This window comes from Leucopleurus acutus, assembly GCF_964270905.1.
Source record: "Leucopleurus acutus genome assembly, chromosome: 2".
NCBI lineage: Eukaryota > Metazoa > Chordata > Mammalia > Artiodactyla > Delphinidae > Leucopleurus > Leucopleurus acutus.
Window position 1 is genome coordinate 137,550,310 of NC_139143.1, and position 100,983 is coordinate 137,651,292.

General features: G+C 43.5%; 2 protein-coding genes and 2 pseudogenes across 4 annotated transcripts; 2 read left to right on the plus strand and 2 right to left on the minus strand.

The window, feature by feature from the left end:
• Positions 1–3,713: 3,713 nt before the first annotated feature.
• AK4 (adenylate kinase 4) lies at positions 3,714–76,260 on the minus strand. Its single transcript, XM_082833878.1, has 6 exons — positions 76,169–76,260; positions 75,430–75,701; positions 40,820–40,939; positions 11,228–11,400; positions 7,077–7,195; positions 3,714–4,231 (listed from the first exon to the last, which is right to left on the minus strand). Exons 2-6 carry the CDS (start codon positions 75,572–75,574, stop codon positions 4,117–4,119), a joined length of 672 nt encoding a protein of 223 aa, XP_082690004.1. The 5' UTR covers positions 75,575–75,701; positions 76,169–76,260; the 3' UTR covers positions 3,714–4,116.
• On the plus strand, positions 5,283–5,715 carry LOC309979133 (nuclear nucleic acid-binding protein C1D-like; annotated as a pseudogene). Its single transcript has one exon. The product of its transcript is annotated as a nuclear nucleic acid-binding protein C1D-like (transcript).
• LOC309957404 (outer kinetochore KNL1 complex subunit ZWINT-like) lies at positions 7,991–8,869 on the plus strand (the record flags this gene model as incomplete). Its single annotated transcript, XM_082832612.1, is given in 2 exon segments — positions 7,991–8,179; positions 8,183–8,869. Coding segments are annotated over 2 exon segments (876 nt in total).
• Positions 76,261–87,965: 11,705 nt separating the features above from the next.
• On the minus strand, positions 87,966–88,697 carry LOC309974558 (CDP-diacylglycerol--inositol 3-phosphatidyltransferase-like; annotated as a pseudogene). The gene has a single exon. The product of its transcript is annotated as a CDP-diacylglycerol--inositol 3-phosphatidyltransferase-like (transcript).
• Positions 88,698–100,983: the final 12,286 nt, after the last annotated feature.

The following is a 100,983-nucleotide window of genomic DNA, read 5'->3' on the forward strand; positions in this document are numbered from 1 at the left end:
AGATAATACTATCTATTACATAGGGTCATTGTGGAGGATTTAATTACACAATGGCTGCAGTACACTTAGCACCGAGGACCAATAAACAGTAACTACCAAGAATATGCTGATACCTTCATATATTTGGAAATCTGCTGACTTTATGATTTGGGCAAAGACACTCCCCACCCCCAGCAGATGGTAAGACCTCTTTAAACAAAGAGCCAAAGTCAGATATTGAACTCAGGTCCCAGTGAACTAAATTTTACAAAAACCCTATTTATGGGTTTATATAGGCATCTTTCTATCTAAATTTATCCTGTCAACAACCTAGTAATGGCAGAAAAGGCCACACCATCACCTCTCTCCCAAGAATCCTCTGTCACCGATGCCTATTCTTACCTTTTCCCCTTCCCTACCGAAGAGAGGGGCACAGCCTGGGTGAAGCTGGGCTGCTGGAGGATGCCAGAAGTGACCCTGTGGGAGGAAGGGGAGACAGGAAGCCAATAGCCCATTTCTGCCAGAACCGTGCATGATAAGCACTGCCACCACATCAGAGGGTGGACAAAGGTGTGGATGTGGCATTCAGGATCATGTTCATGTGTAATGTCATACAGGGAAGATAGTATGAAAGTCAAGGATGACCCTATATTAGGGGCTCAGTCACCATCTGTTCATCTGCTAGCCCTTTAGGGAAGATCAGTTACTACCAGGGCCTTGTCTCGGGGTGGGAGTGAGGGAGGGATTTGTTCTGATGTCAGGGAAGCAAAGGGAGTAGTGTCTGGTGAATTCGCAGGAGTCCAGGCCTGTGTGTGAGCACCACGGCTGGGGTGGCTCAGGCATAAAGGTCCCTTCAGGGGCACAATGCCATGGACACTGAAAGGGTAGGTGAAGACCTTGAGCTTGCCTCTGCCACAGATTAGCCTGGACCCAGGTCTACTTTGACAGCCTTTCACTTTATTTACAAATGAGTAGTTACGGAGGATCAAGGGCTCAGACTCTCCTCTAGCAGCTTCCTTTGCTTAAGCAAAAGTCAAAAAACAAACAACAAAAAAAGGGAACAGTCCCATACAGAGCTGAATGTCACCATAGTGAACTCTGCTATTTTTGACATGAGGCCACTTGGAAATATAAGCAAAACCAAGCAGCTCAGTGCCCTGCCTTGCTTGGGACAGGACGCAGGTAGTTAACATCCAGGAGCAGAGTCAGGAAAACCTGGCTTTGAGTCCTGACTACACTGTGCGCTGGCAGCAGGAGCCAGGGCAAGATGCTTTACTTTTCTGACCCTCGCCTTCTTTGTTTATAAACATGGAATCGTGCCTATCTCAAAGGATGCCGGAAAGAGTAAATGAGATGTTTGTAAAGGTCCTAAAACTGTACATAGCACTCAGTAGGCCTTCGATAAATGGTACCTATTATATGCTTGCTTTAGTGTTAGAGTGTATTAAACACGGCAATATTTTCAAGTTCCAAGTAAGCGGGAAGCCGGTCAGGATAGTGGAAAGCAAACTGAACGCAGAGCTGGCTAGAGTCACAGAAGGTGGGGCCACGTAGGAATCTTAGAAACCAGCCAAACTACTCTTTTTGCCTAACTGTAATGGAACCTCATGTGTGGCAGTAGAAGGAAAACTAAAGAAAGATATCCCTTTAATTTGACCTTTGTCAAAATATTTTCAAGAAAATTTTATTTTTTTACAAAATCACTGAAGGAAAAACTAGACTTTGTTGAAGAAAACCAGAAACAGATTTTTTAGGCCACTGAACATGAAACAAGTATCATCTTTCAAAGCCCACAGAAACAGTGTTTGGCTTTCATTGGTCTCACCTAGCAAAGGTGATTGCCCTCAACTGCAGGGCAACCTCAGAAACAGCACAGCGTTGAGACACACTGAGTGGTTCTGACACTGGCACTAAGCATCTATTTTGCTGGAAGGGAGAAGGGAGGGAAGGATGGAGGAGCAGAGTATATGGAATCAGGGGTCACCTAGGCCGTTTCCCATGCCTCTTTGAAAAACTCCAGTGCCAGTGGTTACACTGGAACATCTGCTAAACATTGGAAGAAGTGAAGAAAGAGGTCTGAAGATTTTTCTGCTTCCAAAAAAGCACACACTTTCCTCTTCTGAATGATCCATATAATAACCTTAACTTTCTACTTTTCCCACTTTGTGGAAATTGTCTCTATGGCAGAAGCAATTTTCCTCATAGCAGACTTGTTTTTCTTTGCCCGATTCCCCAGGAAACCTGAGCGGTATCTGCATGTCTGATTTTCACCCTGTCCCTATCAACTGACATTCAAACACAAGTCTTCTAAAAAGTCACTGTCATGCACTGATGTTTCAAATACCTGAACTGGGCATTTTAAATGCATAAACCTAAAAAGTAAATAATCTTCTTTCACGTTGATTCAGAGGATAAGGAGGAAACTGGTCTGTGTTTCCACTAAGGTAGCCAAAGAACATTCACATGAAGGGACAAAGGGAGAGAGATCGGCAAGAGTGGGGGGCAGTATTTGTAAGGAAGATGTACGGCTACCATACAGAATCCACTGGTCAGTGAATTGACTGTGGATTCACTGCGACATCTTCGGAAGATAAATAATGTGTTTCAACACCACCTATGCTGAAATAGGCTTCTTTTGTTTTCTCACCAGTATGAAGAGTTAGACAAAAGTCACTCCCAGGAATAGTAAAGGACCCTCCCTGGGGACAGTCACGATGCATGAAGAGGAATATCTATTTTTAAGGCAACAGGAATAAATTTCATTGTCCTTCCCAGAGGATAGCAAGAATTATAAAAGATGGCCACCAAGTCTGGAAACCAGGCAAATCCTTAAATAAATGGTTTACTGATACTACATCTCAGTGAATGACAAAATGGTATGATCTATATTTCTAGACCTAATGGCCACCCTATAGAAAGCATCTTTGGAATAGAATAAAAAATGACGATTTTTGTCAAATCCCATAATCGTAAACCTGTCATCATCAGTCTAGGCATGGCTAGTGCAACGTTTTCCTCAACACCACAGGCTCCATTCCCTTCACCAACTATTTATAATATGCTTGGGTCACTCACAGGAGAAAAACACTGTCAGCATCAATATTTAGCAGCATTTTCAAAATACATTTTTTTTGTCTTGACTAAAAAGCTAAACTATTCATTTAGTCCAGTAATTCCATATGGTCTTATTTACTTCCTTACATAAGATATGATATGATCTTTTAACATTTATGGAGGTGAATATTTGCCAGTTTTTCAGGGTTCCCTAAAGACTCTGAGGGTTTTATTTTGCCACAATAAAAGAAAGGAGCAGTGTCAACCCATGAGAGTCAGACCAGCAGTTTAAATAGACCCTCCACATAGCTCAGTTCCTAGTGCATAAAGAGATTCAACACAGTCCCCTAGCTCTCAGCTCTTAGAAAGGAATTTGAGAGGGATAAAAGCAGTAACAATCTGTATTACTTAATAGTCTAGGAAGGGAGAAAACAGATGTCTAATAAAAGTAGTAAAAGCCAAATCCTTTCATTCCAGGATGACTGGAAAGGAGAGATTCTATGGAGTACGGATGCAGAGAGAAGGCGTCATTCCTAAGAGAAAAAATGAATTGTGGAGAGTGACTCAAGGCCAGAGAAGCAACCACTGAGAGCTTTGCTTCCATCCCACTGTCACCAGGAGGACACATACCAGAGAACCTGGGACAAAGGCAGCTACAGCCCTTGGCATTCTCAGGCCTCCTGGTGCTATGGTTCAACAGCCTTTGGGGGCTGGGGAGAACCAGGGACCACCACCATCACGTGTGAAAAGGCCACTGTGGCAACAACATGGCTGTCGAAAATCAGCTAGAGCTTGGGTTATACACCACTGGAAATCCAGCCTGTACTTGCTTTCTTTCTTGTGAAGGACTTGAGACATGTGCAGGGACATCTTAAACATGTGCAGGTAGCCCCTCTTTTAGAAAGGCAGAGAAGAGCCTCTTCATTAACTCTTTCTATTCATTAGTTTTCATAGCAGTTCACCATTTAAACTAGAAAAGATGCTGCAAGCTATCTCAGCTAGCTGCTAATTGGGACATGGCACCAACACTACACATACAATTGAATGGATGACCATATCTTCCTGGTTCTTCCACTGGAGGGCTCAGTAGGCTTCTTTGGACTGAATAGGTGTGATCTTGTTCGAGAAAAGTGTGTAAACATAGGGCCAGATTTTGTTAGTCTCCGTTCCAGAAAATTGGTGGAGTACTCCTCGGCTCCTGAAAAACAAAGTCCAACATACAAAGCATTTTAGGTTTCCTTTTGACGTGATATTAGAGCAGAAGAAGATCCTGGGCATAATGTAAGTACAAGCTCATTGTCTATATCACACATCACTGAGCGCCAAAACAGCCCCTACAAATGTATCAACACCCCTAGTAATTCCGGCAAGCTTGCCATCGTGCCACCTTTTCTTCTCCCCTTTAAAAACATATTAAAGGGGGGCTTCCCTGGTGGCGCAGTGGTTGAGAGTCTGCCTGCTGATGCAGGGGACAGGGGTTCGTGCCCCGGTCCGGGAAGATCCCACATGCTGCGGAGTGGCTGGGCCCGTGAGCCATGGCCGCTGAGCCTGTGCGTCCGGAGCCTGTGCTCTGCAACGGGAGAGGCCACAACAGTGAGAGGCCCGTGTACCAAAAAAAAAAAAAAAAAAAACCATATTAAAGGGGACTTCCCTGGTGGTCCAGTGGTTAAGATTTCGCCTTCCAATGCAGGGGGGTGCGGGTTTGATCCCTGGTCTGAGAGCTAAGATCCCACATGCTTCGGGGCACAAAAACCAAAACGTAAAACAGAAGCAATACTGCAACAAAGTCAATAAAGACTTTAAAAATGGTCCACATCAAAAAACAAAAAAAACCTTAAAAAAATAAATAAAAACATATCCAAGAATAACATTATAGGGACAACCCCAAATCTGCCTCAATATATACATTAAAAAGCAAATCACTGACAATCCTTGCTACTCTAAAACCTTTATTACTTACAACAATAGATCATGAAATACAAGAGGTGTCCTAATAATATGATCAGCAACGTCATATCTACAGGGTTGCTAACTTATTCGGGGGGTACCAGGTCAGAAACTGATTATAGCAGAGGCTGTACACTGCTGTCCCGAATGCAGTCCCCATATAGGGTTTGTTTGGCTTCCATGCGGTTAAAATTTTTTTAACTTGTTGCCAATATAAAAACTGGGGAGAGCCAGTGCACCACTGATGTCACCGCCGCTGACTGCTTTCAGGTAGGCAGGAGTGGAAGGCCCGCGAGTTGGTCATAATGGCAGGCGAAGAAATTAATGAAGACTATCCTGTAGAAAGTCATGGTATTTATCAACGTTTGAGAATTCCACTGGTGCTGTGGATGAGACGCTGAAGACCGTGACGTCTGTGTCTAGAAATGAGTTGCGTTGTTGCAGAAGTTGGACCCATTTGAACGAGCGAAAAGTGGATTTAGTTTCTACTTACACATTACATTCAGTGTTTTGGGTTAATTTGGCAACTCAGGGAATCAATCCTAAGGAACATCCAGTAAAGCAAGAATTAGAAAGAATCGGAGTATACATGAACAGAGTCAAGGACGTAACAGACGAGAAAGAGGCTGGCAAGCTGGACGGGGGGTGGCTTCAAGATTTGTAAAAAACGCGCTCTGGGAACCAAAACCTAAAAAATGCATCAAAGTTGCCAATAAAGGAAAAAGTAAAAATTAACCTTTTGGTTTTGATGTACACATGTTCATAAAGTACGTAATTTTTATTGTTTTCCACAAAATAGATGATGATTATGTGGCAATGTAGGGTTTAAATGTATTCCTTATTGAATTCATATATAAAATTTGCATTTTAAATCTGTAATGCTAAATACTTTTTTACCCCGAAAGATTAAGTTATCTTTAGAGATTTTCCTATAGAACACTATGAGGTTTTTAACGTTGTGGTGTATTTTATATTTATAGTTTACCATCTCTTGACAAGACTCATTTCTTTATACAGGTCAATCTTTCAAGTGCCTTTTTATAAGCAACTATGAAATTTAAGTTAAATGTTCTTTGTAAATATTTGTCTGTTTCTGATGAATAATGAGTTTATGAAGTATGCTGAAGTTATAAATATGTCCGTTTTCACTATATAAAATTAGGAAAGCATGAAATGAGTTAAATGTCCTTTTTCTCTGTGTAGTTATTTCATTATGCTTTCATGGTTTGGGGAATCACTGCTTTTTGTGATATTTGAAGTAAGAAATTAGGACTTTAAAGTTAGTCTTTAATTCTTGGCACTTTGCCAGTACACCCCATTTAAAGTAAAATATATTCGCATTTATTTTAGATGGGAAATGAGGTTGTATAATGATGGCTGAATTTTGCATAATGGTTATACCCTATCAATAAAGCTGTAAATGTTGTGTAAAAAATTAAAAAAATAAAATAAAATAATAAAAATTGGGATTTTCTTCCACAGAGAGAGCCTGATTTCTGCTTCTCTTGAAAAACAGGGATCACTGGTCACACTGAGCCTGAGTGTCCCTGGGGTGATAACTGGCTGGAGAAACAGAGGAAGCTGTCCAGTTCAACTGTCACTCAACAGCCCAGCTTGACAAGGCCCCCACCAGGTTTGACACTCATTTCCAGTAACTGCCTGGCCTCTGGGGCCATGTGAATTTGCAATCTGTAGTTCTAGCTCTTCTTAGTTTAAACACCCTCCAGACATGTGGGGGCCAAAAGTCTCTTCTAATCTTCTGTCCAAGTCAGATATTTACATATGGGAGTATCAAAATGTAAGTCATTATTTCAGTCCCTTAAGAGAAAAATGAAAAGTCTAGATGCAGTTTTACAGTCAAGCAGACAGAGATGATCAGGTTTTGGTCCTTATAAGAGTCTCAGCATGAAAGTACCAGGCATTCTCTCCCACGTACAATGCCAGCATTTCATCTGACTTTCATCTGACAGGTACTGGGCCTTTTGGGTTTATCAAGCTTAAAGAAACACTACCCCACTGCAGCCCAATGTCCTTCCCATGAGGAGCCACACCTTGCTGGCTGGCCACCTGCCATGGAAACACTGAAGCACACTCACTTGTATAATTCAATGACTGGTTTTGCCACATCCTTGTACTGTCTTAGTCTGGCAGCAACTGCTTCAGGTTTGTCATCCTCCTGCTGTACCAACGGTTCACCAGTGATGTCATCGATCCCCTACAAATACCAGAGAAACCAGTTAGTATGGCCAACGGTTGGGCTATTCCACAGGTGAAATAGAACTTTCCTGGGCAAAACCATATATTCACCTTTGATTCCTACCCCGTGATGATTTAGGCCTGGGGTACAATAGTAATGGTGAAGGTAGTTAAAAAAGAAATAGCGTTCACAACAATATGTTAAGCTGTTTTCATAAGAGCTGACGTTAAATCTTTATTAACTTCTCAGGTCTTTCCAAACATGTTCCAGTGGTTCTGATAAATGATACCTTCAACTCACAGTTCAAAATTCCATGCTGTCTCCCCCAACACCAAACAGCCATTGGACAATGTCAGTCTAGCCCTCTAAATATTCCTAAAACTAGCTGCCTTTCCAAAGCTTGAGTTCATAATACGGAAAATAAATATCTCAAAGAACCAAACAGTTTACTTAGGGAAAACACTTCATTGACGAGGAGGTATTTCAGTCCTGTCTCTGCTAGCTTTCAAATTCTGTCACGTAGCTCTTCTGAGATTAAACTTACTCAGGTTATTTTACTAAATTAAATAATGGCATCTGAACGGAGAATAGGCATGAGTCATTATACCCAGGAAAATCAGGAACAAACATTCTGAGAACTGAAAAACTGCAATTTTAGAAAATTTGATTTTCAATATATTTTAACTTCAGGAGTCATACCACCTACTTACAAATAGCAAAATGGACACATGAGAATTGCCTACCAGGAGAGAGAGTAACAAGAAATAAATCTGTCAAAAGGTAGGCTAGAGCTGAAGCGTGGCCCGGGGAAGGATGGAGGCGGCAGAGACTAAGGCGGAGGCTGCTGCCCGAGAGGCCCTGGCCAAGGTGGCAGACATCCTGGAGCCTATAGGTCTTCAGGAGGAGGCAGAACTGCCCGTGCAGATCCTGGCTGAGTTTGTGACGGACTCCTGGAAGAAAGACAAGCTCCTCTGCAGCCAGCTTCAAGTAGTAGACTTCCCGTAGAATTTCTTGGTTCAGGAAGGCACTGCCCAGGACCTGAACCCCTTGGCTTCTGAAGACACAAGCCGGCAGAAGGCAACTGAAGTCAAAGAGCAATGGAAAGAGCTGAAGGCCACCTACCAAGAGCACGTGGAGGCCATCACAAGTTCCCTGACCCAGGCACTGCCCAAGGTGGAGGAGGCCCAAAGGAAGCAGGCCAAGCTCCGGGAGGCCCTTGAACAACTCCAGGCCAAGAAGCAAATGGCCATGGAAAAACTCAGAAGAGTCCAGAAGCAGTGGCAGCTACAACAGGAGAAGCGTCTGCAGCATCTGGCAGTGGTGTCTTCAGAGGTGAGGGAGCGTCAGACAGGAACTCAGCAGGAGCTTGAACAGCTATATCAGGAACTTGGAACCCTGAAGCAGCAGGCAGGGCAGGAGCAGTACAAGCTGCAGAGGCACCAGACCTTCCTCCACCTGCTACACACCCTTCAGGGTAAGCTGCTATTCCATGAGGCTGAGGCAGAGATGCCACAAGAGTTGGATCTTCCTACGGATAAGCCCCAGCAGCTGACCCAGCCCCAGGAGCAGAACATTTGGGACACCATGGGGAGAGATGAATGTGTGTCCTCCAAGGCCAACAACCCACAGCCTGCTGGAGAGACAGGCTTACCATGGCTTCCTGGGAGACAGCAACATGGGGAAGGATCCTAGAGCAGGAGAAAAACTAAAACTGGGATTTCATGTGCCTGAAGGAGTCATTTATTTTAATCATGAAGACACCCGGAAACTACAGGAAACTCATCTCCTTTTGTTGTAATACTGATTGCTATCAACAGTAGTCTATTTTTCACCTGAGTATCCTGTTTATCTGTAAAGAAGCTAAATGACAGCCTGGTTCATTGTTAAATTTTGTATTAGGAGCAGAGTTTTCACTTAGGACTGTCTTAGAATTCAAAAGATACTTGCTTCCTGGATGTTTGTCTTAGTTTGACAATATTAAAGTTTTGTGATGAACAGCAAAAAAAAAGGTAGGCTAAAGCAGAATCAAAAGGCTCAGGCAACTCAACGGGATAGTCTGAAACCGGCTGTAAGTTTGAAATGCACTAAAATTTTATTATAGCTCAGGGCCTTAGGTACATAACTTACACTTAGGATTTACTGGTGAGCCACAATTATCACATGGGTATTCCAGGGCTGTTTCCCTAACAAAACATGAGACGTGGGCATGGGAGAAAGCTGTACGTCACCTATAGTTCCCTCTCTTTTATTTTACTTACTGCTGCAAAGTTCAGAAGCCATTTCTAGGGCTTCAGAGTATCAGGAGATAACAACAACTGCTTCCAGAAAGAGCAGAATAGGACATCAGCATCTCTCCTGGGGCAGCTTGGCCACAACAGCTGGTTGACTTAGGCCAGAGCAGCACTTTTACTGCTATCTTTGGAAATAGCACTGTAATTGCAGGTGTTCTCTTAGGGATACCCAGTCTTTGGAAAGCAACTCAGTGTTCAAGCTTCTCAAATTTTGGGAGAGTCTGCATCAGCAGGTCTAGGCAGAGCCAAAATATGAAGCTTTTGTGTTAGACTCCAATGCATGTTCAGAACCCTATTTTCCTCCCTATACATTTTTTTCCCCATACTAGCTTTGGGGGATGGAATGGAGGAAGGGTTCTAATAAAGGACTTCCAGAACTACTTACATTTTAAAAAGAAAACTTGAAAAGGAGACCAGTGCTTAGCCCAAATGAAAAAGACTCATCAGGACTTAATGAAGACTTACAGAGCTAGGAAGGCGTCCTTAACCCCTTGAAGTAGTTTTCTATAGTTATTACTGACTCTATCTATATTCAAGTCTAGCCTATTCCATAAACATGAACCCAATAAGACACAATAGCCACCCCTTCCACATTTGGATAAGAACAAGTAATAGTATCTACCACCAAATAACTGAAGAATTATCAGATTGAACTAATTCATGTCTTTAACAGAAAGAACAGTTACTCTTTAAATGAATTTGTCAAAAGTTTCTTTAAACATATACCTTTACATGTATTTAATCTTATGCAGATGCAGAGATGTTATATTTTGAACTTCTTCTTAAGGGCAATCTTTCATGCCTTTAGTCCTGCCTAGTCCCTCCTCCGCACTCCCACCACTCACATGACCCCACTCACTCTAACCCTGTTCCTTATTCTGTCCCAGCCTCAACTATTGGCCAGCCTAGGATAGTTCCTTTATATCTTTATCACTACTCCTATGAAGCTAGAGAGCGCTTACAGACACGTAAACAGATATACATAAAGAACGGTGGTCATAGGGAATTCCCTGGCAGTCCAGTGGTTAGGACTCTGTGCTTTCACTGCTGAGGGGTGGATTCAATCTCTGTTTGGGGAACTAAGATCCCACAAGCCGTGCAGCGCAAGCCAAAAAAAAAAAAAAAGAAGAAGAAGAAGAAGAAGAAGGGAGGTCACGGTTTTAGAAAAATGTAATCATTCTGCTATTTGCTTTTCTCATTCAACAATACCCAGGAGAAATATTTCTCCGGGCCAAAGAATGTACTACTATGTCTCTTTTTTTTTTAACCTTATACATGATTTTCCAAAATGTGGATATTCTCAAATTTATTTAATCATCCACATAGATGAATATTTGTTCTGTTTTCAAGTTTTGTTTTATTTTTCCCACTACAAACAACATGGAAATAAGCCTCATCCTGTACATGACCTGACCTGAAAGTGCTTACATTTCCATAGACTGTACTCCCAGAAGTGGGTTGAGTGAAATATGTATTTAGAAGTTTTCATGTAGGTTGCTCAGTTGCTCTTCTAAAAGACTGTTAATATTTCATATACCTAATACAGGTAAGAGTATCATTTTCCCAGATCCCAACCAGCAATAAATGTTGTAAACGTTAATTTACATCCCTTCACTACTAGTTAATGAGAATTTTAAAATATTTGCTGGCTATATATATTGCTCTTTTTGGAACAGCCTATTCATATCGTTCCCCTGCTTTTCAACTGAAATGTTTTACCTTTCTTGTCAATATGCGAAAGTATTTTGTATATTCTTACATGTACATGAGGCGGGTTGAAGTCCAGGTTATATACCCTCCCACTAGGAGGGTGAATCCAGCGTCGGCTGAGACGATCTTTGAGCGTCTCAAATGGAATGTTCAAAGTGATCACTAGGTCCAGGTCACATATTTTGTCCAAGGCTTCGGCCTGAACTAACGTTCTAGGAAAACCTAAATGCCAAAACAAAACATCAAATGTGAGACACTTCCCAATTCAGTTAGTTGTTGAAATATTTTCAGAGACAGAATAATCAAATCTGCACATACACTACCCAGAAAGGAGATTTAATCAGGAATTTATATCTACTTCTATAAATTTAATACTAGAAGAAAATACGCTACTTTACAACCTAGTTTTAGCATTTGGAATATGAAAGGCTAAGGAGTCACATGATAAAAGCAGTAAGTGCTAAACATCACTAGGCTAGTCCCAGCTCTAGTCTCAGCTCTGCTCTTAACTACCTGTGTGACCTTGGGCAAGTTATAACACCTCCATTTCTTCTTCTGTTAAAGAATCAAAGGGGCAAATTTTATTTGTGTCCTTTTAGTTCTAACAGCTTATGAGCATATTCTTCTTAGGATACCTCTATATATACACACAAATATTTTTTAAGTCTAAATCAATTAAAGTAGGATCCTTCACTCAGACCTTCATTTGAGCCTGCACCTTAGTAACAAGGTGGGCAAAATTCCAATCTCAAAAAGAACTGGTGCTTTTGAAACTATCTGGACACTGCAAAACTTATAAATTCACCCTACTTTGCTAAATGTCAGAAAATAAACTGCAATTGAAATTTGAACTCATGGGCATCACTTCCTTTTTTGCAGTTAGTTGACCCCAAATTTTATATATATATATATATTCCCCCCCCCCACCAGGGATTGACCTGGTTTAAATGTAACCCCAGGTTTGGCTGGGATGGTACACAGTAGTATCTTGTTCCTAAATAGTTTGCCAAGTTGGTCTGTTTTGTTAAAAACCTTACTGTATCCAATTATCACTTTTTAAAAAAATGTCCTTTAAATCTTAGATAAAAGAGCTGGGTGGATGAAGAGCAGGAAAGAAAGTATAATAAGAGGTGCAATCTTCAGAAGACAAACTTAAATCACTTAACAATCAAAGAACTCCTTTTCCTATTACAGGAAGTCAGTTATTCAAACATGAATGTGCTGCACTCTGTTAAAATCTCCAAGTCGTTTGAATGCCAAGGTGATTTCAGAGTGTTTGTTGCATTCAATGTGACAAAACCCACCCAACACTGTCTCTACACCCCCGCTCCAGGTACCAACCTCTGCTCCCTTCAATGCCTTCCTTATTGCCTGTGAGGCCAAGCCCTTTTCCCCAAAGCCCATTCCTCCCAGGGTCCTCATCCATCATCTTCTGCACACAGAAATAGGCCCCTCTTCCCCCCCTCCATACACCAGGACACTGGATGATATTTCTGATTTTCCTTGGTCTTGCATGTTCCCCAGCTGCAACCCAACTCACCTGTTCCCACAACTTCACCTTTGGGCTACCCATGACACCACTTTCCTTATCTACACTTCCATAATTTATTCTTCTTTTGTTCAGTATCACATGACATGATGCCCAAGGTTGACTTTGGCCACATCGACTTACTTTCAATACTGCTCTCTTCACTAGCTCCTTTCTATCTTTGTAGTGTCAGATACCTCTGCCTCAGGGCCTTTGCATTTGCTGTCCTCTGCCTAAAATGTTCTTCCTGCAGGTCTCCGAATATGACTCCTTATCATTTCAGATATATGCATAAATGTAACTTCCTCAGGGAGACTTCTTACACTAGTATACTTAAAATAGTCCCATTCCCCTTCCACTATCTATCTCATTATTGTTTATTTTCTATTATTTATTACTATGAATAATTTCCAAGTATTTATGCTTATTTTCTATCCCTATCTCACTCTGAGAAAAGGGACTTTTTCTGTCTTGATCATTGCTATACCCTTCAGCTTCTAAAAAATTAACACAGATGAGCAACTTAGTATAGGGCCTTGTAGCTATTTCCAAAGTTTATGCCCTGATGAACTTGCTTACAGTACTTTGTATCTAAGTGTCTTTGCAAGTCCCATCTGAAATTATTCATTCCCTATATCTTACTAAACTCAACATCTGGTCTGCAGTCCAATGTAAGCCCTGGTCACAGTAAGTACAGAAATGAGAAAAAACATTTAGGAATTTTATAGCAATTCCACAGAGTAATTTTAACTCTGTTGAATCTAAAATTTGGGCTTGAATTTATTGGGTTTTTTTCTTTTAATTTTTCCAGTAATTTGTATTTGGCAAAAGAGATTGCTCTGCAGTGGATTGGGGAAACAAATAAAACTGGATTTTTGCTACAGATAATTTGTTCTAGGCTTCCCCTGGAGCTTCTTTTCTAATTTCTCCAGTAAGGGAAATTATCCAATGGCCCAAGTTTCTAAATTTTTTTTTTTTAAACTGGGCCAACCTTTATTATTTTTTTTAAACCCCACATTTGTTTATTTATTTATTTTTGGCTGTGTTGGGTCTTCGGTTCTGTGCGAGGGCTTTCTCTAGTTGTGGCAAGCGGGGGCCACTCTTCATCGCGGTGTGCGGGCCTCTCACTGTCGCGGCTTCTCTTGTTGCAGAGCATAGGCTCCAGACGCGCAGGCTCAGTAGTTGTGGCTCACGGGCCTAGTTGCTCCACGGCATGTGGGATCTTCCCAGACCAGGGCTTGAACCCGTGTCCCCTGCATTAGCAGGCAAATTCTCAACCACTGCGCCACCAGGGAAGCCCCCAAGTTTCTAAATTTTGATGTTGTTTATTGCAGAATCTCTTAAGAGATTAAGTGGTATCTCTTTGCAAAGGGATACAAGAACAGAGAGACCCAAACCCAGGGCACATTTCAACTCTATTCTTATGACAAGGAAAGACAGAGTAAGTTCAAACAGAGGTGAGGAGAGGCTTATCTTGCAGAGCACATCTAAGTTCATCGGCTGTCATGTGCCCAACCTAAGCTAAACACATGCTTCCACCAGGCAACACCAGAGCTGTTCCAACATTACAGCTAACATCAGAAGAAACTGCTTTCACATCCTCATTTGCTGTCCTCTTGTGATCTCTCTTGCATTCAGGCTGGCTTCATCAGAGAAATAGGTATTTCTAATCTTACAGCCTAGGCTCTTGTGCCAATAGTCACTCAGCTGTATTCCCTCCTTCCTCCCACACTGGCTAAGCATCCGCTTCACATAAAGACACCCGCATGTTGGGAGATTATGCCTGGAAGTATGTTCAGGGTGCTTCTGCAATGGGAACTGAGATACAGTATCTTCAAAATAGAAAACAATATTGCCTTTAAATAAACTAACTAGATTTTTTTCAAATCTCAACATAATTTCTGTCAGATCAGATTATGACTGCTTGGTATCTGGGGAAGTAAAAGGTCAAATCATACCTGCCTAAGATTAAGTACAATGTAGACACCTTGGCCTTAGCTCTGGAAGGCAGCAACGCCTGGTACACAGTGGGCAAACACTAGGGTAGTTGTCTTCTACTGTTCTTATTTATTTATTTATTTACTTATTTTACTTATTTGGCTGTGTCAGGTCTTAGCTGCGGCACACGGGATCTTCGCTGCAGCGCGCAGCCTTCTCTCTAGTGGCACGCGGGGTCTAGAGTGCACGGGCTCAGTAGTTGCGGCGTGCGGGCTTAGTTGCACTGTGGCACGTGGGATCTTAGTTCCCCGACCAGGGATTGAACCCGCGTCCCCTGCATTAGAAGGTGGATTTTTAACCACTGGACCACCAGGGGAGTCCCCTTCTAGTTTTCTATTAAGTGAATATACTTCTTTGATTAGTCTGCCTTATTTGTAAATAATTCCATCAAATTATATGACTCTTGAGCTCTGTAAAGTCTATATGTAACCCTCTATCATGGAATGGCTTGATTACTTTAAAATTGATTCATGAAGCAACTTCTCTTTTGATTATTATGAAGTTCAAAAGCAGACTGACTTTTAGAATTGGGGTTTCATAGCATTTGAGTGTACTCTGGAGCCCCATATATGTGACAGTTACCAGGTAAATAATAATGTAATGCTATCTGGGTCACCAAGGAACAAGATTTGGACCCATGTGGGTGCTCATGGCTCAATTCTATCTACAGCTGCACAGACTGGGGGACAGGGAAGGGGTCTTAGGAGAGTCCAGATAAAACCACACCAAATTCTTTCCCACCAAATTCCCTTTTGAATACTACACACACCCTCAGCCAGGTGCTTTCTTCTGTCTCCCTCCTCCCAACAGCTCACTGCAGGTCAGGCTGGGGATGCTAGAGTGAGCACTTTTGGCAGCAGGCCCAGGCACTATGCCAAGTCTTAGTCCACTTCAGCCTACACCACGCTCCAGAGTCTGCCCTAGAAGATGAGCTTCCTGAGGTGGGGACTTAAGACGTGTCTCACTCCCCTTGTTATCTCCTGTTACTGTGCCCGGTACAATCTACATTGAAACACCAATAAAGTGAGGGCAGTAAGCCTTCCACATAAAGGCACTCTCCCACTGATGGCCAGGTCCTGCCTTTCCCTGTATAACCTACACCTCATTGAAGCTTCAAGATGACAACTGGAATTAGAAAGCTGCCTGCAGCCAAAACAATCCCCAATCAATCTTTGCTCTTTCCTCAAATCCAATTTCAAGGAAAAGCCATCTTCTGAAGCAGCAGCTTCCAAAGAGACCCTCCTCAGAGTACAGAAAGAAAGAAACAGAACCTCTATTGTTTTTTTTCCTCATTCTTTTTAATCTTCTGTTTGGGAGGGCCCATTTTACCAGTTATATATTAATAAAATTGTATGTATTTATATATTTATACATAAATATCCATATACTGAAGATGTAGACAACATTTTTATTGATGAGTATGCACAAAGAATTTTAGCAATCACTCAGCCACAGTCCCTGGGGCCTTCTGTTCCAGCATCACTAGTCACTACCCTGACAAGAAAACATTGTTCTTTATCCTTTGGGTAGAGGTTAAGAGCTGAAAAAAGCCGTAGGAAAGAAGAGGCAGCTCTAAAACAGAATATAACAATTCCTTCAACAAATAAAAACTCAAATATTATTGGTTAAAGTTTCCTTGTCAAATGAGGTTCAGAAGCCCATCTGCTCAGCTCCCCTAGAAATGCTTCTGAACTTTGGGGGCCTCTGGAAGAATGGGTGGGAAATGCAACTGTGTACAAAATAAGCTGAATTCACAAGGAACAGATTTCAAAAATATGCTGGGCAGTGCCAACCTACTGGGCTCTCACATTCAGACCCATATTTAATTCCTTTTCTGAGAGTTTCTAAGAGTTTGGGGGGTCACTGGTGCTCTTTGCTCTCCCACAATTACAGTTCAGCACACAGACTCCGCATTCTGGTCCCACCCAGTCACCAGGGAACTCAACCCAAGCATAGCTTAGAGCTCGGGCACAGCATAGCCATGACAGTAATAACCTTCCCACTCTAGTTATCTGTTTGCCCCTTTCATCACCTCATTTTTAGATAATAAAGCTCTTTAAATTTACTTTCCTGATCCAGTTCAATACCTTATCATGGGGCTTCCCTGGTGGCGCAGTGGTTGAGAGTCCACCTGCCGATGCAGGGGACACGGGTTCATGCCCCGGTCCGGGAAGATCCCACATGCCGCGGAGCGGCTGGGCCCGTGAGCCGTGGCCGCTGGGCCTGCGCGTCCAGAGCCTGTGCTCCGCAACGGGAGAGGCCACAACAGTGAGAGGCCCGCGTACCGCAAAAAAAAAAAAAAAAAAAAAAAAAAACACAAAAAAACCTTATCATGATGAGCCTTAATTTAGGTTAAAATTCAGAAGACTGGTAGATTCAGCACAAAGATTCAGCCTCAAGCTGCTGGTAGTACAGGTGTGCCTTGTGGCGGCAATGGGACACAACTTGCAAGGAGCTAATCTACACGCAGGCTGCACTAACTGTAACAGAACCCAAACCGAGAAAGGTATGGCTCTGCAGTCCTTTCCACCAGTGTGCACCCCATTTCTAGAAACATTCACACAGACAAGGAAACTCTAGAAGCTGGACTAGATGGTTTCCAGGTTCCAATAATAATTCAGCAAACACAGCCTTTATGCTTCACGCGTATTTTTAGTCTACAGTTTACAAAGTACTTATATAAGTTTACTTATTTCATTCTTCACGTCAACCCTAGGAGGTCGGCAGAGCAGGAATTATCACCCTCTGTTGGATAGATGAGTATGTTTGCCTTCAGTGAGGGTCAACAGAGGAACTTGGATTTAACATCGGGCCTCTGGTCTTTCAAGAGCTCTTTCTATTCTACTATGCTGTTGTTCTAGGGGTCTAAAGGGGGGGGGGGTACTTAAAAGAATCCTAAATGTCACCCCATCTATCTTTCTTCAACCAAAAGAGCAGAGCATCACGGTAACATCCTCATCATCATGGTTACTATTTGTCGAGCATCCTCAATGTGCCAGATATATTACATGCAACAGAAAAACCAAAACTTTGCAGTAGCCGGCAAAGGCTTGCTGTTGTTCCTGATTCTTCTCTCTCCTCCTCTCTCCTCATCTCCCTGCACATCACTGACATCCTTGCTGTTCTCAAGCAGGAAGGCTCACTCCCGCCTAAGACATTTATAGTTCACGTCCCCTCTGCTTAGAAGGCTCTCACTCCAGATGTCCAGGTATGCCCTCAGCTTCACAAGCCTTGGCTCGAAGCAGGTCTGTTAGTGAGGGCTTCTCTAACCAGCCCACCACTGGCGCCCCATTCACCCTTCATTCTTTTTCTTTTTTTCTCTGCATCACTTTTTGTCTATGACTTATTTTCCGAGTGCTTTTATTCCCACCAGAATGTAAGCGAAATGAGGGCAGAACTTTCAAAGTTATTTGCTGCCATATCCTTAGTGCCTAAAACAGTGCCTGGCATGTATAGTAGATGCTGAACAAATATTTGTTGAATGAATTAATAAATATCTCAAAAGTCACAATTCTGCCAGGTGAGCATCATCCGCATTTTAAAGTTATAAAAGCTGAGGCTCAGAAAAATTAAGTGACTTGCCCAAGACCACATATTTAATAACCGAGGAACCTAGAACCAAGGAACCAAGTGCTATCTGACTTCAGAATCACACACCATGTACCACACCTGGCTGTCTTCCTTCTGAAACAGAAAACTGCATATACTATGAGAAGCAATAGGCAACCAGAGAGGTCAGCTTACAAAATGACTTGAGAAACCCAAATCCTGGTGGCTTCAGGGGTTCTGCCTGGTCTAGTGCTGCAGGCACAGACGCACCAGATTCTGTTCCCACATATGCATAATAAATCTGCATCTTTCTTTTTTCTGTTAATGTATCTTGAATATTTTTTATACATAGTACACATTGCTCCCTCACTCTCTTTAATACCTGCAGAGTACTCCCTAGTTTGGATGTGTCATAATTTAACCAATCCCCCTACTGCTAGACATCTAAACGGTTTCCAGTATACTCCAATAAATATCATTGCACACACCATTAAACACATGACTAGGGAAAAACAGCATGGCAAGTATAGACTCTGAGAATGAATATAGACTCTGGAGACAAACTTCCTCGGTTGGCGGTTCACCTATGGTTTTCTCACTTTGCGACGTTGGTTACCTAACCTTTCTGTACCTTTGAGAATGATGATATCTAATTCAAAAAATTACTATATGTAAATCCCAGCATGGTGGCTGGTCCAGGGCAAAGTGCTGGAGAAGGAGTGGAAAATGGGGGAAAATGAAAACCACGTGGAGCTGGAAGTCGAAAGACAAGTAGCAAGTTTGACAGTAAGAAGGACGTGAAGGATGAAGACAAGCTTGGGCTTTTATAAAAGTATGAAAGAGGTGGTAGGGAGACAGAATACCATCACCACCACAGTCACCCAACAGGATGCTTTCACGTGGGAGAAATGAGTCGCCTCAAAAACAGAAGAGGTGGGCTTCCCTGGTGGCGCAGTGGTTGAGAGTCCACCTGCCGATGCAGGGGACACGGGTTCATGCCCCGGTCTGGGAAGATCACACATGCCGCAGAGCGGCTGGGCCCGTGAGCCATGGCCGCTGAGCCTGTGTGTCCGGAGCCTGTGCTCCACAATGGGAGAGGCCACAACAGTGAGAGGCCCACATACCGCAAAAAAAAAAAAAAGAATTGAAGAAGGTTTCCCTGGTGGCGCAGTGGTTGAGAGTCCGCCTGCTGATGCAGGGGACACGGGTTCGTGCCCTGGTCCAGGAAGATCCCACATGCCGCGGAGCGGCGAGGCCCGTGAGCCATGGCCGCTGAGCCTGCGCATCCGGAGCCTGTGCTCCGCAGCGGGAGAGGCCACAACAGTGAGAGGCCCGCGTACCGCAAAAAAAAAAAAAAAAAAAAAAACCGGAAGAAACAAGGAAAAAAGTAACATCGTAAGGGGAGACCCAGGTTTTCCTTAAGACAGAAGGTAGACAGAGCATTCTACAAAGAGAGGGCATGTGGAAGGTGGAGAAAATTGATAAGGAAAGAGGATTCCAGAGTACGGTGGAAGAATCAAGAATTAGGGGCAGGAGGAGGGGAATCAGTAACAAAGAGAAGAGAATTTTTAAAAGGTCATGTAAGAGGGATGTAATGTAAGAGGGATGACTTACATTTCCATTAATAATCAAGCATAACGGTTGGAAGTAACCAGTCTCAAATAGTATAATTTTCAGGGCAGCTGTGGTGTCCTAATCTCTGAAGTGGTCACCAAGGCCCTGGGGATGGGCCGGGGATCCCACTGAAGTTTGGGGTACAATGTCACAGGCCTGAAGGGGTACAGGTCCTGTCTGTCACTCTAGTTAGGCGTAAGGACAAAGGCTCCATGGAGTGAGGAGCAGTGTTTATCTGCTTATAAGATAATTAAGAAATGAATATCCTTCAGCCTACAGATCCTAATTTTAAGACTTCAGGGCAGACAACAGGAAATGGTACTCAAAAACGCAGCATGGGATCTTCCCTGGAGGCACAGTGGTTAAGAATCCACCTGCCAATGCAGGGGACACAGGTTCGATCCCCGGCCTGGGAAGATCTCACATGCTGTGGTACAACTAAGCTCATTCACCACAACTACTGAGCCTGCGCTCTAGAGCCCGAGAGCCACAACTACTAAGCCCGAAAGCCACAACTACTGAAGTCCGCATGCCTAGAGCCTGTGATCTGCAACAAGAGAAGCCACGACAATGAGAAGCCCGCGCACTGCAACAAAGAGTAGCCCCTGCTTGCTGCAACTAGAGAAAATGCACGCACAGCAACGAAGACCCAACACAGCCAAAAATTAAAAAATTAAAAAATAAAAAAAATAAATGGTAGCTCCAGAACTCCTTGAATTTATTTACACCAGTGTCTCAAGTTGGGCTGAGTAAATCCTCAAAGTAATTCATTTGTTTTTTTCTTTGTTTGTTTTTATAAATGTCTGTTGTTTATTTTATTTATTTATTTATTTTTGGCTGCGTTGGGTCTTCGTGGCTGTGCGGGCTTTCTCTAGTTTTGGCGAGCGGGGGCTACTCTTCATTGTGGTCTGCAGTCTTCTCATTGCGATGGCTTCCTTTGTTGTGAAGCACAGGCTCTAGGTGCGTGGGCTTCAGTAGATGTGGTGCACAGGCTCAGTAGTTGTGGCTCACGGGCCCTTGAGCTCAGGCTCAGTAGTTGTGGCACATGGGCTTAGTTGCTGCCCCGCACGTGGGATCTTCCCAGATGAGTGAATGTCAGAGGGGCAGAGTATGAAGACTACTTGAAACCTGTCAAGCAAGATGCCCCTGTATCAGGACATGAGATGTTCATATTGACTTGGGGGGTGGGGCAACTGTGGGCATTTTGCTCTAGAATACATTTAGCTACCATTTGATATCCACTGATCCAAGTTCTCTGCTAGAGGTCTACTCTTGGTATGAGATTCAACTCGTTGGTATTTTGAATTGTTAGGCTACTGGGATTTGGAAGGAAACAAATAATTAGCTAATGTATGGAATGTTAAACCATGATCCCATGGAAGTCTTGTAAGAGAAAATCTGTATCTAAATAGGAAGAGCCATTCTGAACATGAAAGTGTTTCAGTGCATATGCAAAGTATTTAAATACATTCTAACCAAGAGATTATCGTCTCTTAATTAAGTGATTTAGACGAGGCAGGCTATGATTACACTGGCAGGCCCAAGGAAAACTTGCCACTCTAGCTGTGGCTATTCCTTCTTCTTTAAATATGCTTCCTCATGGAGCCTATTAAAATTACAAGATCCCTGAGGGCTGGGGCTGTGTTTAATCCTGAAATGCCCAGGATAGTGTCAGATCTCACATGGATATGGTATTCCTGGCGGGCAGGGATTACTAACCAAGTGGGCTGATGCATACTCAAATTCTGTCAACAGGTGGCAGCATTAATAATTTTTCCACTTAAAGAACTGCAACAATTGTGGTATGCTTTTGTTTTTACTAAAACTAATCCTGAAAGACATGCTTTTAAATGACTAGCAGTATTCCAGCCTCCTTAGACAGCCTATTCCCAGTGAATACATTCCATTGTTGAGGAAACCAGAAAGCCCAACAGGTAAAGTAAAATAAAGATCATATTTAAGCATGGAAAGCTTGCTTTCCTCCCTTTAACTACACATATGACACTGTTCCACTGCATGGTTTCTGATCAGGAGTATGGAAAACCTACCTCACGGTATCCCTATCTCATCTCATAACCTGGCCTGGAAAAGCTGCTCTGTCCTGTTCAAACAGCCAATCCACCTTGAAAGCTGAAATTTTATACAGTCTCCCAGAAGCTATCATGGTGCATCACTACTTACGGTGCCTTACAGGTTGTTTTTAAAAACTCCCCAAAAGATTTACCAGGTGCAGGGAGATGTCACTAAAGTCTTGACTGGTATTATGTTCCCAGCAGTGCTGGCCACTGGGCCTTGGCACCGACTCCTGTCAGCCATGCCAAGAGCCTGAGGGAGGGTAGCTGAAGCAGGAGGTGCCGCAACAACAAGCTCAGGCAGTGGAGGGCAAGAGGGAACTAGGATGTTTGTTTTTCTAATTTGGAGTGCATTCACTCCAGAGGAAGGGCACAGAGCCAGAGTCCACCACCACATTCCCAGGCAGAAAAGCAAGCCCTCTGCTTGATGGAAATAAAAGGGCAGCTCTGAAGGGCAACTTCCAACATCCGCCTGGGATGGGCAGCTTGTGAAAAGGCCAAGCAACATCAGGCCCCCTTCCTACCGCCATTAAGATCTGGGGCCAACGTGGTGGCTTCTGACCACCCATCTCTTCCCAGTTGTTAGAAAAACAAGAACCAGGTTACAGATTGTTCATCACAATTAATCACGGAAGGATTAAAGTTGAAAGCAGTCAGTTATTCTTCCATGGTCTTCCCTAACCCAGTGGGGCATTCAGACCATTCATACCACCCACCAGAAGCCTTAGTTATAACTTAAAATTAATCACCATCAAAATCTGTTTTGTGAAGGCCTTTTCTCTCTTATATCTTATCTGTTTATTCAATATTTATTTCTATGTGTATCTGAGACCTCCATATTCCTTTTCAGCCAGTTTTTATTAACAGATGGTGAAAAGATTAAGAAGCAGCTGTGCTCCAGATGTTGGCAAATGGAGCTTATGCTACCTCCTATCACTTTGTGAGCTCCACGTTTCCCACTATGCCAAGAGAGCTCGAGGGACTAATTCCTGCTCACTGAAACCTTCCAGGGACACTTGGAAATCCTGTTATACATCCTCGAGTTTAAGAGATTTGTAATAAATGGGTACTGCTCTCAAAGAGCTTATATAGGTTAGTAGTAAATGATTTAAAAACCGAGATATGCTATAAACACTACTTAGTGATCCACTGACAAATACAAGATACAGAACATTTGGCTTTAAACCACAAGTTTGGATCTTCAAAATGGCTTATTGAAATTAAAGAATTTCTATTAGGTAGGCATTCTTGGGGAGATTCCCAAATGGCGTGGACATCCTCTGGCATTAGCTTAAGGATTTTTCCTGTTTAAGGGCATAGAGGACAACTACTAACTTAAAACCTTTGTTCTTAAACAGGTTATTCTAACAGCACGGAGCCCTTTTCCCAGTAAGGGAAAATGGGTATTGCACTGAGGAAGTAGCCATCATCTGCAAATCCTTCGCTTAAAGGCTCTTCTGTTTAAGAATTCTGCTTGGTCATTCTTTGAACATAAGTCTCTAGAAACAAATTAGGGGAAAATTGGCCCCACTGTATCTCAATTGAGACAAAAGGGATTTGGATTTGTAAATGATTTCACCAGGGTCCACATTTTTGCCCCAAGTATCCCGTACGTAGGCTTAGCTACAGGCTGTGGGCCAGACCTCTCTATAATCAGACATATACTTATAAGCCTTTTCTTCGCAGCAAACACAGTGGTAGGCAATACAACCATGAACAGCACAGATATAATCTCTGCTTTCTGAAGACTTCATTGGGGGTGGGAGCATGAGGAAGGTACACAACACCAAATTTGCAGATAAATATCTAATGTCATGTGATTATAAGGTAAGAAGAAAGAGTGACATGGGTAGATAGGATGGTACACGAAGGATTCACTGAGGAGGGGATACCTGAGTAGAGATGTGAATGCAGCAATCCACATGGATCTCAGGAGCCAGGGCATCGCAGGCAGAGGGCATAGTAAGTGCAAAGGCCCTACAGCATAGCATGCATGGCAACAAAAGGTAAAGAAATTATAAAGTAGTTATGGAATATAAATAAAGTTTTGCTCTCCTCTGCCCTGAACATGTTTGAAGGCAAAAGGAAACACAGCTGTAAGAAAAATTTAAACAAAATATGATAATGACAAAGAATATTCAACAAAGCATCCAATATAACTGGCATTCTTGAAATAGAAAAACTGAACAGATGGACCAAAAAAACGACATAATACAGGAGAACTTCCCTGAAAGGAAAGAAGTGAATTGGAGATTAAAAGGACATACTATATATAAGAGGAAAAACAAAACCAATAGAGAGGTTCTACTTACTTAAAGTATGAAGAAACAATTCGTCAGGAAGTCAATACAGGACAAAATAATTATATTCGCAAAAGGGAAAAGAGTCAGACTGGCCTTAGGTTTCTACAGAGCAATAATCCAGGCCAGAAGATGATGAAGCATGGCTGCAAAGGACACAAGGACCACTCAAGAATATCACAGTCAGCTCAACTGTTGAACAATAAGGAGATATTTTCAAACTCAAAAACTCATGGAATATAGCACCTCATGAGCTGTTCTGCAAGGAGGGTGGGAGAGGAGAGGAGAGAGGGATTCAACAAAATCCAGTCAACCAGGTGATGAATGGCAAAGTTGTGTTAAAAAGTAGTACAAATGAAGTTATTTACAAAACAGAAATAGAGTCACAGATGTAGAAAACAAACTTATGGTTACCAGGGGGGATAAGGGGTGGGGGGAATAAATTGGGAGATTGGGATTGACACATACACACCACTATATATAAAACAGATAACTAATAAGGACCTACTGTATAGCACAGGGAACTCTTCTCAATACTCCGTAATGACCTATATGGAGAAAGAATTTTTAAAGGAGTGCATATACGTATATGTATAGCTGATTCACTCTGCTATACAGCAGAAACTAACACAACATTTTAAATCAACTATACTCCAACGAAAAAATTTTAAAAGAGAATGTGGGCGACCCTGCCTGCCAGTTGCTGGGGAGCGGCTGCCGAAGCCCGCGGGGCTGGGGAGCGGGCGGCGCCCTGAGGGACTTGCCGCGGACTCTTGACCATCAGGGCTCCCCGCCATGCAGCAGCTGGCTGTATTCCAGCTGGACCACCCCAGCCCGAGGGGGAGCTGCTGCCCTTTCTCTCCTCCGCGCCTTGCCCAGCGACGGCTGACCACACATCCCTGACACTGCACGTCGCCAGCAGCCCCAGGAGGAGCCATCTCCCGGCTCGGCCAGTCTGCCCCCGGGTGTGAGGGCTGGCGCCTGGACTCTGCCATCCAAGTTGGCGAGCCTGGAGCACTCGGAGGCCGCCCAGCGGCATCTGCAGCCTGAAGGCAGGATGCTCAAGGGGCAGCTTCCAAACACTGATGAAGACCTCGCCGCCCGCCCGGGGTCCCCAGCCACTGACCACCGTTGCGGACCCGAGAAGAGCCCAGTGCTCCCTCTGGACACCCCAGCGCAAGTCAGCAACGAGGACCCACAGGCCAGCGGGAGACCCTTCAGTCTCAAGCTGCCGCCGCTGCCGCCGCCGCCGCCGCCGCCGCCGAGGCCCAGGCTGGAGTGAGCACTGTCCCTGGATGAGAAAGGCTGGAGGAAGAGGCGGTTTCAAACCAGCCGTGAGGATCTGGCCGCGAGGAATGGGGCCAGCCCCTCCGGGGGCACCCCGCAGGACGAGGCCCCCGGGACCCTGGCCCGCAGTGGCTCCCCGCCCTGCCTGAGCACCTCCCTGCAGGAGATCCCCACAACCCGCAGGGCCCCGGGCAGCGGAGGCCCCTGCTCGCGGGGTAACTGTCTTTCCGGAATGATCAGCACTTCCCTGGACCTCTGCACCGGGATGGGGCCTCGACCGGGAGCATCCACCAGCTGGCCAGCCTGCTTCCCCGGCGCCCACTGCCCGCTATGGACGGCAACGCCGCCTCCGACGCCCTGCGGACAGCAAACAAGGTGGACTGGGCTCACGCGGACTGCAAGGTGCAGCTACAGGCCAGACTGTTCCGGGCCCACAGCAGCCTGGACCCCGGCCGGCCCCCGAGCCCCCCGGCCCGTGACGTCCCTTCACTGGGCCAGGTCCACCTTCAGCCTCCTGGTGCCCATCCGCACCAAGGATGTCCGCAGCAGGTAGGGCCTCGGGGGCGGGCAGCATCATGGCCTGCGTCTGTGGCCTTCGTTGGCCTTCAGAAGCCCCGTGAGAACCACAGGAAGCTTCCCCTGGAAGCGTGTGATGTGCTGCAGCGGGTCTCCCTCCACTGACCCCCATCTCCCAGGCCCTCCCCAGCTTTTCCTTTGCGTCTCAGCCCCACAGGCACCTATGAAGCAGATAGTGGGGTACACAGGTCCCTCTGCGCACTGGGCGGCCCTGTTTTCTTTCCCGTTTCTTGCTCCGTCGGGGGCAGCTTTCATCCATGTGTGCAGGTCGGCCCAGGACTCCGGGGTGGGTCGTGGAACCCGTGTCCCCGTAGCCGCTTTGATCAGGACCAGGGTTTAGCCAGCTGTGCCCTGTGCACCCGCCGGCACTTTTCCAGGACCGAGAGCTGGACAGGGGTAGGGGCCCCAGTGACAGCGGCTGGGCTGCCCCGAGGGGAGGGTCCCCGGGGCCCACCTCTGGCAGGGAGGGGCGCAGGCAGAGCCCGACTTGTGCACTTTGCTCTCAGGAGCGCCCCGGAATTTCTCAGTGCTTGGGGCTCGGTCTGCCGAGGGCTGCCCAGCAATCGCCCCACCCCCCGACCCCGCGGGCAAGGAGAGGGGTCTCGCATCTCATAGGACGCCGGGCTTCCGGGCCCCTCAGGGGACTTGAAGAATTAGTCTGTCTTGACTTCTTTATAGTTTAAAGGGGAGGCGGGCGCCGCCCTCCTGCTTAGGTCCCATCTCGCACCTCTGCCCACCTCTCCCGAGCCAGAGCCATGAGGGTTCACAAGGACCCGGGTCCCAGGAGCTTCTGAGCCCAACCCATCCACGCCCACCAGCTCTCTCCTGACCCGTCGTCTCCGGGAGCCTGGTGTCGGGCCACACTGCGGTGCCCACGCTGTGACTCGGAAGGCCGCCCTGTCCGTGCTGGGCCTGGCCACTGACCGCGGGCTCTCAGGGCTCCTGCCTCGTCGGCTGGGGCTGGGCAGGTTGTTTGAAGCGCACATCGGGCCACGGTCTTGACTTGGGGGCCCCACGCCATCCACTCCCTGCCGGGACGCCCTAGGCCCCGGGGGACGCGGGGAGCTCTGTCACCACCGCCCCCCGCCGCACCCTCCCATCCAGACCAGGCCTACGCCAACCCTTCCGGACGTGGACCGGGGGAGGGGAAGAGTGAGGCGATCCCTGTTCTGGTGTCCTGGGGCGGCTGCAACAAAGCACCACAGACTGAGAGCCTTAAAACAGGAGTTACTCCGTCCCAGTTCTGAGTCCAGAATTCAGAAATCCAGGTGCGGCAGGACCGCGCTCCCTCCTGAGCCTCCAGCAAGGGTCCTTCCTGCCTCTTCCACCTGCTGGGGGCCCAGGCGTCCCTGGCTTGTGGCTCCATCTTCACGTGGCTTCTCCTCTGTGTCTGTCTCTCCTCTTCCGTAAGGACAGCGGTCATTGGACTTAGGGTCACCCTCATCCAGGAGGACCTCATCTCAAGATCCTGAACTAATTACATCTGTCTGCAAAGATCCTTTTCTAAATAAGGTCACATTCGCAGATTCTGGGGGTCAGGGGGCAGATGGAAGGTAATCCTTACCCACCCCCACCCTTGGTGAGCCCAGCAGTGAAAGCCAGGCAGGTGGTTCCTCGGGCCCCCAGGCTCCCTCCTGCACCCTCCATCAGCACCGGGCGTTCTTTTAGGACAAAACAGGTTCCTTTGTTAAAGTAATTCAGCACGTTTCTCATAAAGCGCGAGATGTCTTAGTGCATTTAAAGTATGATTTCACAGGGAATTCCCGTGTTGTCCAGTGGTTAGGACTTGGTGCTCTCACTGCCGTGGCCCTAAGAACTAAGATCCTGCAGGCCGAGTGGCCAAACAATATATCACTGTTTAAAGTTCATGCAATTTATGTAGACTCGCCTGTTATATAAAAATGAGAAGCACGTCTCAAAATCAGATCCCCAGCTTTGCTCTCACACAAGCAGCCGACAATGGGTTGATGGGCTCCCCACCTCCAGACTCCCCGTGTGTGTCCTAGGACACAGGTCGGAGGACTGGATAGTGACCGTTTCAATTTTGTGAGCCGTGTGGTCTCTGTGGCAGTGCTCACCTCTGCCGTGGGGGTGAAAAAGCAGCCCCAGGCCTCGCACCAACAGCGTGGCTGTGTGGCAGGAACGCTTTGTTCAGGGAGGCCGAAGTGTGAATTTCAGGGCATTTTCCCATGTCACGAAATACTATTTTTTCCCAACCATTTAAAAGCACGGGGACTTCCCTGGTGGTCCAGTGGGTGAGACTCCATGCTCCCAATGCAGGGGGCCCGGGTTTGATCCCTGGTCGGGGAACTATGTCCCACATGCCGCAACTAAGAAGTCCGAATGCCACAACTAAAAGATCCCGCGTGCCGCAACTAAGACCCAGTGCAGCCAAAATTAATAAACATTTAAAAATTAAAACAATAAAATAAGAGAATGTGTATGCATGTATGTGTATATATATATATATGTATGTATAACTGAATCACTTTGCTGTACAGCAGAAATTAACACATTGTAAATCAACTATACTTCAATACAATAAATTTTTTTAAAAAGTAGGGCAGCCTTACTCATGTATAAATCATATACCATACAAGCCACTCATTTAAAGTGTACTATTCAATGGTTTCTGGTATATTCAGGGACATAACTAAGATTAATTAAAATAAAATTAAGAGAAGTGGTAGTGGGAAAAAAAAACGAGTGCACAGAATTCATTAAAATTTCTTAACTGTAAGACCAAAAAAATGGGAAACTAAAGTTACAGAGAAATTTATAATAAATTTTAACAATAAAAGCTAAAAAAATTGGAAGGGGAGAGGAGATGGGAGGAAGTATATTCTCTAAATTTGAAATGTGAGACTAAAAAAAAAACAAATTTGTCATCTCCTAATGTCTTTCACATTTTTTAAAATAAATTTATTTTAGGCTTCGTTGGGTCTTTGTTGCTGCACGTGGGCGGTGAGCGGGGGCTACTCTTTGCTGCGGGTGCACGGACTTCCCATTGCAGTGGCTTCTTCTGTTGCAGAGCACGGGCTCTAGGCACGCGGGCTTTAGTAGTTGTGGCTTGCAGGCTCAGTAGTTGTGGCTTGTGTGCTCTAGAGCGTAGACTCAGTAGTTGTGGCGCATGGGCTTAGTTGCTCCGCGGCATGTGGGATCTTCCCAGACCAGGGCTCGAACCCGTGTCCCCTGCATTGGTAGGCGGATTCTTAACCACTGTGCCACCAGGTAAGTCCCATCTTTCATCTTCTTAAGGGGCTCCCATAGGAATTAATATCCCTGGTGATGAAGAAAGTTTTATCTGAAACTCAGTGATAATTCCTTAGGGTTCACTTTAGCTTTTGCTATATTAAATTTGAGTAAAATTAATTGCCTTTTTTAAAGAATGTAAAGGATGATATCATTCTTACAGATTTTTATCTGCATATGTGCACGGAGAGGTATCTACAATGATTGTTTGCAATTGTTAACCCTGGTTATTTCTGGCTAGTAGGATTTTAGGCAATTTGCTGCCTTTCTTTGCATTTTTCCATATGGCCTGAGTGTTTTATAGTGATCATGTATAATTTCTATAAAAACAGTATAAAAAAGGTGAAGTTAAATCGTCTGTGGGAATTCCCTGGCAGTCCAGTGGTTAGGACTTGGCACTTTCACTGCCGAGGGCCTGGGTTCAATCCCTGGTTGGGGAACTAAGATCCTGCAAGTCGCACAGTGCAGACCAAAAATAAAATAAATTGTCTGCATTTTTCCACATCACCTTCTACTTTTAACCCTAATCAACTTGTTCTTCTTTCCAAAATCAGAGTTTTCGTATTAGTAATAGGAAAATCAAGAGAGTTTTATCCTGTTTTGTTTTATATTTACTAGGTAAGGTTTAATGGAAGATGACTGATTTTATTTACTTAGGCTTTACGTAAGCCAAGTGTACTTAGTGAGGGGTAAAAATGATCCTTATTTGTTAGAATGACAATATTTTTGTTAAGTTTCTCAACAGTTTATTATTGAAATGTTAAGTTCTAACATCTATATCAGTGTCTATGTACATATTTACATTAATAATAATTATCAATTAAATTTTCTTTACACTGAAAATAAGAACACACATCTAACACCTGACCACCTACTGTGTTCCAGAACTCCACTACAAGTTTTACATTTGTTAGCCAATCCTTGCAAACCTATGACATACATACTCCTATTTTACAGATGAGAAAAAAAGAAACCAGGAAAGGTAAATTTGCTTGCTCAAGACTACAAGCTAATAAGGCCTGACTCCTAAGTCCATGCTTTTTCCACCACATAACTGTTTTCTTAGTATAGAACTTTGTGCATAGTAAGTGTACAATAATTGTTTTATTATTAAACCAGCAAAGTATACCTCATAAGCTTTGGATGTAGTTTTGCAATGAATTGTCTTAGTTCATCCAATTGCCAAGATACCTCCTTCCTAAATTAGGGAAGCAGCCTCTCCTAACATCTAAAATTAGTTTCATCCTGTGCCTTACTTTACAGACTTCTAAGTAAGCAGCATTAGCAAATGAGCTAAGTGCATCTGAAAGTGTACGACACGACAGGCCCAACTACAGGGAAACCATGCTTTAATACCTAAAGTATGTCTGAATTTAAAATTTTTTTTAAATTTAGTTAACTTTTAAATGTTAGTTGAAAGGAAAGTTAAAATATAAATTATTCACTCTTTCAAACTCAGTTTTAAATTTTATTTTTAACTTCCTTCCACCTCATTTATAATATTAACTTTGACACTTAACTCCCTGTTTTTGAATTTCAAGAAGTGTTTAACTTTTGGCCCCATCCACTTTTCCAGCCTCATCTGCTCATACTTTCAGCTCTAGGATTATCCAATTACTTGTGGTTTCCAGAACACACCTTGTTGTTTCATGCCTCTATACCTTTGTTTTTAAAATTAATTTTTATTGGAGTATAGTTGATTTACAATATGTTAGTTTCTGCTGTACAGCAAAGTGAATCAGTTATACATAGACATATATCCACTCTTTTTTAGATTCTTTTCTCATGCCTCTGTACCTTTTGTACATGATGTTCCCTCCATCTAGAATGTGCTTTATTCCCCCTTCCCAAATTTTGCTCTTGGTGTCACCTTCTCCCAGGAACCTTCCTAATAGCTGCCTCCCTCACCCCCAAGGGAGGGCCAGTCACTTTCTCCTCTGTGCTACCTCTCCCCTCTCACCCCCTTCACTGGTGCTCCCAAGATCCTACACTATGATTGTTTAATGCAGCGTTTGCTCCTCCTGGGCTATGAGGTCGGGAAGTGTGCTACTCCCTCTTCCGATGGATCGATGGGATACACAAATCATGTATACTCAATTTGTTTTTTGAGCTCTGAACCAAGTTTTTCTAGGATGTGCTCAAATACCTGTATACATATGGTTCCCATATGGCCGTTAGTGCTCGCATGTTAAAATCTAGTCATTCCCTGAAAACACAAACTGAATTAAACAAAGTCAGGATTGTCTACTATATTAAGATTGTTCCTGATCCTGGGGTAGCAGTCAGATCAATCAGAAGAAACCCACCAGAAATGGACACAGGGACGGGGTCTCAGGAGAGAATCCAACAAAATTAAGAAGAAGAGATCCAGAGTTTTACCATGTTTTTCAGTCACATACTCTGAGCTCATTCAGATACCAAGGACACTGAACAAAGGAAGAGTCATGGAATAAAAACCAAGTTCTCTGAACTTATGGTTACTGGGGGGAAGGGTTCTGGAGACGGGGGTATTTAGGGAGTTTGGGATTGACATGCACACACTGCTATATTTTATTTTATTTTATTTTTTACATCTTTATTGGAATATAATTGCTTTACAATGGTGTGTTAGTTTCTCCTTTTAACAAAGTGAATCAGTTATACATATACATATGTTCCCATACCTCTTTCCTCTTGCGTCTCCCTCCCATCCTCCCTATCCCACCCCTCTAGGTGGTCACAAATCACCGAGCTGATCTCCCTGTGCTATGTGGCTGCTTCCCACTAGCTATCTACCTTACGTTTGGTAGTGTATGTATGTCCATGCCTCTTTCTCGCTTTGTCACAGCTTACCCTTCCCCCTCCCCATATCCTCAAGTCCATTCTCTAGTAGGTCTGTGTCTTTATTCCTGTCTTACCCCTAGGTTCTTCGTGACATTTTTTTTCTTAAATTCCATATATATGTGTTAGCATACGGTATTTGTCTTTCTCCTTCTGACTTACTTCACTCTGTATGACAGACTCTAGGTCTATCCACCTCATTACAAATAGCTCAATTTCGTTTCTTTCTATGGCTGAGTAATATTCCATTGTATATATGTGCCATATCTTCTTTATCCATTCATCTGATGATGGACACTTAGGTTGTTTCCATCTCCGGGCTATTGTAAATAGAGCTGCAATGAACATTTTGGTACATGGCTCTTTCTGAATTATGCTTTTCTCAGGGTATATGCCCAGTAGTGGGATTGCTGGGTCATATGGTAGTTCTATTTGTAGTTTTTTAAGGAACCTCCATACTGTTCTCCATAGTGGCTGTACCAATTCACATTCCCACCAGCAGTGCAAGAGTGTTCCCTTTTCTCCACACCCTCTCCAGCATTTATTGTTTCTAGATTTTTTGATGATGGCCATTCTGACTGGTATGAGATGATATCTCATTGTAGTTTTGATTTGCATTTCCCTAATGATTAGTGATGTTGAGCATTCTTTCATGTGTTTGTTGGCAGTCTGTATATCTTCTTTGGAGAAATGTCTATTTAGGTCTTCTGCCCATTTTTGGATTGGGTTGTTTGTTTTTTTGTTATTGAACTGCATGAGCTGCTTATAAATTTTGGAGATTAATCCTTTGTCAGTTGCTTCATTTGCAAATATTTTCTCCCATTCTGAGGGTTGTCTTTTCGTCTTGTTTATGGTTTCCTTTGCTGTGCGAAAGCTTTGAAGTTTCATTAGGTCCCATTTGTGTATTTTTGTTTTTATTTCTATTTCTCTAGGAGGTGGGTCAAAAAAGATCTTGCTGTGATTTATGTCATAGAGTGTTCTGCCTATGTTTTCCTCTAAGAGTTTGATAGTTTCTGGCCTTATATTTAGGTCTTTAATCCATTTTGAGCTTATTTTTGTGTATGGTGTTAGGGAGTGTTCTAATCTCATACCTTTATATGTACCTGTCCAATTTTCCCAGCACCATTTATTGAAGAGGCAGTCCTTTCTCCACTGTACATTCCTGCCTCCTTTATCAAAGATAAGGTGACCATATGTCCGTGGGTTTATCTCTGGGCTTTCTATCCTGTTCCATTGATCTATCTTTCTGTTTTTGTGCCAGTACCATAATGGCTTGATTACTGTAGCTTTGTAGTATAGTCTGAAGTCAGGGAGCCTGATTCCTCCAGCTCCGTTTTTCGTTCTCAAGATTGCTTTGGCTATTCGGGGTCTTTTGTGTTTCCATACAAATTGTGAAATTTTTTGTTCTAGTTCTGTGAAAAATGCCAGTGGTAGTTTGATAGGGATTGCATTGAATCTATAGATTGCTTTGGGTAGTAGAGTCATTTTCACAATGTTGATTCTTCCAATCCAAGAACATGGTATAACTCTCCATCTATTTGTATCATCTTTAATTTCTTTCATCAGTTCTCATAACTTTCTGCATACAGGTCTTTCGTCTCCTTAGGTAGGCTTATTCCTAGATATTTTATTCTTTTTGTTGCAGTGGTAAATGGGAGTGTTTTCTTGATTTCACTTTCAGATTTTTCATCATTAGTGTATAGGAATGCCAGAGATTTCTGTGCATTAATTTTGTATCCTGCCACTTTACCAAATTCATTGATTAGCTCTAGTAGTTTTCTGGTAGCATCTTTAGGATTCTCTATGTATAGTATCATGTCATCTGCAAACAGTGACAGCTTTACTTCTTCTTTTCCGATATGGATTCCTTTTATTTCCTTTTCTTCTCTGATTGCTGTGGCTACACACTGCTATATTTTAAATGGATAACCAACAAGAACCTACTGTACAGCACAAGGAACTCTGCTCAATATCATGTAATAACCTAAATGGGAAAAGAATTTGAAAAAGAATAGATACATCCATATGTATAACTGAATCACTTTGCTGTACACCTGAAACTAACATATTGTTAATCAACTATACTCCAATATACAATAAAAAGTCTAAAAAAAAAAGTTCTTATACTGTGATTTAAACCAAAGATGACCCTCACAAAGACTTAACATTCTGTTAAATTTTGTTAAATTTCTCAGCAGTTTATTATTGAAATGCTAAGTTCTAATATCTGTATTGGTGTCTGTACATATACATATCTTTTTCATTTTCATATTCATTCCTATACATATGAGCGCATCAAGAAGGATGAGCCTGGTGAGGCACCAAAGATTACAATTGTTCAGTCCATGCTTAGCAGGCATGAACACTGCCACTGTACCCAATAAAGTTCCATCAAGTCTATGACTCTCCATTCTTTAGCAGTCACTCCAATTGCTTCAAACCTTCTGTCCAAGGTATGACAGTATACATATTGCCTTAACAGTGATCGAAGATACAAATGTTATACAAATGTTATACAAATGTTATCTGACAATATTTTTCAGGACTAAACATCTGAAGGTACTCTTACTGTATAACAGAGAACTAAATTAAATACCCTGTGATAAACCATAATGGAAAAGACTATAAAAAAAAGAATGTCTACATGTGTATAACTGAGTCACGTTACTGTACAGCTGAGATTGTAAATCAACTATACTTCAATAAAAAAAGACACATCTGAAGGTAAATGAGTAAAATAACCTATCACCCTCTTAAATGCACACACGCACGCGCACGCACACACACACACACACACACACACATGAGAAGAAAGCCTGATTCTTTTTTTCCAAAGAGAATATCTTCAGTGACCTTCCAAACAAACCTATTATACATTTTATTTTTGAAACATACCCTACATTCACAAGGGCAACAGAAAAAAATTGCCCTTGGCATTTCTTAAAAGATGTGACTCAGAAGACACGGGATTGTCAGCTTTTTTTTCTGTAGGCATATGTTGCCCAGTGGGATGTAAAACCATTCAGAGGTCTGATTCAGAAAGAAAAATATGAAGGGGATAAGGTCAGAGCAGTTATGTACAGTCCAGTATGGTAAAACACATTTGCAAAATCAGGACAAGATACTGTAGCTCCACCATCTGTAGTCTGGTTTCCCAGCATCCACCTTTCACTTGGATACCAAGGGCTCTGAATGAGCATGTATCCTGGAATATCTTAGGTCTGAGATCATTCACCTCTCAGGGAAAACAAACACATACAAACACGGCACACCCTGAAGTGGCTCTGACTTGTGCTAAAAATAAATAAATAAATCCCAGAATTACCCACAGAAGGCACCAGCTAGTGCTCAGAATGAATCAAATGGAATATACAACCATGGACTGAATGATGACTCTCCTTGTAAAGTTATCTTTATCTCCAATGAAAAGGCTTAAATTATATTCCACTTATAATTCCAAAATTTAAGATTGCTTTCTGTCAAACCGAACTTTGACAACAAATTTAAATATTTAGATGACACCTAAAGTCACCTGGCAGACAATTCTGTTACATCTTGAGATAAATTGGGACTGAGCCTGAGAACTTGCAGGTTACTGTTTAAATGCACACGTTTTGGCAACCAAGTTTAGAAACAAACAAAAAAATCTACTACCTAACACACCTCCCTACGGGCCCCATCTCACTGCCAGCTGCTTTTTAAAAAGTGAAGAATTTGTATTTGAGCTGGTTATTTATAAGAGCTGGTTATTGTTCCCTAGTTACTTCACCTTAAGATCACCTAGTAAGCAGTAAACACCCTCTTTAAAAAACAAAAAAAAACCCAAAACCATCATAGCAAAATTAGAAGGCTTGTGCATGACATTACTCTGGTTGAATATTTGTCTTAAAAATTAAAATTATTTTCAGAAAACCACTCTCACACATTAAACATCTAAAGAAATTAAAGAAAGAAAAAAAGAGGGGAAAAACCACACTTATATACACATATTAACACATAAAAGAGTGTTTCTTATCCAACTAAAAAGCACACTGTGAAGGCAAGGCGGTGCTGAACTGTTTTTAGCAAGGACATAGCTGACCAAACCACAGAGCACTCACCAAGCCCATCCACTGCCACCCCTGGCGTCCCCTTGGTTTGCATCCATGCTACGTGTTTCCACCCACCATTTGCAGGATGCCTGTTTACAGCCATATGGACCAAGACGATGAATCATCTATCATCCAGAATTCTTTTCTTGACCTTTCCACATGCAATCACCTTTAGCACGCTCCATAGGCACGTCCTCTGCAGAACACGTGCCCTGGAACATAAGGAGTTTCAAACTGAACACAGAACTTAGCATTCTTGATGGTCCTCACTTTGCCAAATGGATTTATTCCAGAGCTTTAAAGAAAAATCACAACCGAAACCATGACCAGATGTGTTTAGAAAGATACAAACTAAATCAGTTAGGAGACTGACGTCCTTTACTAAAAACAGGCCTATGAGGTAAAAGAACTTCAGTTACTCACCGAGAGGAAGTCATAGCAAAACAAAGCAGTGAAAAGATACATAAAACATTTCACAACTGAAGCTGACTTTTCCAACTTCACGTGGCTGAATACTTTTTAAACTATTTTTGAACTTAACACTTCATGTCGTAACCTAAAAACAAAAATTCATGACCTGGACCTTATGCACAACAAATCACAAAATCTCATATAGCACTTACTATATGGCAAATATAAGCACTTTCCGGACATTCACTTACTTCATCCTTTTTGTAATCTCTGTTTTCCATGAGGAAAACAACGCAGAGACCTACGGGTAACTTGCCCAAGGGCACTGACAATGGCAGAGCTGGGATTCAAAGGGGGTAGTCTGGTTCTAACTGGGATCAGTGGTTATTATACTAACCACCTTCCCAAAGGAGTTTAACATAGATGATCCTTTTTTAAAACAGTTAAGTTTACTTAAAACTACACAAGTTTATTTTATAAGGTGAGAAGCCTTACAATTAAAGAATTTAAACTAGAGAAATTACTGTTAGGTGGCGGCAGAGCTAAAGTTTATCAGTCCCGGCAAACACCCACATAAGAAGAAGTAGTGGGAGACTAACTTTTTTGAGTTAAATATTCAGAGTCTGGAGAAATTAACATAGCTGGAGAAGTGTAGGGAAGGTGATGACAGCCAAGAAACTCCAAAAGCTGGGAAGGCGATCAAAGAAAACCCCAGGGCTACAGTGCCTAACATCAGTCACACTCCTGTCAATTCTTCCTCCTCAATGCAGTCTTTCAGGAATGGTGCCTCCTCGCCATCTCACTGCTGGTGCTTAAATTCAGGCCTTCAGCATCTCTTGGCCCAATTGTGCCAACAATCTCTTACTCAGCTTCTAGTCACCACCTCCTCCCCTACCCCAGCATCTAGTAGCTCTGCTGCTAACAGAATAGTCTTTCTGAAACACAAATACATCCGATTATGTTATTCCCCTTTTTAACTCTTCGGTGGTCCCTATAGCCAAAAATTTCCAGTTCCACCATCTCTGCATAGAATCAAAGTCCATCACCCCAGGATTTCCCCTGTCTCTCTGTTTGCAGGCCCAGGAAAACACTAGGCTAAGTCATTCCTCTCTTACCCAGTTCACATTGCGCCTCTGCTGAAAAAATCCTTCTTCCCAACCCCCATTAGTCAACCTGCAGGACATCTCTCTATTCATCTCTTTTTCCATAAAGTTGTTCCACTCCTGCCTCCCACCAATAGAACCGACAACTTTCTCCTTTGTGTCTTCAGTGTACCACATGTATATGATTTTATTATACTGTCAATTTTTTACACACCTGACTCCCCTACTGTAATATAAGTCCCGTAAGAATACAGAAAGTGTCTTGTCATTTTATCAACAGCACCTGATAGTGCCTGACACACAGTAGGAGCTTTATTCATTACTGCCTGATAAACACATGCCTTCCACGGGCCATTATAGCCTTTCTCTTGACAAAAGTTTTCAGTTCAGTCTCTTGGTTCCCTCCAGCCCCATGAGAACATAGGTCCTGATTTTTTTAAATGGAAGGCATTCTAGAAAGATATGATCTACTCTACAGTCAACTTTTCAGAACACCTCCAAAGTGAAGAATAAACGTTGAATAGTATAGTTCACAAAGAATGGACCATAGAACAAATCCCAGAGGTTACAGGTAGGGTAGGAGATTCTATGGTCATATACATTCAGAACGCCTCGTGACATTTCCTTCTATGAACAGTTAAATCACATTTATCATATTAAAGGTTCATTAAAGTCCTAAGAAATTGGTTAACTTTGGATAGGCAAGTGAACCTTCCTTTGCTTCTGTTTTCTCATCAATAAATGGAAATAACAGTCTGTACCTTGATATGGTTATTGTAGGAATTGAATGAGATAATAAATATCAAATGTTCAGAACAATACTTGGCATACAGTAAGTGCTCAGTAAATTCAAGCAACATTTAACATTTAAATTGACATTTTCTTTTTCCTTTCTTTCTTTTTTTTTTTTTTTTTTTTGGCGGTACGCGGGCCTCTCAGTCTTGTGGCCTCTCCCGTTGCAGAGCACAGGCTCCGGACGCGCAGGCTCAGCGGCCATGGCTCACAGGCCCAGCCGCCCCGCGGCATGTGGGATCTTCCCGGCAGGGCACGAACCCGTGTCCCCTGCATCGGCAGGCAGACTCTCAACCACTGCGCCACCAGGGAAGCCCTAAATTGACATTTTCTAAACACATTTAACTACAAAGTCTGTTTTTTTTGTCTAGCCATTACTAACACTGCACACTATACACTTTGAGAAACACCCATATAGAATAAATACTCTACCACAAGTTGGTCATTATGGAGATTTACGGCTCCAGACTTTAGGAGAAATATAGGCAATGTGATAGTTAAAATGTAGGACAATTCACTCTGGCTTCTCTGTGGCTGGCAAACATCAAAGTTTCAGCTGTCGCAACTTGCTGAGATAGGAAAAAGTGCATTGTGTGAACTGAAGGAAAACTACTGTGCAATGGAAAGAAGTTTCTTATATATAAATCTCACTACCCTTTCTGTACCTAGAAAGCAGTATATTCATCAAGTTCTTATTTTCATTGCCAAGGAATCCTGCTATTAAAGAGTAAGACAAATCATCCATCCAGTCCATTTTTTCCCTTTAATAAATGAAAAGATTTATACTGGTAACACTTAAAAGTAGATGATTCTTAATTCCAGCTTCCTCGAGTACAAAACTGTGAGGTATTGTGTGTGTGAGCATCTGTATGCATCTTCCTGGGTTAAGTACCATAGGAGTGACTGAGTTTTTTTTAATCATTTTTATAAAATTGAAGTATAGTTAATTTACAATGTTGTGTTAGTTTCAAGTATACAGCAAAGTGATTCAGTTATATGTATAATTGAATATATATACTTTTTCATATTCTTTTCCATTATAGGTTAATACAAGATATTGAATATAGTTCTCTGTGCTATAGAGTAGGTCCACGTTGTTTACGTATTTTACATATAGTAGTGTGTATATGTTAATCCCAAACTCCTAATTTATCTCCTCCCCACTGCTATCCCCTTTGGTAACCATAAGTTTGTTTTCTATGTCTGTGGGTCTATTTCTGTTTTGTAAGTAAGTTGATTTTGGATCATTTTTTTAGTCCTACATATAAGTGGTATCACATGATATTTGTCTGAGTTTTTTTTTAAAAATCAGGCCTATGTATCATTTAAATATTAAAAATCAAACAATAGGAATGGGTATATACAGTGAAAGGTAAATCTCTCTCCCAACCCTAATCTTTACCCAGAGCCAACCACTAGTATCAGTTTTTTATAACCTTCCAAAGACAGCTTATGTATGTGTTTGTAAGTATACATAGTAATATTATACTGTCACTCCATTTCTATGGAGATAATAGTATATGATATTAACTATACTGCAACTAGCTTTTTTCACTCAGCAGTTTACCTTAGAGCTCTATCCATATCAACACAGAGGTACAGATTATTTGGTTAATGGACATACCAAAATTTAAGGCAACCCTATGATAGATAGATAGGTTGTTACCAGTGTCTTGCTATTTACAAATAACACTGAAAACAAACATCCTTTAACATACATCTTTAGGCAAGAAATCAAGCAGGGAATTGCTGAATCAAAAAATATAAAGACTGCTAAACTGCCCTCCAAAGGTTGCCCATTTTATCCTCTCAAGAATACTTACTTCCTATATTCTTATGGTTTTCAGATTTTCTATCTTTTTTAATCTGACAGGTAAAAAATGATAACTAATGTTTTTAATTTATGTGGCCTATTTTGAATGAAAGAACCTCTGATTTAAGATGAGTCATACTTATGACAACTTAGTCATGGAAACAAAGGCACGATCAAAACTGGAACAATAACAGGAATTCAGTGAAGGTTTGCTTCAAGCTGACGGCTCTAGGGATGGTGGTCTGCAGACAGAGGAATTAAAAGGTTTCACCACGTGAGGTTTCTATCACGTTGCCAAACTGGAATATGTCTAAATAGATGACTGAACGTTTAGGGGAAAAGGGCATTTTGCAACCTGTAAGAAATACGGGAGTGTGCAAGGAGACAATGACCCACTATTGGCAGAGGTCCAGCGGACCCACACGTTCAACTCACCATCCAGTAGCCAGTGCTGGCCGCGCCTGTTCTCCAGCTCTGACAGCATGAGGCGTGTGATCACGTGATCTGGAACCAAAAGACTTTTCTCTATGTACTGCTTTGCCATATCACCAACTTCTATTAAAGACAGGAAAAAGACACTCTCAAAAAAGAAGCTTCAAAAAAAAAAACTTACAAACTCTTTTCTGACAGTTTTGCCTTCTTTCTCATTCCTCCCTGATGGCACGGGGAAGCTGAGAGGCACAACCACTCCTTAGAGACCAAAGGAAAAATTTTCCACTGCTCTTCTAGAAAGAATGCTGGATGACACAAACATCAACCGGTTTATTTCTTTTCATGAGCCTCAGGATAAGCAGATGGCACCTTGCTGACGCAGTTGTAGAAGCAACGCAGTGTTATTAGTGGAATGCCAAGTTCATAAAAAGATGTGAATTTTAAAATTTTTTTCAAAGAAAAAAATGCTCATATCATAATTTAAAATAACAATTTCTTATATGTGGAAATTGTAAGTTGGGTTCAGGAGAACAAATTAGCAGTTTAAATCTGCTAAATTTCTAGGAACTGAATTTCTTTTTTTAACCAAGATGAAGTCCTCTGCTCTCCAGGGATCTGATAATGAACCATTAAGAAACACATTCTTGACAGGCCAATTAAGTTCTTATAAAAACATATAGCAGAATTATATTACTAGGTAAAAAAGCTCAAGAATCATTTAGCCTCCACCTTCACCTAGAATTTAAGGCAGAGCCCTTCCTTCCCCAGACTGAGCCTATACTCCCAACTCTGACTTCAACACTGAAACGTGGGCGGTGAAGAGTTCCCATCACTGGACAAGGATCTCAAAATTAGGCCCAATGATGTGGATTCGGTAACGTGCAAGAAACAGAACATATATGTGGCTAAACATGAATGTGAACAAAACACATTCATTCAACAAGGATTTGATGACTGCATACGATTTAACAGGTAATATTCGACAAATGTAACAGTGACTAAAAGTTGCAGTTACTGATCTCTAAGCAGTATTACTTTACTTAAGCGCAACAATAACAATCTTAACTGAGAGTACATATTATCCCAGGCACTTATACATGTTATTTCATTGATTCCTAAGATCCTCAACTTTAGACAGGAGGTAATACCCATATTTTTTAATGACAGCTTTACTGAGATATAATTCACACACCACAACATTCATCATCTTAAAGTGTACAATTCAGTGGTTTTTTTAATTCTTCCTCAGTGTTGTGTAACCATCACCACTACCTAATTTCAGAACATTTATAAGACCCCAGAAAGAAACCTTGTACCTATTAGCAGTCATTCCCCGTTTCCTCCTCCCTCTAGGCCCTGGCTTCTACTAATCCACTTTGTGTCTATAGATTTGCCTACTCTGCACATTTCACATAAATGGAAGCACACTATGTGGTTTTTTGTGTCTGGTTCCTTTACTTAGCATAATGTTTTCAAGATGCATCCATGTTGTACCACCTACAGTACTTCATTCATTTTCATGGCTTAATATTATGATTCTATTGTATGGACATATCATATTTCTTTTCACTCTTTGGATATTCTGAATAATGCTGCAGTGTACAAGTTTTTGTGTGAATGCATGCTTTCAGTTCTCTTCAGTAATACCTGTAAGGTATATATGTTTTATATCTGAAAAATCACCGTCAGACAGAATGCTCAGAGTAACTGACAAGCTTGGTGTTTGCTCTGCAATGGTCAGGCCAGCCCCAGATCCCTGTTTTTAGTCTCATCCACCAAACTTTAAGGTACATATAAAGAACAAATACACATCTTCCAAGGTGAGAGACCAAGACGTGAACTGCCTCCAAATATCCCATGAGGAAACAGTAATGAGTAGGAATTGTCTTGTTTGGAAAAGAGAAGAGCCAGAGAAGGTCATGACAATTTACCCATAACCTGATACTTGGCACATGGAAAAGGCATTAATTTATTTAATCCTCAGGGCTTAGAATTAGGACTAGTAGTAGGAATTATAAATGGACAGGAAAAGTTGCCTAAGGAAATGTTTGAATGGAGACTGCCCAGGAAGGGATATTATAGAGAGATTTTGAAAACTGGATTGGGGATTGGGCTTAATTCATGTTTTAGGTCCCTTCAGATGGAGGATTTATGGTATTAGGATATATCTGAATTCAGTAATTTAATGGAGAACAGTATCAAAAATGATACGTCTAAGGCCTCTGATTATCTCCTGACTCTCCTAAATGGCTTCCACTGACACCTCTGACACGTATCCGGTCCAAACTCAACATTCCCCTCCCACTCTGCTCTTAACCTAATGTTTCCTGCCTCCTCAGTAATGGAGTCCCCCATTATCCGCAGTTTTCTTGGATTCACTTACCCAAGGTCAACCACGGTCTGAAAATATTAAATGGAAAATTCCAGAAATAAGCAACTCGTAAGTTTTAAATCGGGTGCTGTTCTGAGCAGCATGATGAAATCTCTTGCCGTCCTACTCCATCCAGCCTGGGATGTGAATCATCCCTTGGTCCAGAGTATCCCACCTGTTAGTCACTTAGTAGCCATCTTGGTTATCAGATCAACTGTCTCAGTACCTTCAAGTGACCATATTTTACATAATAATGACACAAAGTGCAAGAGTAGTGATGTTGGCCATTTGGGTGTGCTAAAGAGAAGCTGTAAAGTGCTTCTTTTAAGTGAAAAGGTAAAAGTTCGACTTAAGGAGGAACGAAAAACATTGTATGCTGAGGCTGCTAAGGTATATGGTAAGAACAAATCTATCCGTGAAATTGCGAAGAAGGAAAAAGAAATTCATGCCAGTTTTGCTGCTGAACCTCAAACTGCAAAAGTTATGAACACAGTGCATGATAAGGGCTTAGTTAAGATGAAAAATGCATTAAATTTGTACAATAAGATACTCTGAGACCACATTCACGTAACTTTTAGTACAGTACATTGTTATAATTGTTCTATTTTATTTTTTATTTATTTATTTTTTTAACATCTTTATTGGGGTATAATTGCTTTACAATGGTGGGTTAGCTTCTGCTTTATAACAAAGTGAATCAGTTATACATATACATATGTTCCCATATCTTTTCCCTCTTGCGTCTCCCTCCCTCCCACTCTCCCTATCCCACCCCCCCAGGTGGTCACAAAGCACCGAGCTGATCTCCCTGTGCTATGCGGCTGCTTCCCACTAGCTATCTACCTTACGTTTGGTAGTGTATATATGTCCATGCCTCTCTCTCGCTTTGTCACAGCTCACCCTTCCCCCTCCCCATATCCTCAAGTCCGTTCTCTAGTAGGTCTGTGTCTTTATTCCTGTCTTACCCCTAGGTTCTTCGTGACATTTTTTTTTCTTAAGTTCCATATATATGTCTTAGCATACGGTATTTGTCTTTCTCTTTCTGACTTACTTCACTCTGTATGACAGACTCTAGGTCTATCCACCTCATTACAAATAGCTCAATTTCATTTCTTTTTATGGCTGAGTAATATTTCATTGTATATATGTGCCACATCTTCTTTATCCATTCATCCGATGATGGGCACTTAGGTTGTTTCCATCTCTGGGCTATTGTAAATAGAGCTGCAATGAACATTCTGGTAATTTGTTCTATTTTATTAATTATTGTTGTTAATCTCTTACTTTACCTAATTTATAAATTACTTTACCATAAAATCACTTTATCAAAATTACTTTATCCTAGGTATGTATGTATAGAGAAAAAGCATACTATATATATATGTATATATATAGGGTTCAGTACTCTCTGTAGTTTCAGGCATCAACTGGGGGCCTTGGAACCTATTCCCCATGAATAAGGGGATGTCACCTAAGGTTAAGCACAGTTGTCTTGATTTTCCCCATTCTTTTACATCTAACTGAACATGAAGATTTTGAAATTCTACTTCCACAGTGTCTCTCATATCCAAGACAACTGATCAAAACATAATAGTGCAACAGTAACAATTGGTCAACACATTTGAGCAAGCTGTGGGGATGCTGCAGAACAGGCTATGTCGTTGTGAGGAGAGAGAAGGGCAGCGATGGCCCTGGACCACCCTGGCAGTTAACAGGAGCGCACGGCTTCTCAGAAAGCTGAGCAAAGGAAGGCAGCAGCTAGATACACTCCAAAACCTAATTTAGAAATCTTTATATAGTGAAGAGGAGACAATTGGTCAGAGAACCAACAGACTGATAAACGATCTCATAGCTAAGATCAAAGTGGGTCCTTTACCCATACCAATCATTGACCATCTACAAAATCAAAAGATTGCTTCTGGGGTCTTCCACATATCAGCCAACCAAAAGAATAAATAATTAGACTACCTAAACAGCCAATTCTCAATTCTTAGCTTACCTGGCTTGTCAGTAGCATGCGAGATGGCTCCTTTGCAATAAGTACAGCAGCTAGAGTGATCCTTTTAAAATGCAAGCCCATCATAACCCTCCAATGACTTCCCATCTCATTGAAAGTATAAGCCAAGTCCTCACCTTGGTCTCCAAGGCCCTGTGTGATTAGGCCCTAGTTCTCTGACCCCATCTCCTACTTCTCTCCTCATTGCCCATCCTATTCCAGACACAACAGCCTCCTTGCACTTTCCTGAAGATCATAAGCACATGCCCTCGCCAGGTCCTTTGCATTTGTTCTTTCCTCTGCGGGGAACACTCTGTCCTCCAGAATTTCACATGGGTCAAGCCCTCATTGCATCCAGATCTCTGATTAAGTATCACCTCAAAATGGGCTTCTCGGGGCTTCCCTGGTGGCACAGTGGTTAAGAGTCTGCCTGCTGATGCAGGGGACACAGGTTCGTGCCCCGTTCCGGGAGGATCTCACATGCCGCGGAGCGGCTGGGCCCGTGAGCCATGGCCGCTGAGCCTGCACGTCCGGAGCCTGTGCTCTGCAACGGGAGAGGCCACAACAGTGAGAGGCCCGCGTACAGCGAAAAAAAAAAAAAAAAAAGGGCTTCCCACCCTATCTCAGCAGCACAAGCACAAACACACACCCCTATCACCCTCTACTCTCTTATCCTACTGTGCATTATTTTCTAGAACTACAGACTTTACATATTGTATATTGATGTATTTGTGAATTCACTTTCTGTCCTCCCCCACCAGAATATTGCTATTAGTTCATTGAAAAAATAATACTACTTTTCTCACTGCCATATCCTCAGTGCTTAGAATATAATCTGGCATGTATAGATAACTCCATAAAATTTTGTTGCATGAATGAATGAATACACTGAAGATTACAGAGAATTCTTTTCCCCTGGCAAAAATCAATGTGATCTTCCTATACAGTTATTACAGAACCATTTCCCCAAGATCATAGATAGCTCAACTTTGCCAGGTATCAACCTTTTCAAGGGAAATATAGATGAAATGTGATCAGTACTAACTAGGTGAGACAGCCATGTAGGGTTTCATAGCTCAGTCTTACTTCCTCAGCCTTTCAAACTATGAATAGCAATGAATGAGGTCGGGGAGGGAAAACTGGGGAGAAGGAAACACCAGCACCCAACGTTGCAGAGGCATGGGGCTGCTTGGCATACTTGGAGGAACTTCAGTTAGTGACATCTGACAAAACCACACCATGAGAGAGAGCTAGACAGGTAGGTTAAGGAGTCTGGGCTTCGAGGGACTAAAGGAAAAATGGGTAGTTCCAGAAATGCCATTCCCACAGCTAAAGCCAACTATTTAATTTGCAGGGCCCAGCGCAAAATGAAAATATGGAGCCTCCTTGTTCAAAAACTAAAAATTTCTAGATGGCAACAGCAGAGCATTACACTAAGCGCAGGGCCTTGTGTGACTACACAAACCAATGCCCACGGCGATGTGAAATTTGGACAGGGTTGGCATGGTGAAAGCCAAGGAGTCTGTGACAATAATCCAAGCACAAACAGGCCTGGTCCAAAGCAGAGGCAACATCAGAAGACCTTCTGGCCCTTGAGAGTACCTTGAGCTAACCCAACGGAGACTGTGCAACTCCAAGTTCAAAATAACCCTGTGGAAGACTTCCAGAACCATCTTAATCCAATTTACTAGTGAAGAGAAAGACCTAAGCAGCATCCTTTCCCATTTTTGGCAGCCTGGGCTCTTCTCTGGAGCAGGACAGACAGCATGCCCTCTAATCTGATACAAAATCAAACTTGTTCCATGTCTCTCTCTCCACACCCCACACCCCCTAAAAACCAGGAAAAGCCAACAGCTGCCAGAGCAAAGTGGCCTTAACATATCTACACCTGAATGAAGACTTCCCTACAGCAGCAATCTGAAATAAAACACTAGTTAGAAGACAAGCCCATTCCAGGAGACAGGACCTTCATCTGCCCTTGTCAGTTTGCTTGGAGGAGAAAGCAGTATCATTAAACGCTAATGCCAGCATGTTTGGATAAAACACTTACCTGCTCCAATTCCTCAAGCAGTATTCCAAAGAAAGGCTGTACCTACACATACGTTGTCTTACACTACTTTTGCATCCTTAGTGTGTACACGTATGTGCACGCACACACACACTCACTAAAATAATAAACCATAAACCACCAGGAAGCTTTCAAAAATAAACTTAATAAATTAAGAGTAACTCAAATAAAGGCCAACAGCTTTGCATATCTTAAGTGTCACAACAACTAAAAAATAAAAAAACTAATCATGTGTTTATGAGATTGACCAGAACACCAGAGATTAAGGCCACATTTGGAAAAACTTTCTTCAGAAATGGAAAGTGTCAGATGACAAAATGGTGTGTATTATAAAATTATGTATGTATATGTATAGATATATATTACCATTGTTAATGTTAAATGTATTAGAAGAAAATACACCTCTTTTACAATATAAATTTTGTAGCAATGCATCTTAAAAACCTATTCCATTTACTTACTACTAAATATAAATTAAAATAGACATGACCTTGGTTACCTTGAGAAATATATATTTTCAATTTCTAGCCAGATCAGACAACATATAAGTTTTCAGAATTTAACACTACCTATTAAGTTGTATATTTAAAATAACACCAAATAGAAAAATTTAAGACAACACAGAACTTAAGTACCTATTAAATAGGTCATTTCTCCAAAACTCAGGCTTCCAGGCTATGGAAGATATTTTTATTGACCTCAGTTCTTTCACATTAAAGTTGTCCATATTTGCCTTAACAGACTGACATAGATCATTGTATTCTGGGCAGCAAATATGGCAAAACACTGTCCACTGCTAAAAGGGGAAGATTTTGGGCACACGATTTGAATTATCTTGATTAAAAAGAAAACACCGGGACTTCCCTGGTGGTGCAATGGTTAAGAATCCACCTGCCAATGCAGGGGACACGGGTTCGATCCCCGGCCCGGGAAGATCCCACATGCCACAGAGCAACTAAGCCCATGCACCACAACTACTGAGCCTGTGCTCTAGAGCACACAAGCCACAACTACTGAGCCCGCGTGCCACAACTACTGAGCCCACGTGCCACAACTACTGAAGCCCACGTGCCTAGAGCCCGTGCTCCGCAACAAGAGAGGCCACCACAGTGAGAAGCCCATAACGAAGAGTAGCCCCCGCTTGCCGCAACTAGAGAAAGCCTGCACGCAGCAACAAAGACCCAAATATAAGATAAATTTATAAAAAAGAAAGAAAAGAAAAAAAAATACCTTTGTCTAAATAACTAGGAGAGCCACTAAGCAAATAACATTTCTTTAGAAAAACCATGAGAAAACACTCGCAGATAAGTAGGTGGCACAAAATCCATTCTATAGCCGCCCTAAATATTCACAACTGCCAGCTCAAACATTCCAGAGACTGAATGACTTCCAAAAAGAAATAAATGCATAAAGGTCCAATATGTGAAAGGCAGATTACTGAAATGGGGCGGTGGGGGGAGATGGTAAACACTTCACTCAGGGGAAACTGGAGAATATGGGATGTGGTTGGTTTTATGGTTTAAATACTCTCTGAATCCACTTAATACTCACTCAGTTGATATTTATTCAGCATCTACCATGGGCCAGGCCCTGTGCCAACCTCAGAGGAGGCCTGTCCCAGAGCTCAGAACCTAAACACGGGGATCAGGTGCCAGCCACAGAAAGCTTTCAATAGCAAAATTTTATGGAATTTTACTCTGTCAGGTAAAAAAATTAAATAGTCGGTAATTATCACATTAAGTTATACAAGCTCTTACGTTGTCAATAAAATTCCGTATAAATATATTTTGAAACAGAAAGAGGCTACTGGTCACAAACTAAATGAGGGTATTTGGTCCAATATTCAACCTGCCAGCTAATTCACCTTTGACTACTGAAGAGTTATCCCTAAAATCCTAGTCCAGAGTTAACAGAAAGTCAACCAGGATCCCTTAATCTCTTGACACTGGAGACAAAAAGATTTGTTTTAACAAAGGTGGAGATTAAGAAAGATAATCAACTTTAGTCAGGTAAAATCCACTACTGGAATGGAAGTCTCTTGAAACCAGACCTCAACTACTATTAATACTTTAAGCAAAGGCAAGTGAGGTCTTTTTATTTGATTTGAATATAGCTGTCTTTTGTCTTTCTTTGTCAAATACTTTTTTCAGTAACTAGCCCAGAAAGTGCCAGCGTAAGGACAACAATGACAAGGGTGTTTTGTGGCATGGGCCTCCAACCAGCTGTGCAATGACTCTGCCAGCACCCTACCAGAGACCTCCCACTTTATCCCTAGTGTATGCGAGTCACTCCAATTACTCAGAGCCACAGGTGAAAACTCTCTTCCCCAGGAACATGCCACTTATCTAACCAAAATTTTCTATGCATCTACTACACGCAAGGCACAAGAGATACAAATATAAGAACACCTCCAAGAATGAGGAGTGGGGACAGACTCATGAACATAATTATTAAAAAGTGTATGCTCGGGCTTCCCTGGTGGCACAGTGGTTGAGAGTCCACCTGCCGATGCAGGGGACACGGATTCGTGCCCCGGTCCGGGAGGCTCCCACATGCCGCGGAGCGGCTGGGCCCGTGAGCCATGGCCGCTAAGCCTGCGCGTCCGGAGCCTGTGCTCCACAACGGGAGAGTCCACAACAGTGAGAGGACCGCGTACCGCGCAAAAAAAAAAAAAAAAAAGTGTATGCTCTGGGACTTCCCTGGTGGTCCAGTGGTAAAGAATCTGCCTTCCAATGCAGGGGATGCAGGTTCGATCCCTGGTCGGGGAACTAAGATCCCACATGACACGGGGCAACTAAGCCCACGCACCACAACTACTGAGCTCGCACGCCTCAACAAGCGAGCCCGCGTGCCACAAACTACAGAGCCCACGTGCCGCAACTAGAGAGAGAACACCCGCATGCCGCAGCTAAAGAGAAGCCCCTGAGCCGCAACGAAGACCCAAAGCAGCCAAAAAAAACTATAATAATAATAAAATAAATAAAATTTAAAAAGAAGGTACCTGAGATAAATTTATAACTTATTTATTGTAAAATAATGCAAAACCTTGAAACTATAAAGACTAATCCTATTTGTTCTTTGTTCCTTTGGACATCATCAGACTAAGATGCCCAACAGGTTCAGGTCACTGACCACATACCTCTCCTGATTTCACATGAACTACACCTGTCTTCAAAACCTTTCCTCTGCCATTCAGTCTCAGGGTAAAAAATTTAGCTCATCATAGGGTCAATTATTATTTGTGTTTTAACCAAAGGAAATTGCAGCAAAAAATTATTTAAATCCGTGATCTATATAATCAATTACTCCCTACCATCAAAAGGATGTTAACAGTAAAAAAATTTCTTTTTCTTTTTAGATTTGAACCCAAATTTATGTAAAGTACAAATGTTTATCTCTTTACCACTAATTCTGAGATTAAAATGAAAGAATTTGTAATGTGATTTCTTTTTTTCTATCGAGATATGACTCACATATAACATTACATTGGTTTCAGGCCTACAACATAATGATTTGATGTTCGCATATATTTTGAAATGATCACCACCATCAGTCTAGTTAACATCTGTCATCATACATAGTTACAAACTTCTTTTTTTCTTTTTTTTCTTTCGGCTGCACCACACAGCATGTGGGATTTTAGTTCCCTGACGAATGGATCGAACCCACACCCCCTGCAGTGGAAGCACGGAGTCTTAACCACTGGATGGCCAGGGAAGTCCCTAAACGTTTTTTCTTATGATGAGAACTTTTAAGATATATTCTCTTAGCAACATTCAAATACGTAATACAGTATTATTAATTATAGCCGCCATGTTACACATGACATCCCAGGACTCTTATAACTGAAGTTTGTACCTTTTGATCCCCCAAAGCCCCCGCCTCTGGCGACCACCAATCTGTTGACCACCAATCTGTTCTCCATATCTATGAGCTCAAGGTTTTTTTGTTTTGTTTTGTGTGTTTTTTAGATTCCACATAAGTGAGATCATACAGTTTATTTACTCGTGATATCTGCATTTTTATCAAGGGACAATACCCTTTCAAAACTACTGTTAACGGCTTCATAATGAGGCAAAGAGCCAATACGCTACAATGAATTACCACCAGGCTGGGAATTTGGAGTCTTGATCTGAAGTTTGCCTCCAAGTCTCTGCCCACAGGACTGAACACATCAATGTCCTTCACTTATCGCGGCCTCAAGTTTCCTCATCTGCGCGAGGGAGGTGGACTCTTCCTCTGCCATCTCAGAGGTGGAATTTCAATTTCCCGTACCCGGCTTTTGGCTTAGAGGGCTGGCTCCTAAGTACGCCTGAAACCACAGCAGGATCCTTTCCACCACCAAGACTCTACCTCTGAGGTAAGGACAGGGACCCCAGAGACTGAGAGTCTCCCTGCCTTCATGGGCAGCTAAGGCGCTGATCATTACGCCCATTCTAGATGTGAGGAGCAGCGTCCGGACCAGAACTCGGGTGTGACAGTCTGCCTGGGAATAAGGGCCAATGCTCTGTTTGGCCTCTTTGCTTTTTTTCCTCTCTAGTCAGACTGGATATTTGCATTCACTTAGTCTAATTTTGTACCCTAGGTCCAGAAATATGTTGGCCGTGGGTGTGTTTCTGTAATAGCCAAGATAAAAATATGCATGGACAGAAACCATGACTCTGGATAGGGTAGGGGCTAGCATTACTGAGAAAGAAGGTGATCCAATATCTAAGCACAAGGAATACCCTTAAGCCTTCTCATCCCACTAGCAGGTCAAATATGTGACCGCCCCCCCCCACACCCACAGATTCAAAGAATCAAATTGTACAGTAACTTCATTTTAAGACTTTAAATAAATCGTGAAAAGAAAAAGATACTGGAATTTCATTAAGCCAAAAAAAATCTGGATGTCCTACGTCGGGAATATTTTCTTGGCCTAGAATAGGAACACATGCATTTATAGACACACGATGAACATCTGGAGAAGGACCACATGCTGCCTTATGTAAGCAGCAAAGGAGAAAAAGAAGTTTGGGGTGAAGGCAACAGAATCTGGGCAAGGGAACAAATGGGGAAAGGCAAGTAATAGTAATCCACAAGGTTTACCAAAATCAAAGATGAGTTTTAGACCCGGAGCATTTAACCGTCTCCTCAATCTCGAGTTCTGCAAGTCTGCCTTGGCATCCACCATACCAGGCACTTTCAGCTCCAAGGAGTGGGATCATACTTCAAATCTTACAAGCTCTCTAGATTTTCTCAACTCCCCTGTGACCTTATCACAACCCAACTACTAGCCCCATTCAGAGGACAGGGAGGAATTGCACTTTTAAAGCAACATAAAAGGAACTCCTTCCCATTGCAGAAGATCCCGGGTGTGGAATCTGGCTGTACCAGGCGTCTTGTCGGCTGCCTCTCTGGGCAGGATCTTGGCTGCAGATCTGTACAAGGGAAGCTGCTGTTTCCTCCAGTGCCATCTGCTCACACAGAATGGATTGCTACTGCTGCCCATGGGGGACTTTTTTTCTCTCTCTCTCTGCCTCCCTCCCTCTTCCCTCCCTTTGTCATAGCTTTCCGGCAATATTCTGGTCAAGCACGACTCCAAGAACACCGAAGAGGTACACGTTCCCCAGCCTCCCGTGGATGGTAGGAGAGAGTCCTGCGAACAAAGGGAAAGAGAAGGAGGGAAACAGCTGCCGCTACCACTCTTTTTGCTGGGGCTCCCAGTGGGGTCACGTGGTCCACTGAGAAGGCCGACATGCAATCATCCTTTAACACCAGCAAGGACAACAACAACAACAACAATAATACCAGAGGGCAGTCATATGAAAAACAGTACGGACGTTCTGCAAACAATCAAAAATAGAACTACCATATGATCCAGCAATTCCACCCTGGGTATTTATCCAAAGAAAATGAAAACACCAACTTGAAGAGACTTATGTAGCCCCATGTTCACTACAGTTCAATAGCCAAGATATGGAAACAACCTAAAGGTCCATAAGTAGATGAATGGATAAAGGAAAGGTGAGAGAGAAATACATACTTACATACATACATACACACACACTCATATACACACAGACACAGACACACAGTGGAATATTACTCAGCCATAACAAAGAAGGAAATCTTGCCATTTGCCACATGGATAGACCTTCCGGGCATCATGCTAAGTGAAATAAGTCAGACAGGGACTTCCCTGGTGGTCCAGTGGTTAAGAATCCATCTTCCAATAAAGGGGATGCAGGTTCGATCCCTGTTCCAGGAACTAAGATCCCACATGCCACGGGGCAACTAAGCCTGTGCGCGCAACTGCTGAATGCCAGAGCCACAACTACAGAGCCCGTGCACCGCAACTACTGAGCCCATGTGCCACAACGGGAGAAGCCCGTGCTTTGCAACGAAGATCCCACATGCTGTAACTAAGACCCAACACAGCCAAAAATTAAATAAATAAATAAAAGTAGAGAAGGAAGTCAGAGAAAGACAAATACCATATGCTCTCTCTTATATGTGGAACCTAAAAAAAACAACAACAAAGAAAACCAACCAAGCTCATGGACACAGAGAACAGACTGGTGGTTGCCAGAGGAAGGGGGTGAGGGATGTGTAAAATGGGTAACGGGGCTCAAAAGGTATAAACTTTCAGTTGTAAAATAAGTCAGTCATGGGGAATGTAATGTACTGCATGGCAGCCACAGTTGATAATACTGTACTGCATATTGAGAAGCTGCTAAGAGAGTAGATTTTAAAAGTTCTCATCACGAGAGAGATGAGAATTAACAAAATTAATTCTGTTAACTATGTGACAGATGTTAATGAGACTTACTGTGATCTTTTCGTAAGATATACAAATATCATTATGTTGTACACCTGAAACTAATATAATGTTGTATGCCAACTATACCTCCATAAAAATAAATGAATAAAATAAAATCAGGTCAATTTAAAATAGATAGATAAGACAGACAGATAGACAGAGAGATAGACAGACAGACAGATAGATAGGGTGTAATGGGGGAAAATACCAGAGGCAACAGTCATTAAACACTTAAGTGCTGGACCAGTGGTTGTCAAACTGCTGTCAGTATCACAATTCTGGTTTTGAAATTAAAAAGTGTTTTGTACACAAAAAGGGAGAGTATTACAAATTTTTTAAACGTATGTCATTTTATGTATTTGTATGTATATAGTTAATTGCAAGGTTCTACTAATTCCTACTGTTCAAAAAATGATTAAAGATGACAATTTAGGTGATACAGACAAACTTTAAACACTTCATAAAGGACACAGTCCCCTTTCAGAGAACTGCAAAATGGGGCAGAAGGCAGGAAGCCCTTTATAGGATAAAGAATAAAGAACAAGGAAGAGACAAGAAAAAGATATCTGATTGGCTGGGGCCACATCGTCGGTCGATCTGGTTTAGGGTGAGAAGACCTAGAGCTGGCTTGGCATTTGGGGACTGGCTGACTGGATGTACCACGTTTACGGTCAAGCAGAACACTGACATGGACACGAAACTTATCTGAGTTTCGGTTTGCTGGTGTGGCACACCAAGCAGAAGCAGTTCCATCTTGGGCCTAGAAATTTATTTCAACCTTATTATGGGTCACATTAAACAAATTAAACACTGGGCCAAGCCCTACTCAAGCCACTTATATGCATTATCTCATTTGATTTTTACAACAAGGCTAACACATAGTACCATTTTTTTTTTGGGGGGGGGCCACGCCACACAGCATGTGGGATCTTAGTTCCCTCACCAGGGACCGAACCCGTGCCCGCTGCAGTGGAAGAGCAGAGTGCTAACCACTGGACCTCCAGGGAAGTCCCAGAGGTAGTACCATTATTATCCTTGGTTTATAGTTGAAGAAATGGAGATACGAAGTGCTTTAGCTTCCCAGGCGATGCATTCCCAGAGCCTGTATCTTACATGCCCGAAAGTGCTGGATTCCCTGGCCCTGCCTCCAAGCCTTTCTCCACTTCCTCAAGCAACTAGTCTCTTCCTCCCAATTCCTCCCACAGTGCCATCCTTTGTTCAGCCATCTGCCCCCTCCCCTTCTGAACTGAGAACATCTCAACTGCAGGTCTGGTCTAGATGAGTGACTTAAACTAAGCCTCAGGGAGCAAAGGATGCCTTCAAGAGGTTTTCAAAGTTGAATAAGTAAACAAATAAAAATAGAATTTTTTAAAAAGGAAGGAAAGCAAAATGTAGCAAGAAAAATAAATAAATAAACCCTGACACTTGAGGGTCTGTCCTAGGCAAAGGGAAACTAAGTCTCTTTTTTTAATAAATTTATTTTTTTTTGGCTGTGTTGGGTCTTTGTTGCTGCGCAGGGGCTTTCTCTAGTTGTGGTGAGCGGGGGCTACTCTTCGTTGCAGTGCGCGGGCTTCTCATTGCGGTGGCTTCTCTTGTTGTGGAGCACGGGCTCTAGGTACACGGGCTTCAGTAGTTGTGGCACACGAGCTCAGTAGTTGCGGCGCACAGGCTTAGTTGCTCCGTGGCAATGTGGGATCTTACCTGGACCAGGGCTTGAACTCGTGTCCCCTGCATTGGCAGGCGGATTCTTAACCACTGCGCCACCAGGGAAGTCTTGGGAAACTGACTCTTAATAATACTCTTCTCTTTCTTAGAAGTACTTGAGGGGACATAAGAAACTTTTATCTAAAATTTAATAAGATTTATAAAACACACTAAAGTTTTAAAGCATATGTCTACACTTCATTCAGGGAAAGCAATTTAATGAGGTTTTGGCTCAGCAAAGGTAGGGCTAGGATTTATCTGTGGGGTAGACGCTGAAAAGGTAAACTGCTCTGGATAAGAAAGTAACAACAGGTTTTGGATGATTGAAAGCTGGTAGATAGAAAAAGAGCAAAATTTCCAGAAGGGAGAAGAACAGGAAGGTAAACTGAACTCAAAGGTAGGAGAGGGGCAGGCAGGGCTAAAGGGGTGTGTAGGGAATGGCAGACAGGTTTTCAGACAGTGGTGTCTAATATGCCATGTCAGGACTTCCCTGGCGGTCCAGGGGTTAAGACTCCATGCTTCCACTGCAGGGGGGTCCGGGTTCGATCTCTGGTCGACTGGGGAACTAAAATCCCACAAGCTGCATGGTGTGGCCAAAAATAATAATAATATGCCATGTCAAGATGTTGCTTATGCCAGCCTCTAACCTTCATCACCCCCAAACCTTTAATACAACCACCTTAGATTAGGAGTCCTCTGGAAGAAGAAGATTAATGTCCAACAAGGAGTGAGGAATGCAGAAGATGGCAGCCCTTATGAGACTGAAAAGCAGAAGTGAAGAATTCCAGGGAAGCATGAAATCTGAAAAAGGAGTGATTAGAGAGTGGCCAGTATCGTAGATGGTGGAGTGAAATGCTGTGTACTGACCAAGCAGGTGATGGGAACCTGAGTCTTCCTAACTCAACAGATAATGCTGGAGGACCAGCCAAGTGCCACAGACCGTTCCCCAGGGTCGCCCATCACCCACACCACGACAGCACGTCTATGCCTGAGCACAGTCACTACCAGGCCACACGTCGTAATGACTCAACACTAACGACCAAGATGTGTGGTTTGCAAATCTCTTTAAAACTCAGTCCAAGCTGGCCCAGAAGCAGAAGTAATGAGGAGGAAGAGAAGAAAGCACTGGATTTCACTCTCTGACTCTGGAAGTCTTACCTCACTAACTAATCTGAAGATGAGCTGGTAAATTACCCAACAGGAAACATAAACCTCCGCCCTCCGCCCATTAAACCAAAGGATTGCTTTCAGGCTAGGACAATGTATGCCCAGTTAGTTGCCTCTATTCCAAAAGGAGTTCCTCAATAACTGAGGATGTTTCCCTTGTAAATGAAAGGGCCACTGGTTTGCTGGCCCCTCGATGAAGCTGAATTCTACACTACACTTGAGTGTGGAATATGCACTCAGGTCTCTACATCTTCTGCTAGATATGCACATACATGCAACTGAATGCTCCACCAGATATACAATTTTAGACTCAACTTAAAACTTTCACACTTTCTCCACCCACCGAATGAAAGAAGGAAAACAAAGCAGACACATATAGCTCAGCGACTGCCACAGCTGTTCTCTAAAAATTGGTTCAAAGAAGGTGACATACACTCTTTTGAGACAAGAATTTCTCATCCCTTTTTTTTTTTTAAATGCTAAGCCAGAAGATACCTGGAGTCTCTAAAAGTGATCAAATTCATGCAATAGAGCCACCTCGACACAGCAAAGCAGCACTGTCTGGCAGCAGCCAACAAAATGAAGTTATGTTTTAACTCATTCCATTTCTCAAGTATATAACTGGATTCCACTCTTTGGAACATAAAAACAAAATGAGAAAACCTGCAGGTAAATTTAAACCTAATCAAAGCCAACGAAAACTGCTATGGTGATTATTAGTTTATTTAGTTTTACATATTTTATGCAAAGCATCAACAACACCCAGTTCACGTGACCTTTTAAGAACAACCATTTCTCTTACTTTGTGCGAAAAGCAACATTGGATAAATCTGTATAAGGAAAGAAGGAAAGACTACTGCAATAGGGTGGTGCCCAGCAGATAGCTTGCCTTGCCTATGTAACATCTGGACTGTCAAGAACAATCGTTTAAAACATTCTGCAGCTTTTTTTGGCCCTTCACTGGTCACCAACTATGAAAAAGATTTGCAGGACATGTTTATAATCAGGCCTGGGGCTTCCCTTGTGGCGCAGTGGTTAAGAATCCGCCTGCCAGTGCAGGGGACAAGGGTTCCAGCCCTGGTCCAGGAAGATCCCACACACCGCAGAGCAACTAAGCCCATGTGCCACAACTACTGAGCCTGCATTCTAGAGCCCACGAGCCACAACTACTGAGCCCGTGTGCCACAACTACTGAAGCCCACGCGCCTAGAGCCTGTGCTCCACAACAAGAGAAGCCACTGCAATGAGAAGCTTGCACACCGCGACAGCTCGCCGCAACTAGAGAAAGCCCCTGCGCAGCGACCAAGACCCAATACAGCCAAGAATAAATTAATTTTTTAAAAAAAAAGCATCAGGCCTGTATAACTAAAGGCAAACTGGAGCAGAACCAGAATTACAGAAAGACTCTATCACCATGATTCAACTTCTAGAAACACCACTTCCCAACCCCCAGTGGGGTCCTGCCTTCTGTCACTTAGAACATCTCCTGCCGACTAACAGTAGTTCCAGCTCCGGCTCAGCCACCATCTGTGTTTGTCTTTCACAATCCCCACCATTGAGGAGAATCAATGTTGCAGTGCTGTTTGGTTTGGCTGGATTCCCCTAGACATAAGCTCAGTGCATGCATTTTTTATTCTCTGGGGTGTGAACTTCAGCAGTGTTTGAAGCATGACATTTGGAAACCTAAAACTGACCTTGATTACGAGATTTGGACTGGCACTCTGAGATAACGTCACAGAAATATCTATGCTGGGGAAAGTAATCCTTCCACAAGGCTCTTAGAATGCATTTCCTCCACAAAACTAACATCCCTGCAATAACTACAAACAGACATCAACACACGACACATTTGCCTGCAACCAGGGCACTCACCTTGGGCAAAAAATTGGAGAGGGTACAAGAGAAAACAAGCTCTAGTAACCAAGATAGATATTTTAATCCAGTGTTTTCAAATATCAAATTCAGGAAAAAGTCCATGATGAAAAACTATGAAAATTTTGAAGAGGATCCAACCCTGCACACAACTCATTCTCACTCACCTCACCCTAATCTCAGTCCTGTCGGATCTGGTCTTTATTTAAAATGTTGGCATTTGTTCATTTTACTGCATTACACTACTACTTACCTTGTTTATTGACTTTTTGGCACCCCTTTAAATCTTTTACTCAAGGAAAATGCCTTGCTCATCTCATCCTAGCCTCAGCCCTGCCAACTCATATTAATTCAATGCGCACAAGGAAACCCTGTGAGGTAGCTCTACCATTACACAAGAAGTTTAGGGTTAGGTTAGCGACTTTACCCAAGTTCATACAGGTAGGGTGGCCAAGTCAGATTCCAAACCCAGCTATGTGGGTCAGAGCCCAAACTCTTAAAGACTACATCTCAGAGCTTTGCATCGCTAAAATATTTAGCATAAGTGAAACTGAGCAGGACCCTGTGGGGAGCTCCTGGGCACAAAAGCCTTTCCAGGTCCCCATTTCTTATTTGCAGGATAAAGGCTTCAGCCTCCTAAACCTTCCCTGAGTTCCAAAGGGCAGGTTCAAACAGCTACTAATCAGAGAAATAGGGAATGAAGAAACAAAGGAGGCACAATCAAGAAACCACAGTGCAGGGATTAAAGCAGGATCCGGGTTCCCCCTCAAGGGATATACATAACAATATCTCTGAGTTCTTCTGCAGGAACTAAGGCCCCACACAGGTGGAAGGTGGAGGAACGTAACTTCAGGCTGAGCTCAAGATTCTTGGAGCACCGCCCTGTTACCTCACCACCAGCCAATCAGAAGGAAGTCACACACCCTGCAGCCCTCACCCCGAATTTTGCCTATAAAAACCTTTCCCCAGGGCTTCCCTGGTGGCGCAGTGGTTGAGAGTCCGCCTGCCGATGCAGGGGGCATGGGTTCGTGCCCTGGTCCGGGAGGATCCCACGTGCAGCGGGGTGGCTGGGCCCGTGAGCCATGGCCGCTGAGCCTGCGCGTCCGGAGCCTGTGCTCCGCAACGGGAGAGGCCACAACAGTGAGAGGCCCGCGTACCACAAAAAAAAAAAAAAAAACCTTTCCCCAAAAACCATCAGGAAGTTCAGGGGTTTTTGGGCACAAGCCACCCGTTCTCCATGCTTGACCCTGCAATAAAACGTTGCCTGCTCCAAACTCCGACTTCTCCGTTCATTTGGCCTCACCGTGCATCAGGCACTCCAACTCTCATTCAGTAACCTAAGTCTCTACAGTCCTGGGTTTCATAAAATAATATGTGGAAAACAATCCAAAGAAACTATAATTAATGACAATCTGGGTAAATTTAGTCATGAGTTGTTCATCGCTGATCCGTGTCCTGCAATCTTTAGACTAAGTGATTAATTCCATCTGGAATTCGTCCTGGAATCTTTCTAATTTGTCCCTAATTTTTTAGCTATTCTAACCTTCAGAAGGAGCCAAGGAAGAGAGAGGATCTCTGGACCCTCACTCAAGGACAGGACTATAGAGTTGAGTAGTCTGGAGTAGCTGGTGTCTGTACTTAGGTCTGAGATGACCCTAGTACATACTGTCAAATACTGTCAGCTTTACAAGGCTACTTGAACTACACTGTGCACTGCAGGACAATGTTCAGAAACACTCCCAAATGACATGTTCATTTAGAGTAGGATACAGAAGTAAATCTATTATAACTGTAAGCAGATAGGTTAGAAGGTCCCGGAGAAAAAGAACTAGGAATGGCTTTCTTGACATGAGAGAACCCATTTTGGCCTAAGCCATTTTGTGATCTAAGCCTTGGCCACAGTGCTTGCCCTTGAACAGGTCTCAGTAATCAATGATCTTAAGGGAACAAAGGAATGTAGGAACAGAGAAAAGGCAGTCAAACAATAGTCCAGTGATAAAGCAGAGTCCTATTTCCTCCTTAAGGGATACACAGCACGATATACATATTTGAGTTCTGCAGCAACTAAAGCCCCCATCCAGGTGGAGGACAGGGTGATGATGTTGACCCACTAGGCTTCAATCAACCAAGACTTAGACCTTTGCCCCAATTCTAAGCTGAATTCTCCTCTGCTCAAGCCCCTTCATGAATATGCATGTCCCCTTAGCTTAAAACTAAGCTAAGTTTTAATATGCTTGTCCCCTAGGCTTAAAACTTCCCCAGTTTTGCTGTTTGGGGATGCTGCTTTCAGAAAGATCCCAAATTACTTGCTGTAAAGTAATAAGAAGTCCTTCCATCTCCCATTCTTCAGCTTGGTTGGGTGTTTTGGCTTGACACCCACCAAGACGTGAACCTGGCTTTCCGGTAACATAGCTACAATGATCCTGCCACATTTAGCCAGTTGTTCGGAAGGGTGGCCATTGCAGATTAAAAGGGTCATAGTGAAATCAGGCTGCAAAAGAATCTAGAAATGGTATCATGGGAAGAATGGCTGGGGGAACTAGGGCTGTTTCTCTTGGGGGAAAAAAAAGGCAACTTAAGTCAGGGAAGCGGTGCCTAGCAACTATTTTCAATTATCTGAAGAGCTAGTGGGTTTAATTTATGTGACACCAAAAGACTGAAGCTGGATAAGTGGATGACAGTTTCAAGGAGTTGGCTTTCATATCAGTATAAGGAAAAAAAATCTTCCAACAATTAGACCTGTCCAGCAATGAAAGAGCCTGCAAGTTGGCTGTCAGCTTCTATAGAGGGGATCTAGCGCAGAATGGCCACTTGGACAGAAGGACTTAAAATCCCTTCCAATTCTAAGATGTTAAGAAATGGAACAAATAATTAAACTAATAGTCATTGTTATGCATAGTGTTTAGTTCCTAAGAACCCCAGAAAACTGAAACAAAACTATGAGCTCAATGAAAAGGTTTTGCACTTTCATCTCAATCCAAGCTGTACCCCTGATTTTTAAAAAAAAAAAACTAAGCCCACTGAAGTAATGCAAGTTGAAAATCAGTCTCCCTCTTGGAAAAACTAAATTATGTCCTGGGTTGGTATTTATAGTCACCATTTAAGAAAACTGGGAAACTATACTCATACATGCAATCAATATTTTATAGCTCTCCTGCAAACCACATGGGTTATTTTTACCAAGATCTACAGGGGTCATGTAGGAGAAAAACTACAGAAGCAGTTGTGTTAGAATTTAGGAAAACCAAGTAAAGCAAAAGTTGAATCAGATATGTCAGCTACCCTGTATATTAAAAGACCTTGAGAAAAATCTATCCAATCAGACCAATAGGTAAAGTTAGAAAACTGTCCTTTTTAATGATGACACAACTTTTAAAAAGCTATTTTACGTTAAGGGAGTCTTCCAAAAGAGGCACACACCTAACTTTAATGTAAGTATTTTTGTTTGGACAAGAATGGAAACAAGACAAGTTCAAAGGAAAACAGAAGGACAGCACAATTACTAGAGGTCGAGCCCGAGGTATGCATGACTCCAAAGCCCAACTATATTTCCTCTATGCCATGGAGCCAACCTCCGTGCCAACTACTTGCTATGCCAAACCTACATGGGTACTTCCAAATGAACTTCCCTGAGAAACATCCCATCTAACAGGATGCTATTAGAATACCTTGATTAAACAAATACTTACTGAAGTTTAAAGTCTACCTATTTGTCTGTGGATACTGTAACAACCTCTTACCTGTCTTTGGAAGTTTCACTCTAGAACCATCCAGTCCAGTTTCCAAACAGCCTGAGTGATCTATTAAAAAATGTGAATCATGTAAAGCAACTATACTCCAATAAAAACTAATTTAAAAAAAATGTGAACCAGATTGTCAATTCCATATTTAAAAACAGTGGCTTCACCTTAGATGAGGCAATGGTATCTTAGCCACAACACCAAAATCACAAGAGCAAAAGAAGAAAAGAACACAGGTAAACTGGACTTCATCAAAATTCAAAACTTTTATGCTTCCAAGGACACCATTAACAAAGTAGGACTTCCCTGGTGGCACAGTGGTTAAGAATCGCCTGCCAATGCAGGGGACACAGGTTCGAGCCCTAGTCCCGGAAGATCCCACATGCCACAAAGCTACTAAGCCCATGCACCACAACTACTGAAGCCCACGTGCCTAGAGCCCATGCTCCGCAACAAGGGAAGCCACCACAATGAGAAGCCCGCATACCGCTATGAAGAGTAGCCCCTGCTCGCCGCAACTAAGAAAGCCTGCACACAGCAACGAAGACCCAATGCAGCCAAAAAATAAATATATAAATAAATAAATTTATTTTTTAAAAAAAGAAAGTCAAAAGACAATTCACAGGGAATTCCCTGGCGGTCCGGTGATTAAGACCCGGTGCTTTCACTGACGAGGGCCCAGGTTTGATCCTTGGTCGGGGAACTAAGATCCCACAAGCCACATGGTGCGGCCCAATAAAAAACAAAAACACAAACAAAAAGATAAAGACAATTCACAGAATGGGAGACGATATATGCAAATCATGTATCTAATAAGGGACTTATAATCAAAATATATAAAGAACTCAGCAATACAGGACAAATAAGCCAATCGTAAAAACTGGTAAAGGATTTAAATAGACATTTCTCCAACGAAGACAAGACATACAAATGGTCAGAAGCACAAGAAAAGATGTTCAACGTCGTTAGTCCTTAAGGAAATGCAAATCAAAACCACAATGAGACACCACTTCACACCCACGAGGGAGGCTAAAAGAAAAAGACAATCACAAGCACTGATGAGGATGTGAAAACATTGGAAAACTCAATTCATAGGTGGTGGGACTATGAAATGATGCAGCTGCTTTAGAAAATAATTTGGCAGTTGCTCTAAATGTTAAACATAGTGTTACCACATGACTTAGCAATTCCACTGCTAGGTATACACCCAAGGGAGATGAAAACATATGTCCACACAAAAACGTGTATACTAAGGTTCACAGCAGGAAACCCAAGTGTCCCATCAGCAAATGAGAGAATAAACAAAATGTGGTACAGCCATCCAATAGAGTATTATCATGCAATAAAAAGGAATGAAGTACTGATACATATCATATTACCACATAGTTGAATCGTGAAAACATGCAAAGTTAAAGAAGCCAGCTCCAAAAAAATCACATATTGTATGAGTCCATTTATACGAAACATCAAAAAAGGCAAATGCACACAAACAGAAAGTAGATTAGTGATTATCAGGGCCTGGAGGGAGGGGGGAATGGGGAATGACTGCTAATGGGTACAGGGTTTCTTTCCGGGGTAATGAAAATGTTCTGAAATTAGATAGTGGTGATGGTTGCACAGCTCTATAAAATGTACTAAAAGGCACTGCTTTGTGAACTCTAAAAGGAGAAACTTTACTATAAGCAAGTTATATCTCAGTAAAGCTGTTATATATAAAAAGTGAACAAAAGTAACAAAAAACAACAACAAACCCCATCACTTCTCATCCAGTTATAATGAAGCCCAAACTCCTGGCCAGCCTGCAAGGCCCTAGGCCTACCTTTCCAGCCTCCTTTTCTGCCATCTCCTCCACACTCAACGGTGCTCCTGAGACACCTGCCTCCTCTCCTCTCCACTCATGGAAAGCTCACTCCTATATTACAGTCTTGTCACATGATCTTCCCTTTGCCCAAGTCTACATATACCTGGCTTCCACACGTATGTTCAGAGCTCAGCTTATACATCATCTCCTCAGAGAGCCCTCCTCCAACTTTACACTCCCAAGTGGTCTTCCCAGTCACTGTCACTGTACTATTACATTTTCTTCATGGTACTTATAAGGCATAAGGTGTACAATTTATCTTGATTATTTTTCCTTTGTTTGTCCCTCCTGCCCTAATAGGCTATCAAAACATCTGTTGAGGGGCTTCCCTGGTGGCGCAGTGGTTGAGAGTCCGCCTGCCGATGCAGAGAACGCGGTTTCTTGCCCCGATCCGGGAAGATCCCACATGCCGCGGAGAGATTGGGCCCGTGAACCATGGCCGCTGAGCCTGCGCGTCCAGAGCCTGTTCTCCGCAACGGGAGAGGCCACAACAGTGAGAGGCTCGCGTACCGCAAAAACAAACAAAACAAACAAAAAAAAAACATCTGTTGAGCTGAACTGACGCTAATGAACTTACTATTCAGATGGTGAAAGATTGTAACTGAAGTTATGAAATAGATCATCTTACAGGGAGGTATTAATAAATGCCATGTTAGAGGTACAGATGGGTATGAGAGAAATTCCAGATTAGAAAATGACATATAGCTGCAACAGCTGTGGAAAAGCTTCATGGAAGTGATGGGACTGAAAACAGACTGAGAAATTAATGGAAGTGTGAAAGGCATTATGGGAGAAAGGTACCTCTGCATAACACCCTCCCCGACCGTGTCCGTGACCAACACTTCACCCACATACACCCCACCGTGACTCATAGGACTATAACGTGGAACCGAGAACTTGAATCTTAAACCATAAATGCTTCAAGGGCACTTGTGCATGCCTCCCCCCACCTAACACAGGCATAGAAACATTTGTCAAACGACTAATAAAAAAACAAGTGCAGGTGCTATGCCAGACATCTTACCATTTTGATGAGAAGCAATTTCTGCCTCCTCACAATTACACATGGTTTCTATTTCAGACCTTTTCTGGCCCTTTATTTAGGAGAAAGGAGGAAGTGGGTCCTTTTTTAGTTTTTTTTTTTTAATGTTTTAAGGACAGAATGATAACAACAAACCACATATCTCTAGGTCACCCTTAAAGCCGAATCTCAGTGGACTTGTGGAGAACTAAGCTGCAAAGGTTCCCTGCCATTCCTGTCCCAGTGTGGCATTTCTAAGACATGAAGTGGATTTTCAGTAGTTACTGGAGTACCTGCATAGCAGCACGACATAATGGGAAGTTTAATCCCAGCCATGTGGTCCCAAGTTTGAATGCTAGCTTCTCTATTTAACTAACTGTTTAACCTAAGGTAAGTAACTCAACCTCTCTGAGGTCATTTCTTTATTTGTAAAATGATGTATTCCAACTGCCCTGTAGATGTGTGTGTAAACTAGAGAATGTGCATACGTTAGCCCCTGCAGGGCCTAGCACATGCTTGACCCACTGCAAACGTTTGTTACAGCGATCAAGTCACAAGAGTTACAGTCACAAGAATTACAAAGTGCCAGGGTCACAGGTTGCTGTGATAAAAAAAAGTGCTTTAGTACAGAAAATAGTTGATTTCTAGCTTCTTGGGAATTTGATGAGCAGGACTGACTTTGCATTATTTCAATACCATCAGTCTTTCTGGCTAAGGAAGGGATGCTTGCTGCTGGACCTGTCGTTTAACCAGTACAAGAACTCTTGGAACTTGGAGTGAGACTGTTAAAATATAACATCAGCCATCTAACTGGACTGCAGGAAGCTCTACAAATGAGACCTTTTGTACTGTGTCTTAAAGGCCAACCTGAACTAAATATCAAGTGGTGGAGGGAAAAAGGCAGAGTAATCCAAAGCCTCTACTACCTGCTTTAAAAATATATGAATAAAAATGTGTATCTATCTAGTTTGATAAAAGACAATATGTAGTTGATATTATCTGATCCACTGTGAAAGCATACTGTCTAAAACTTTACAAGAAAAACAATTTCTGAGTCTTAAATCTTCTCACAACATGGACCACACAGAGTGCTACTGAGCAGACTAGCATAATACCATGTAACAATTTACTTGGCAATTTACTTGTTACATACCATTCAACAATTTAAGAGGCAACTCTATATGCCCTTCCCAATGGGTGGATTTATAGCTAATAGTCTAGTACCCAGTTTACTAGTTTCATGATCAGTTGCCATCACGTGAGTTCCAGGAAGCCTGAGGCAGAAGACTAAAGGTTTTCTGGTACCATATGTGTATGTATCTTTTTTTTTTTTTTTTTTTTTTTTTTGCGGTACGCAGGCCTCTCACCGTTGTGGCCTCTCCCATTGCGGAGCACAGGCTCCGGACGCGCAGGCTCAGCGGCCATGGGCTCAGGAGCCCAGCCGCTCCGCGGCATGTGGGATCTTCCCGGACCGGGGCACGAACCCGCGTCCCCTGCATCGGCAGGCGGACTCTCAACCACTGCGCCACCAGGGAAGCTCTGTGTATGTATCTTAAAGGTAAGCACAAGTAATGGAAACTGGAAAAGGTGATCTGGAGCAGGTATAATAATAACCCTTTCCTTTGATGGTACGTACAGCTAAGAGATGAATTAGGTCTGAAACGATATTATACAAGGTGTGATCAAGCCACAAAAGCACACAAAAGATCCCTGTGAACCACAAACAAGCTCTAGAGGGGGAGTTCCGATTCTGTGTGGCAACAACCACCTTTCCTCACCTTGCAGATGGGCTCATTTGTCAAAACTCAGCTCAGGAGTCTCCTCCAGCTCTAAAAAGCCTTCCCAAACCCTACCCCCTCCTAAATGCCAGGTAGGCTGCCTCTTCCCTATGTCCCCAGGACCTACAAACGCTCATCTTGCTCCCTTTCACGACTTCATACTTGTTTGCCTGACTGCCTCTCCCAATAAACTTAGCAGCTCCTTCAGGGAATAGACCTTGTCTCCCCTCTTTCTGTCCCATAAGCCAACACTGCTTGGCACTCAAACATTTGTTGGAAGACATATTTACAGGACATTCAGCCCAGCCTGCTTTGTATACTGAAAGACTATAAATAACCTACCCTCCCATCAACAGGGGACTGGTTAAACCAGCCATTCTCAAAGTATGGTCCAAGGATCCCTGAGGGTCCATGAGACCCTTCCAGGAGTCTGTGAGTTCCCCCTTTAACGACATATCTGGGTGAAGACACATATTCTTCCAATACTTTAACCAAAACAAAATAGCACACCGCCTGAGTGAAGAACCAGATGTGAGAATCCAGCATTCTTCTATTAAGCCAAACTTAAGAGATTTGCAAACACTCATAACAAAACTACTCTTTCTCATTGCGTATGTTCTGGAAAATAGTTATGTTTTTATAGACATATGTTAACATGTAATGGGTTTATTATTGTTAGCTTTAATGAATTAGTAAATATTTTTAAATTTTCTCAGTTTTAATTTCTAATACAGTTAGTATCTACGGGGAGAACCTGTATAAAAAAAGGCTCTTTAGGGACTTCCCTGGTGGTCCAGTGGTTGAGAATCTGCCTGCCAATGCAGGGGACACGGGTTCGAGCCCTGGTCTGGGAGGATCCCACACGCCGCGGAGCAACTAGGCCCGTGAGCCACAACTACTGAGCCTGCGCGTCTGGAGCCTGTGCTCCACAACAAGAGAGGCCACGACAGTGAGAGGCCCGCACACCGTGATAAAGAGTGGCCCCCGCTTGCCACAACTGGAGAAAGCCCTCGGACAGAAACGAAGACCCAACACAGCAAAAATAAATAAATTAATAAACTCCTACCCCCAACAACAACAAAAAAAGGCTCTTTGGGGTTCTCAGTGATTTTTATATGTTAAAAGGTCCGGAGACCAAAACACCTGAGAATGGTTGGCTAAAGAAACAATGGTACAGTTGTACAATAAGAGTATGCATCCAGCCTTTTTTTTTAAAGAATGTGGTAGGTTGATAAGTGCTAGTAGAAACCAACGTCGAAGCTATACTTCAGTTTTAAAAAAAAGAAGGCAAAACAAAGTATACATGTGTACATTTTTTTTAAAAGAGGCACCACTATACATACATGAGATATATGTATACACAAATTCTTTGGATGAACATCCAAGAAAAGTAAAAATGTAGGTATCCCTGAGGACAGTAACTGGGGAACCAGAGGGCAGGATGGGAGAGAGATCTTCCACTCCACTCCTAGTGTATTTGAAAATTTTACCATCTGCATGTATTACCTTTTCAAAAAATCAAGAGTGGAATAAAAATTATATTGAAATAGTACAAAGCATTAAACTCACATTAAAGAACAGACTTCAATGACACTGTAAAATATTAAATGATACATTGTGAAATAAAACAAGCAATTTTTAAAATAGTAATACCTAATATATTCTTGAAAAACAGTCTGGAAGATATACTGCATATAAAAAGTATTAACAGTATTTTTTCCTCCCAGTTAGTGTGATTACAAGTTTATTGCTTCCTGATCTTTCTTGGATTTCTAAACCTTTGATAACTTAATACAAACTATTTCTATAATCAGAAAAACAAGGAAAGAGTTTAAATACATAGGTACAGAGAATTCCCCGGTGGTACGGTGGTTAGGGCTCCACGCTTTCACTGCTGAGAGCCCGGGGTTCAATCCCTGGTTGGGGAACTAAGATGCCACAAGCCATGCGGCATGGCTGGAAAAAAAAAAAAAACCATAGGTACAAATGTATGTGTATCTATGTCTGTACTTAAATAAAATATTTAGTAAGCCAAAAATTACATGAATATAGTAGTAGCACCTATTACATACCTTTACACCAAAACCTTGTCTGGATGTTTGTAAGCTAAGTTTAAAACTCTTGTGGGACTTCCCTGGCAGTCCAGTGGTTAAGATTTCACCTTCCAATGCAGGGGGTGCAGGTTTGATCCCTGGTCAGGGAGCTAAGTTCCCACATGCCTGGGGCCAAAAAACCAAAACATAAAACAGAAGCAGTATTGTACCCAACCTCTCATTACCCTATGGTTTAAAAACTATTCTGGGGACTTCCCTGGTGGCACAGTGGTTAAGACTCTGCACTCCCAATGCAGGAGCCTGGGTTCGATACCTGGTCAGGGAACTAGATCCCACATGCATGCCACAACTAAAAATTTGCATGCCACAACTAAGGGGCTGGCGAGCTACAACGAAGGGGCTGGTGAGCTGCAACTAAGGAGCCTGCGAGCCGCAATTGCCACACCTAGGACCCAGTGAAACTAAACAAATAAAATATATTTTTTAAAAAACTATTCTGATCCAGTCATTTTATTCCCAGTAACCTATCCCAAGGAGAGGATATCTGCTCAATGGTTTACATACAATGATGTTCATAAGAGCATTACTAAACAGCAAATAACCCAAGTGTTCCATACCACACTGGTTAGGCAGACTCTAGTTCAACCCTAAGGTACATCTGACACAGAGGCTCAGGCCAAAATCCTAGGACTCACTGTGCACTGTTTTGCCTCCATCACCCCTCGGAGCCAACTCATGCCTTCCAGTCAGCCCTGCCTTCATACACACCCTAAATCCCTTCATTTCTCACCGCCACCGCCCAGTCCAAGCCACGGTCCACTCTCTTCATCCACCTGGTACCACTCTTGCCACCTCACACAGAACCCCAAGTCAACTTTTAGAAGGTCAGTCCACTCGTGCTGCTGTCCTATAAAACCCTTCAATAGCTTTCCAGTGCCTTTAAAGTCCAATCTTTCCCAGGACCCTCAAGGCTCCACATGACTTCCTTCCACACCCCCCTTGCTCACCAGGCACCAATCATATTCACTGTCTCTCTGTTCCTCAAACAAGCTGTGCTAGTCTCACCTTAGGGCCTTCAAACTTGCTGTCCCTTCTCCCTGGAACACTCCACTCCTGGATCATTGTATGCTCATCCCTGCGGTTACTCACCTCCCAGAGAGGCACTCCCTAATCACACAACTTAGGGTAATCACCTTAGCCTCATCACTAACTCATCACCCTTTCATTTCCTTCATAACAGGCACCTCTATCAAATACTATGCTGCTTATTCCATATGTGCTATCTCCTGTCTCCTCAATTTCTGCATCCCCTCACCTTGCTGTGGACTCTCACCTCTAAGAACAAAGGGAGGGACTTCCCTGGTGGCGCAGGGGTTAAGAATACATCTGCCGATGCAGGGGACACAGGTTTGAGCCCTGGTCTGGGAAGATCCCACATGTCACAGAGCAACTAAGCCCGTGAGCCACAACTTCTGAGCCTGTGCTCTAGAGCCCATGAGCCACAACTTCTGAGCCTACGAGCCACAACTACTGAAGCCCGCATGCCTAGAGCCCGTGATCTGCAATAAGAGAAGCCACGACAATGAGAAGCCCGCACACTGCAATGAAGAGTAGCCCCTGCTCGCTGCAACTAGAAGAAAGCCTGCATGCAGCAACGAAGACCCAACACTGACAAAAAAAGAAGAAAAAAAAGAACAAAGGGATATCTGAGTACTCAAAAGATACTCAAAAAAATATCTGCTGAACAGACTATAATACAGAAATTTTAAATGTTTTTGAAGAAGAGTTAAGAACACAGGAAAATGCTTACAATACATATCTAAGTGGGAGGGGGAACGGTTACCAACTAATAGGACACCAAGTTTGTTGGGGGTAGTGGGGCAAATACACAGAAAAGAAAAAAAGTAAAATAACTTCTGTTGGAATTTCCAAGTGTTGGGGTGGAATTGTGGGTAATTTTCACTTGCCTTTTCAGTTTCTTCCACAGCTTCACATTTTCCAAATTTTCTACAAGGCGTGACTTTGATCAGAAAAAGCTACTTTAAAAAATGACCACACCGGAAGGATGCTCAGATTCAGCTGTGAATGTGACAAAGTCAGTCTTACTGTCATGGGCCACCTTATTCAAGTCAAATAGTTCTCCCGAAGTACACGTGAAAACCCTCAGACAAAGAAACCAGAAAAAGTAGGGGGATGTGGAAGTGGACCTGTAGACTGGACAGAGGCCTCCAAGCTGGTCAGACCCTTGACCTGGGCTACATTCCGAGTCTCACCAAGCTAGGGGAGAAAAAAAAAGGAATATACCATACTCCAGATATTGCAGAATAAGCCAAGACTTTGTATGATCTACAAAAAGATGAACTATTTAAAGTTGTTTTAGATACATTGTTGAACATCAGTCTCTTTAATACTTCTCCAATTCTCAGAAGTTTTCATTCTTACATAAGAAAAGACACACATTTATACTTAATGAGTATAAAAAAACAAAAAACCCCTAAGCCCTCTGAACTAGGTCATCTTTTCAGAGGAGAGGCTCAGCCCATTGACTAATTTGAAATGCCAGTCCCATCTGCAAACCTCAGCAAGAGCTGCAGTTAATATTAAGAGCAGAAACAGGTTTGTTCTTGAACATCTTTTCTCAAGTCCAGGATGCTTCCAAATGGAAACTTTCCAATTTTCCTGCACTTGAGATAGTAGATCCAGTATAATCCTTAAAACAGGATTCTCACACCCTTCAGAAGGAAGTTTCAGTCACCCATCACTCAACAAAAGAAGGTACCACTAAATATAAATTTTAATGGAACTCACTACTGAGTGCCAGCTCTGTGTGTTCCTGTGTGTGCGCATGCACTCGCACGCACACACAGGCTCATGCATATGTCTGCAAACAACACACGCACGCACACATAGAGAAAAGCTAATATTCTTTTTTTTTAATAAATGTATTTATTTTTGGCTGCTTTGGGTCTTCGTTGCTGTGCGGGCTTTCTCTAGTTGCACTGAGCAGGGGCTACTCTTCGTTGCGGTGCGCGGGCTTCTCACTGCAGTGGCTTCTCTTGTTGAGGAGCACCAGCTCTAGGCACACGGGCTTCAGTAGCTGTGGCAGGCACGCTCAGTAGCTGTGGTGCACGGGTTTAGCTGCTCCGCGGCATGAGGGATCTTCCTAGACCAGGGCTCAAACCCATGTCCCCTGCATTGGCAGGCGGATTCTTAACCACTGCGCCACCAGGGAAGCCCCAAGGAAAGCTAATATTCTTTATGACAGACTGTAGGACCCTGCTTCTAGCAGCCTAAGAGAACTCTCCCATCTATTTACTCACTCACTTGCTAAAGAAAATGTAAGCCAAAAACTTGGGGGTGGGTCTTCAAATAAGGTATTTGATGTCTCAGCCTGCACTACTCCAGGCAGACTAGGCAAAGCCAACGGGTGACATCTATCATGAGGCTAATCTCAGATCCACAGTAAATACAAACTTTTACCATAAATCATAGAGCTAATTAAGCAAAATGGACTTGATCACTAGAGGCTGTTTGATCCTTTCTGGGAAAAAATGTAGATAGAATCCGTGACCCATGCCTTCATCAGACTTGTTGAACTCCTTTTATGCATTAGGCAATTTGTCAGATCCCTGTCCTTTAAGACTCTCAGTGGAAACTGGAACATGGTAAAGGTAGAAAAAATATCACTCTAGTCCCCAGCCCCTAGAACACTGATATATATAGCAGGTACTCAGTAAGTCTCTACTGGATAAATCAGAAGGCATTTGCTGCACTGCATCATAACTGTGTGTGACTGCAGCAACAGAATCCACAGGCTATGTGCAGAGGAAAGAGACGAATTCTGCCAGGGCAGGTGAGGGAAGACTGCCCAAAAGCAATGAGTAGCCAGCCCTTCCCTGGAGAAGCCACCAGGGAGTGGCTGCAGGAAAACCTCGTGGACAGGAGTATGCCCCAATCCAGGCTGCAGCAGATGGCCTGAGCTACTTTCCAACTTAAATTCCTACTAAGGTTTTATTTCCTGGGGTTTTGCTGTGCTTCATCATCTCCTTCAAACCTTCAGCTATAAAGGGGTACCTACAGAGGGATCCTTGTGCTTCTCTACCAGGAAATTAGGGAAAAGCAAACAGCAGCTAACAGAAAAAATAAATGCTGTGGAATGTTTTCTTATTTACCAGGCAATGAGCCGGTAAGACTCTTAGACCTTCTGAGAGAGAAAAAATAATCTGAGAACACCCTCCAAGTCCACTAGAAACAGGCCACTTTCAAAACGAATCACTGTCCTTTATTCCTCCTCTTCTTCTTCTTTCCCTGATAAAGCTTTTTAATTGTTCATGCATAAACTACGTGATTCCCAACAGAAAAAGATAATTTAAACATTGCAGAGTCACTTCTTACTCCAGGGAGAAACACTGGGAGGGAAGTGAAAGCATTTGAAAGAGAATGGAAACTAAAATTCAGAACAAAGGAAAGTTAAAATGAACAAAATAAAGGAAAACAGCAAGTGGAAAGTTTTCAAAACCCCTAAAAAAGTGCAGAAATCAACTACTTCCCATCATATTCTCTTTAAAAATGGAAAGAGCCACTAATCCAGAACCAGGATGGATGGTGTGAAGCCCTTCATGCCAGAAGAAACAAGTTACCAAGTCAGTTGCTATAGAGAATGCAGAAAAATGGGCTCCCACCCAGCAGTTTCCTCCCCTCATTATGCCTACCACGAGAAGCCCCACCTGACCACAAAACCCTTGGGTAGAGAGCCAGCCTTCCCTCTCACAGAGTTCTCACCCCTGCCCAAACTGCATTCCAAACACGGAAGGAATAAAATGCATTTGAATGTGGTATTAAAATTAAAATAGACCCAATCGTGGTAACAATACCCACAAGAGAAAATTCCAGGTGCAATCTGGTACACAGAACTCGGACTTGTGTATGTTGAGGGTGGGTGACAGGATTCTTGAAGATCAAAATAAAAGCTTGCTTTTTTACAACCTGCTTAAGAGATAATGAATAAAACTCCGCCTTTGAGATACATCTTAATTCCCCGCTTTCAGGCTTTCTGTTTTCCAGCACCGTCTTCCACCTACCTCACCAAACTAATCTGTGCTTCTGTAATGAAGATCCCTGGATAATTAGCCCATAATAGGCTATAACCACCTAGGACACTGATGAGAACAGAAGCCACAGTGAAGCACCCCGTCTGCAATAACAAGTTTTCATAAAGGAGTTGCTAATCGTGAGCATCTGCATCCCAGAAGGGCCATGTATATATACCTCGCAGGAGCACCACAGCTCCCTCTCGCCTTTGAACGCCAATTCATTATGAACTGGTGTGAACGTGGGGTGGGAGGAGAGGGGAGAAGGGCCGTACTGAAAGGCTAAGCGAGCAGGAGATCTATAGCCCCCAATTCACCACGCAAGCCAAAGGAGGCATTCTCAAGAAGCCATTTCCAGGGAAGCTGGATTCAAAATGTCATTTATCAGAACGAGTCTCCTTGTCTCCTAACGGCCAGGCCCCGGCTTGGAGAGGAGGGGGGAGTGAGTGGTGAGAGTTTACCTTAGAAGGCGGCAGGGAACAGACAGGCCTTTCAAAGCCACCCAGGGCTCTGCCCAGAGGTCCCAGGCGGAGCGGAGGGTCTGGAGCAGCGCGCGGCTGCGAGCCCCGCGGCGCCACAGGTTCCCCAGCGCGCGGCCCCGCCCGACTCCCACAGGTGGGCGGCGCTCGGCCCGGGGGGCTCGGGCGAGAGGAGGGAACGCTTCGGGTCACCAGGGACGCGGTAGACGGGGTAGGAGGCGGCCGAGGGACGGGGATGGCTTGGCCTTAAGGAAGCTGGGCGAGAGGGAAGCTCGGGGCTTTCAGATGCCTGGATCTCGCTCCTCAGCTGGGTGGTAACCGGCTTCTCGCCACGGCAAAAGCAGCCCGCGCGGAGAGAGGGGCCGCGTGCACCTCCCACCCTCCTCCCAACTAGCCTCGGCCTCCTCCCTGGCGCGGTTAAGCCGCACGGCAGCGGGCCACCGGCTGCATGCGCCCCGGCACGTAGGAGCCTGCACTACCACACGCGGGCGGGGGAAGGGCGCCCGGGGACCAAAGAGACCCGGCCTCTCGCCGGCCCTTTGCCTTTGCCTCCCAGCCTCACCCGATCCCGCGTCGGCTCACCCCGCCCCTCGCCTCCGCACGTCCTCACCCGTGTTGGCCTTGATGTTCTCCCGCAAGAAGTGGCCGCTGGAGAGATGCTGGAGGCCAAAGTTCTCGGCGATCCTCTGACACACGGTGCCCTTGCCCGAGCCGGGCGGCCCAAGGATGACTGCGCGCAGGAGTTTGGAAGCCATTGCCTTGGCGAGGAGGGGGAAGCCGAACTGGCAACCCGGACAGCGGCCTCGAAGAAGCCCTGGGAACTTTGCTTCTTCTGCCTCAGTCTCTGACACCCTGAGCTCGCGCGGGGACTTGCCGCCGCCCCTGCAGGGGAAAGAGAGACTTTTGAGACAACCCCTCGCCTCCGCCCCGCGCCGGGGCGGCTAGAAGGCGGAGTAAGCGCCACGCTACACCTCCCCGCCCTCCTCGCCCCACGCTGCGATTTTAGCGAACGCCCGAGCGCCCGCCCCTGGCGGGGGCAGCCGTCGGGGGCTCGGGGGTCCACCCGGCCCGCCCCACCTCGATCCCTTCCTAAACCTCGCGCCCCACGCCCCGTCCGAGGAGGGAGTAGGGCATCCCCACGCCAGCCTCCCCCGAGTGGGGGGGCCGGGCTAGGCGGTGACTCCAGGCGCGCCTCCAGTCGCCCACGCCCCGGGAGAACTGGAGGCTGAGCCCCAACCCGGGTCCCCGCACGTGGGCACCGTTTGGTCCGCGCCTCGGCCCCTCCCGGCGGCTGTCACCTCCCGGGGAGTCGCAGCGGCTGCCGCCCGCGCGGACGGCCCAGCGCCCACCTCCGCCGAGGGCTGACGGATGCGCTCTCCGCTGTAAGGAGCCGGAGTTCGGCGCCTCTCCACCCGGAGCAGTCAAATAAACACACACCTCCGCCGGGACGCGGCGCTCCGCAAGGCTTCCAGCCCTGATCCCGCTGGGCGGTGCCGCCTCCGCCCGCCCCCATTCGGAGCCCCGGCCGGCCGCGCGGGACTCGCGCCTTACGTAAGCGGGGAGAACGGCTCCGCGCTAGCCGCCTATCAGTCCGCCCGCGCCTCTCCCCGCCTCGTAGCTCCGCTCCCACCCGCCTCCCCGGCCCACTTGCTCCCCAAGACCCCGTGGGGCCCGCGGGAGGTGGAAGAGGCAAGGAACAAAAACCCCCTTTTGCGGTCGCCTGGGGACCCGGTCTCCTGTGGAGAGGAAGGAAAAACACAACATGTTGAGCGCCTACTGTGCGTCAAGTTCGAGGCTAGTTGATTTCCTTCAGCAACAACCGTTCCAAGTAGGGTATGCGCAAGGGAGGAGAGTAGGCTTGGAGTATGGCTATTCATTCATTGATTCATTCATTCAGCAAATGTTTTTTGAGCCCCTACTATGTGCCAGGCACTGTTTTAGTCCCTCAGCATATAGCTGCGAACCAGAGAGAGAATCCTCCCCCGGTGGAAGTTACATTCCAGCGGGATTTTTTTTTTTTTTTTTTTTTTTGCGGTACGCGGGCCTCTCACTGTTACGGCCTCTCCCGTTGCGGAGCACAGGCTCCGGACGCGCAGGCTCAGCGGACCTGGCTCACGGGCCTAGACGCTCCGCGGCATGTGGGATCCTCCCGGACCAGGGCACGAACCCGTGTCCCCTGCATCGGCAGGCGAACTCTCAACCACTGCGCCACCAGGGAAGCCCCAGCGGGAATTTTGAACTCTCATCTGCCGGACTCCAAAGCCCAGGTTCCTTGGGTTAGGAGGAAAAGGTGGGGCGGGAACGGGGGAGATCATCCAGCCCTCAGGATCTTGCAGCCGACTGGTTCCAGGACTTCAGCAGCCAGGACTTTGGCACTACGTTTACAACTCACTAAGTCCCGGTGGGTGCTATCTCCTCCCTCGCCTCCCAGGCATAACCAAATATCCCAATCCATATTCTCTGAAATCTGTTCCCACACCACACACAGCTTTCATTTCCCACTCAGAGTTAGCGTGATAACCGCCTGCCCACAAGTCTCCGGCTTCCGCCAATCCATGCGTAATGCAGCTGCCAGAGATACTGCTAAAGTGCAAATCAATTTCCATTATTTCCCCACCTCAGATATTATCGTCCCTTCAACATAAAGCAAAAAATCGACAGCAGGGGCACACAGGTGCCTTCCATACACCTTTGCATCCCACCGGCTCTGGTCCTCTGCCCTCCTTCCGCAGGCCTCCAGCCTCCCGCCTTTGGGAAATCCACTGCAGGGTTCTGAGTGTGCCCAACTCGTGGCTCACAGACTCGGAGGGACAGTGTGGAGAAGTGCCTTCTCTAGACTCCTGGCTGCTCTGTCTGTGTTGGACTGGGGGTGGGGAAGCCTGATGGTATCCCAGGTCCCAGCCCTTCTCCTCCACACACTGATGGCCAGACAGCACCTGTCTCTGGCTACCTGGGAGCACACCCAGGCTGCCAACCCCAGGCCAGTGTTTGTTCCATACGTTCATCCCCCTGTCTGAAATATCTCAGTGTTCTGTGGATCTCGGGGGGTTGTTACACTGAGCCCCTTCAGTCCTCCTGGGAACAAAGAGGGAGAAGAATTTCTGGGGGTTTGGACGTGATGACAAATCTCCACTGTTCTTCCTGCCATGTGATGTATAGTATATAGCAGATACTTTACAGTCATTCTCAAACCTGAGCATGCATCAGAATGACTCGGAAGACTTGTTAAAACAGAGTGCTGAGCTCCACCTCCACCGTCTCTGACTCTGTGGTTCTGAGGTGGGCATTTCTAACAAGTTCCCAGGTAGTGCTAGGGCTGCTGATCTGGAAAGCACACTGAAAACCACTGCTCTTGGGAAATGAGCATTGAGACAGGGGAGCTGTGCGGTCTCATTCCTCTGCCTGCTGTGGGACCTTTGGCCGTTAACTTCTCTTTCTAAATTGAGGAGATTGGATTTAGCACAAGGTCCCCTTGCATTTACCAAGAATTGATTCTGTAAGTTCCCACAGGAAAGAGAGCTTCTAGCCCCTGCAAACTAGATGTAGATAGCCTACCTTGCCCTCTCACCCAGTTCTGCCTGGTTTTGAAATATCTTCACCAATATCACCTTATGGTGTCATGCAGCCATATTAGCCGCTCACATGGTCCTAGGACTTGGTCCTTTAAGAGTTTAGGAACATATATTATGAAACAAAAGAGGAGTTGCGACATAGTAAACTTAGAGAAGCCCAGCTGAGATTAGAACCTAACATTTCAAGAGCCCTGAATGGACCTTCCTTGTGCACAGCCGTCCTCAGTCCCACAACTCAGCTACTGATTGGAAGCCGTAGAATTGGAAGAAATGGGTTTTGCAATCAAAGGACACCCCAGGATTAAACTGCAATGGCACCATTCACTAACTGCAAGCCTCTTGATCTCTGTGAGTCTTAGTTTGCTTATCTGTAAAAGGGAGATAGGACTTATCTCACAGGCTTATGATAAGGCTTAAATGAAGTAATGTATAAGAGAATTTAGCACAGGACTGGGCATATAATAAATATTTATTCATGAACATCACCATGATTAACCATGGAACAATTATTTAGCCTCTCTGATCTCAGTTCCTGAGTTATGAGCTAGTATGACAAAGTACCTAACAGACTCCCTAGCCCTTGGAAGGGCCATAATGGTAGCTATTCTTATCACAAACGCTCATGTAATCAGCTTCTTCCTATTTCCTTTGCCTAGGGTTTTAAACCCATTTATAATATGTATCACAGTCTACAGAATAATACACATCTATGTGTTAGTCCATAGACAAACAGTAAACTCTGAGGGCTAAGGCCAAATTGAATTCATTTTTCTACTTTCGAAAATCTACAGCATTTTGCCCATAGTAAGTACTCTGTAAATGTTGGCAAATCTCCCTCCCCATCCTGACACACTCACCATCAAGCCATGTTGCCTCTCTGCCGCTTCACATAATATAAAGTCAACATTTGTTCACACTTTACACCTTCCTTCATCAGATTCTCACAAGCTTGCAAAGAAGTTCATGTAGAGATTCTTCTTCCTATTTTACAGATGAGAATACTAAGGTTCTGAGAGATTAGGTGAACTTCCCAAGGTCACAGAGCTAGTTGGTGGTATTGCAGGGACTCAAACCCAGATTTTCTCATTCCAGGCGTAGTGCTCTTATTTACTAAACTTCCGTCACTTCCATACTACTTTCACAATTTTGCCATAACCTTGTGCCACCTTGGTTCTAATCTGCTTATCATGTTTCTTTATATCGACTCAATTTGTTTAAATAATTTATTTGGAAAAGAAACTGTATATAACTCACTAACCATAAATAAAAGGATACACTAAAATAAATGCAAGAAAAATAAAGTTACCAAATTCCAGATGAAATCTACCTCTTGAGTTTCTGAGCTTAACCTTTGTTTAAAAAAAAAAAGTAAGTGTGTTGTTTACCAAGTGTTAGCTAAAACAAAAAACAAAAATAAAGACGTGCAGCATGTAAATGAGACTTTCTGTTTGTCTCTAAACATAGAGCTCAAAATAGAAAGGGGGACTTCCCTGGTGGTCCAGTGGCTAAGTCTCCACGCTCCCAATGCAGGGGGCCCAGGTTCGATCCCTGGTCAGGGAACTAGATCCCACGTGCTGCAATATCCCACATGCCACAACTGAAGATCCCGCACGTGGCAATGAAGATGCCACGTGCTGCAACTAAGACCCGGCACAGACAAATAAATATATAAATATTTTAAAATATATTTTAAAAATAGGATTAGAAAGGAAATACTTTCTTAACATTTAGTTTATTATTATCTAAAGCCAGATCCATGTACCACCTAGAATCAGCTCTAGCTCCACATCAAATTATCTCTTGCTTCATCAGGGATGCTTTCACATACTTCAAAGTGTACCCTTGAAATGTAATTTAATATAACCTCACCAGGATTTTTTCAAATGATGTGACCACTTCAACCATAGTTTACAGATATTATGCTGCTCTCACTTCAAACATTAACCCCCATGCCCCCACCCCATCCCCATTCTTCACACTATCATTCTCCATCACTGTCTTTCTATCATCATTTCAGGCATACTTCTGCTGTATTTAATATAGACCATAGGCACAGGGATATCAGCTCAGTGCTTTGTGACCGCCTGGAGGGGTGGGATAGGGAGGGTGGGAGGGAGGGAGATGCAAGAGGGAAGAGATATGGGAACATATGTATATGTATAACTGATTCACTTTGTTATAGAGCAGAAACTAACACACCATTGTAAAGCAATTATACTCCAATAAAGATGTTAAATAAATAAATAAATAAATATAGACCGTAGGTTCCTTGAACATAGTTGTTACGCGAAAACTGGGTTTGCCTCTTGGTGGGTGTCGAGTCAACAGACACAACCAAGCCAAAGATTGGGAGAAGGAAGGATTTATTATTACTTACAGCAAGTTAGAAGAACACCAGAGATCTTTCCCAGAGCAGTGTCTCCCCAAACAGCCAAACTGGGAAAGTTTTAAGCTAAGGGTACATGCATATTCAAGAAGGGTCTTGAGTAAAGTAGAATTCAGCATAAAATTGGGGCAAATGTCCAGAGAGTCCAAGTCTTAGTTGACTGAAGTAAGAAGAGTCAACATCAACATCATCATCCTGTCCTACACCTGGGTGGGGGTCTTAATTCCTGCAGAAGTCAAAGATATATTATTATGTATATCCCTTAAGGAGGAACTGGAACTCTGCTTTGTCACTGCACTATCCTTTGACTGCCTCTTCTCTGTTCCTGCATTCCTTTGTTCCCTTAAGATCATTAATTACCAACACCTGTTCAAGGGTGAGCATCGTAAACTCATTTTGGCTAGGCTTCGGCCAAAATGAGTTCACTTGTGTCAAGAAAGCCATTCCTGGTTCTCTTTCTCCAGGGACCCTCCCCCCCAATCTATCTGCTTACAAGGTGGCTTCATCTTGTATATCGTGGCCTCCACAGAGTTAGGTATCGATTCCAGACATAGTAAATATCACTGAATGACTGACTCACAGCTGAACGAAGAGTGGATAAAGTCTCTGGACAGACAGAAGAAAGGCTAGTGACTTGGAAATGGCAAGGTTCGGAAAAGAAAGATGTAAAATAATGGAAGAAGGGACAAGATATCAGCCCCAGAGTGCCTGACTCCTTTCTCCCTGTAGGCACTTACGAAATATTTAAGACACCAAAAGATTGTGTAAAAGGGAAGAACAAAATCTGACTCTATGTTGGATCTGTTTCTTTTACTTTAACTTTTGCTCTCCGTTGCTTTTTGTTTCTATAATCGCTAAAAGGATGCTGCCTATAGTTTTTTTTTTAACATCTTTATTGGAGTATAATTGCTTTACAATGGTGTGTTAGTTTCTGCTTTATAACAAAGTGAATCAGTTATACATACACATATGTTCCCATATCTCTTCCCTCTTGCATCTCCCTCCCTCCCACCCTCCCTATCCCACCCCTCTAGGTTGTCACAAAACACCGAGCTGATCTCCCTGTGCTATGTGGCTGCTTCCCACTAGCTATCTACTTTACGTTTGGTAGTGTATATATGTCCATGCCACTCTCTCACTTTGTCACAGCTTACCCTGCCCCCTCCCCACATCCTCAAGTCCATTCTCTAGTAGGTCTGTGTCTTTATTCCCATCTTGCCCCTAGGTTCTTCATGACCCTTTTTTTTTTCCTTAGATTCCATATATATGTGATGGACCTAGAGTCTGTCATACAGAGTGAAGTAAATCAGAAAGAGAAAAACAAATACCGTATGCTAACACATATATGTGGAATCTGTCTATAGCTTTAAGCATACAAAATGGCCTGCTTTGGGGAACCTGCCCCTCTGCCTGAATGTTAAACTAAAGTGCCTTTGTTCAGCTCTCAGGGAAACATTCTGACCCTGTCCACCTGTGAATGGCTGTAAGAAAGAAGAAATTAACACATCCCCTCCCTGAGACTGACCAAACCAGGAGATATTTTGCAAGACTTCTGGCCTTTTTACTTTTACTTTACCTCCTCACCTCCTCCCCCTCTCTGTTCTATAAAAGAAACTATCATCCAGACCCTGATAAGATGGTACTCTAGGACGCTAGTCTGCCATCTTCTCAGATGCCCGGCTTTCTGAATAAAGTCACTACTCCTTGCCTCAACACCTCGTCTCCCGATTTATTGGCCTGTCATGTGGCGAGTAGAGTGAGCTTGTACTCAGTAACAACTGTATTGAGAGAAGAATAAATGGTGAGGACTAACATGGCATTATGTGTGACAGTAGCACATTCTTACAAGTGAAAGAATCATCTTATCTCCAAATTTTACTAGTTAACATGGTTATTAACCTATAACATCTTAACAGTTATTGAAAAGAGGCAGCAGCATTTTTTTTACAAGCTTGCTCTCAGATGAAAAAAAAAAAAAAGTTCCCAAGAAGTTAAGAAAAAGAACTGGGAGGAAAGAAATCAACATTCTTCATGTTTACCTGGCGTGACCCATTATTCTCCATGAGCAAAAGACTACTTACAAATTGCTCCTGGAATAACAGTCTATGATAGAGGTGCTTCCTCGGGAGATGAAGGTATTGAACTCCCACCCTAGGTTTTTTCACTGTGAAACACTAAAAAGCAAGGTAACAATCTGTTAAGCTCTACCCTCCAAATGTAGTGATATAATGATGATATCTTGCTCAGAACTTTTCTCTGATTTGCACATCTGGTAGTGGGGATGAACAAACTGTGTCATTCTCACTCTTCACGCCACCTTCCTAACCACAATCACTCCTTCTTAGAGTTGCCTTGGAATTAGTAGGCAAGTCTCTACTTTGGATGCCTTTGACTGTGTCTTTCCTCTGTTTCAATTTGACTGCCAGGGCGAGTGCAACTTTCTTCCTTCTCCAACTGGATGAAGGGACTGGAACTGAACACTGAGTTTATTCCACCCAAGTATTGCTCATCAGGTTCGATGGGTAAAGGGGATCCTGCTTGTGGGAGCCTTCTGAGTTTGGTCTTCTGATATGGGCAGTATAGACTATAATTAACATTTATTGAGTATTTGCTATGTGCCAGTGTTTTTCTCTCTCTCTCTCTCTCTCTCTCTGTGTGTGTGTGTGTGTGTGTGTGTGTGTGTGTGTGTGTGTGTGTGTGTGTATATAAAATTATATTATATTATTATGTTATATATAATATTAATTCTTGTCACAGCCCTATGTCATAAGTGCCTATTATTTTGTGTCCATTTTATAGACCTTAAACCTGGAGCAAGACATCTGGTAACTTGCCTGAGGTCCCACAGACATAAGTGGAAGGTTAAGGACATAAATCAAGCATTCTGACTCCACAGACAGTGCTCTTTAATCACTATGCTATGCTGATTCGGAAGTAACACTGTTATCTTTTTATTTTATAGATGAAGAAACTAAGACACTAAGAGGTTAGGTAATTTATCCCCCAGTGTCACTGAGCCAGAGCTGGGATTTGAACCCAGGCATCAGAGTCAAGGAACATAACCACTACCCAGTCTCCCCAGTACTTGAGTGAAGAAGGTCCTAAGACTATCAGGAGGGCCTTGCACCAGACTGCTGCTCTGTAGAGAAATACTAACAGCAAGGAGAAAGTCACTTATGTTCAACCTGGCTTTACTTGCTAAACAGCTAGGTGAGGCCAGCAGGGTCCTATGAAAGGTTCTTCCCACTAGGCCCTCCGTCTCAAGAATCTCTGCAGGTTTTAACTTACATCCTTCCTGAACCTGCCAGTTCATCTGTCAGCCTCCCGCTGCCAGCCTGTTGCCAAATCATTGCTGTGCCCCAGATCTTGCTGCCAGACCCCTTTGACTGGAGCTTGGCTCACTGTGGATCTGGCTCTCAAATGGCATTCTCACTTTGTTCTCCACCCCATAACCACAGGCCAGCCTACCAACTCCAGAGTCAAGTTCTAGCTGCCCTCCTCTGCCACCACTGCCACCTCTATACCACACCAATTCAAACTTGGCTCCCAGCTCTCCAGCCTCCGTCATAGACCCCCCCAACTGTGTGAGATGTCACTACAGACCACTCATTCTGAGTGACAAACCAAATGGGTAGAAATTGAGTATAATTGAAAAGGTGTGGTAAAGAAAATATTTGCAAACAATGGGACTGACAAGGGGCTCATTTCCAAAATATACAAACAGCTCATACAACTCAATATCAAAACAGCAAACAACCCAATCAAAAAATGGGCCGAACACCTAAATAGACATTTCTCCACAGAAGACCCACAGATGGCCACCAGGTGCATGTAAAGATGCTCAATATCGCTAATTATTAGAGAAATGCAAATCAAAAGTACAGTGAGGTATCACCTCACACCGTTCAGAGTGGCCATCGTCAAAAGGTCTACACGGGACTTCCCTGGTGGCGCAGCGGTTAAGAATCCACCTGCCAATGCAGCGGACACGGGTTCCAGCCCTGGTCCAGGAAGATCCCACATGCTATAGATCAACTAAGCCCATGCGCCACAACTACTGAGCCCACGCGCCACAACTACTGAAGCCCACACGCCTAGAGCCCATGCTCCCAACAAGAGAAGCCACTGCAATGAGAAGCCCGCGCGCCGCAACGAAGAGTAGCCCCCGCTCACAGCAACTAGAGAAAGCCCGCGTGGAAACAAAGACCCAATGCAGCCCAAAATAAATAAATAAATAAAAATTTTAAAAGGTCTACAAACAGTAAATGCTGGAGAGGGTGTGGAGAAAAGGGAACACTCTTGCACTGTTGGTGGGAATGTAAATTAGTGCAGCCACCATGGAGAACAGTGTGGAGGTTCCTTAAAAAACTAAAAATAGGCAATTCCCTGGCGGTCCAGTGATTAGAACTCCGTGCTCTCATGGCTGAGGGCCCATGTTCAATCCCTGGTCAGGGAACTAAGATCTCACAAGCTGTGGGGCACGGCCAAAAAACAAAAGAACACTAAAAATAGAGCTACCCTATGATCCAGCGATCCCACTCCTGGGCAAACACCTGAAAAAGATGAAAAAATCTAATTTGAAAAGATACATGCACCCCAATGTTCATAGTGGAATTATTTACAGTAGCCAAGACATGCAAGCAACTTAAGTGCCCATTAACAGATGAATGGATAAAGAAGATGTGGTATATATATACAATGGAATATTACTCAACCATAAAAGAATGAAATCTTGCCATTTGCAGCAACATGGATGGACCTAGAGAATATCATATTAACTGAAGTAAGTCAGACAGAGAAAGACAAATATTATATAACATCACTGGAATCTAAAAAATAATACAAATGAATTTATTTACAAAACAGAAACAGTCCCACAGACATAGAAAACAAACTTATGGTTACCAAAGAGGAAATGGGGGTGGATAAATTAAGAGTATGGTGTTAACAAATACACACTACTATACATAAAATAGATTAACAAAAAGGATCTACTGTATAGTGCAGGGAACTATATTCAGTATCTTGTAATAACCTGTAATGGAAAAGAATCTGAAAAAATATATATATATATAAAACTGAATCACTTTGCTGTACACCTGAAACACAATACTGTATATCAACTGTACTTCAACTTTTTTTAAAGTGTCTTGTTGTAGAGTTGCACAGAAGACCCAGAGGCGAAACAAAGATCAGAAATTTGATGACCAGTTATAAGACTGATTAAATAAGGCTTTCCAAGTGAATTCCAACTATACAAAGGCAATATAGCACAAGAGTTAAGAGGATGGACCCTAGAGACAGACTGGCAAGTTCAATCATTGGCTCTACCACTTATAGATGTGTGACTTTAGCAGTTCCTTAATCTGTACTTCATTTTTTCCACCTGAAAAATGGGAAAATAATAGTTCCTATCTCATAGGATTGTTTTGAGCTTAAATTAGTACATGTAAAGACTTTGAACAATGCCTGGCATATACTAAGGACTATATAAGTGTAAGTTTCATTATTATTTGTTCTTCAACCACCACAAAGCTCATTGTGCTTCATGACACTATAGGCAGGTTCTTGGAAGAATTAAGCCTGCCAGACAAATTTATTCCACTACCAGAGCTGTCTCCCGAGGACCTGCACGTTGCTCGTGGAATTTGTTTTCACATAAAGACTTTCATATATTTGAAGACAGCCATACTGTCCCACCTGTGGCTTCTCTTCCTCGAGCTGAATATTCTGAATTACTCAACCATTCCTTATGTAATACGGTATCTTGCTGGAGACTAGCACACCAGTGTGTCTTTTGCTGTTCAAGCAAGAAATACCAGAGAAATAGACTCACAGACATAGAAAACAAATTTATAGTTACCAAAGGGGTTAGCAGAGGTAAGGGGGGGAGAGATAAATGGGCAGTTTGGGATTAACCTATACACACTACTATATATAAAATGGATAAGCAATGACCTACTGTATAGCACAGAGAACTATACTTAATGTCCTGTAACAACCTATAATGGGAAAGAATCTGAAAAATAATATATATACATAAATAACTGAATCACTTTGTTGTGCACTTGAAAGTAACACAACATTGTAAATTAACTATACTTCAATTAAAAAAAAAACAGAAATTTCTCCAGTTCATCCTCAAAAGATTTATATGTAGGTAACATATAGAATGTTCCCTTCTTAATGAAATATTAATAATAATAACAATGACAGCTAATATATATTAAATATTACTATGCCTTGTATGAGACCTCATTTTGAACCATGTAAATCCCTGGGGGTTCTTAGATGATCCACAGAGGACCCCCAAAGAAGATGATACAGGACTTCCTACACGGTAGATTATATAACTGTCCATGAAGTATTCTGATTTCCCATCATGAAATAGCCCTCCTCATTTTGCCATCTCAGGCCATGTGATTTACTTTAGCAAATATTTGCAATTGCTTTAAGAGTCAGGGTTCCCCTTGTCCATCTCCTCTTGGCCAAAATGGTCAGCAAATGGTGTGTGTTCCAGAGTAAAGCTGACTCCATCTCCCTAGAAAAGAATGAAATGTGATTGGCATGTAACAGGAGCAAGAAATAAATTTTTAATTTTGTAAGTCACCAAGATTTTTTAGGGTTTTTTTGTTTGTTTGTTACTTTGTTTTCCAGTGACACTCCCACCCTCATTATCAAGGTTTTCAGAGCCAGGACAGAGGAGATTGCAATGGGATATCGACAGCCCCTTCTCTCCTGACCATTAGACCCACAGGATTACTCTAGCCAGGGGCAGAGGTCTGAATCCCTGCCTTTTGGGAAACCTGGCCCCTACCCCACCTCCCTCACTCAAGTGTCCCTAAGGCCTCAGGCCAAGCCAGATCCCAGGGCTGAGCCAGCGGGTGTGACAATACCCAGTCCTCAGACAGCTCTCTTGGGGCCCCAGGAGCACTGCCCGTGTGGATGGGCCCTCCTGAGCATCCTTCCTGATTTGAAGTATAGGTCCCTGGAGACCACAGGGGTGGGACTGGTCCCCAAGATTATGGAGAACATGACATCACCAAAGAGGCTGGCCCCCCTTCCCAGCAGGTTGGATGACACATTGGGAAGATATGAGCCTGGGATCTCCTAGGAGCGACAGGGGAGCCACGTGGCACAGTGAGACTCCCAGGGTCGGTGGGCAGCCAGGGACTGGGGGTTCCAGGGTCACGTCTTCTTGGCACGATCTGCTGCGTCCAAGGCAGCCATGTTGCAGGCGGCTGTGATCAGGTGGTGATCCAGAGGCACATTCGGAAAAGACCCACAAAGCCAGCTAAAGGTCCCTGAGAGATCACAGGGGTGGGACTGGTCCCCAGGATTACAGAGAACATGACGGAGGAGAAGGCAGTAGAAGGGCTCATTTCCAGCACCCAGGATAAATAGAGAAGGTCTGGAGGTATAGTAGATGCAAAGCACTGGATTTCCAGACAGGTTAATCATCTTGTGACTTTCACTGCCTCGGACCACAGAACTGTGGAGGTGCAGCCAGTGGCTGGCCACATCCAAGCTCACGTTGAGCTGGAAGAGAAGGGTGGCGTGAGGGTACAGTAGGGCCAGGTTGACCAGCAGACACATTGTGGAGCAGCAGTCTGCCCGCATGTCCAGCATGGCCCCAAACCCGGTCCCTTGATTAAGGACTCGAGCAGCGTGTCCATCAAAAGCGTCCAGAAATCCACTGAGCAGGTAGAAGGAGGAGGCCGTGAGGGGGCAGCAGAGCATGAAGTAGAAAGAAATGGTGGTGAAGACAATCTGTGCATAACCGATGAGGTTAGGCGCAGACAGGAAGATATTTTCGCCTGGCACCGGAGGTCCCCTGGCCGCCCTGGGCCTTATCTGGAGGTGTCGGCTGTGTCCCACCCCGGGCACAAGGCTCACCCTCCAGCCCGGCGCATTGGCCATGCCCACTGCACGCAGGTCCCCGCTGCCCCAGTCGGGTCCCAGATGTTAAAGCTCGCTGCCAGCCAGAGCATGGGCCAACCCAGCTGTGCGTGGAGCAGAGGTCATTTACTATCACAGCATAAAGTAGCCTATCTTGACTGTTACATCCTCAGCCTTGGATGCCGAATGTTGTATAGAAGTCTTATTGATTAGATACTTATATAATGTGATTCAGAATCCCTTTACCTCCCTGGATCTTTGTGGATAAATACATTCTTTCTAAGAGGAGACACACAGCAACGTACAAGACATTCCCTGTGTAGTCTGATGAATGCTCCCTTGTTCTGGACACTATATCTCTTCTATAGCAGGATAACATCTTCCCCTATATCACCCCATGATCCTTCTCCCTTTTCATGCAACAGCTGAGGAATGTTATGCCCATCATCTTAAGAGAGGTAATGCAGCAGAAAGAGAGAAGCCAAGAGTCTTTTCTTGGCTTGAGTTTGGGGCTAGGGCCCCAGAAGAAGTGGAAAAAAATGCTTGTGCTTAGTAAATACAATTGATTTGGAAGTCTGCAAATGGTAGAAAGCTTTCTGCTTCCCATATCCTGAAATTGGAAAAATCCCCTGGGTTAGGAAGATGAGAGAGTCAGAGGAGAATTTAAGTGAAAATGATTTCCTGGAAAGAAGGGGTTACCTGACTACCTGTTTACTTCTCAGGACTGAGCCCAGCAGGATGAAAGAGACAACAGAGACTGGGACGATCCAAAGGCAGGGAAGATGTGTATCCACTTCCCCAGGTAGGACCTAGAGAAATGGCAAAACCCCAGAGTGAAGTGCATCACAGAATGAATCTTGCCCACAAGCAGGTCTTGTTCGGCAAGCACAGGGTTTTTAAACAATGTGATTTTGAATGACTTTGAGTGGAGCATGCCCTTCCTAGGTTCACCAGTCCTCACTCCCTATTATCTTGTTCCTGGTCTACTATACTGACTTTCCCCTATAGGCACTGAGTTTATTTATGTATTTTTTTTAATTTTTAAAATTTATTTACTTATTTATTTATTTTTTGGCTGAGTTGGGTCTTCGTTGCTGTGCGTGGGCTTTCTCTAGTTGCAGTGAGCGGGGGCTACTCTTTGTTGCGGTGCACGGGCTTCTCATTGCGGTGGCTTCTCTTATGTTGCAGAGCACAGGCTCTAGGCACGTGGGCTGCAGTAGTTGTGGCTCACGGGCTCTAGAGTGCAGGCTCATGTGGCACACGAGCTTAGTTGCTCCGCGGCATGCGGGATCTTCCCGGACCAGGGCTCGAACCCCTGTCCTCTGCATTGGCGGGCGGATTCTTGACCACTGCGCCACCAGGGAAGTCCCCAGGCATTGGGTTTAAAATCCCTGACTAGGGGCTTCCCTGGTGGCGCAGTGGTTGAGAGTCCGCCTGCCGATGCAGGGGACGCGGGTTCGTGCCCCGGTCCGGGAAGATCCCACATGCCGCGAAGCGGCTGGGCCCGTGAGCCATGGCCGCTGAGCCTGTGCGTCCGGAGCCTGTGCTCCGCAATGGGAGAGGCCACAACAGTGAGAGGCCCGTGTACCGCAAAAAAAATAATAATAATAAATAAAAATATAAAATCCCTGACTAGACAGACAGACGTGAAAATACTCCACACAGTTCCCAACATGCCTCAGCAGAGTATTTCTGTTTACTCAAAAGAGAGTGGTGCGAGAGGAAGAGAAAGAGGACGGGTCAGCTGTGGTTGAAAACCAGATGTAAACACGAGAATTCCCAGGCAGTCCAGTGGTTAGGACACTGCACTCTCAGTGCTGAGGGCCCAGGGGTTCAATCCCTGGTCTGAGAACTAAGATCCCACCAAAAAAAAAAAAAAAAAAAAAAAAACAAGAATAGGGGTGGATGGGTGACAACTAGACCAGGATGCTTCCTCGAAGTTATGGCGCTTCCAAAGTCCCACTCTCCACCAAAACTGCGGCAAAGCATAGCAACACTGAATTGACTGAGATGAAGCTTTTACAACCTAGGTATAAGCTAGGGTTGGGTTAGACATTGTGTTTGACTCCCTAGTAGCTATTCCCTCTCTCTCTAATTGAGGACCAGCAATGAAACTTGAGAAACTGATCCTGACTCAAGTGATATACCTGATTGGTACAAGGGCATTTCAGTTGCCCCCTGCCATTAATTAATTCAAGAATGATAAGTGACCCAATTCTGAGCAATTATGAGTTAAAGCAATTTATGGAAGTTTCTGGGAAAGTTTAGAGTCAGCAATGGGAGCCAATCTATCTTTCTTTGAAACAAGACATCTTTGTAGCCCAACTGCTGTTGAGAGCCACCCTGCAGTCATGAGGGGGACCAGAATGAGTTTGAAGCCAACAGCATGAATGACAGAGCAGAAAGATGAAAAGAATTTGGTCCTTGATGACGTAATTCAACCAATAGACCAACCCTGAATTCTTCCCTACTTTTGGATGTCCTCTTACATTGGCCAATAAATTCTTTATTGTTTAAGTCAATTTGAGTTATATTTTCTATTGCCCACAGTTAAAGCATCCTGACATAGATTCATAATAAATATTAATTTTAGTCAGAGAAAAATTTAAAAGTACAATTTTCACATCATAGTTGAAGCACTAAGATTCGTTTTGTTAAAATTTCACATTATCTAAAATTGAAGTTGGGACTTCCCTGGTGGCGCAGTGGTTAAGAATCCACCTGCCAATGCAGGGGACACAGGTTCGAGCCCTGGTCCAGGAAGCTCCCAGATGCCACAGAGCAACTAAACCCATGAGCCACAACTACTGAGCCTGCACTCTAGAGCCTGCAAGCCACAACTACTGAGCCCACCTGCCACAACTACTGAAGCTCTCACACCTAGAGCCCATGTTCCACAACAAGAGAAGCCACTGCAATGAGAAGCCCATGCACTGCAACAAAGAGCAGCCCCCACTCGCCACAACTAGAGAAAGCCCACATGCAGCAACGAAGACCCAACGCAGCCAAAAAAAGAAATTAAATTTATAAATAAATAATAAATAAATTTGAAGTTGCTCTTTTCACAAACCCAGTAAGTATTAACTTATGTAAAGCGTTGAAGATATACATATTTTTTAATTGTTCATGGATAATCACTGGAAACTAGACAATTTCCACTCTCTACTTCTGCCTCATTCATTCATTTAACAGCATTTATTGAGTGCCAACTGCATGCCAGGCACTTAATACAATAATGGTCAAAAGAGTCCCATTTTCATTGACTTACAGATTATTGGATACAAGGAATTCAGGTTCAGAAGTGGTTTAAATATCTCTGCCAGGAAACCTCTAAATGAAAGAAAGAGATATGGGTTAAATTCTTAGATGAAGGAAAATTCAACAAGGAAGTCAGCTCCAAACACTAGCTAAAATAGACTCCAGGTTGAATTGGTGGTGGAATCAAAAATCTCAGGCTAGGATTTCCCTGGTGGTCCAGTGGTTAAGACTCCGAGCTTCCACTGCAGGAGGTGTGGGTTCCATCCCTGGTTGGGAAAGTTCCCCATGCCACAGGGTGCGGTCAAGGGAAAAACAAAATCTCAGGGGAGTTTTTTTGTTTTTTTTAAATAAATTTATTTATTTAATTTATTTTTATTTTTGTCTGTGTTGGGTCTTCGTTGCTGCGCACGGGCTTTCTCTAGTTGTGGCAAGCAGGGGTTAATCTTTGTTGCAGTGCGCGGGCTTCTCATTGCGGTGGATTCTCTTGTTGTGGAGCACAGGCTCTAGGCTCGCGGGCTCAGTAGTTGTGGCATGTGGGCTCAGTAGTTGTGGCTCGTGGGCTCTAGAGCGCAGGCTCGGTAGTTGTGGCACACGGGCTTAGCTGCTCCGCGGCATGTGGGATCTTCCCAGGCAGGGTTTGAACCCGTGTCCCCTGCACTGGCAGGCAGATTCTTAGCCACCGCACCACCAGGGAAGCCCCTCAGGGGAGTTTTAAATGGCAGAATCCTAAAAATGCCTTGTCTTAAAGTAGACCATATCTCAGGTTATATTCAAGGCTTTTCTCCAATTGGATCCAGCATACATCCTTTTCCTTTCTTCCTCAACATAGATACGTATAAATAAGCCACTATTCGTTTTATTCATTCAACAAACATTACTGAGTTCCTACTTTATTCCAGCTTCTAGGCTAGGTGTTGGGGATACAGAGTTGAATAGGGACCCTACCTTTCATAAAAGTTAAGACCAATGGAGGAGCCAGACATATAACAACAACAAAAACAAAACAAAGCAAAAACAAAAAATTAGAAAAGAACGGGGTCCAGTATCAAAGGGACCTTAGTTAGAAACCAGGATCCACAATTTAAAAGATAGGTGCTATGGATCCATTGTTTACCCTTAATTCCTTTATATCCAAAAGGGGAATAATAATAATAATAATAGCTATATCATAAGTTATTTTTGATGATTAAATGCTTTCTGAAAAAAATCATATATCAAGCACAGACTAAGCACTCAATAAATATTAGCTATTACTACTACTCATTAAACGCTATGATTCAAGCACTGTTCTAGATGTTTGTGATATATCAGTGAATAAAACAGACAAAAATCTCTGTCCTTGTGTAGCTGACATTACTATTTTCATGCAATATAATACATATAATGAAATACATATAATGAAAGCTCACTGTTGTATCCTTAGAATCTGACCTTCTTAACTTGGGATTCTCCCAGATCCTGAGTAAAGGAATTGGGCGTAAGTCTTTTTTTGAGAGGTGATCCTGGAAAGCATGGTAAGGGAGAGAAGCAAAAAAGGGAAAGAGAAAAAAGCCTGATACATGAATTAGTGAATCACCTTGAAGGCAACTGGAGCTCATCCTCACAGGGACTTTTTGAATGACTGTGTAGAACACAGCTCAGAACTGTCCTGGGATGTTAGTCCACCAGCTTGTTTTCATTGGTAGAAGGTTGCTCCTGAGGCGTCCCTCAAGCAGAAAAACACAGGAAGCCATCTGCATGATAGGAATTGTCTGCCGGTGATCTCATGGGAGGGTTAAGGGGATATGGGTGAGGGACAACAGCTCTGCTATACTAATAAAATTAATATTTTATTATAAATGCATCTCTTACTAAGATAAATTATACTTTAAAAAATTACCTCATATAAATGTTACTGCTACGTTGAGATAATGTTCAGCATTAATTCCACTCTATTTTCCGTTTTATAGACATAAGTGTTAAGAAAACTTTTCCACACAAATCAGAGGATGGGAATAGAGTTTTGTTGCAGCAAATATCATTTTCAGTTCTTTGAACTCCTTCCAAGTTATATTCCAAAAACTGCAGAATGATCTATCATTAAAATGCATTTTATCTATTAGCTGAAACTCGATTCTTCCCTCAATTCTGTTGCAAGCAAAGAATTAGAAGATACCTGACTTGCAAAAGCATTTGTTATCCAGTTGGGAAAGCCAATGACTTTCTGGATTTCTGGGAAGTTTATCAAAAGGGCTTTCTCAAGAATTATCAAACAATTATTAAATCAGACTTGTTACTTTTCCACCTAGAGGCATTTTGATTGACCTGGTATGTTCAGAAAGGTGTAGAAAATGAAAATACCATTAATTTCAAAATACCTTAGGTAACAAAAATTTTGACAAGGAATTTTTCTCGCTTAAACAGTGTGATTTAAATATATTTTATTCAAAAATCTTGGTGCTGTATTTTTAGCTCATGGAAATATCTGCCTAACATCTAACTGGAAAAGTCAGCCCTCACTGTCAAACCAACCAGCCAAATCAGATTGTTTTTCTGTCAGAAAAGATCTGACTACATTTTTCTATCCAAATAAATACATTAAGACACATCCTCATGACAACCATCTCACTTCTGAATTCAAAGAGAGAGGATCTTGCTGAGAAATTTGTTCCTGAATGAAATAAAGTATATAAAGTGCCATTCAGTTTTTGAATTTTTTTTTTTTTTTTTTTTTTTTTTTTGTGGTACATGGGCCTCTCACTGTTGTGGCCTCTCCCGTTGCGGAGCACAGGCTCCGGAAGCGCAGGCTCAGCGGCCATAGCTCACGGGCCCAGCCGCTCTGCGTCATGTGGGATCCTCCCGGACCGGGGCACGAACCTGTGTCCCCTGCATTGGCAGGTGGACTCTCAACCACTGCACCACCAGGGAAGCCCAGTTTTTGAATTTTTGATCAATACTCCCCACCCCTCCCCCACCCCCATTTGTTTGTTTGTTGTCACAAGACTGTAAGAAGTGATAGATTCTTTTTTGACCATGCCGCAAGGCATGCAGGATCTTAGTTCCCCTGACCAGGGGTCGAAACCATGTCCCCTGCAGTGGAAGTGCGGAGTTCTAACCACTGGACCGCCAGGGAATTTCCAGAAGTGATAGATTCTTTGACAATAGTCAGGGGACGGAAAGGTTGAGGTTGTTAAATTAAAAATGCCATCATGTCCCTACTCTACAGTGTAACTGGATTCAAAACATCTAACAGGGGCCAAAATAGTCCATCCCAGAGGCCACATTTCCTTCTTCACAGGATGTGGCATAAGTTGAGAAAAAACACAAGCCCGACTTTGGGTGCAGGCAACCTGGATTAGAAGACGCTTAGTCTACCCTAGTATTTTAAATAGTCTCTTTGGAGGCCTGGAGGATTTTACACCCAGTGCAAGTTATCATAATAAGATGGGGACAACTATGTCTTTTTATTTTATCAAATGGGATAAAGATGATTATGCATGGGGAGTTGGGAATAGAAAACCTGCATAACACCTCAATACTCATCATTTCCTCAGATAAATCCTTTCTAGCAGAATTACTTATGGAAACCAAGATCCAGAAACGAATTCCCTTAACACTATCTGTATTGTCAGATTTCTTGGAAAGTCCTTGTATCTGCCTTTGAAAACTATTAGATTTATACCGTTTACATCATTTGATCCTCATAACAGCTCTGTGAGTTTGGTACTTAAGAAAGCTATTAATATGACTCTCACTTAACAGATGAGGAAACTAAGGTGCAGAAACATCACACCAATTACCTAAAGTCACTTGAACCCAGCTGAATCAACACCCTGGGTTCATTTAGCAGAGACCCCTGCTTCTGCTCCAACCAAGTGGACAAACACACCACCACAGCACCACTGTTTCCTACCAGGGAGGCCTCTACTGCTCCTCTCTGCCCCCTCATAGGATACTGGACTAAATGACACTCAGGTTTCTGCCAGTTTCTCATTGAGACTCAATTATCATGTTTTAGCTCTGATTCAAGCTAATTTTTCTCCAACATTTTATTAAGAAAAAGTTTGAAAACATCTAAATTGAAAACTTTTATACACCCACCTGTATACCTAGATTCTACCATTAATATTTTACCGTATCAGCCAGACTTTTTTTTTTTTTTTTTGCGGTACGTGGGCCTCTCACTGTTGTGGCCTCCCCCATTGCAGGAGCGCAGGCTCAGCGGCCATGGCTCACGGGCCCAGCCGCTCTGCGGCATGTGGGATCTTCCCGGACCAGGGCACGAACCCGCGTCCCTTGCATCGGCAGGCGGACTCTCAACCACTGCGCCACCGGGGAAGCCCTGGACTTTTTTTTTTTTTTTTTTTTCAATACGCGGGCCTCTCACTGTTGTGGCCTTTTCCGTTGCGGAGCACAGGCTCCAGACGCGCAGGCTCAGCGGCCATGGCTCACAGGCCCAGCCGCTCCGTGGCATGCGGGATCTTCCCGGACCGGGGCAGGAACCCGTGTCCCCTGCATCAGCAGGCGGACTCTCAACCACTGCGCCACCAGGGAAGCCCTGGACTTATTTTTTAAACAAATCTTTGGCAGCTTACATTTCCCCCTTGTATAAAACAGGAAAATACCATTGTACCTTCATCCAAAACGTTTTCAAGGAGTAAGGCTTCTGACCCACAGAAAACTAGGAAGATAAATTTTCTCAGCTCCACTGGTTCAGGTCATTCATTCAGTTCAGTACTAAACTTGAAAGTACATTAGAAACACCTGGGGAGTTTTTAAAACATAGCAGTGCCCCAGCCCTCTCCCTGATCAGTCAAGTCAGAATCACTGGAAGTAGGTACCTGTTTTAGCATTCAATTAGCCAACAGGTAATTAATGAGTACCAACCATGTGTCAGACACCATCTGAGGCATCAGAGTGAACAAGGAAAGTCCCTGCCATCATGGCACTGCATCCTCTTGCCTGCCCACCAAATTCCTTTCTGCACATTGTGTCTCAGCCCCTTCCATCTAACTCTCCTTCCCTCGCTTCAGATCTTTGCTCAGATCCCGGAATATTCTACTTCCTCTTCTCTAACTAGGACACACCTACTTATGCCTCAAGGTCCAGTTTGCATGACGCCTCCTCTGGAGTTTCGCTCGGCCCTAGAGCTCGCTCCTTCTCAGGAGTCCTACAGCTGGCTTTTCATATCATCATTATGGTAGGATACAGCTCATTGTGCAAGGGTTTCTGGTTTCACCCGTGGGACTCTGCGTGCTGTGAAGAGGCAGAGACTACTGTATTTGACCTGATATGCTCATCATGTAGGAAAGCGCCTGTAACACGGCACCATTTCAAAATTTAAAACAGGCAAACAAACAGAAGGCCAGTGTCGATACTGTATCGAACCTAAGGCAATCACCACCTCCATGTATGGCACGTTTCCTGAGACTTATTCTGAGTTCCTTCCTTACGACTTGTTTGATGCTCTCTTTTATCCAAAGGGACAGAAGCTAGACTTTGCAGTGGACGCACCGGATAATGAAGAGCTCTGGAGGCTTACAAATTGTGTTCTTGGATTTTTCTACATCCCCCATTGAAAAATCTTTCAAACTCCTGCCCCCACCAATGGAATTTGTAAAGGGGAATGTCCGGGAGAAGACAGGCCATGAAAGAGTCCACTCGGTTAGACAGAAATAGTCGAGCACGCAGGCTTTGAAGTCTGATGGAACAGAGGACTTCACCCTACTATTTGACTAGGCAGTTTACTTAACCTCTCTGAACCTCAGTTTCTTTACCTGTAAAATGCAGACCAATATTCTCTCCCCCATTCTCTCCACATCAGCCTCAAGCTTCATGAAGAATCACATTAATAGGTAAATTTTACTGAGTGTTTACTGTGTGACAGGCACGTTGCCAGCTCCTTTACAATGCAAAACAGCGACCCTCTGAGGTACTGTTATGATCCATGTTTTGCAGGTCATGAAACTGAGACAAATTAAATAAGTTGTCAATGATTATACAGCGAGTAAAGAGTGGATTCAAATCCAGACAATCTGGCTCCAAAAGCCCACTCTTATCCATGTTCTAGGGACCTTGTTTACCTTATTCAGCCCCTGTCTGCAGGTCCTAGAATAGTGACAGACACGTGGGTGCTAAAAATAACTGTTGAATGAATCAATCAATACCTTCTTGAAGCATTGTTGTAAGGAGGAAGGAAGTTCTATTTATTTATTATCTACCCTGTTCCATGCTCTTTTATGTGTCTTATTTCACTTAATCCTCCTACAAGGATTGCATACACAGAGGAGGAAACTGAACAGAGGTAAAGTGACTCGCCCAAGGACACACAACTGACAAACAGCCTCTATGCCTCCTCACAGCAAAGCTTCTGTGCTCTTATCTCTATACCTGTGGTCTTTAAGTATTTTTATTCACCTTGTACCTTTTCTGTTCACATCTAGAAGTTTTATCATTAGTTGAAGTAATTCCAAAGGCTGTAATTTCCTATTTTTAAAATGTCTGGTACTACTACCACAATTTGCAAATCAGGGCAATACGCCTGATGCAATAAAAAGAAAAGGAAAAAGCTACAACCGTTAAAAGATCTCAGGAATGTACATCTAATTGACACTACATCGCATTAGTCATTAATTGTCCTTTGTGCCAACTGACTACGACAGCCCTAAACAAGAAGGGTTTCCTCTTTAAGCCGCAGTAACTTTTCTGACTGTGGATGATGGTCATTAATTATTCCTTTTGTGGCAGATTTCTGTAGTTCCTCTAATGCATTTGGGACGACTGTCTCAAAGTAATCCGCAACTTTCCTGACAACTCCTTGTTCTCTCTCCTGCTAAAACTGTAACCCTTTTATGCCAAGCGCTTAGAACCTTCTGCTACCATATCCACTACTTCTACCACTACGTTCATATCCATAAGCACCACCATAGAGAATGCTCCCCTTTGTTGGTCTATAATTTGACTGCTGTTGTCCATTATAATTTCCAAAATCATAGTTCCCACCACCACCATAGTTACCACTGCCAAAATTTTCTCCTTCATTGCAGCCATTATATACTCCACCACGGCCACCATATCCTCCACCTTGGTTTCCACATCCTGGTCCACTCCCCCCTCCATTACCATCTGCCATAGTTGCCACCATCACCTACAAGTCTCCATATCTACCATTATGCCCTTCATAACTACCTGTGCTGCCACCACTTCTATTATCATAGTTGCCTCCCCTGAAATTACCACCATAGCTGAAGTTCCTCCATGACCCCTAAAGTTGCCACATCCTCTCCATGACCTCTTTGTAATCCAGCAGACTGTGCTTCTTGTTAAGAAAAAGCCTTTTTCACTTCAAAATTATGCTCATTAATAGTGTAGTCTTGGGCTTCCCTGGTGGTTCAGTGGTTGAGATTCTGCCAGCTGATGCAGGAGAGACGAGTTCGTGCCCCAGTCCGGGAGGATCCCACATGCCGCTGAGCAGCTGGGCCCGTGAGCCATGGCTGCTGAGCCTGCGCGTCCGGAGCCTGTGCTCTGCAACAGGAGAGGCCACAGCAGTGAGAGGCCTGCGTACCGCAAAAAAAAAAAAAAAAAAAAAAATAGTGTAGTCTTGGGACTTCCCTGGTGGCTCAGTGGAATCTGCCTGCCAATGCAGGGGACACGGGTTCAAGCCCTAGTCCGGGAAGATTCCACATGCTGTGGAGCAACTAAGCCTGTGCGCCACAACTACTGAGCCTGTGCTCCAGAGCCCGCAAGCCACAACTACTGAAGCCCGCACGCCTAGAGCCCGTGCTCTGCAACAGGAGAAACCACCGCAATGAGAAGCCTGCACACCAGAACGAAGAGTAGCCCCCGCTCATGGCAACTAGAGAAAGCCCGCATGCAGAAACAGAGACTCAATGCAGTCTAAATAAATAAAATAAAAAAAAATTTAAAATGCATATTGAACTTTTGATAAATAATTATTACATATTAAAAGCAAGTTGTATTGGAAATCCATCTTTCAATGAGCTGGCTGTGTTTTTGTTTTTTCAATTAGTTCATGAATCCATGGATTAATATAAACTATTGCTAGAATAGAGAAGACTGTATTCCAATTTCATTCCTATTTTTTGATTTTATGGATATAAGAGCTGAGAAAGCTGTTGATAAAATATAGTTGGGAATGGATGTCCCTGAGCATGTCACTGAGTTCTCTGAACTCTTGATACGCATACCTGTTACCGAACTCAGGTTCAGCTACTTACCACTCCAAAGCCAATGCTCGAGAGCCAAGTGTTGGTTGGCAAGGAAGGGCTGCTTTGTTCTGGAGGCTGACAACCTGGGGAGAAGGCAGACTCATGTCCAAAAACCAACTCCAGGCACTTCCCTGGTGGCTCAGTGGTTAAGACCCCACACTCCCACTGCTGGGGGCCCGGGTTTGATCCCTGGCCAGGGAACTAGATCTCACATGCATGCCACAACTAAGAGTTCGCATACTACAACTAAGGAGTTGGTGAGCTGCAACTAAGGAGCCCACGTGCTGCAACTAAGGAGCCTGTGAACCGTAACTAAGGAGGCTGCCTGCTGCAACTAAGACACGGAGCAACCAAATTAATTAATTAATTAAAACAAAAACAAAACCAACTCCAAATATTCTGCTTGACCATGAAAGTTTTTAAAGGGAAAATCATTTGAGGAGGGGTTCAGAGTCTTTGTTATCCTCCACTGTGTGCAGACTTTCTTCTGATTGGTTGGTGGTGAGGTAACAGGGTGCCATTCCAGAAATCTTGTACTCAGCCTGAAGTCACCATGCTCCACCTGGGTGGGGGCCTTAGTTCCTGCAGAACTCAAAGATATATTATTATGTGTATCCATCCCTAGAGGAGGAACTAGGACTCTTGCTTTATCACTGCATTGTTGTTTGTCTTTTCTCTGTTCCTACATTCCTTGGTTTCCTTAAGATCTTTGATTACTGAGACCTGTTCAAGAGCAAGCATTATGGGGACTCCCCTGGTGGTGCAGTAGTTAAGAGTCTGAGGGGCTTCCCTGGTGGTGCAGTGGTTTGGAATCCATCTGCCAATGCAGGGGACATGGGTTG

Bases quoted from the DNA above. Each gene is read 5' to 3' on its own strand.
- AK4 (XM_082833878.1), bottom strand. From the start codon at position 75,574: ATGGCTTCCAAACTCCTGCGCGCAGTCATCCTTGGGCCGCCCGGCTCG. The intron at 11,401-40,819 runs GTGAGTTGAACG...TTTGGCATTTAG, and splicing joins CCAGCACTGGCTACTGGATG to GTTTTCCTAGAACGTTAGTT. The intron at 4,232-7,076 runs GTGAGTGTGCTT...TTTGTTTTTCAG, and splicing joins CCAGTCATTGAATTATACAA to GAGCCGAGGAGTACTCCACC.